Source organism: Periplaneta americana, chromosome 15 (assembly GCF_040183065.1).
Source record: "Periplaneta americana isolate PAMFEO1 chromosome 15, P.americana_PAMFEO1_priV1, whole genome shotgun sequence".
Lineage (NCBI taxonomy): Eukaryota > Metazoa > Arthropoda > Insecta > Blattodea > Blattidae > Periplaneta > Periplaneta americana.
The window spans coordinates 118,407,438-118,524,137 of NC_091131.1; the positions used below are offsets into that span (position 1 = coordinate 118,407,438).

Sequence of the window (116,700 nt, forward strand, 5' to 3'; positions counted from 1 at the left end):
TGTTATAATTTATAAAACAGTTATATTACCGGTTGTTCTGTATGGTCGTGAAACTTGGACTCTCACTTTGAGAGAGGAACAGAGATTAAGGGTGTTTGAGAATAAGATTCTTAGGAAAATATTTGGGGCTAAGAGGGCTGAAGTTACAGGAGAATGGAGAAAGTTACACAACGCAGAACTGCACGCATTGTATTCTTCACCTGACATAATTAGGAACATTAGCCTAAATCCAGACATTTGAGATGGGCAGGGCATGTAGCACATATGGGTGGATCCAGAATTGCATATAGAGTGATAGTTGGGAGACCGGAGGGAAAAGACCTTTGAGAAGGCCGAGATGTAGATAGGAGGATAATATTAAAATGGATTTGAGGGAAGTGGGATATGATGATAGAGAGTGGATTAATCTTGCATGGGATAGGGACCGATGGCGGACTTACGTGAAGGCGGCAATGAACCTGCGGGTTCCTTAAAATCCATTTGTATTGTATATAGTATATATATAATAATAATAATAATAATTATTATTATTATTATTATTATTATTATTATTATTATTATGTTACGGTAAATTTATTAATATTATATTATGTTCTATTCATAAATATTCTTACAAAATCTTTGAAACGTAATTTTTCACAGGAATCCTATTTTTAACTTCTGTTTAATTGTGTATAATAAAAAATGCTTGTGTCATTATTACACTTAACAATAATCACATATCTATTTAGTCAACAGTTATTTGTATGTGATAGGTAGGCGGTAAGTCTGTCTGTAATAAAGACAGCATTGTTATAATTCGAACTTGACGCAACATCAATCACAGGGATTATATTGAAGGAGGAGTAGGAGGACTATACCTTATATCGATGTATATTATGTTACTCTGACAGTGAAAAATTAGAGAAGGGAAAACGGTTATGGATAAAAAAAATATTCAAATCTATGTAATTTTTTTAAACGTTCAGGGGGGGGGGGGTTCAAACCGGTAACCCTGCCCCCTTTGTGTACGCCCCTGGTATGAATTACTTCACACGTTACACTAGACTTTCGTAACAATATTCCATTTTGAAAAGATCTTATCCTACCGTCTGACATTCACGTCGGGATGTCTTTGCAGTACGTCACGATTTGGTTTCAACAGTAGGGTTTAGACTCGCGGCTTGGCTTTTCGAGAGCGGACCCGGGAGGGATCCTTACATATATTTCAGGCTTACATTGGTCTATTGTGCCACTTACGAATAGGCAAGATTTCGGAATCACAGTGAGCATGGGATAACTATTTTACTACATAACTGAAACACGATTTGTAACACCATCACTGTAAATTAGGTCACACTAACATTCTCACATGGTACACGAGTACTAAATTACAGATTTTGAATAAGTTTATAACCACTACTGAGATACTACTTTATAAAAGTACTTACAAGGAGCCACCTTAGCAAAAACAGTGTACATCTACTGACGCCATCATCATGTCGCTCATTTGCGATAAGAGTGACACAAATTAAAAAGTGTTAATTTTACAGGAGAAGCATTTTAAAATTTTCATATTCTTAAAAATTAAATTGTAGGCACATGCTTTTTCCAAACGGAATGCAATTTTGCACATGTATTATATTTCTAGTGTTGTAACGTAGAGTACCATAATTATTAATTAATTTCAATAATTTCAACAATTATTTTAAGTTCTGTCGTTCTTTTTTTAAATAAATATATATCTGGTTTTAGTTATGACAGTGAGAATATTTACCTGATGTATAATAATTGTACAATTATTACAACTGTACAATAATTGCACAATTATTATGTTTGTAGAAAAGTAATTTTCGATAAAGTAATGCAATGGAATGATTTATTGGCATGTCATTACACAATAATATTATAAGGATGCTCTGTTATATTCATTAATAAATTTAAATTTTAACAAATATGTTGTATTGACAAACGAATGTAATAACATTTTATGAAAATTATACTTTATAATTAACCGTATAATTTAAAGACTATTTTTAAATACTTGACTATGAATTATGTTAGAAAAAATAATATAATAGCAAAAATCTAGATTAAGAAAGCATTATACAAAATTTGAAATTCTTTACACAAAATTATTTTGGAAATAAATTGCCCAGTAAACATAAACTACAGCACAACACCTCTCTACACTGTGAAAGATTGAAAGAATTCTTTATAGAAGCTTGGAATGTGATTCGGTTTAATCAGATCTAGTAAATCTGCCTTTTTCCTCTCACTTATACCTATTTTTTTATTATAAACGTGTGGCAATTCTGGAGTTTCGGTTTTGGTTTTACTTCTTGAAGAACATTTTTTTAGTTGTACTTCTTGAAATTCTTCGTCGAAATAGAATGTTTTGTAGAAAAATGACAATGGATGACTTTGATGCACTGTCAAAACCTTTACTTCGTTGATTTTCCTTGTGTTCCTGAAATAATTTGCGTTCTTGTAATTTGTTCCTAGATTCTTGATATTGAAAAAGTACTTTTGGGATATTTCCTTGCTTTTGTAGGTCCATCCTGTTTTCTTTGCAGTTTTAACAATAGAGACAAAATGATGTTGAGTGTAAGTCGGACCACTTTTGGACACGCGTTTTACTTCGGTATCGATCATTGAAAGGGCACTATCATCTTCGTCCTGAGTGTGTCCAGTTATCAAGAATTTATGGATAATGGATTTCATATTTGGGAATTTGAATACAGTGAACATGTACAGATGGATCATGAACCTTAGAACAGAAGTCCTCAGCAAAGATCAGTATAGAAAATTATGTTTATGTCTTCAGCCGACATTTTTTATTTTTCTTCCAAGAAGTTAAGTACACAGATACCTATTTCACTAACACCTCTTTCTGCTTCTCCCACATGCCAAATGAAACAGGTGACATCAGTTGTTTTCAAGTAAAAAATGTTAAATTAAAAACATTCTATTTAGAATCTGCATCAGCATCATTTACAGTAACCGATTTACTTTCTGTAAATAACAGGGCAGATCATTATTCATGTTATATATTTTACACTTATTTCATTTACAGGGAGACTGTTATTTCTTTTAAATTTTTAATCAAGGTATTAATAGTATTCGTCTCGATAAAATCTGCGATATATTATTGAACAAACCTTCGAGTTGTGTTTGAAGCCAGACATCATTTTCTAAAAATGTTTGTTTTGACAGTTTTAGAATTAGATAGGAACGTAATTGACTCGTTTCCGCGTAAAAAATTACGAACCCTATTCAAAAATAAAGGTAAAACGTTATTATACTTTTCAGATAGACAGACATAACATTAAATAATTATTAAATTAAAATAGTTTTAATCATAAATACCATCACAATATTAAATGTAAGCTTACTGATGATAAGGGAAGTTAAATAAGTATTTGTTACTTATCTAAAATAATGACACAACGCAGAATAATTCCTTGCCGCTGAAAAAAAATTATTCAATGAAAAGACTCAACACAAATTGTGTCACTCTTCATGAAAAGATTTAAACGTTTCAGTTTGAATGCTTTGCAACAACTAAAATTAAGTCTTTGTTGTTGTAATGATTTTGTTAGATTAAAACAATTTAATAAAGACACATTTGCCATCTGAGGGAAAAATAATGTAATCATGTATTCACGATAAAAATATACTACTTTTGGAGTTCATTTTTATAAGAATCTCAAAAATGAAAAATTTTGAGTTGTGCCTCTCTTATCGCAAATGAGCGATGTCATGTATCAAAGAAAGATTAGCGTTCCAGCGGGAAATGTTAAGAAAAACTGGCAAGTGGACTTTCACAAAGCTTAAAATAATGCAAGAACATGCGTATACATACATTCATAAACTATGTCATTGTTATAAATTTAGACGAGTAAACTTAGGATAATTTAATCTAGGATAGATAAGAGTAGGCAATAGATACAATGAAAAACTCAAATTTTCACAACAGAATAACAGACCTACATACGCCTAGAGGGTGACAGAAACGAGACATAATGTGTTATATTGTAAACATACAGGTAGCAAGGCATGTAGTATTACCTTTATTGTAATGGGACATGCCATTCAACTAATATTAAAAAAAAAAAGGTCTATTGTGTGCTCTATACACGGGATTATCCAAGTCTGACAAGTGACCTTGTAGAATTCATGAATCCGATGCTGATAGGTGGGCCATCTGCCTCGGCCCTAACAGAGTCAGGTTCTACCCCCAGACGAATACCTGATAAGCCTTAGAGGCCGAAGCCTCAAGCCTTTCTATATCAGTATTGGAAAGATGTACTACCTCCAAGACTTCACCCCAGCCTATTTTTAAATATTGCAGATGATAGACGAAATGAGGGCAAAGTGGGATGTGTTGGTGGAGTGAAAGAAGGGGACGGGAGTACACTGAGAAAAAACCCTCTGCGACGTCGAATCCGAGCCGCTTGGGAACTGGCGTGCTAGCGCTGGCAGCTGTAAGCAGATATTACTGGTCTGAAATTTCCTTACCATTGTCGAATGAGCGCGCTATCGTTTGTTGACATTTGTATGTAGACACTGCAAGGACTGTGCGGGGCAAGAGGGAGGGCATGTACATTCCGCATCAAAGCGACTGTTGTATCAGCACGTATGCTGTCCTGCACTGGGTATCAATATAATAATACCAATACAATAATAAAATCATTATAATGATACCAGCGCCTCTTTTAATGTCAATTATTACTTATAATTAGACTTCGTTGAATTTCCACACGCAGCATGCAATCAGGTTGCCAATGTACGGTAGTATAGAAGAGGTGAGCGACCTCCCAGTCTCGTAGAATAAGCAGTTCATGTTAAGAGTTGTGACCGGTCCAAATAGATAGGGCAGCTACAGCTAATGTATACCTATGTAAGCACTTGTTTTTGCATTACTGTGGTTGGAATAATCAAAGCTTAACATTTGTTCAGTGCAGACAAGAATTCAATCAAACATACTACAATGAGAGTGTTGCTGTTCCAAATAATTGCCCCTGGAATACCCTTATCCCCCGCAGCACGTCTTGACCCGTTGGAAAACGTGGTTGGATGCTGTTAATTATTATGCAAAATATACGACAAAATAATGGAGGTAATTGATGCATTGGATAGCACAGACAATTCCGCTGTTGCAGCTGTAAAATCTTTGCCTTCTGAACAGCTATTGGAAGATATTCTGTTCGTTGATTCTAATTTTAAAATCGTGTCCAAAAGCATCACCCTGTTAGAATCGTCTAAACTACAACTCTTAGAAGCCCTTAATATAGTGTATAAAGTATCACAAACCGTTATCCAAAATAACAATTCACTAATTTAAAAAAAAAATGAAATCTAAGTTGAGAAACATTATTGCTAAAAATTCTGCCTATTCACAACTTCGTATTATAAATGATGTACTGTATTTGTTTTTAATGAACATATTACACTGAAAATAAGTTCTTCGTATGAAATATTTGTCCAATGTAGAATTTAATGTTTAATGGGAAAATGATATTTATAAATTCCCTTAAATAAGAGTGAAAATATTATTCTTTTCCACAGGACACATTGTAGGCCTAATTAAAATTAGTATGTTTATTAAATATTGAAATATTTGAAGTGTTGTAACAGGACAGAATATATTTTGAAACACTTCAGTTAAAGAAATAATTGATTTTAATTTATTTATTTATTTTGACCCAATGCCAGGAACATTAATATTTGAATTAAATATTTAACTGAAAGTTAATTTACATATTATAACATTATCCTCAGTTTCATAATTTCTTGTAGTGAATTATCTAAGTTTTACTTCACTCAAAGTGATATGGCAAAATAAATAATACACTTTATAACACAAATGTGCGAAATGATTTGAATTTACAATTTCTTTAAACGAAAGATTTGTTTTAAATCGGTCATATTATTTTATTCCGTAATGAAGAGTACAACTGAGACAATAGATCTGCTGTTATTTGTCTAGAATAAAAATTATAACAGTAATAAAAATACAGGCGTGCTTTATTCACTATCCGTTTCACTGGAAATATCGCCAGATGCTTCTGACGTTGCCGAGCTGCTTACTGGTGGACTGGGCAGTAGCAGATTAATCATTTGTGGTGATAAGCTCCCACTTTTCTTCACGGGCAGTTTTCTTAATGAAGAAATGAGGGGATCAGATGACACCAGAAACATTGATAAAAGATCTTGATTTGTAGATATTCTTGACTTCTTTCTGGTATGTCCTTCCCTAAACATTCTTAAATCTTTGTTCCTTGCTTCTTATGCCTCTTCAGAAAGTTGTCCAATGGGTAATATGCAAGATTTTATTATTTCTCTGCTGTGAACTAAAATTTTGTGAACTGTTACCGGCATGAAATACCAGGGATATAATTCCATATAGAGTGTTTTTGTTTCTGCTGTGTATAATCTGAATGCTTCTAAATTTATATCGTAACCACTTGCTATTGTTTTCAGAATCACACAGAATCGTCGTATAAGTTCTTCGTTAATTCCAGTAATATCACTACTGTGTTTTGAATTTCTGAGGAATCTTCTTGCAGTATTACCATCATTACTGGTGCCACTACCTGTTTGAGGTTTGTCAACTATGGGACCCATATCAGTTCTGAATTTTTCTTGTATTACTTTTTTCCTTTCGGTACATACGGATTTGTCCACCGTTTGTTGAGGTTGGATAAAAATGTGTCCAATGTATTTTTAATCTGAACTTCAATGTCATGTGAACAATTTTGTAGGCCTAAAACACTCACACAGTGATTAAAAATTTCCTCATTTCGTGATTCTTTACTGCTTAGCCAAACATGGAATAGTTGCCGCCGCGTTACCGTGTGCGCCGCCACTGAAAACAATTAATTGCTGATAAATGCGCAAGAACGCGCAAACTTTGAAACAAGAATTCAACATTCTAAATGTTGTTTTATTAAATGCTGAAAGAATTGTCGTAACCGGCGTGACCGGAGATACTAAAACTCCAATTATATTTGGAGAACTTGAAAAAAAAATATTTTTTCAATTGTAATATTTAAACCCTATTGTAAGAAGAATAATAATTTACAAACTAAAAATTGAAGTATCATTAGTAAGAACATACCTGTCTGAACAGATTCCATGTCTCAGAATACAAATAATAACTATCAGCTGGCACTTTTTCGCCCACACAGTAAGCTACTTTGCCTACGACTGACCCGGAGCTAGAAATGCAAGGAAGAACTCAGTGTTCCAACCCTTCTAAGAATAGCTTGCTCCTGATAAAACAGTAAAAGCTATCCGTCACAACATTCTCCAAACATTAAAGAACATGAATTCATATTCATCTATGCCAAACTAAATGAGTCGAAATTTGATTTTTGTCCACCTAGATTGGGAAAATTGCACACTGTGCGACGGTTGAGTTTCCTTTATCTGGCAACTCTGGCGACCGATAATCATTCGTCAGACAAGTAATACTATCGTCGTACTGCATGCAAGTTTCTTCGTTGCATAACATACTCATATCATACGAAGGCTATAGATAGGCCATTCGGTATGTCGTGAAACCTGTCTGCGAGTCAGGGAATGAAAGTGAACTGAGAATAGAGATGGCCGATATTTCACAAACCGATATTTTGTCACAGGTATTTTTTTGTCACAGATAACCCTGTGACTGATGACGCGAAATATCTGTGACAAAATATCGCTATCGAAATCTGCTCCGTACTCTGTGTGTTGCAACGTCTGCGACTGATATTTTCTCTTCTACGTCGTGGGTTTGCGCATGCACACGATACAATAACAGCAATCGGGCGGTGGTATTTGATTATTTTTTCGTGACATTTTGTTCAATATTATTTTTTTTCAAAGTGATGATGTGTTGCAAAGTTATTAGCGGCATTATAATAATATAATCATGAATCTAACATTTTGTTTTCATATTTAGTCTGTATATATGCTTTATAAATATTTTATGTATTCCCCGAGATCTTCACATTTTCATACTACTGTGAATTTATATTAATGTGTAAGTATTTTCCACCCAATTTTTACGCAGTAACAATATTTTTTTTTTAGTTACACTATTAATTACAAACAGAATAGGCTAGTCACAGGAGCCTACATTATTTTAATAACTTTACCGTCCTGTACTTCTCTCATTTATGTATGATCCAGTTTTAATGTATAGCTCCAACACGAACCGTGCAGGGTAGTATTAATTAAAATAATTAAAATTAAAATAAAATTATTTTTGTAATAAGTTCTTTACCGGTATGTTGTTTATGGTTATTAACTCTTATGAAATCGCACAGTGCTTCCTAACATTGGTACTTGTGTGGGGTGTTATTTCACCCCAATTAATAGGCCTAATCAATGCTCTAAACTTGATATTTAGTGGTTTTTATCTTGATATTGTTAAAATAATCAACTTGCAAGTAATTTTCAACTTTTAAATATAATACTATGGGGCAGTTAGCAAAAATTGTCAATTTTATAAATTCCAAAAAGATTGACATCTAGCAGACACTGCTCCATCAAATCGTTCTCATTGCCCTTGCACACTTTTAAAATAGGCCTACACTTACACATAAATGGGATAATTAATTACATTTGAAAATAAAGGGCATCAAACGTAAATCATGTTAATTCACTCCGTGTCCCTGAACGTTATGTTCTTCCGAACTTTCGAAGCATTTCTCACAAGCCGACAACAGTATCTAGGCCTATATAATTAAAACCGAACGAGACAAAACTGGCTAATATGATGGGCAACTTAATTGGCTAAACTAACTTTGAGATAGTTTCCTTCATATTCTCCTTATACACCTTGCATATACGAATCTGTGACAGGTCAGGTTTGGTTGGTTTAAGCTTTTATTATGCCTAGACATATACGATCAACGATTAAACTAGCGTTTAGGTAGTTCCCTTCGTACTACGCATATACACCTTGCATATACGAATCTGTGACAGGTTAGCTTTGGTTAGTTTAGTATTTGTTATGCCTTGGATATACGATCAACTGCATCTCCACAAAAAATCAAAGTCGACGACTTTCACTTCCGAAATCACCGAAACTACCTCAGCGCTAGTTTAACCCAAGCAACTGTCTCTCCGAAAAAAAAAAAATCCTTACAAATGCAACGATTTTCACATCCGAAATCGCCGAAACTACTTCAACGCTAGTTTCACCATCTTATTATGAATGATATAGTGATTACACGATTAAATAATAATACCATTGGTTACCAATACTTCATCTTGTGTAAAATTCTGTCTGAACAACCGTTTTGTTTTGTAATTATTCTCCATTGTTTTTCCGAATACTTATGTTTCGTTAATTTTTATTATGACTCAGTATTATGATGTTAATGCACGACTTAAAATAATTTATCCATTATATTATATACAATAAAAAGGATCAATTTTTAAAACGATTACGATAATCACATAACCTCAATTTCTCCATACCCAACTACATTACAAAATTATCAATTGATTCTATATCTACAATCAATTACGATATAACGTCTTGGTATATGAGGTTAACTTTTTACATGTTACTGTTCAGTTAGATTAGTATTTATTTGTTAATGGTACATGTACATAAGTTATTTGTTGGATTTTCCCATATAAACCACTGATGTGTGGCGTGTATAGAGAAATCGTATTCACATTGCACTGCTCTTCAATATTTCCTGTTAATTTTTATCGGTGTGACAAAATATCGGTGTAATTATGCATATTGTGCTTACTTATCGATATAAAATATCGGTGTGACAAAATCACAGGTAAAAGTCACAGATATTTAATTGTCACAGTCACAGTTGTCACAGATACTTGAAAATAACGTTTAAGCTCAACTCTAACTGAGAAGCATCCCTCCCTCGCTACGCTGCTACTGGTATAGCAAGCGAGCTCTCTGATCTCCATCATAAGGTTATTACTAAATGCTTCGGCGCACGCAAGCATTTGGTTCGGTTTGGAAGTTTCGTTAACTGTACCGCTTCTTTTGATAGCTTGAGGAACATGTATGTTTGACTTGTTTACAATACTCGACCAACCTCATTTTGTGGACTTTGAAATACGTACTACATTGTGCACAGTATATGCATCACTTTGTAGCTATTCGCTGACTACATTAGTATCATAAAAGAGAACTCGACTGCTGTCTGCGACTAGTGTGCCATCATAACCTTAAAGCTTACAGGTTCAGGTTGCCTGTTATACGAGTTAGATCGCAGAACTCTGTCAATTTAGTGTCTACTGAAACATCGGTAAATGATCGGTGCTTTACATCTGGCAGTGTTTATCACTACGACCGAACTGTACTGTTTACTCCGTGAACTTGATGAATAATGCATTATCATTCCGTTCGAAATTGCAGTCTCACGTCGATTATGAGATTTGCTTGATAAGAATTGAACACTAAACAGGTAAAAATCGCGAATGCGGTAGGAGAGACACTTTTTCCATTCATCAGACGACTTCTTCTCTGGCTTGTCAGATTTCAGCATGGACTCAAGAAAACCAGAACATGAAGATTTGAAAAAGGAGCGACTGAAATCCACTTTCAACCCTTTGGAACTGACTTATCTTCTGGATGGCGGACGTGAGAAAACTAAAATAAGAAGAGAATTGGGTATGTAAAAATTAAACTTCTTTTGTGTCATTCTTGTACACTTTAAATTTTACTTTGCTCGGGTTTTATTTGTGCGTTTTGTTTTCTTTGTGATTTTTTTAGAGAATAGTGTATACTTCTCTATATTGTAACATTACTGGGAATTCTTCGTACAGCAATTTTACCTTTTCTTTTCTAGTCACTGCACTGTATTTTAATTGGGTCGGTCTCCAGAAAAACGCGATAATGAGATTAAGTTAGATATCTGCGCATACTTAATGTGCGACTCTGTGCGGGTAACTTATTACGAAGAAAAAACGTTTATTTACATTTTTTCGCGACTAGCATTGTTTTCTGCAAATGCTTGCATGACACGAGGAAACCCCAAGATTTTAACAAACGTACCTTGATCATTGTAGAGCGAAAATATGTTTTCATGACTTGAATTTACTGAAACTTCGCACTTCACTTGCCATTAGTGGTAGTAGTAATATTTTACATAACGCTTTCAACTGTAGACATTATCCAGTGTCGAAATTCAGTGTGAGAAATGATCGACGAAATTGCCTGGATTGGTCTATCTGGGACATAATTTTTTACGACTTTACGTGCTGTAAATGTATTACAGTAGTAGTGTACGCAGAATTTTGTCATTATTAAAATTGTTTAAAATTTACATAATCGGTATTTAAAATTTTGTGTATTATTATTATTATTATTATTATTATTATTATTATTATTATTATTAGCTGAGTTTTCACAGGGGATGTGAAACTAATTCCGGGAAGAATGTTCGCGACAACATTGTCACTCTGCGGCTGTGAAGAAACATTGTGAATTAACCTCGCGAGATTCACTACGAGAGTTTTTGCTAAAAAATTGTTTGAGCTTTGCTGTCGCTTAGGTATATCAAAGAACCCGGAACGATAATGTGAAGTTTATATTAAAAATATGAACTTTCAAATATACAACACCTTAAACGAACGTTTCACAACTAACGAACGCTCTTAGAATAAGTTTAAAATCGACGTGCATTTAACAACATCTGCACTGTAGAAGTGTCAAAACAACGTTTTCAATATATTTCATGAGTTAAATTTCATATTGTGTCAGTTTCATTTTCTTACAAGGTCGATACTAGGCGGTAGGTGTCTCTATAATAGAGATATCATTGTTATAATTTTATTCTAACGTGCCGCAGCAACAAGCACAAGGAGGACTATATTGAAGAAGGGACAGGAGAACTGTGCCTTATGTCGATGTAGATTTTGTTATCCTGACAGTGAAAAATTACAGAAGGGGAAACGATTATGGTTAAAAAAAATACTCAAATCTAAATATGTAATTTTTTTCAAAAAGTTCAAAGGGGAGGGGTTCAAACTCGGTAATACCCCCTCGCGTACGCCCCTGCAACTACACGGTTATTATTATAACGCGAAGAGAAAATGTACGTACATTTGAACAAGAAGTAACTGAAATTACTTCTTATCAGGAAGTTTACAGTTATTAAAATTTATTTTTAGTTTATTGCTATGACATGGTCATGGACATGGAATGCGCAGTACGCCTATTTACAGAAAGTGTACTCGTGTTGTTGTCACTTTCGTCGCCTGACTCCTCTTCTGATTCCGTTTCGTTGGATAACGTTGGTAACTCTGGTAACTTTCGAAACTTTGTTTCTATGTTACAGATTTCAACCAAGTTGTCTTAGTAACTTATGCTCCCATTGACATAATTGAAATACCGATATTGAATGTTTGGAAGTACTTGATTGATTTCTTAGCCTTTGAATAATACCGGGTCCACACCTGTGGAGTAACGGTTAGCGCGTCTGGCCGCGAAACCAGGTGGCCCGGGTTCGATTCCTGGTCGGGGCAAGTTACCTGGCTGAGGTTTTTTCCGGGGTTTTCCCTAAACCCAATATGAGCAAATGCTGGGCAACTTTCGGTACTGGACCCCGGACTCATTTCACCGGCATTATCGCCTTCATCTCATTCAGACGCTAAATAACCTAAGTTGTTGATAAAGCGTCGTAAAATAACCTACTAAAAATAAAAAAGATAATACCGGTAAACGTTTAATTACTACTTTTTTAATATTTTTGGACACTGTAGGTACCTCTTAAGTCAAATTAAGTTTATCAAATTTTAATATATGGTGTAGAATAGTTAGATAAATAACTCTTTTATATCTTTTGTTTTGTAAATATTATCTTCAAAATTCGTAATTCATGTTTTTTATTTGATCAGTGCGTAATAAAAATTATTATTCCAGACACAAACAAACTATTACCAAATCATTACTTGGGACTGATCTAGGGCATGGTATCCAGGTGTCTGCAAAATTTCATAAAGATTGGACAATATTTACTATAAAATATAGTCAGAAAAAAAAAGTTACGGTAACTGGCAATTAAGAAACTATTTTCGTTCCATTGGTCACGTAGACATAAAAACATTTTTTTAAACTAAGAAGCGCAATTGGCAGGATGAAAGTACAAGTAGTGATAGTGTTTTAAGTGGGAGAAAAAAATCCCTAAAATTTTCACATTTTCAATGACAATTTAAAAGTATAACACAATTTTCATTCTAATGCCCACACATACATTATAAAAACATTTTTAAACCGCTTAGGAGCGGAATTAAACGAACTCCTGTGACAGGATGAAAGTACAAGTAGTGATAGTATTTTTTAAGCGGGAGAGAAAAATCATCTCGCCAAGAAATTGTGGAACTCTTGATTTTTTCCACATCTTAAAGCTTCAGTAGTGAATAAGATCTATGGAATACAATAAATGAAAATTAAAAAAAAATATATTAATTGTGGTTTAGTAGGAAAAAGTACCTAAAATTTTTATATTTTCACCAGAGTGTCTCCTTAAGAGTTTTCGCAGACATGAAAGGCTTGTTGACCTATTCTGTCGCGCAGTCGTGTATACATACATAATTGCACTAGAAGTTCGTTCAGGACTAGCTGTTGAAATTGGCACTCACCACACAGGAATGCACAGTTCTTTCAGATGTTAGTTGCTTATTTTACATTGAAGAATGTAGAATATAATATTGCTCTGTTCCTCCGTGCTTAAAACAAATATTCAAACGACGATCTATGAGGCGTTCAGTATACCAACCCAGTAAATTGAAGACTTCCCCGAAAAAAGATGTAACATCAAATTAAAGAAATAGTACCAGTAGGCCTATGTGACAAGTGGAAAAAGTAATATTGAAGCATTCATTCATAACAATAAATTATTACATCCAATAGCTGAATAAACTTGTATCTTTGATTAGATAAATGGTTCTGTTAGTATGTAAATATAGGTCTAACGAAATATGCTGCTAAAATTATTTTCCTTTCTTCTGAAAAGTGTAAGCTTATTGTAGATTTCTTGTTTACACCCTTATTCCAGAGAGGTCTTCAATTATATTTTTACTTCACCTCTTTGTATCAATGCGCGAAATCTTATAGGCTACACCAGTAGTGTCAGAGTTGTAAGCTCCGAAACCGGTTGTGGTGCTAGAGACGTCCAGTCGGAGCGTGAACTTGCTTATGTCTGTGGAAGCACCGGAGCACATAACGAGTTATAGTGGAGCGCTCCGCTCCGTTTAGGCTGTGTCTGACAACGCTGGGCTACACAAACGAAAATTGTGCTGAAGTCTCATGGAAAAACTGGGAATGATTAGGCTGATTTACACTTTGAAGAGAACAATATGAGGAGCTCTTTAAAGCAACAAACTCAAAATGCAAATTTTGTGGGTTGAGCCATTTGTGCGCTGAGCGCCTCATGTCTTTTATGTTGCATTTGAATTACTAATATTAATATAAGCACGCAAATTCAGTAAATCAAATTGTTGAACTTAACCTTCACTTGGTGTACCATTGTATCAATAAATTTCTTGACTATTTTAACTTGCCATTTTATATATATATATATATATATATATATATATATATATATATATATATATATATATATTCTCTTTACTGGGATAAGGTGTTGACGCTTTTATTACTATTTTCTCGAGTATCTCAGTATCAGTGTTATTAGCTTCAGTAGTTTCGTACACAGCCTCACAGCTCATTAACAGTTTCAAACTCAAGTAACATTTTACAAAAGGAAAAAATACTGCCCGCACTATCTACTCTGTTATCAGTAATATACATAATCACTTGCTGAATGTTGCTTTCCAATGTGTTCAAAATACTACTTGGATGTCATGAAGCTCTTGTATGAAACAATATAATGTCTTTTATCACCTATCAAAAACGCTTAATAAAGGGATATTTACTGAGAGCATTAGTTAGAGCTAGTGGCAGAATGTGGGTCTATGTAACGTAAAGTATGTGCAGTCTTAGAAAAAAGTTTTGTCGCACAGATAGTTTGGAAGTTCCAAAAAGAAGGTAGTGCGCGTGATCAGAGGACGAACGACCTGGTTCACAAGAGAATGAATAAAAGTGCGGACCAAATTTCCTGACGTTTGGGGCGTGTTTACTTGTACGGCAATAGCCAGTAGCAACAGCGCTAGTTGCCGCGTACGGATATTCGTTGACGCCGCTTGTAACAATAATACGTGCGCTCGGACAAGTTTTTCGTGACAGGGTGTCTACATGTGATTAGGTTGAATGACATTTTTCTAAATATATATAGAAACAAGAATCTTATTTCTACGCCAAGTAGTTCGCATTTTTTGCTTCTTAATCACATACAGCTGATTCACAGTTTTATGGTCATTCACGAGTGATGTTTACACAGCTGCGTGCCGATAAGAAAGCCCTTCTGAGCATCAAGACTTTAACTGTAAATAGTATCCATTCAGCGACATAAACATTAGATAAAAATAATTATGAAACGTGAGCCGAAAATGTCAGCTCTGTTTCAGTTTTTGTTGTGTATAGATATTCGACGTGCTTTGTGTCTGTCAGCGAAATCAATAATTCGTTTATAATAAATATTTTCTGTGTGTTCTTATCAGTTTATTACTTTATTTGTTTCTTAGTAGTATGAAATTAAATTATGCCATTCAGCAAGGCCAGTACTAGTGAAGGTAATAGATCCAGTGGATTTAGTAGCAAAGTTCGGGAAATTAGCCTACAATTTCTTCAGAAAATATTCGTCCGAAGAAAACCGTAAAAATCTTAACTTTTCTAAGTGCCAAGAACTATATCACCACCAAGACGTGTAGAATAAACGTATCAACCATGTCACGTGTATGCAGAGAAGTGCAAAAAGCGAAAACACAGAGTGCTAGGAAATTGTTCGTCTCGCCTAGAAAACATATTAATATACCTAAAAGCGTGACGAATTTAAATGTCTTCGAAAACACACCATTGGTTTTTCTCCTGGAATTGTAAACATCTATTCAAAGGTATGATTTCTTAATACTCGTACATTAAGTATTTATTATTGTATTGCACTATTTTGTTATTGAGAACGGAATCTGTTTTCAACACCGGCCGCTCATTCCTCCCGCCAAACGAGTTCGGTGGAGCATCACCCGCTCTGTAGGTTTGACAACGTCGTGCTTGCACGTTATTGGCTCTCGCGAAACGTCAGAGATTTGGACTGCGCTGTAGTTGAGGTAGCAATAAAATTAGTTTTGTTTCGTTGTATGTCTGATTATGCGCACTGCCTCCTTTATGGAATTTATAAAAGTATGTGTGCAACAAAGCTTTTTTCTAAGACTGTACATGTGGAATTTTTCTTAGCACTTTTTTCCGAGAGCCGCTTCCTAACTCCCGCTAACTTAATAGAAACATTTTACATCCCATCAAATACACAGTCGTCAAGGTTACTTTATTTAGTGTTTCTTTTAGACAGTTCATTAACTGAAGCCAACGTCAACTGGAAAATTGATGTAAAAGTACAATAAAGGCCGGCCGCGTCTGTGGCTCAACGCTAGCGCGCCAGTCTTCCATCCAGACTAGGCCGTGGAGGAATTTGTGGTGGACAAAGCAGACGTAGAGGGTTTTATCGGGGTACCCCCATTTTCCTTTATCATTACATTAACACTATTCACCTTCCCCTTATTTCATCTATTAGGATATCTCCAATAGTAAAAATAGGCTGGGGTAAAGTCTTGGTGGTAGTACGGTTTCCGATGAAAATATAGGAAGAGCTTGGGGCTTCGGGCTTATCAGACTATTTGCCTGCGGATGGGACTTGACTATCATGCCGCACAGAATGGCCAATCTGTCAGCATCAGTTAGATTCGCAAGTGCCGCCCATGTCACCTGTCGGACTTGGATAATCATCGCATATAGCGTATAGGCGCAAAATGGGCTAAAGCAGTCTAAGTGTATAGGTCTCGCAAGCAGGGATTACCGACGACAGGGTGCGAACGAAACAACTCGATAAAGAAGAGCGAGCGACAGGAAAGGTCACGAGATAACTTGAATGATATTCGAGAGTACAGTCGGAAGAGAAAGACATCGATAGAATCAGTCCTGCATTGTGATAGTTACATTACGGTTTTAGTTTCAGTTCCACTGCATGTGAATACGTGTCTTGTTTCAAGTGCTTATGTAGTGATGGAATGTTCCCCTCGCAGAGTATCATTATTTTATTAGTAAACATAATGTTGCGCGTTTAATTCGCTTCGAATGTTTCTCTTGCTACGCTCTTCACTTCCACAGGCGATGTCCCTATCTGTTCATCTTCTTGGAAGAGGCAGTACTTCCTTCGGTCCTCATCTCTCGCTCTCTCGGCGTGCCTACATACACACCAAGAGGAGTGGATTAGCCCTCTTCACACACGTAAAACAGACAGTAACGGTAATCGTTCCTTGCGCGAGCTATACCCTCGAAAAGTCAAGCCAAGATCTTAACGCCTATTGAGAATATAAACAAAGACATGATGATGTATTGCGTGAGAAGTTGTAAACAGCCATGTCAAGGACATGGGCAAGGTTACGAAATGTTTTCTATTAGAGTGCACTTTGCGAGCGCTCTGGTTTGAGTAAGTCCTGAGTCAGGGATGTATAGTAGTGGCAAAAAAAACCCGGACCAACCCTTGTAGCTGATTTCAGAGCCTTGTTCACTCCAGAGCACGATAGACTGGTAACAAAGACTTTCTTGGTTCGACTCGTGCCTGGGAAGGAAACTTTTTTTTTTTTGTTCTTTATTCAAATTCCCAATACTTTTCGATTGCTGGTAAAATTCATGTTCTGGGAATACTAAGTTGATTAAGTAGTAAAATATCGCTGCAATCGAAAAGTATTGAGGATAAATTTGAATAAGGAACAAAAAAAAAAAGTTTCCTTCCCAGGCAGGATTCGAACCGCGAAAGTCTATCGTGCTCTGAGTGAACAAGGCTCTGAAATCAGCTACAAGGTTCGGTCCGGTTTTTTTGCCACTACTGTACATTGCACAGGGATAAGTTGCTACAGGAATGTAAAGTTAATACTAGGCTATACATAACCCTACTAGGATAATTTATTTATGTTTCGACAATCATGTTAAGGGGACACTCAACTTAAAAATTGGAGAAAAATTGTCATAGAAATGAAAAATTAAATTTCTACACTAATTTACGTGACAGAACTAAATCAATATGCAGAATTCTTCCCCTATTCATTGAGAAGTCACAGTCAAATGCACAAAGCCAAAAAATTAAAAATGATAATTAAAAGTGATATTTCAATTAATGATTGATTAAAAATTGAAATATTTTTTATTTTGAAAAGTATTGGATCTAATGAGCTGAGATTTTGCATGTTACTTTCCATGTGTATATTAAATTTTTTCTCCAAATTTGAAAAAGATTGGTCAAATAGGAAAAAAGTTCCAAAATATAGTTGAGTGTCCCCTTAAATATATATAACACAAACAATAAGAAATGTTATTATAAAGTGAATGGCACTATCCATCCATGAATAAATACGAAGTAGGCTATATGCTGACATCTTTCAAAAATGTTTATATGTCAACGATTTTTTTCAAAATAAAACTAAAATAATTCAAATCTCTTTTGTTTTTACACACATATGCAAACATCCGATTTTGTCATTATTTGTGAAAGTTTCAATCTTCTAAATTTTTGTGATTTCTCTAACAATAATTCTTTCAATGTCGTTTTGCTGGGAACTATCCTCATAAAGGATTCTATGTGAGAATCTGTCAGACTTGTCCTTCGCTTAGTTTTTTTTTTTTAGATTCATTTGTGCAAAAACTATACACCTGTAAGTGCTCTCAAATATTGACATTACTTCTGTTGCAAACTTACGAATTGGATGGAATTTAAACAAATAAATAATAACCACAGTAAAGGTTTTAAAATTCTTAAAAACACAGCGATATAACTTCTAGTTAGATTTAGTACTTACAATTTTGGACTAATAGTTTGAAATGATACACTCAGTCATTTTCGTCCTATCCTCTTACACGAAGTTCTTGTATTCATAAGAATTATATACATCGTAATGTCTATGTACATTAAATTTCTTACAGATAATGTATGTTTTACACGTTATACATTGTGCCTCTCCAGCGTCATTGCGGCTTGAAAGCTTGAATAACCAACCTTCATGCTAAAATTGAATAGCAGCTACTGTTGATTCTAGAACTAGTAGTGCGATTTGAGTGTCAATTAATAGTCTTCATAATTACACTGATATCCCTAACGTAATTTAATCTTATAACGAACAAAATTGGATAATTTTCCAATAAATAAACGTAGCTATAAATATAAAAAAGAGTTAATTCTTCGTATAACCCCAACAAAACAAAATATACACACAAATACAAAATTTCAGCTTCATAGAACAATTTTTCGCCGAGCCTCTAGCGCGATCTTTCCAAGACTTTATTTATTTTTTTTATTTTATTGGGTTATTTTACGACGTTTTATCAACATCTCAGGTTATTTAGCGTCTGAATGAAATGAAGGTGATAATGCCGGTGAAATGAGTCCGGGGTCCAGCACCGAAAGTTACCCAGCATTTGTTCGTATTGGGTTGAGGGAAAACCCCGGAAAAAACCTCAACCAGGTGACTTGCCCCGACCGGGATTCGAACCCGGGCCACCTAGTTTCGCGGCCAGACGCGCTGACCGTTACTCCACAGGTGTGGACTCTTTCCAAGACAATTTTCTTTTTACGAATATTGCATTATTAATTGCAACTCTTTGCTTGGTGCAGAGTTTAACTAATTTATTATTTAAAATTACTATTTACTGTTTTAAAGTATTGAAAGGGAAAATTTGCTTGCTTTACAGTGCCTACTAAAAACAGCACGATGGTGTATATAATGTATTTGCTTGGGGTGATGGGAAGAATTAATTAATTTAAGTATTTGGAAGGATAAAAGACATGCCATTTAATTCAAAGAGAACTTAACAAAATATAAAATCGTTATAAGCTACTGCTTCAAAATTTATTGTAGGTACGTACCTTAAAAAAAGGCGGACTGAATGAAGAATTTCTATTGCATGATTTCTAGGTCCAATATTCTTCTGACAGCTGTTTGCCTTGCATGCTACCTCTCGTCAGCTAGCATTGCATGCAATTAATATATTTTCAGAGTGACTGTGAAATGCATTTCTTTCTGTTACTTTGTCTATAACTTTTCTTAAATTTCCCTCTAGAGATCGTGATAATTTGATAATTGAATCAATAATTGCAAAAAAACATTTTTATGAAATTGAGTTAATGTCATAATCCTACTCGTAGAAGGTAGTTACACATATGGTGTAAAAGGCGCATGAGTCTGATTAGTCTTTGCTAGAATATCGAGCCCTAATATAGGTGAGTGAGAGCAAAAAGCATACTAGTCAATGACTCATGCTGTTCTTGCACCCAACGAGTATTATGAACTTGCAGCGATTTAATAGCAAACGTTTTTCAGCCATCACGTTGCCAGCACTGCATTCATTTCACGTTATTCGACTCAAGGTCAGACACTTGTAAAGACGTCTGTCATTTCAGTGTTCTGTGTTCAATAGCACAGTATAAAATGTCAAGTAGTGATGATTCGGAAAGTGTTCCAGAGTACTCAGGGAAGAAAAGAGAAAGGAACATGGATATTCATTCTTGCCTAATGACAGATTTCGGTGTCATCAAGAAGAAGCTGAAGAAGCATGATAGGATCTACGTTCCTGGAGAATACAAAACAATCATTGAAGGAACATGCAAAAAATTTTCAGTTGAACATCTGGCAGCTGAAGATATATTTGACTTCAAAGCCTGGTGGCCAGCTCATTATAAGCGGAGATGTCTTTCCAATGAATCATATGGAAAAAAAGTTCCAAGACATTCGAAAATTTCATTTGCACCATCTGAGTTTATGACCTTCAAATATAAAGCAGAGAACAAGGGTACTGTTGTTGTACAAAGCTATATCTACGGTATATCTTCACATACTTTCAAGTTGAATAAGACCAATACCTTTTTTTGCTATGCCTATCGGGAATTCAAATCCGTTAGGAAACGTACCCATCAAGGTATTGAAAAACTTGTCTCATACATCCCTCATGAGTTCCAGCCATGGTATGACGACCTAAAACAATGGCCGTCGGAAGACGGTGAAGAAGAAGAGGAGGGTGATGAAATATTCTGAGAAGGAACTGATCGAGTTTGAACACAGATTTCTGACAATAATAACTAGAAAAACCACAGATTTCTCAATGTTTGAGATTTGTATTCATTATGTTGAGATTATCATTGCATTAACAAATTACATTAAGTATGTATGCTGTGTCAAATAATTTAGTATGCTTTGTATTAAAAAAGCGATGTTTAGTTAAAAACAAATATTTAATTCAGTTGATTAGTGCAAAAACCACAAACTTATTAATTCAAATTCCTCTCCACATTAGTGAAATACATTAACTACAATGAACTCATCTAATACGAATGGTTATTTGTAATTACATAGAGTGAGCAGGTTATCCTCGAAGCAGCAATATGATTACAAATTAGTTTATTGCTTCTCCTGTAAATTTAAGAATTGGCGATCGTGTGCTTTTTGCAATCATCGATTCAATTTAAAACAGGTGCCGGGAAGCATCTTTGCAGGATCTTTTAGATTTAATTGCAAACCAGACTGGTACATAAACAAGACTTACATATTTTGTAAGTATTTTAAGATTGAATGAGAGTTTGTGATAATTTACCTGCTTTATTTGCTAATTTTGTGTCACATCAGCTACTGCATCACGCATTTCTGATAACTTTACTGGGAACGAACTCATTTCAAATTATCAACTTTGCATTCCCAACTTATTTCACGAACTTCTTTAATGCCTAGGTGCGCAATATGTGCCATTATCATATCCTTTTCCTCTGCAATTTTTAAAGTTCACAGTTTTCGATCTCTTCTAGAAGTGAAATGGCTTGACTTTCCACGTTGATTTAAATACAGGGAAAAAGAAACAACATTATTAACTTGAATGGCATTATCAGTACAGTCAACGAATCTTGCCATAAATGAGAACTGTGCTTGGTGGCTTACATCAGATGTGCAATCACTTACTTATTAATGAAAATCATGTACCTATTTAACTGTATTACTACAGCTGTAATTATGGTGATCATTTCATTTTTATTTGCTCCGCAAGAAGTTTTTTTATTTTCGCTTTGTATCGTATTCCCCATATAATGATAATGTATTTCTCTCTACTGAATCCTTCTATAGTCATAAATTGCAAGTACTGTAATTATAAGGCCGAACAAGATGATATTGCTGTATTATTTTGGACTATGTTACCCAGATAATGACTGTGAATATCGTTCGACTGAATCCACCACAAAGTCTTAGTTTCAAATACTTGTACAAGGATTGTGACAAGCTAGGCCTATAATTGTTTTTATCATGTTGGACTGTGCTCTCCGGATAATGACTATCATTTTCCTTCAACTGCATGCTTATGTGCTCAGCCTTGACTAAGTCGTACTCTGTACTTGTACAAGGCCTAACAAGTTAACAGTGGTTATTCGTAAACACTTTTTAGTCTTTTCTCGGAATATCATATTATGCTCATATAAGAAAATTGCAATTTCAATCATTCTAAAACACTCCTTCGCTGTTCTTAATCTTTCTAAGTTTCGGTTTTAATAAATTTTTCTGCATCTCACCATTTCCCGTAAGACGAGAAATGCTCGCTCGCAGTTTGACGTTGCTTTGTCATCGTTGTCATATTTCCAGTTGTTAAATCAATCTTACCCAAGTTACGAACGACAGTCTTACAGCAAAAAATCTTTGTGTCAAAGTAGGAACTGAAGCCATGGGTGACAAGATGCTTCTTTGTTGGATAGCTCCTTTGTATGATACAAAAAAGCGACATCTCGCAAGTTTATTTTCAGCATAATATTTCGCAGTGTCGAGTGAAAACCGTAAATCAGAGCCACCTACTCGTATTTTTGTGGCTTGTTTGTGGTGTTACGGTCTCGGATTTAAGCCGTAAGAATAGGTCATTTCTCTGTGTAATTTAAAAAAAAAATCCTCAAGTAAAATATGATTTTGACCTCTATTGACATAAGCATTAATGTCTTTTAGATTTCATTTGTTCGTACTGGCGTTATTGAATGTGATGGATTCTTGTTTCTTCGCCCGCGTATCAGTATCATAAAGTGATGCGCTTTGCCTGTTGTTTTCTTTAGAATTAATTTTATTGTTATCTGTACCATCACGCAATCAGAAACTACAAATGAGTTAGGACTAGCTTTTCTATTGGTTAATGTCTTCGCTCTCCGTGTTTTGCATCGTGCACCAGACGGATTAATGTCCCCTTCCCCCCGGCTTTCTCCTCAACACCACTGTGGGCCAGAATCTCAATCTAGCTGGAAAAAAAATATATTTGTCAATGTCATTGAAGTTGGTGTTTCTACTCTGTAAACACTAAACCATATGTCTGCACTTCAGAAATCCGCAAAGCAGAAAGGGATTCTGAAAGATTATATTAAAACAGGCATGTCAAAAATCAGACACTGAAAGTGCAGTGTATGTGCGCGGAACGCCGGTCTGTGCAGATTGCGTCATTCACGTGTTGCTCTTACCAGTTCTTAGCGGGAGGGATGCACAAGAATCTATTCTGCGCTTCTAGTGTTCAATTAAATTGACATTTGGACATTATAAACATACTTAGCAGAAGGAAAAAACACAATTATTGTCAGTGTCTATATTTGACAATACAAGAAACAATAGACTTACTCAGTTACAATTCACAATGCAGTCGTTTGTAAAGAAGCATTTATTTACATGATTTGTATACAGTATTTGAATAAAATATAAATATTGCAGTAATTTCGAAACAACAAAAAACGAACACAATATTTCATTTTACGTAGTAGGTACTGATTATTTCAAAGTAATACTCTTTCATTGTTCCTCAAGCATTATTGTGACCATTGGTGCACAAATGCTAAGAAAGAAAATATTTTACTCCCAATTACATGCAATAGGACATTGTGAGGCTTTTACACTGGAATCATTTCCTTGCTGTATATTAATATAAATTCACATTATTATTAAAAATTGGATAAATTAAGCTTGAATTTAAATTTATATATAGTTTATTTGGAAAACGTTGAGAGCAAGTGTCAGCAGGTTGGGAGCGTTACTGAATTGAGTTAAAAGAGTACTTCACAAGCTGTGAAGCGAGGACATTTTCTTTATGTCAGGTTTAAAGATTTATTAACTTAAGTATATTAAGATAATATAGTAACGTGAGATGGAAAATTCGCCATTATGTATTATTTTTCCAGAAAATTTTTCCGCCTTACAAATACAGTAGTTGCTTTCTTCCTTCCCTTACAACCTCAAGAGCCTCACATGTATTACTCACTATATTCTCATCACTTATCAGCTTATCAAATAAAAGTTGTAAGTCGTCTAACCACTGATGGCTGTGTTAGTACAGACTCCAAAACAACATTATTTTCATGTTTGTCTTGCCGTGAGAGTACTAATTAAGAAATAAGAGCAGGCGAATATCATATTTTGAGAACTTTACTAATATGATTTAAATTCTCATATCACTATTAGGTCCACATGATATGATGAAAGCCTTTCATTTTAAAATAATTACTATTGGCTGAGGAAAACATCATAACAGTTATGTTATATGATTCGTAATTTCTCTTCTTCGTTATATCTGTGGACTCCTCACTTTATTTTCCATAACGCATTCACAATCACAGCTCAATGAGCACCCGTACTGATCTGTGTTACTGAAACAAAAGCTGATCTGCTACTATAGGTACTGTACAGCCCTGTCGCGTTCCCCTCCAAGCCGATTCACTCCCTCCAGGTAGGGGAATAGGAGCTGCACGTTGCACGGAGACCAGTGTACAATGTGCGCGACTGCACAATGTGCAGAGTTTTGACGTGCCTGTATTAAAATATGAAAAGCTTGAAATCCCATAAGGGGAACGGCCTGCTACAAGAGTGTAATGTGAGCTGAAGGTCTACTATACTTGGGGAGCCATTTCAAGAGAGAAATACAATAGTAAATACATAGTGGAAATTGATGATTGATAAAAACCCGGACCAAATGCACCCTTTTGTGCGTTGGAGCGATGCAAGGGAATATCATTCTGTGTTGTGCTTAAGCAAAATATTTTTTTTAACGTGGAAAGTCTGTCCAAAGATATGTACAGTTGTCAAAAGAAAAAGTGACCGCTCTCTAGAAGCAAAGTTCCCTTCGGTTATCTTCGCTACAATTCGGAGACAGACGATGTTACATGTTGTTGGTAGAGTCGGGCAGACTGCCTCATATTATCGCCCGTTCTCGGTTGCGTAATCACCTCAGTCTCGCCCAGTGCGCGAGTACCTAACGTAGCCAAATGACTCATTGATAGAGAACACGAGATTCTCTTGGTCCCGAGATTACCGATACTAGTCATTCCCGACAGTCTCGGACGTCTAGGCGGGACTGTAGTAATGATAAGAAAGCAATATCGCTCGGGCCGTGCTCCTATAGGAAGCATTGGCTTATACATATCCCTGTTCTTTAAATATATATCATGTTGTAGCTCCTATAATACTTAATCAATCGCGCTGTAATTTTTTGGATTAATAGCTCAATGTCTAAGGAAAGCATAGAAAAACAAATCGGACTGAAAATCTTTTTTGGAAAGTGAAAAAAAAAAATATATATATTAACTTCGATGGAGATTGATCTGTTCAGACTTCACCTCTGGTAAGCGGCAAACTTTTTTGTTTTTCACGTTAGATGGGGGGGGGGGGTCAAAGCGAGAGAAATGTTGAGGAAGGATGGAAATTACTTTTAAAAGTGATGGCCACTCAAAATCTTTACTGGTTCTCGAATAACGGCGAGTTAACCTGTTAGCGCAGGACTCATGACTCAAACGTTTGTTCCGTAAAATTTGTACGGAACCCTTCAACGCATGAAAACTCGTTATTGTACGGATAGTATTAAATGGTATTTTAATATAGGTAGTTGAAAATGAGGCTATATAGTCCAAGATGGTTTACACTTTACAGTAATTAGGCTATCTTTTATAGCAACTAAATAAAAAAAATAGTTTGTAACACAATGATTTTTTTTTTAATTTCGTTTAATTATCACCATGCCCCATAACGTATAGTCATATTACACTTATTGAAACTTGTTTATGACTTATGTGTTCACTGGTGTCCCATTGTCTTTTGCATCACTGTTTCGTGATTTTTTATATTCATTTTGTTAGTATATTATTTTATGTTATTCACTGTTGAATGTTCACTATCACTATCTTTGAGTTAATGATACTAGTTCTATTTACGCTATTTACATATATACACTTGTGGTAATTGTATTTTCACTATCAGCAGCTTTCAGTTAATGAAACTAATTCTATTTACACTATTTACATATATACACTTTTAGTAAATATAACTATAGTGTTTATAATATTTTGCTTACTGAGTGTGTATACGCATGTTACAAAACTGAGACATATATTTACAATTGTTCAAAGTTTATAGCGTTAATATAGTGCACAAATGACCTCAAATGCTCTTTTATGATGTCCCTATAATTTATTGGCCAATTTCTTCCACTCCTTGTTGCTTCCTTGAAGACACTGCTCTGTTGGTTCAAGATCTGGCAATCCCACAGAAGATGATCTACTGTTTGGTCAGCTTCTCCGCAAGGACATCCTGGGCTTTCCAAAATTCTGAATCTGTAGTAATAAGATCTGAGTTTCCCGTGACCACTTAGTATTGATGTAAGGTTTGGTGTAGCTGGTATGTTGATTTTCATCCTATCTGTCACTGAAGGAAAAAATCTCTTCGTTAGCGCTCCTTTTGTTGTGTTTGACCACATCCGTTGCCATTTTTTGCCATTTTTAAGTGCTTTTCTTTTTCTCTGCGTCTATTATTGTACTCTTAGGTATCTTATTGTAGATTACTGGTATGTGATCTTCTTCTGTTGATTGCTTAGCTAGTTTATCAGCTATTTCATTTCCATGGATGGCAACATGTGCTTTTATCCATTTAAAGTGAATCTTCCAATGCTGTCTAAAGAAGATTTTAAGTTTTTGCCTAATTTGCTCTATTATGTTTGTCGTTGTTCTTCAGTAAATCTATTGTGACTTTGCTGTCTCTGTAAATCGCCACTGTTCGTTCCATATTTGGTATGTCCATATGAAACATGAAAATATTAAAAGCTGGTTCACAATAAACCGAGAACGGAAACGGCAACTAGAACTAGAACGGAAATATTGTTGAAATAAATGTATTTAAAGGTAAGCATTCACAATTAACTATTCTGAATGCTCACATTTAAATACTGTACATTTATTTTAACATTATTTCTGTTCTCGTTTCCGTTCCCGGTTTATTGTGAACCAGTCTATACTATAGAAAACTACGCTTTTTATTGGTGTGCACGTTATAAATTATTGTTACAGAGCAATCATTATTGTATTCTAGCCATGTTACAATATAAAATGATATAGGCCTATATGGTTTGTTATAATTATCCTGTATGTTATAGGAACGAGAATAACAAATTAAGAATTAATCAGATTTCTAATACTTGTACCGGTACCTAATGATAACTTACAAGACAGTAATAAATAATAACCATCATAATAATCCTGATAATCATAATCTTAATCATCCTAATGATTACGATAATGATGATGATAACAGTAATACTAATAATAATGATATAATGATAATAATAATAATAATAATAATAATAATAATAATAATAATAATAATAATCGCTGTAGAGTAACGATTAGCACACCTGACTGTGAAACGATCGGCTTCCGGTTCGAATCTTGATTGGGACAAGTTAAGATTGGTTCACAATAAACCGAGAACGGAAACGACAACGATAACGGAAATATTGTTAAAATAAATACGTTTAAATGTGAGCATTCACAATTAACTTTCACGTTCCTGCTTCCGGGCTCCGGCAATCTTCTCGTTAATTGTGAATGTTCACATTTAAATACATTTATTTTAACATTATTTCTCGTTGTCGTTTCCGTTCCTGGTTTATTGTGAACCAGCCTTTACCTGGCTGAGGTTTCTCGCCTCAACCCATTGAGAGCAAATGCTGGGTAACTTTCGGCGCTGGACCCTGGACTCATTTCGCTGGCATTATCATCTCATTCAGACGCTAGATAGCTATAGCAGTTGATAAAGCGTCGTAAAGTAACTAATTTAATAATAATAATAATAATAATAATAATAATAATAATAATAATAATAATAACCCTCTTTTATTCTCTGTTGTTACGATAAAGCAAATATAAATGACACTCAGGAGGAAGCGCAGAATAAATATGGGGGGGGGGGGAATGCCTGTTATTATTCGGTTGAGAAGCTTTTGTCATCCAGCCTGCTCTCAAAAAACTTGAAAGTTAGAATTTATAAAACAGATTACCGGTTGTTCTGTATGGTTGTGAAATTTGGGCTCTCACTTTGAGGAACAGAGGTTAAGGGTGTTCGAGAATAAGATTCTTAGGAAGATATTAGGGGCTAAGAGGGATGGAGAATGGAGGAAGTTGCACAACGTAGAACTACACGCATTGTGCCCTTCACCTGACATAATTAGGAATATTAAATTCAGAGGTTTGAAATGGGCAGAACATCTAGCATGCATGGGCGAATCCAGAAATGGATATAGAGTTTAGTTGGATGGCCGGAGGGAAAGGACGTTTGGAGAGGGATAGACGTAGATGGAAAGATAACATAAAAATGGATATGATGGTAGAGACTGAATTAATCTTGCTCAGGATAGAGACCGATGGCCGGCTTATGTGAGAGCGGCAATGAACCTCCGGGTTCCTTAAAACGCATTTGTAAGTAATTATGATCAATTTGTGAAAGGATCTACTCTATTTCGTAATTCTGTCCTTCCCCTTGCAAACGTGTTTCCATTTCACATTCAGCATTTTATCAGTTGGGAAACAAAAATATCTTTTGTCAGAGTCTTTGGTCCTTTATAATAATATAAATAAGTATTATTTTATTTCGTCCTTACACAGCGCAATAATTACCCATGCTGATGAAGATGCCCTTGCATAACAACGAAACGTCCAGATGTGAACGCGCAATATAATAATAATACAGTCGTGTGATATCCATTACTATAGCGCATACAAAGCACTATCGAATGATTAAATATGGAATGTCAACAAAATGCTTATAGCAAGAAAGTATATCATAGCTCCAACCATAACTTGTTATTGTTTTAGACTAGCTTAGGATTAGGTAACGACTGAAAGTGCTGCATTATTTTGCTTCTCCAGAAAGGCAATAAATAGTTCATTAAAATAGTGTGACTTCTGTAAGAATGTCGACAATCATAATATGCTGTATTATTGCATACCGCACTGCTGTGCCTTCTTAAATTACTTCATGAACATTCATATTTCAGAAAGAGTCACGAATTGCAGTGATGAGCGGCAATTAAGCCGGCAGTCAGTGTACGCATTTCATAACATAAGTCGGCCATGCGATAACAGGCCGGGACCCGGTATTCCTCGTTCCCGAGAGTGCCAATCTCGAGAATACGATTCTCGGAACTGGCGTTATCGGCCAGCTAGTCTCGCCTACGAGAACGAGCGGGAGTAAGAGGCTGTTTGCCCGACTCTAGTTGTTGGACTACGTTACCTGATATCTACAGCTATAATTAAAGTATTATGTGTGTTGCTTTATAGCGTAATGGTAGCGTTCCGGCCTGGTATTCGTGAGGTCCTGCGTTCGACCACAAACTAGTGCTTTTTATGTTCTTTTTTGTTTTGTTTTTAAGAGAGAGAGAAGATATATATATATATGTAATTTCTCCTGTCTCTCTTATGATTATTTTAGCAATTAACATCGCGTTCATGAATGTATTATGCCATGACTTTATCATTATTTATTATGACATTATGGCTGCAAATGGAAAGAAAAAACGTTATTCTCAACAAAAAAATATTTCGTGGCAGAAACAAAACAAACTTACTGGGGTCTGCCATAGAACATTCAAACAATTAAGCGTTCAAAAAACAAAACAATAAGCCACGATTCAATATTTAGTCTATCTTCCCCATATCTCGATCACATCTTGCAGTTGAGTGGGCATGGAATCGATTAGTCTTTGCAAATAGCGACTGTTCTCAGACACGACATTCCAGGCATCCTGAACATACATAAGTGTTCTGCCCATGGGCAGGTCTTTCACTGCAAACCCAGCATTCTCCAATCTTTCCTGTTTTCTGCCTTCTTCTTAGTCTCCGCAAATGATCCACATATCTTAATGTCGTCAATTATTCTTCTCAACCAGTGACCCACCCAATTCCTTTTTCTCTTTCTAATCAGTTTCAGCATCATTCTTTCTTCACCCACTTTTTCTCACAACTTCATTTCTTATTCTGTCTGTCCTTTTCACGCGCTCCGTTCTTCTCCACATCCACATTTCAAATGTTTCTATTCATTTCGTCCTAATGTCCATGTTTCTTCCCCATACAATGCCACACTCCACACAAAGCACTTCATTAGTCTCTTTCTTAGTTCTTTTTCCAGAGGTCCGCAGAAGATGCTCCTTTTTCTGTTAAAAGCTTCCTTTGCTCATGTTTGCTGCAGTTTTTCTTGGGAAGGATAAATGCGGTAACTTCCCGTTGCTTTCCGCAAACCACCGTCTCTTTCACATCTTACTAGATCCCAGGGGGCCCAAGCGTGGAGATGAGAGTGGATTTGACCGGACTTCACCGAAATTCACCGCAAGGGTTAAATATTAGTTCTATCAGGATTTTTGTAGCGATCAGAGACCGGGAAATCCCAATTAGCCTTTGCCCCCCCGCATCCTGGGCTAGCTTCTACAAATCATCAGAAAATCTTGGAGGGGGATTGGGCCAATTTTTCCGCAAATGTTTCTGTACTTGTGCTCTCGTAGCTCAGTCGGAAGAACGTCGGACTTTAGATGTCAACATCTCAGGTTCAATTTCTCGTCACTCCTTTGCATTTTATTGTGTTTCAAGATATGAGGCGCATCCAGAAAGTAAGTTTCCCTACTTTTTTTAAAGAACACACACTTTCAGGAAAACATTTATTGGCAACAGGTACAGCAATGTTTCAACTATTTTTCAACATAGCCACCATCAGAATTGAGACACTTGTCGTATCGTGGGATCAACTTTTGTATCCCTCTGTCGTAGAACTCTGCCGGCTGTGAATGGAACCAGCGTGTGACAGACGTCTTCAGCTCTCCGTCGTTGCCAAAACGCTCACCGGAGGACAGGAATTTCTTGAGGTGCAAGATAACGTGAAAAATAGCTGGGAGCAAGATCAGGACTGTAGGATGGATGATCAAACAATTCCCAGCCAAATTCCGTCAAAACAGCTGCTGTGCACCGAGCCGTATGTGGACGAGCATTGTCATGGAGGAGCACAACACCTCCAGTAAGCATTCCACGCCTCTTGTTTTGAATGGCACGTCGCAATTTTCGCAGTGTTTCACAGTAACGGTCAGCGTTCACTGTTTCACCTCTTGGAAAGAAATCAATGAGCAGAATGCCCTTCCTGTCCCAGAACACCGTGCACATCACTTTCCGTTTCGTCCTGACCGGAGATCCACTATGCCGCAAATGCATTGACTGCTGCTTGGTTTCCGGGGTGAAGTGCGAATTCCAAGTCTCGTCGCCCGTGACGATCCTGTCGAGGAACTCGTCGCCGTCATCGTGATACCGTTGCAGAAATGTCAGTGCTGCTCCTAAACGTTGCATTTTGTGTTCGGGTGTCAGGTTTTTCGGCACTCACCTGGCACACACTTTTTTGAACAGCAAGTGCTTAGTGACAATCTCATGCAACAAGGATCGCGATATCTGCGGAAAATGGCTGCTCCGCTTCGTAATCGTGAAGCGACGGTTTTCCATGATGCACTGCCGCACCAGCTCAACACGATCATCATTGATGAGGGACGCTCGCCCACTGCGCTCTTCATCATGGACACTTTGACGACCTTCGGAAAACTGCCTACACCAGCGACGCACCATCTGCTTACTCACGATGTTCGGCCCATAGACCTGACAGAGCTGCCGATGAATTTCAATTGGCGCAATGCTCTGTGCATTAAAGAACTTTATCACCGACCGAACCTCGCAGGCGGCAGGAGAAGGAATAAGAGCTTCCATTTCGGACCACTGCTGCCACGCTACTGGCACCAGGCGGGACCTGTCCGGCTGGCATATGATTGATACGTCATAGATCTGTTACGCATGCGCAATTGACACGGCTAATTACGTTTACTTTCAAGGGGGAAAAATCGGGAAACTTACTTTCTGGATGCGCCTCGTAGTACAGGGAAATCATTTTATTTTTACTTCAATTTTTATTGTACTTGAATTTTTTAATGTACTTCACTCCCACCCCCTCTACTAGTAAACTTCCAACCGTTCTCCACACAGAACCAAGGCCGGGTATGCGGTCATAGTAAGCAGTACTGAGTTAGTGAGTATAATACGTTCCAGAAATATGTTCGCATTTTTCAGTGGCGAAAGAGCTTTCAATATTGAATCATATTTTCGCACAGGTACTGTCGTCCATTTGCCTGCATTGCATCCCGGTTTCCCCCACTCGCTTCTGTTCGCCCCTCTGTAAAGACTAGTGGCTGGGCTGTCTTAGCTCTTTTCTGAAAATATTAATTTCTGTTAAGAATTGAACGTCTACGTAATATTATACAACTGTTTAAAATAACTTAAATTAAAGGGCCTCGTTAAGTAATTAACTGTCACGTGAGTTCCCCCCTTTCTACGACCCTGCTACATAACCACTTGAACGGACAGTAGATAGCATGTCTGAGTAATTTTACTTTTCGGATTGGGCAGAAGTGAAGATTGAATTTATAGTACGTAAGGTACTCTTTTATAGAGTAGGTACATAATTATTTGAACATGAGTTACTAGTACAAAGGCCGAAACTGATAATTGGAATTAGGTACAGTAGTCTATAGTGCGATAATATGCACAAAAGAACTGAACTTCATTCTCTATATTGTACGCTAATGTGCTATAGATAGAATAATATACATTGCATAATGAATAGGGTAGACTGTATAGTTATTGACACATTAAGCACTTTTCTTTACATTTGTCTCCTGCAACTCTTTATTTTCAGTAACTAAGGTGTTTTACATTTTGTTACTAGTTCTAAAGAACTCCTATGTTATCTTGGGTGAGTCAGATATTTTCAAATACACTTTAATGGTCACTAATTGATTAATAAATAAAAAAATTTAAAAAAGTATAATTATTGACACTTATTAGATAGATCTTGACACCTTTGATACAGCTGTTGACACAAAAGTATTTTATTTACATTCTGACCTAGCCTAGCTGTTTTTAAGTCCACTTTTACACAAAATGAAATGAAGGATATTTAGACTACATTACACATAATAAATTATGTAGTCTATCCACATAAAGGTCAACAACTGGTTATGAGAAATGAACATGGAATCCTACGTACGATCATGTAGAATGTCATCCATAAATGTTTTACAATGGTCATAATAGTGAATACTACTGTCGGAATTTGATGTTGAAGGGAGATTTGAGAAACATTTGTCATGAAACAATTTTTCACAGGTCACACTTTCTTCCATAATTCTTTACATTTGCTGCACATTTAAAACATAGTCCATCTAAAGTGGGCCTTTGTTTTTTTCTCTGAAATATTGAATACAATATTATTTTGCTATGTCAAATTCTGAAATTTCGTTGTAGCTTCATCAGAGAAAAGTTGTCTCCTGACTACCTTTGTTTTTTCTTGTACCTGATTCGCAGTTTCATTTTTTTTCTTTAGAATTTCATTCTATTTTAGCTTATTACTTTTACTTTCTTCTACCCGATTTTCAGTTACAGTCTTCTTTACGTTTTGTTTCTGTAAACCTTTGTTCTCTTTTTCGGACTGCTTTACTTATTTCTTTTTGTTTTTTCTTCTTTCTTTTCTTCTCTTCTCTTTTCCTCTTCCTTTCCAATTTCTCTTTTTCTAATGTAAGCTTCTTCTTTTCTTCCTCAGTGTGTAACTCTTGCCATTTATCTGAAGTCAGTACAAAAGGCATTCTTTCAATATTTCTTTTCCCCTTCCTCTTAGGGGTCTTTGACCATACAAGAATATCTGACAGTGGTGATTTACCCTGGTTATTTTGTGTTGGTAGACTATTATCAACCAAAACCGGGTTATCATTTACACATCTTTGAATTGATTTTGATTCACCTAGTGATTGATTTGCATCTGAGATGTACTTTTCCTCTTCGAGTACAGAAACATTATCTTCCTCTTGAGTCAAATCTCTTTCTTTGTTCCCATCATTCTCTGCTGGTAATTGTGTTTCCAACATTTCAGTCGGACTTTCATGGGAAGATACTAGTTCCATCCATATTGTAAACATCATTTTAGACTCTTCATTCTCCCAAGTATAGATCTTGTTCTTTCTGTCTACAGACTCAAATTTTGAAAGAAAATTTTGACCAATAATTTCCTTGAATCTGTTGTATGTGAGAACAGAGTTGGATGTTCTCTGTTCATTGGTATATCTACTAGGTAAATAATTTCATTTGGCTTTTATTTTATGGCTGTCACCCAAACATGTTGAATAATCTATAGCATTGCTATCCCAAGGATATAGATCACAAGCTCTGAAACCTTTCTGCAATGTTTCAGCCTTTATTTGTGTCTTCACCACTTTTTCCAGGATTGCAGCAAAGAATTCCTTTGTCAATGCTTGTGATGGGTGTGCCCTTCGCCATTCCAACACAGCAGACTTCCACCCACACTTAAGGGGAAAGAAAGCAGATACATCTGCTGGCTGTATGAATCTCGTAGAATTTGGGTACAGAGCAATCAGAATTATTTTTAATTCAGAACAGAGTTCACTCAACTGATATGTGAGATGAGTTTTATGCACATCCACAGCGTCTGTAGCAGTCTCCAATGCTTCAGAAGAGTACCGATGTTTTTGTTTATTCATATTAGGCCTAGGCGTGAATAAGAATAAGATAGTTGTTGACACAAAACACACAGTTACTGACACCCAGTGACAATAACTGTAAGAAGTGAAATTAGCACTTCTAAAAACCGTATTATGGTTTCATTATGGCAATATCTATAAAAGTCCGTTAAAATTCTAGCTGTAAATAAATTTCTCAAAAATACAATTGTTGACATAGGGTGTCAGTGACTGAGTTTAATAGATATAAGGTTCTAGTTATTGCCACTGAGAATAAATCATCACAATATAGTTAATAAAAGTGGTAGAAATAGTTTTAATATATTAGGTAGTTTCATTATCGTAATACTAATTGAAATTATGTCTTACCTGATACTAATACGTACGCAGGCACACAAAGAATAAATGTAAATGCTTAAGAAAATATTTAAAATATGCACTCATTTTTACACGCCCTATGAAAGTTGAGAATTATTCGACAATGCAACCAACTATTTAAAACGAATTACCAGTGTTGTTTTAGGATTGAAATGTACCATCAGATAATGAAAGTACCTTCTTTCTCTTTGCAGTAGGAACCTTATTATGCACACAAGAATGGAAAAGTGTCGATAACTGTAACAGTGTCAATAACTATACAGTCTCCCCTACGTCCGAATGGATAGCTCAGTTCGTGAGCAAAAACACTTATTGTTAATACAGTACTGTATTTTGATTAAACAAAAACCTAATAAAAATTATCAAACTGAAAATCCCGATATTTCCTAGTTTACATAAATGGATGAACTATTTTTCTTCCCTCCTATACCTAGTATTTTACGCCTGTATCATAGAACTCCAGTCGTGGAAGGGGATAGCAAACGGTGTTTCCGGTTCCCAATCTTTAATCCAAAAGTATAGTCTGGTTAATATTAGAAATGTTAGTAAAAATAAAATGATGTCCCTGTATAATGTAATAATACAAAAAGAAAAAAAACTAACACCAGTATTATGCAACAGACTGTATTGTTCCAAAGCTAATATTAAATTTATGTTATTTATATCGCTAAAGAACGATAACTGAATATAAATTATAACTTGAATATTATTTATATCGCTAAAGAACGGTAACAGAATATAAATGATAAATATCGGTTTGTTTAATTAATATAAGATATTATATAATATATAATTAATTATTTAAATAAAATAACCTATTTTACAAAGAAAATGGTTATTTATATTATAATAATTACTTACAAAAATTAAGATTATTTATATCGCGAAAATACAATAACAGAATATAAATAGATTGAATATTATTTATAACGCTAAAGAACGAAAACAGAATATAAATGACAACTTGAATATTATTTATATCGCTAAAGAACGATAACAATATAAATAACGTGAATATTGTTTATATCGTTAAAGAACAATAACAGAATACAAATTATGACTTGAATATTATTTATATCGCTAAAGAACGATAACAGAATACAAATAATTATAACGTGAATATTATTTATATCGCTAAAAGAACAATAACAAAATATAAATAACTTGAATATTATTTATATCGATATAAAACGATAACAAAATATAAATGATAATTTGAATGTTATTTATATCGCTAAAGAACGATTAAAAAATAAAATGAAAATTTGAACAAGGCCCGAACTCAGAACCTTCGGATCATTAAGCGAGCACTCCACGGCTGGTCTACGAGACGCAGCTACGGAATAATTCCATAGTTCCGGAACTGTTTTTACAGAGACATCATCTTATTTTTACTTAAATTTTTATTGTACCTGAGTTTTAGAATGCGCACAAACCAAGACCGCATATGCAGTCAAAGTCGTCCTAAGATCATAGTAAACAGTGCTGAGTGAGTGAGAAATATGGTCGTATTTTCCAGTAAAGAAAGAGCATTCATTTATTGAATCATAGGTATTTTCGCACAGGTACTGTGAGTCCGTTTGCTTACGTCGCATCCCAAGTCCCACCCACTATTTCTGCTGGCCCCTCTGTAAAGGCTAGTGGCTACGTAATATTATACAACTATTTAAAATAATTTAAATAAAAAGGCCTCATCAAATATCTGTCACTTGATTTCACCCCTTTCTACGACCCTGCGACATAACCACTTGGACGGACAATAAATAGCATGTCTTGAGTAAATTTATCTGTGCCGATCGGGCAAAAAAGAAGATTGAACTTACAGTACGTAAGGTATGCTGTATGACACGTTCTGTTCCTGCAACAAATGAATGAATGGGTGTTAATGTACTGCATATCGTCGACTTACTTCTAAAACCTCGTAACTGCGTTTTAGGAAATTACTGTATACAGGAGAACAAAATAACTTCTCATCCTTTTTATACCCCAGTGAACTGTTATGCATTTTTTATTTATAAAAATATAAATATTTGTAGAATTACGGGGTGTTATTAACAGACGTATTTTGAAAATTACACCGACTTCAGCACCCGGAAAAAATTGGACTTAACGAAGTTTTAGAAGTAAGCAGACGATAAACGTATACGTCTGTAAGTCTAATCCTATACGCCATTTATACATTCCTTTAATAACGGTATGCCTATTATTCGTAGTACGAGTAAGTCAGTGACGAATCCTCGGCCTTATCTCGCCAAACACTATCTCGCTATGACCAATTTCATCGACGCTAAAATCTAATAGTTGATTCAGCGTCGTTAAATAACCGACTAAAATTACTAGGTCGACGATGTCCTCTCTCCGAAATGGCACACATGCCTTATCAGACAATTTTTATAAGTATTTTCAAAATAGAGGTGGCAAAACTAACAATGCATATTTTGTTCCGTTTGCAAATGTGATGCTTTTCCATATAAATGAACAATTTTATTATTGTCGACAGTAAAGATTTTTATCACCAGTTTTATCTGAAACCAAATATTTCATTAGATAACAGAATGAATAATTATGAATGTACAGAAACATACATAATTTATAGTCTAAACAAGTGTATGATAGTGTGGTTGTCTCATAAATTGCTGGAACAATACATTCAAATTTTATTTATGAACGATTATCACAAAGAGGGCTCAAATTTATGAATAGTTGTCACAAAAATAACACACCGGACGGGTATAATTAATCTTTCAGAGAATGCATTTTGTTCAATTGTTGAGGTTAACTGCTTCCTTTGATTCATTGCTATTGTTGTACATTTCACATAAACATGTCTGCGCATAAGACGTCTCCTGAAAGCAGACTTAATCACATACTGTAAATTAACAGGATGTAATGTATAAAACGTTTGCTTCAATAAATGTGGTGTTCAGTCTTAGTCGCACTACTCATTTTAACATCGCTTTACTTGGCGCACAATCATACTATGGACGTGCAGAGTGCCATTTAGCTTTCATTCTGACATGTGTCTCGAACTCGAAGATAAGTACTTATGAATTATTGTTGTTTAGTCATCTGAAGACAAGTTTGAACCTCATAAGTGACACCAGTAAGGCATCACTCATGAGACAACTAAGTCAGGATATAATAGGATAGAGTGGCCATGGTCAGTTCCTTTCCCGCTCCATTGCATAGTCCACCGCTGTGGAGTAACGGTTAGCACATCTGATCGCGAAACAAGTGGGCCCGGCTTCAAATCCTGGTTGGGAGAAGTTGCCTGGTTGAGATTCTTCCCGGAGTTTTCCCTCAATCCATTAAGAGCAACTGCTGGGTAACTTTCGGCGCTGGATCCTGAACTCATCATTATTACCTTCATCTCACTCAGACACTAGGAACTACAGCAGTTGATAAAGCGTCGTAAAACAAAAAAAAAATAAATAAAAATCCATTGTATAAATCACTGACTAGTTACATATTACACTAATCAGACTTCAGATGTATACAAACAATAAATTGTTCTTCCATTCACACATACCGTCAAGTGAGTTAAACTGCCTGATTAGCCCTACTGTTCATACTGTATCAGCCAGAACCTGCGTAGGTCAGCGGAGGGAAGGCAGCATGCTAGAAAGCAGTGGCGCGCGGTGCTATTTCTCGATGGGGAACAGGTCAGAAACAACAACAATAATAATAATAATAATAATAATAATAATAATAATAATAATAATAATCTTTATTACGATTTAGCAACATTACCAATTCCTTTTTTTTTTACTTCATTTACAACTTAATCAGAAAAAGAATATGTTAATATAAAACAAATTAATGATATTATATTGATATTATTATTAGGCCTAAATATATAATACCGGTCACCAAAAATAAATAAACCTAAATTAAACCTACAATTTACCGCTTGACGAGCACATAGTTAACCATTTCACAGAATTATAGTAACTACTTAGAAAATGTCTTGTATAAGATTTTGTTTTAATTTTAAGTTCTGCAAGGAGAGGAGTAGGTTTTCCATTCAAAATAACCGCGCTTTTCTCAGCAAACTTGATCGAACTAAACGCTTTCGACTTCAGCTGATCGATAACACAACACTCGCTGTCTTGGTTCGCATCAGTGATTCAGTGCGCTCGCGCTCCGTTCCGTCTCGTTGAAGTTGGAACAGGCTGGAGTCACCTGTTCCATTGGCATTATTTCGTCAGATTTAACTTAGGCCGTGAATGCGTAAATCGTACGGATTTTTTAAGAACTATTGTATAATTTCGCACACAATATTATGTCGCACGAAAAGCTCTTCGAATTTGATTGTTTTCCGAATTATCACTATATAAATAAACTAGCTTGATGAAACAGTATATTCCACACTTTTCAATACTTTGCGAGGGAAGAGGTAACTCGACAGCTTCCAGCGATACTCGGGTAAGTTCGTGTCCGCTCGAGCCTGCTTCGGAGAAAACATTGCTTGAGACTCCCACTCACATCATCACGCACAGCAGACGAGAAGGGCTCGAGTCGTTTTCACTTCACTTAGCCTGCTAACGATAGCTGTTTTCGCTTTTCGAAAACTGCAAGTAGCCTATCCTTTAGAACGAAGTATATCTCACAATCTCAGTTAAGGGGGCAGGGAGGAAGGGAACAGCCTGTTCCCTCTGTTCCATGGAGGAAGCGCCACTGCTAGAAAGAAAGAAATGCAGACGACGCTAAATTTCAACAGCGGTATAGGTCGCGCCAGGGATTTTGGCAGATGGATTTTCTTAATGCAATCTGGAGAGCGAGTTCTCACCGCTTGCAAGATCGGCTGTTATCTCTGTCGCAGTGGAATGGGTAGGACATAAGAGTAAACATGCACGCCCGAGTATTTGTGCACTCTGGACAGTCACCTCCAAAAACGAAACAAATACTACAGTAGTCTATACGTGTCTTTGGTATTCCCAAGAAACTTGTTCGATTAATTAAAATGTGTCTCAATGAAACTTACAGCAGAGTCCGTATAGGACAGTTTCCATCTGATGCTTTTCCAATTCACTGCGGGCTAAAGCAAGGAGATGCACTATCACCTTTACTTTTTAACTTCGCTCTAGAATATGCCATTAGGAAAGTTCAGGATAACAGAGAGGGTTTGGAATTGAACGGGTTACATCAGCTTTTTGTCTATGCGGATGACGTGGATATGTTAGGAAAAACTCCACAAACGATTAGGGAAAACACGGAAATTTTACTTGAAGCAAATAAAGCGATAGGTTTGGTGGTAAATCCCGAAAAGACAAAGTATATGATTATGTCTCGTGACCAGAATATTGTACGAAATGGAAATATAATCTGTTATATATATATATATATATATATATATATATATATATATATATATATATGGAAATATATATGTATATGGAAATATGTTAATCCTCTTGCTCCGACTATACCTGTAACCCGGCTACCGGAACAAAACAGCTGACCAGAATAAACCAAGAAAGAAAACAAAGCGTGAGTCAGATAGCGGATACTACTAACGAAGGATTATGGAAACAGCTGGAAGAATCTGTGGCTGGAAGTGTCTGAGGTCAGGAGCATAGACGAGACAAACGGAAGAAATTAAAGTGAAGACATGATAAGAACGAACAAAGGAACGAAGCAGCTACCAGATACAGTATTAGCGATTGTGAGGACAGAATAGATAGGGCGTTTCAGAGTTTTTAAAAGAGAGTAGTAACATAGAGGACAGAATAGTAAGGCGAATGGAATTAGAGGAAGAAGAGTGCTAAAAAGTGAGTGCAGGAAAGTTAGGGGTAGCATAAGTGATAGAACAAGAATAGAGAAGAGAGTGTCAAGTGGCAGAAGAAAGTGTAAGTGTAGTAAGATAGACATAGAAACAATGAATTAAAGACAATAAAAGTGAAAGAATATTTTGAACAAATGAAAAGTGGAAGAGAGAGAAATTAGAAGTGTGATTAAGTGAACTGGTTAATTCATATGAATCAATGTTGTGGATAGGAGTAACATCAGAGGTACTATGACTGCAGGAGTATTCTAGATATAAGTATATGGAAAGAGGCAATTTAGGAGTTGGAACAAAGCTAAAGAGATAAGTATATAGTAAATAGAGGAAAGAATAGTAGGGAAATAATAAGTGATGTAAGTGTTTTTAATTGGTTATTTTACGACACTTTTTCAGCTGCTTTTGCTCTTAATGGGTTGAGGGAAAACCCCGGAAAAAACTGAACCAGGTAACTTGTTCCAACCAGGATTCAAATCCGGACCCACTCGTTTCACGGTCAGGAATCCTGGCCGTTACTCTACTCAGTGATGTAAATAGTGTACAGTAGGGAAAATTTAAATGTAAATAAATAATTTATGGGAAAATAGCTGGAAAATGACGATTAAAAGTAGGTAGATTTGATAATAGAGAATAAAAAATAATGCAAATAAATAAGGAAAGGAATATACAGTATTTAGCCTAATAGAAAAGTGAGAAATGGAAGGGAGACAGTCTAGACATGAGAGAGAACAGAAAGGATAGATAGCAATTCGGTTAAAACAGAAGAGTAGGAAATAATTAGGAAATACTTGGCAAATGAATATATTGAGTTGGTGCATAATTACATAGCGATTTTTCATAAGTTTATTAAACACATCAAATACAAATAAGAGAGAAGTTAATCATCAACAATAATTATATTCTCCTTCACTATTTACAACAGTCTGCCAACGCTGGAGTAGTTTTTGGATTCCATGCCTGTAGAAATCGCGTGATTTTGAGTTAAAAGAAGTCTCAAGCCGTGTTCGGAGCGCATTTTCATCTGAAAAGGAAATTCCTTGAAGGTTATAATAAGGTGGGTGCGGAAGGCTTCCCAACCCAACTCCTGGATAGTGTTTTGTGCGTTGCTTACGAGATTACACAAGCTGGCGCATAGCGCTTGAAAAACGAGTCTGAAGTGGTTCCCTCGTAATGCCAATTCCGCCGCTCGGAGCACTGTTCTGCCCTAAATATTCATAGCAGAACACTTAAATGACATTGACATTTGGGACATTTAAAGGACTCACCATTGCTTATTAAATGCTTCGTACAATATTTTATGGACAATAGACGTAATTTCCAAACTTCTATTCCTCAATTATATTACAATAAAAGGCTGTCATTCTTGATATTAAAACATATTACATATAAACTGAGGGACTGTCTGCTCTGTACTTCAGTTCATACACCAAACATTTCCGGAAATAAATTAACTTGACATCTTACATATACGCACAATAGCCTACCCTTTTCACCTAATATTATTAATATTGTTATTAAATAAGATATTGCAACTAATTAAGGTACTGCATTATCTTTAATTTCCTTGAATTCATAATTAAGCATTTGCAAGAAGGCCTAACTTTTCCCTCTCTTTTTAAAAAAAAATACGAACGTCACAATAACTGAGAAGTATAATTATTGCGCGATTTTTTCTTGCAGTGGTGAAAACATTTCTATAGGCCTACTGATTAATCTATTGAGCATAGTAATAGTAAACGCTGTAGTATTTTAGTGCGTGTAAATATATTTTGAATTAGCATTTATTAAATTAGGAAGTTAGCCTGTAATTTGTGTGATTAAAATGGTTTACTCTGTGTGCCATTGTGCAAATCGAACCAAAATAAAGAATGTGATTTTTCGTTTCATTGTTTTCCACAAGATGAAGGACTAAGAAAGCCATTTCTCGCGAAGGGGACAAACCAAGGACACTTTGGGCGCCAAACAAGAAATCGCGTGTCTGCAGGAGACATTTCAAAGAAGCTGATTTTAGCATTAGCACAACATTAAAACGTTTGCTTCCTAATGTGGTACCATCCGTCTTTGATGATTTTCCAAAACATAAACAAAATGTTTCAAACATAAGTAGACGCAACAAAAGAAGGATAACAGAAGTGGTGAATAACATCCATCCTGCTAAGAAAAATAAACCCAATGTTGAACATAGTACATCAGCTTTCAATGAAGCAAATGTTTCAATTGAAGAAATCTATGAAGCACATAAAAAACTATAGCCACACAGTGCTCAATTGAAAGTAAAAAAATTCCCAAAGCCATTACATTACAACGTAAAAAAATTACTAGGACAATTCGGAAACAAAATCAGCTTATTGGAAAACTAAGACAGACAATATGTAATTTAAAAAGCAAGCTATAAAGATAGCTGAACAAACTTCAAATAACACTGTAATATGCTTGGCATATTTATAATATTAGTACTCAATCAGTAATGCACAATTAATCGAACTATTTTCACGATACACAATGCTTTGTAATGGTACTATTCATCATTTCTTAGGGCAGCGAGGCGAACCTAGCGGCAGAAATTGTCATGACTCACAGAGACCTACTCTCGATCGTGCTATGCGCCAGCTTGTGTAATCTCGTAAGCAACGGTTTTGTGTCAGGTTAGTAGAGTGCGAACAGACGTTATCATGGAGTCTCATCAAAATGTCGCACGATGGTGGAATGGTCACAGTTCATCACATTTGCCAGTTCTCGGGCACACTGACGTGGATCATTGTGGATTAATGTGTTTAAACGGTCTTCATCAAACCCCGAAGGTCTTCCTGAATGTGGAGTGTCACTAATGTCAAAATGACTCTCCTTAAAACGAGAAAACCATTTTCTTGCCGTGCTCTCTCCAATAGCATTGTCCCCATACACGGTACTAATGTTTCTGGCCGTTTCCGCTGCTTTCGCCCATCTATTGAATTCAAAAAGAAGAATATGTCGGAAATGTTCCACTTTCTCCACTTGACACTCCATTTTCTAGCATCCACGGTGCCACTCATTATCTGCAAAAATGAAAACTTAAATACGTAAACTCAAGCATAACAATTGAACTTCAAATAAAAAATGACAACCTATACGCGAAACAAAAACGCTACGAACTTATGCACCAACCCATTATTAACATAAAAGAGTGATATATTAGTGATTGTGGATCGAAAAGGAGAAATGTAAAGGTCCACCATAACTATGAATTGTAAAGTTGGCTGACAAATGAATATCAATATCATAACCTAATCGGGGATTGAACCCACGATCTTCTGGCTTGCAGCGCTACATTTAACCACGACGCTACTGTGTGCCTCAAAATTAAATTACATGGTTAAAAAATATTTCATATCTCATCTCCAAGCTACGCTTACTTCCACTGTCTCATTTCTTCTTTCCCTTTCATGTCAGGAAGAAGCAATAACTTAAGCATAAACACACAACTTGCACTGGAGAAATTCTTAATGAATCGTCGAAATATGGTATAATGAATAGTTTTGAATACAGTAGACTTCCATTTAGATAAATCCAAGTATCAAGTTTGACTCGCTCACAAAGGAAATAATATACTTAAGCATTTTTATTTATTTGCATGGAAATCGTCATGCTGCCATAATTGTAAATCTGATTAAAACTTATATGAATTTGAGAAGTCATACCGTATGTTAGACACCTGTTGCGTAGCCTATAATTCGTTAGGTGAAAGCTTACGTAAAATTGCAGTTTTGTTAAGTAGGTTACCGGTACTGTAGTTTGTAAAATGTATAATGAGAAGGTACCGGTATATAGGCCTGTTACTGATATGGAATCATTAATTTAATGTTATTTTTAAGGTGTTTCCTTAATTTTAGTTCCTGAATGAATATTAGATAAATGTCGTTTATAACTGATTCACCTTGAAATGTTTTGTCACTCTAGTCACTAAATAAATAGCAAATACATTGTAGTAGAAATGTTTCGTAAGTCTAATTTTTTCTCTCTTTTGTGAAGAAGGGCTCAGAAGGCTTACATCGTAGCCTGAGGCTTATTGTGCTTATCACATTCTCTATTCTGTGAATGATATTTGTCACCGAACGGTCGCACTCTTGTATATACAGCACATGCACCTTGAACTTAACCCAGACTATTGTAATGATAATCACCATGCTGCATTTTAATACTTTTTATCCGATGATTTTGATCTGATAACTGATTCTTAACAGTTTTTGTGCTGAATTCGAAACTGACCTCCAAATAGTCCCATCACATCAGAATTTTTCACAAATCACAAAAAACCAAAATATCTAAAAACAACATTTTTACAGGCAAATATATCGCGTTTATGTTTGTTAAGTACATGCAAATCAGAGTTTGTGACAAAATTAGAACTATTAACAGAATAACAAAGCTAGTAACATAATATTTACACTCATGCAACCGTACCTTGATCATTTATGTGCATCTCACTTCATTTGAAATTTCCGTTTCCTCGACTTCCTGGAAGGTGTTTCTGAAGAATTGTGTCTCGTAAGCATCCAGCAGTAATCGGCTATCATACTCACACTCCACTTTCCTTGGTATCTAGTTTCCATGTTTTTGATGTCCTGATGAAACCTTTCACCATGTTCTTCACTAAAAGCACCTAAGACCTCGGGAAAATAATTGAGGTGCGAATGTAGAAAATGAACTTTAGTACTCATATTGCAGCCAAGATTCTGAAGTTATTCAACATAGTTTCAATCATTTCTTTGTAACTGGGATCATTATAATTGCCTATGAAGTTATTTACAACCATTTTGAAGCTATCCCAGCATTCTTTTCTAAATCACACATAACAGCGTCAAAATAATTGTCTAACATTGATTTACGTATCTGGGGGCCTACAAAAATTCCAGACTTGACTGAGTGAGGGAAATTTATCACACAGGTATTTAAAACACGGTCTATTTTTATCCAGAGTTCTCACAAACTGCTTCATAAGACCTAATTTAATATGTAAGGGTGGCAACAAAACTTTGGTGGGATCAAGTAATGATTCCAGAATAATGTTCTTCATTCCTGGTGTAAATGTTTGTCTCTTAGGCCATTCCTTCCTCTCTCAATGGGAAGTCCTATATCTGCTGTCCCATTCACACAAAAAACGGATATTTTGTAAAACCACTTCATTGACCCAATAACTTTAAAATCACCACAAACGACCACATTATGATTTTCATATTCCACTTTCTGCAGTACCGGTACCTACCATCTTTATATTGTCATATGATTCTTTTAAAACTACTGAATGAGCTATGGGAAGGGAAGGATGAATATTTCTATTATGTAAAAGAACACCTTTAAGACTTCTTTTTGAAGAGTCTATAAATAATCTCCAGTCTTCAGGGCTGTATGTTACGTTAAAATATTTCATAAGTTCACAAACATCAGAACAAAACACAAGATTATTTTCTTCTTTAAAAAACAATAATTCTTTTTCTCTGTGTCCATACCAAGAAAACCTGGTTTCTTTAGCTAACAAATTATTAGCTTTAAGCTTAGAACTGGGATATTCTGCAGAATCTTTCGGCAAATATAAGTTTCTTACAATATCATCAAGCTCACTTTGAGTTAAGGGTTTAGGTTTTTCACTAGTTTCTGGTTGGTACACATCTATATCTTGGGTATCAGGTTCAGAACTACTAGATATGGATTTTACTATGTCTCGTGGTGATGGTACTGGAACATCAGGACCATGAGGCACTGGTCTAATGGCAAAGGGAAGGTTTGGATAAATAATGTCCTTTCTATTTTTTGCAGTATAACCTTTCACTTTAATGGAACAGATTGTAGCAGTCATCTCTGTGGTTTTTAGGTTCTCTCCACACCACAGGAATTCCAAATGGCATTGATTTTTTCTTTCCATTGTTCCACAGCCTTAATCCCTCTATGCACATTCTACATACTTTATGCGGACTCCAACACTTATTTTAATACTTAGTTTAATACCAAAATATGCGAAATACATATGTCTTACATAAGCATTAATTTTCTGTCTTTGCTTTGCCACTGTAAAGCAGCCACATATATAACAGAACACATCTGGATCCCATGCCGATAGAATCAAATAAATAACACGTCGACATACAACTATCATTCACTGGCAGGTGCTAAACAAATCTGGAGACTGATCAGCTGTTGAAGGAAATTATTCTTTCTGGTGTCATTGTTGTGTTGCTTTAAAAATTGGATTCTTGTGATTGGCTATCCAGCTAATTTACAAAAATAATTTTAACGGAAATCTTTCAATTCCATTCGTCATATTCTAAAGCAGGCGGAGCCTAACTATTCTCACGCCACAATTTATTATTATTTTTTTAAATTTAAGCAGAAGCACAGTTTCTAAAATCTGCTACAAATTGCAATTGAGAACCGTTTTTGCAAAACTTGCTAACTGCAAAATTTTCAAAATTGAGATTTTGGTGGATTAGTTAACATAAGACAGGCCTCTACATGAAGCTAAAGGCGTCTTAGGAAAATCTTATTATTTCCTTCACAGTAGTGTGTCAAAGTGTCATCGTTTTTTCAAAACTTGCTTTCTGCTATGTGTTAGCTATAGCAAAACTTGCAGTTATTTCAGTTTTTTGTGTTTCCTATAAAATTTAGTTTTTACAGTTAGCAAGTTTTGCAAAAACGGTCCTCAATTACACATGTTTTATTTCATCTGTGCGTGACATTTCGAGATTTTAGTAGCTCAGACATACTGTCTGCAAAACACTTTAAACAATCATAAATATACCAGAGATAGGAACAGGCACCTGCACATCCGTGTGCATTTACTTTAGACACAAAAATCAGGGAGTGGCTGCTTATTAAGGGATGGAAAAATTCTACCAGTGTGAAACACAGGCCAGGCATGCGGCAACGGTGAGAACATGAAATATTTAATTAATATCCACATTACCCTAACAACTTACAGAGAGATACAGTACGTATATGAAATTACTTTAAAATGGCAGCAAAAAAATTGTCAAAAAATTATTTAAAATATTAATTTTTGTACGAACTCACTTTAAAAGTACACAAAAATTCAGAAAGATCCAAACTATAAATGTGCAGGGTTTCATAACTGTGCGATAGTTTCTGACAAAAGTGTATCTAAAGTACCGGTAGGTAAAATTAACATAGCCGGGATAGGTTCTACAATCCCTCCTAAAAATATTACAATTAAATAAAATCAGTTATACTAAATATCTCAGTATAGAAGTATTTCTTTGACTGTAATTCATATTCAAAAGAAATATTATATTTAATGTTATATCTAAAAACAATGGCCCATGGAACATTTGACTAATTGGAATTATTTGCATATAAAATATTAAAAAAAATAATGACTTAATAACTATTAGTCCGATTAAATTAAAATTTGGTAATATTATTATTGCTAATATTGTTAATTGACAGTAAAAAGTTTAAGAAAATCTATCAAGAAATGTGAAAGTTTGAAAATTCAGTTCCACGTCCTTTAACTAAAAATAAAATTGCGAATTGTGGAATATTCTGAAGTGACGGGCAAAAACTAAGTACATTTTCATAATCAGCACACAAAAGTCGATAAGAAACGCTATTTAGTTCCAATTCATAGAAAATCATGCTGCACATGTAAAGAAATGATGGCGAAATAAATCCGAGATCCAATGCCGAAAATTACCTAGCAATTCTGCTTCAATTGATTGAGGAGAAACTTAGGGAAACCCTCAGCCAGGATTTGAACCCGGATCCGCTCGTTTTACAGTCAGACATGCTAAACATTGCCTAATAATAGAACAAATAAATCAAATATACTCTTCACATCTCTAACATAAAAGCAAGATGATGATGATAATAATAATAATAATAATAATAATAATAATAATAATAATAATAGGTTCTGTTCTCGATACAAAACAAACCGCTATACACTGCTAATATGCTTTGTTAGTGAGGAATGAGGATGAACTTTGTACATTACTGCACCATATGTGTAGAAAGTAATGAGAGACATTCGGAGGAAAAACTTTTTGAAATTCAGGTAAGATTTTCTCCATTAAATAAATATTTCACTAATTACGTGGAAGATCACTTATCACTTTATCAGACTGTAGTGTCGTGAGGTGGAGAGAACGTTATCTGCTAGAGCTGGTAATCTGCTTGCCAGACTAGTGCCGAGAGATGGCAGGAGTGTTTGACTCACTCAAGTAACCTGCAAAATAATGTAGCTCTTTTCATGCGTGTGTCTTGTGTGTGTGAGAAAATTATTAACTGATCTCCATTTTGTGACCTGTATTTTCTTTCTTTTTTCAGAAAGCAAATTCTTTTCGGATCCAGATCTTAAGGACCCCGTTCCAATTGACTTTTTAAGTCACAAGGAAAAGTATGAAGAAACCATTCGTAAGACCTGTATTTTGTACAGGAAATTTCTGGAGCTGAAAAAGAGCGAAGATGAATTTTCTACTTTTAGGTTGAGTATATACAGCAATAATTTATTACTTCAAGAAATATTTATGGTCTTGCTATGATACTGTATTAACTACTGGGTGAACAGATTATGAGTTTCCTTGTGCTATGCGCGGCGCTGCATGGGTCGTGCATCCTGTAGACTGCTCACGGCTGTACAGCAACAAGACAACAAGAGTCCATGCTTTACCAAACTACAACTTCAATACTGGATGCATTGGCTAATAATATTACAAAAAAAATCATTTAAAAGACATGTAATCACCCATGTCACCCAAGAAGATGTTGGAACTGATTTCCTTCATATTCCAAACATTTCGTGGCCATTCTTACAGAGCCATAGGAAATTTCCGTTTGTTGAGCAAGATGCTGAACAGATTTTCTAGGGGAATTTTCTAGACGATGTTCGTTGTCATCGAGAAATTCTTCAGTGAGCACTGTGTGTTGTCACATTCGCCTCTTATCTCGAACACTCCCCGTTTCCCCAAATTTGCTAATTTATTAATTGCATTACGACTTGGAATGTGATCATCAGGGAAATTTTCTTGAAATAATCTCCTGACGCACATTATAAACACTCGTTGTGGAATAGAATACTTTGGCCTATTATTAGCCATACACCAGTGGCGGCTTCTCCCTACGTGCTGACGTGCTGCAGCACGCCATAAAATTATCGTCGAAATAGTATTGTTAAAAAACCTCACACAATACATATTGTGAATTTATTTCAACTCAACAATAGGATTTTGTTCTTCCAACAGTAATTCCTTTCTACAATTCACCTTAAACGCTCTCGTCAACAATAGGATTTTCACTCAACACAGTATTCGTTATAGCACTCCACTGACGGCAATGACAATTTACTTGGACTATTACGAACAACAATGAACTGTTAATCTTAACTAATATTTACAAAGCACTATTTACAAATCAGAACTATCAGTTCTCAGTTCACAGTTCTTCTAGCTCAGTCACTCGAGTTCACAGTATCTCGAACCACAGACCTTCAGAGACAGTCCACTGTACTCGAACTCAGGTCCCTCCAACTGCGGTCCACTGCACTCGAACTCAGGCCTTCGGATGTTGACACAGTCGCGGACGCACACTCGAGTCGAACTCCGGTACACAAGACTGGCTTGCTTGCTCTGGCTTACTCACTGAATGGCTGAATAAACTGAAAAACTCCTCGCGTTCACTTGCGCGCGTAATTTATACTCACACCACAGTTTCTGGAAAGTACGAGTTCTGGATAGATCGCGATATTTCGACGCGTGTCTCCATTCTCGAATCATCTCGCACGCTGCTGCTCCCCGCCCAACACAAGGCCGACTTAGCCTCTCCTCCGTCGGTCGTGAGATCGAATCTCACGTGGGCGTCACAATATTCTACTTATAATAGTTCTCTATTTTCGATAATTTAGTGTTATAGACTCAATGGAATCCATCCTTACTCTCAAACTTTTCCAAACGTGCTAATTCCCAATTCAGCACGGCTATCAGTGTCTGCTCATGCACAGAACAGCACTTCACCTTACCCCTTCATGATTTGTCCTGCTTTTTCACACAACACCGTGCTCATTATTGTGCAGCTCGGTATGCTCTTCTTCACTTTATTTTGGTGAAACTTGGTCTCTTCCCCTTTATATTGTGAATTTTATTAGTAACAACAATGTAATTTATTCGTCACAACAATAATTCCTTTCTACAATTCACCTTAAACGCTCTCGTCAACAATTGGATCTTCACTCAACACAGTATTCGTTATAGCACTCCACCGACGACAATGACAATTTACTTGGACTATTACGCACAACAATCAACTGTTAATCTTAACTAATATTTACAAAGCACTATTTACAAATCAGAACTACCAGTTCTCAGTTCACAGTTCTTCTATCTCAGTCACTCGAGTTCACAGTATCTCGAACCACAGACCTTCAGAGACAGTTCACTGTACTCGAACTCGGGTCCATCCAACTGCGGTCCACTGCACTCGAACTCAGGTCCCTCCAACTGCGGTCCACTGCACTCGAACTCAGGCCTTCGGCTGCTGACGCAGTTGCGGACGCACACTCGAGTCGAACTCCGGTACACAAGACTGGCTTCCTTGCTCTGGCTTTCTCACTGACTGAATAACTGAAAAACTGCTGTCGTTCCTTCGCGTCCTTAATTTATAACCACAGCGACGTAGCCTCGAAAGTTCCACGCGTCTCTAGAGATGGCACTCCAGAAAAATCCAGAGCCCTCTCCTCTCTACCAGCACCAGATGCGCGCGCACTCTCTCTCCACTCTCTCGCCGCATTGGCCCTTTCCCCTCTCCGCCGCGCGCCATCCCAAAGTGCTCCACGCGATCTTCTCTCTCGCGGGACGCTGGTCGTGAGTTCGAATCTCACGTCGCTGTCACAATATTCTTTGGTTTGTAGCAGTCGACGGAACAGTACTACCTACATACCGCTAAAGATATAACTTTGAAATAAAGAAATGTTTTATATTATATATATATATATATATATATATATATATATATATATATATATATATATATATATATATACTGTATGTAGCCTACTTTTGCTCTTTATGTTTTCCATAAATATAGTTATATTGAAATACATTTTTAATATTTGTGTAAACAGGGTTACTTTAATATAATCTCAGCAGATAGTTTTAAGTTTATTATCTACAAATTACGGGTCTATGTTGGCATGCCTTTCCGCGGGAGTGCGTTAAAAATAGGGGTTATTTTCCACTTTCAAAACAGTGTGTGCAGGGTTCATCATCTCCTACTGTGGACATTTTAAAAGTATATTCTATATTTTGTGCCACTCAAAACTCCTTTTTCTAAGCAGCCATTAGAAGATAAAATTACAATTAAAAGTCTGGGGCAGCCAACACCAGATCTCAATATTGTGCAGAGAGCAAAGAATGGTAAAAACTATGTGTACACTAGAAAATTTATGAGAACTGTGACAGGATATGTTCTGCTTCCCTTGCCTGTTATTCGGTAGTGGTATGCATGATCTATGACAGGTGTCAAAGGAAAAAAAAAAAAAAAAACGATAAATTTCAGACCATGGATACCTTCCTATCCCTCTTATTCCAAAATTCCGATCTTGTGCACACAAAATAAATTATTGGCACTGAAAAGTGCCTTTTCCTTGATGATGCGAATTCAACAAACACAGACAAATCTGCTCTTTTTAGTGTCAGTGATGTATCCTTATACTGAAATTTTCCCAATATTTTGTAGCATGCTATTATTTTCAGATACGAGCCGCCACTGCCATACACCTGTGGTTTTTTCAACAGCCATTTAGCTCAGACTAATGATGTGTTCCCGTGCTCCTTGCCATGGCTTTGGCTGATATTGCATCTGACTGACTGATCGATTGTGTGTGGGAAACTCATAATCTGTTCACCTGGTATAATACAAAGTGGTGAAATTTGCAACGTTGTATTCATATTAATTTATTAAATTCCTGTTATGCTTGTCTTGTGACATATTCTGTACAGTTGCTCTGGATGTTTGCAGTCCCTTGACTTTCGTTTTTTCTTACCAAAGTTACCTTATATTGATAATTCAGTGTATGATTGCTGAATCTGAATAGTAGAGATGCCTCCCGGAAGAGTCATGGCATATTCGAAATTACATTGGAGAAATTAGTGTCTATTATATACATAACTAGGTACTGGTATTTTTACTTTTCGTTGCGAGTTTTGCCTGAAGTGAGATATTTTACAGACTCGGAAATAATTATGCATATTCCTATAGGATGAAAGTGAAATAACCCTGCAGATTTTCAGAGCGATTAGTTCATGTTGTATGTAACAAACAAGTGTAATACCGGTACCATATTGGTGGAAAGTCCATAGTTTTATCAGAAAAACTGTTTTTTTCCTCTTATTCCGTAACTATTGCGAGTTTGATCGTGATTTTTGTCCATATCGATAGAAAATCTAATAAAAAATCATTTTTTTGCTCTGGCGTATTTCAGTAGTGTGTTTTCATGTAAATTTAATTAAAAAATCACTGATTTCAAGCCACTGACTGATGCGACTAGCTTGCATCATTGTAGCCAGATATGGGGAGGGGGTTGTTCACTAAGGCACATAGATCTGATTTCGTTGACCTCTTACATCTGTATTACGAGAAGAAAGAGAGGCAGCAATGCTGCCACATTGCTGAAACTTCCAATTTTATTTTCTAATTAACAGTGCATTTAACCACAAAATGTAATATAGGTTTTCTGTTCATTTAAGTGCACCAAATCGTCCCTTTCAATATGCAGGATTATTTCACTTCCACTCTGTATAATAATAAAATTATTAATTTCTCCGAAACTTTTGGGTTTGGAAATACACTGATCATCTTATTTCATTCTCATTTCAAGTTATGGAAGAAACAAAATTAAAAAAGAATTGTTAGAGTCGATTTCGAGTTCATTGCCATTTTGTTTTTTTGACTTTAATCCATTATTACAGAATTAGACATCTTATTATATAGGCCTACACATTCATTATGCGTGAATTGAACACTTTTAAATGCCGAATGGCATGAATAAATATTATAAATGATTACAATGTAGTTTTTGTTAAGCCATTTCATTTTAATTTTCGTAAAATTAATTACATATGCAGTAGTAGGGCTATAAGTAGCTTAAACCGTACCGGTATATCTGGGATTATAAATAATGCCTTTTATGAGCAATCCAGAAAACGAAAATTCATCATAATGATTTATTTCGAATAATAGTTCAAGGAAAGAACTACGAACAGTAATATCATTCAAACCATGGCAAAAGAAATGAATTGTCATGAAATATGTAAAATGGATAATGATGACGTATGTGTCAACTTCATGACATTAATTCTTTTTATAAAGTTAACAGTATTTATGAAAACATTGCCTTTTATCTCGTGTAGACACATCGCCAAAATGGAGGAAATAGGGCGTGAGATTGTGCACAAATAGTTAATTGAGTAACTTGTAGGGCCTACCACTTTTAGTCTTTTCTAGTGACTAGTGTTCTATGACAACTTTCTGCTTTTTATACAGAAATATTGTGAATAGCTGGAACAACTAGTCACTTGAGAAAGAAATTAGGAAGTAGTAGGCCTACAAAGAAGTGGTAGGTTACCCCAGTTTACTTTAACGTGTATATATATTTATGAACAATAAAACTGATGATTTTCAGTAAAAGAGAACCAATAAGAAAATGGCAGTAACCATTTGAATTAATCTGTCCTTCACTAAGAGAATTGGACGATGTTAAAGCCCTAGTAAAAAAAAATAGTCATTTGGTATGGTAATGCAGGCATGTGATTCATGACAGTCAAAAATTTTACAAGAAAAATATACTCTCGACTATTTTCTTTACAAATTTAAATCCAGATTCAGTCTGGTTCTTTTCTGTCATGTTTCGAAATCAGAATGTGACTAATCTAATATAAAACAACTGAAATGTCATAGTTGTTGAGAAGAGAACAGTCACATGTCTTCCACTCTTTACTCTGGTTCAACTAAGAAAATAATCTGTCCTAACCAACAGGGAATAAGTTACTGTATACAGTATTCACTGTTAAAATGGTTACATCTTTAGAGTTCAAGTTTTGAGGGCCTAATTTATTCAACAAAACCTATTTGTTATTAGAATCAAGTGGTCCCAAAGTACCATGATTTCTGAATTTACTTATTTCACATTATTGTTGCACCTTTACTGCTGAGTCTCGATACTTTATCTAATCTTTATAGCGACACATTCATTATTTACATAGTTTGGTAGCAAGGACCCATGTGAAATACTGGTACCGTTAATAATCTTAACACATTTGCCTTAGGTGAGTTCCCTTACTCCAAAGGAACATATTTGACAAGTTCTAGAAAACAATCCAGAACAGTATCACCATTCTTGTGATGAGACTGTAAAATGGCCCACTGCTAGAGACAACATAGGCAAAATGTATGATCTCACCATGTTCAGTATTTAACTAAATTGCAGTAGCAGTGGCAGTAAGCCTAATAGTGATGTTAAAAATATCGCATTAAATTAAATTGTTAAGCATTGTTAAATATGAGTAATTAACAACTTTGAACTTAATACCAGTATGTTAACTAATGGAAACTCTTAACTTAATAAGGTATTTTACCTTTGCGACTAGTTTCGGCATCATTATTATTATATTTTTTTATATAAAATTGTAAAATGGCTCGTTACTGTATAGAATTATAGGTAATCATTTCCCAGCCTGTGGTTCACGAACCACTTCGTGAAATTTTGCAAGGGGTTCGTCAAAATTTTTCCCTAATGGAGGATTTTGACGTTATTTTTTCATTATTTTGGTATTGTTACAACTTATATCTGGAATATCGAACTGTAGCAACTGTGACTCCATGTGGAATAAACATACTGTTTTCAGTTCCTTGAAGTGAGGAGTGCGTTTAGATACTCAGTGACAGGGAGTAGTTTTCTCAGTCTGTTATAACTAAGAACATGTGGTGGACACGGAGATTATTGTCAGGGAGGAACAGACAGACAGGAGCAAAGAGACATGTTGCGATGCTATGGCTTTATGTGATTGAATAGTGACAGGACGTAGAATCCGCATTCTGTCATAAAGAGCAGACTTATTTCTAAACTCACCTATTTAATTTCGGGTTTAATGTTTTAAATGTAAAATAAAAGTATATTATTTGAACTTGTCTAGTTTCAATATTTTAAGCGTTGTTGTGTTATTTTTGGAGGGGAATCCTAAGTTAGGCTAATTACCGAAACTACAGCAACTTTAAATTAATTTTAGGTTATTAAATATTATTTATCTTAATAAGGGGTGTGCTCAATTCAGATATTTGTGAAAGGGGTTCGTGTGTCAAAAAAGTTTGGGAACCACTGCTATAGATGATACAAATAGCCCACAGGAAATCACAATATCTTGTCAAAACTGTATATTATAACGTGATTTATAGACAAATCAAAATTTATGTACAGTACTGATATTTAAACAAAGTAAGCTTTTTACTAACACGTGTTATTGGCACGAAAGAATACGCAATTTTCATACAAACAATAACCTTTGCTTTATCTTGTATAAAAATGTTCAGGAGAAGTAATTCAAATCCTCTTATTTCTTTCCTGGTTTTATGTAATAAATAAAATTTATTATGATTATTATTATTATTATGATTATTATTATTATTATTATTATTATTATTATTATTATTATTATTATTATTGTTCTTGTTCTTGTATTGACTCCACATTAAAATTACACAATTTGGTAATTATTTAAATGATTATTGTATAGAATATCTGTAAGATTGCTTGCAAAATACCGGTATATTATTAATTATTATGAAGAACTTGATAACGTGCAGTGATTTAAATGTGTGGTATATGATATGCTTCTGATTTTGAAGCGTGCTGTATTGTGGGCATTGTGATTGTGTACTTTGATCTATCATTTTAATTTCAGGGCACACATGAATATGTTTTTTGTTTTAGGGAAAGAGCAGCAATGGCTATTACGGGTACAATTTTAAAAGATGGCAATCCATTTGGCTTGAACACAGTTATGTTCGCACCAGCACTTCGAAGACAAGCAACACCTGAACAACAGAAAAAGTGGCTAAAAAGAGCACTCGATTTTAAAATATTAGGAACATATGCGCAAGTAAGTAGGCACAGTGAAACGTTTATTTTAGAATTAACTTAACACTTATGTTTATATACTTCTTTTTTATATCTAGTTTAAAAAGGAAATATTGTAATCAGTAGCGAAGCGTGACAAAAATTTTGGGTAAGCTGGGCTGAAGGCATGGTGATCTAGGCCGTGCTTTACGTCACTAAAAGGTAAACAAAATGCGGAAACACTCCTTTTTGTAATTAACTAAATTCTAAATTGATCTTGTCCCTTCTTTGAAAATATTTGGAAAAGCTCAGCTTACCCTGCCTACCCTGATGCTCCGCCACTGATTGTAATACTGCAAAAGCTAAAAATTTTGAAATTTATCACGTAAGTACGTATTCAGCATCCTTATGCCGAGAAAGTGTTTTCAACATGTCTGTCAATCTGTGTACAACAATCTCTCCTAAAATTGGCCTAATTTTGTTTATATTCGCTGTCTGTGTGTCAGTAAAACTTAGGTAGCAAGAAATAATGCATATGACTGTAGTAATTTTTACTCACAAGTGATTGATATTCATTAAAAAAAAAAAAAGTGATTTGTTGAAATCGTCTATGATAATATCCCCCCCCCCTCTTTCTCTCTCTGCTGCCAAGAAGTTAAAAGGAGAATAGCAATGACAAAGGAAGCTTTCAGTAGAAAAAAGAGCATCTTTTGCGGCTCTGGAAAAAATAACTAAGGAAGAGACAAGTAAAGTGCTTTTCTCTGGAATGAACTATTTTCCATTTCAGAAACTTGACTCCTGGGTTTAACTTGACCATAAAAAAATTTAAACCGAAGAGCATTGTTGCTTTGAGGCATGATATTTGTTTCTTGCGATTGGCTATGTAACTAAATTGTTGTATTTGTATATCTAAAATTTCCGATTTCATTTGCCCAAATTCTATTGCAGGCGAAGCCTATATTTTTCCCTTTCCTACAGGTGACATCAAGTAGCAAAATTTTAATTTCATAAATTTAGAAATTAATGCAGAAACACTACCTGTAAAATCCATTCTTAAGTTAGTGTAATTCAGCAAGTTTTATTGCACCTATGCATGTGATTTTAAGGATTTACAGTAATAGCTTAGACATAAACCTACTCTCTCCAGAATCCTTAACAGCTCGTCAGTTATTAAGAGAGCCTGATGACACTCCCTAACCAAGCCAGAGTTTAACACATATCTAACATCTGTAAGCAATAAGGTAATAATACTAATATCATCACAAATTCCCAATGACAAGGGTTTGGTTTCACATACATACAGTCTACTCCAAATATCGGTAATGGTAAAAGAAAACATTGTCTAGAATTATGACTGGAGTCTTCATAAATAAAACATATTTTATGCGCTGGAAATATTAACATTTAAATGCAATGGATTAAAACGCCAGATTTCTGGTGAATTCTTAGTGGGACAAGACATTGCTGGATGATATGCTATTGCCATGAACAATTTCCTGAATTTGTCCCAACAAATCCGGTCTTTTATTTTATAAAGCATTTATAAAAGTGGAATAATTATATATTAAAGGTATAATAATAATTACATTTTTCTTAAGTAGTAGGCCTACTACTCAATTATTAATTTTTTAACCTCAAACTACGGAAGAGGAAATGGTCCTATCCTGCCACCCTTCTGCCCAAATGACATTGACATCTGTCTTTTGAGCTCATCGTCCAGTTTTGTAATTTCATTTTTGGTAATGTTGGTTTTCGTATTTCCCTGAAATTTGGAAAGCTGCCTTTTGTATGACAGATTTCAATTTTTCTCGTTTTTTTTTTTTTTTTTAACATCATTGCTTAAGGGAAATTTTGCGTTTTGGAAATTATTCTTCTCTGGTAGGCCTATAACCATTTTATATTGCTACTATTTATTAATCGAACTTTGTAACATAATTTCTCTTCGTTAAACTCTTTTATTTTTCTAATTGAGTACCATCTGGGTGAAAATCCGAGTCTCCCTTTGATCAGAAAATGGTCAGAATAAATATCTTAACTCGTACAAGTAAGATATTTTTCTCTTTTTTCATTTGATACAAAATAATTTATTATAGATTATGATTGTCTTGCCGACCATGTATAATATAATCTGTGTATTTATATATTTTTAATGGTGTTCATAATTCTCACACTACTATAGGAGCTGTTACAAATAGCTGTGCCTGTAAAAAAAAACTTTTGAATTGTATTACAATCAAGTAGTAACTTACCTAATTAATTTGCAAATATAACGGAAATAAAAATAGACATAAAGTTTTCATACACTTTCAGACCGAACTTGGACATGGAACATACATTCGCGGTTTGGAGACAACAGCACATTATCATCCTGAAACACAGGAATTTGTTATTAACAGCCCAACTCTGTCATCGTATAAGTGGTGGCCTGGCGGAAGTGAGTATATCAAATCAAATTCCTATGAGTCAGCTGTAGCTGAGTCAGGTGACAACAATACTTATAGGACCTTGGCTCGATCTCCACAAAATCTTCTCGACAAAATAATACTCGTTTACCAGCTGTCTGGCTGTGACGTAGAAAGTAATTTTCACCTGAATTCCTGGAACTGTCGGTCATTAGTGAGGGTTTGGCATGAGTTTACAGTTTATTACGAAAATATGCGTCTGATATAGTCAGCAGTCAGTGTGCTATAGTGAAACTACGTTTTGGTAAAAGCACAGCTCTTTCATAGTCACACCTGAAGACCGCCATCACACCTCAAGCAGGGCAGGGAAGGAGCACAGGTGGACGAACAGTAGCTGTGAGACAGTAATGCTGTTTCTCCTGTATTCAATCCACCGTTGCCCCATTACTGCCATATAATCACCTTATAATACTGAATAGATGGACAAAATACTATGTAGAAGAGTTACATGAGACAGGGAATCATCCAGGTTACTTAGCTATAGAAGACAAAGGAGCCATATCAGAAGACGAAAAAGGATTTTCAATTTCAAGGGAAGAAGTTGACCTAGCACTTAGGGCAGTGGTTCACAAACTGGGGGTCGCGACCTTCCAGTGAGTCGTGTAAAGAGCTGAGGGAGGTTGCGAGATGATTTACAAAATAAAAAAGTGCCGTATTTACAGCTCGATTCAACGTTATTGGCCGTTGTCCTTAGTTATTTGGCTAGTGAGCAAGCTGTGTGTTTTGTCATAAGAAAGAAATTTTTAGTAACGGCACGTGTGGAAGAATATTGTGTTTAAGACAGAGTGTATTGCGACATAAGAAGGAAGTGTTAGATGTTATGACTGTGCAGCCTGACCTGTGTGATCCAGCCCACCAGTTGTACTAGTTATGAGTAATTCTCTCTTAGTCTTGCAGGGGGGAGGAGGAGGAGGAGGAGAGTTGTATATTCTTTGAACTATGTTATCTAGATTATACTTTTGCCTCAGCATTTCTGTGAACTTATAAAACCATTAATTTTCTGCTTTCAGTGGGACATACAGCAAATCATGCCCTCGTAGCAGCACAGCTGTACACCCAAGGAGTTCATCGTGGTGTGCATCTCTTTATAGTTCAGCTCAGAGATGAGGAAACTCACGAACCAATGCCAGGTATGAAATTGCAAGAAGTAAAGTTTTTTTTTTTTTTTTTTTTTTGCATGCAATCCAAAGCATGAAAAATGTCTTGTGTGTGTCAGGTTAATTTGCTTTTATAAAATCCCTAAAAACTAATAACTAATTTAGATTTTTTTTTATGAAAACACGAGTTTTCAGCATATATGATTCCGCCTATCCTTTTATCCTTCTCAGTATCAACTAACAAATTTCAAATTTCTGTGAGTCAGTTCACATAGGAATTGTGCATGTGAAAAGCAACAAGGTACAGGTAGATCATTTAGAGCCTTTATACAAAAGTAGCATGAGCATAACATGACGATTTATTAGAAATTATTATGAAAATGTCCTTCATGCTTGAACACACTAACCCTTCATTTGTGTGCAAAGACAAGTTTATATAGACGAAGAGTATTTTAATATCTTGATAGTGAACTTAGGTACTAGATTTACTAACAAGTACCGGTACTACTATTTGTAGATTTGTACTATCTTTTTCTTTAATTGTAGGTATCAAAATTGGTGAAATTGGAACGAAACTTGGTATGCACACTATTAACAATGGCTTCCTTGCATTTCAAAATGTTCACATTCCTCGTGATCAAATGTTGATGAAAAATGCCAAGGTTTTGGAGGTAAGTTGCATATTGTTGAAGTTATGTATATGCGCGTGAGTATGAGTGTGTACGTATATGTGTATATGTGTGTGTGTGAACATGCGTATTCTGATGAGTTCCAATGGAATTTATGGCAGGCAAAGAAAACTGGGACAGTTTTATCGTGGTACCAGAACATGTGGTAGCCTACTACCAGTTCCTTATATGTAACTACTTACTTACTTACTTACAAATGGCTTTTAAGGAACCCGAAAGTTCATTGCCGTCCTCACATAAGCCTGCCATCGGTCCCTATCCTGTGCAAGATTAATCCAGTCTCTATCATCATACCCCACCTCCCTCAAATCCATTTTAATATTATCCTCCCATCTACGTCTCGGCCTCCCTAAAGGTCTTTTTCCCTCCGGTCTCCCAACTAACACTCTATATGCATTTCTGGATTCGCCCATACGTGCTACATGCCCTGCCCATCTCAAACGTCTGGATTTTAAGTTCCTAATTATGTCAGGTGAAGAATACAATGTATATGTAACTACTACTAATACAATAATAATACTTACTTACTTACTTTTAAGGAACCTGGAGGTTCATTGCCGCCCTCACATAAGCCCGCCATTGGTCCCTATCTTGAGCAAGATTAATCCAGTCTCTATCATCATATCCCACCTCCCTCAAATCCACTTTAATATTATCTTCCCAGCTACGCCTCGGCCTCCCCAAGGGTCTTTTTCCCTCCAGCCTCCCAACTAACACTCTGTATGCATTTCTTGATTCGCCCATACGTGCTACATGCCCTGTCCATCTCAAACGTCTAGATTTAATATTCCTAATTATGTCAGGTAAAGAATACAATGCGTGCAGTTCTGTGTTGTGCAACTTTCTCCATTCTCCTGTAACTTCATCCCTCTTAGCCCCAAATATTTTCCTAAGCACCTTATTCTCAAACACCCTTAACCTATGTTCCTCTCTCAAAGTGAGAGTCCAAGTTTCACAACCATACAGAACAACCGGTAATATAACTGTTTTATAAATTCTAACTTTCAGATTTTTTGACAGCAGACGGGATGATAAAAGCTTATCAACCGAATAATAACAGGCATTTCCCATATTTATTCTGTGTTTAATTTCCTCCCGAGTATCATTTATATTTGTTACTGTTGCTCCCAATTATTTGAATTTTTCCACCTCTTCAAAAGATAAATTTCCAATTTTTATATTTCCAAACCCTCTCTGTTATCCTGGACTTCCCTAATGGCATACTCTAGAGCAGCGGTTCCCAAACTTTTTCAGCCACGGAGCCCTTTTTGAAGCAAAAGTTTCTCCTGGAGCCCCAAGAAATGTTTACTTTTCAGTTTATCTGTCTACGTTCTATGAAGCATACAGTATTTCACACGATACATAAACGGAAGTATATACAGGGTGATTCAGACCACCCGTAACAGTCATTTATTTCGGAAACTAGTGCATGAAAATTTTCGAGACAAAAATATTTACACTAGACCATATATGAACTTTCACTTGAGCTTGATTTCATCAATCAGCTCTAACAGGAAGTAGGGTCAGTGGCGTATCACTTTAAAATTTCAAATGAGAATCGGGGTCAAATAGGGTACCATTTGATAGAGCTCTTCAAAACAAACAACTTTCATAGGAAACGTTTTTATTAATTCCTACTCTTTCAATGAGAAAACGTACGAAAAGGCAATGGGTAATTCGGACCAACCGTGTCATTTATTTTGGAAATTAGTGCACGAAAATTTTCGAGACAAAAATATTTATAACTCAACCACATGTGAACTTTCACTAGAACTTGATTTCATCAATCAGCTCTAGCAGGAAGTAGGGTCAGTGGCGTATCACTTTAAAATTTCAAGTGAGAGTCGGGTCAAATAGGATACCATTTGATAGAGCCTTTCAAAACAAACGTTTTCATTAATTGCTACTCTGCCAGTCACTTGACCACGCCGAAGTATTAGGAGTCACTGACAGTGTTAGAAGAAGAGTACGGGTGTGTGCTGCTCACAACGGCACATAGTTTGAAAATTTATAAAAAATTAATGGAATTGCCCAGCCTTTCAGTAACATGTCAACATTAATTGTCTTGTTTACATTTTCGTCTTGTAACATTTCTCAATAGTGATGACATTGTTTTTGTAAGTTTTCTCATTGAAAGAGTAGGAATTGATAAAAACGTTTCCTATGAAAGTTGTTTGCTTTGAAGAGCTCTATCAAATGGTACCTTATTTGATCCAACTCCCATTTGAAATTTTAAAGTGATACGCCTCTAACCCTACTTCCTGTTAAGACTGATTGATGAAATCAAGCTCAAGTGAAAGTTTACATGCGGTTTAGTTATAAATATGTTTGTCTCGAAAATTTTCATGCACTAGTTTCCTAAATAAATGACTTACGGTGGTCCAAATCACCCATTCTTTTAGTATGTTTTCTCATTGAAAGAGTAGGAATTAATAAAAACGTTTCCTATGAAAGTTGTTTGTTTTGAAGAGCTCTATCAAATGGTACCATATTTGACCCTGTCTACCATTTGAAATTTTAAAGTGATACGCCACTGACCCTACTTCCTGTTAGAGTTGATTGATGAAATCAAGCTCAAGTGAAAGTTCACATGTGGTTTAGTAATAAATATTTTTATCTCGAAAATTTTCATGCACTAGTTTCCGAAATAAATTACTGTTACGGGTGGTCTGAATCATCCTGTATATATATATACAAAATGATATTAACAAGTACCGTAGTTACGATATTTAAAAAATGTTTCAATGTTACATGTACACCCGAAGTTAATGTGAAGAATGTGCCTGTTTCTTCCGACAGAGTTTGTCAATGTCCGGTGTCATAGAAGTCAGTTGAAGACGTATATCGTCTTCTGTGTCCAAACAAGTTCGATATTTTGTTTTTGTAGCCGTGTACCTCGAAAAGGTCGTTTCACTGAGGTACACAGTACCAAAGGGCAGTGAGAGAAATTTAGCTTTTGAAATTAATATCAAAAGATTTTCCCCTAACTTAGCCCAAAATTTGGGAAATGGTTTGCTTTTTTTATGCCTGACAGTGGCTGTTCGAAACCATGTCTATAAGGACCTCATATCTGAAGCAGTGAGGGCTGCTAGTTTTGACATCACTGGAAATGGATCTACAATCCACTCATATTTCTTTAGAATCGATTCCTGAGTGTCCCTTGGAAAGTATGAATTTATATTTTGAAGCAAATTGTCAAGGTGTTCTTTCATCATTGATATGAATGAGACATTCATTGTTATGTTATTTTCTTTTATAAAGTTTGAAGTCAATGATCCTTATTGTCGACGCTTTCTATGTAGAACGCTGTCTTTTTCTTCAGTGCGACAATTTCGTCATCAGCATCGAATATAGTCTACCGTTTACCTTGTATGTATGTGCTGAATTCATTTTTGAAAAATGTCTACCAAGTAACATAATTTGTACAACCATTCCTGATCATTCAAATAAACTGCAAGCAAACTGTTCTGGTATTTCAAAAGTGAAGAAACTTCCGTTCGAAGTTCATGTAATCGGGACAACGCTTTACCGCACGACAACCATCGTACTTCTGTGTGTAATATTACCAACAATGACTTGTGTATACTACCCATATCTTCACACAGGATTTTAAGTATTCTACACAGCGAAGGTCGTGTCTTAACAAAGTTGACAATTTTGAAGGCGTTGTCTAGTCCCTGTTTTAATAATGCTGGCATTTTTTCGTTGCGTGGGCGTGTTGGTGTAGTACACAGTGACTACTTGTGCAGTTTTTAGAACTTTCTTGATCATTGTAACGCGCCAGCAACAGGACCTACCATGGCCTTTGCGCCATTTGTGCACACGTCATTGCAATTGTCCCACGGTATCGAGTTGTCAATGAAGAAGAAAAAAAATTCAGTACCGCTTGTAGATAATGGCAGTGGCTGCAGAACAAAATATTTCATGAAAGAACCTGAAAATTCATACCGCACAAACATCATTAACATAGCTAATCCGGCAAAGACTGTGGATTTATGAAGTTGTAACGAAAATTTCGTTTAACTGATACGGGAAATCATGACTTTTTTTATGTCTTTTCATAGATTCTGGATTCGATTATGCAGTGTTATTTGATAAGGACACAATGGAAATCAAGTTTGCAGTTTTCTTGTCCACCATGCACTTCACTACCTTCACTAATAGTGGTTTCATAAGAGTTTCAGCAAGGGTGAGGTTTACCACCAAGAGTCTGGTCATGACGACGTTTTCAGTGCTTTCTCGTTGTTTGTTTTTACACGAGGTAAAATTTTGTCTGAACTGCATGGAGTTCGTCACTTTTTCTTTCGAACTAGTCTGCAGTTTTATTTGTCAATTTTTGAATTGAAATGCTGTCTAAGCTTGGCAGGAAACATAGAACTATTGGGATAAAACTTTGTTACATATCGCACACTGTGGACGTTCATCAGCAAACTCACTGAATCCCGTGACCAAATATAAATCACAATGAAATACATTAAAGGTGATATGTTACAGTTGTATAAGTAGTGTTCATACAACTGTAACATGTCACCTTTAATGTATTTCATAAAATCAATGATCACTGTATTATTGACCTAACATGTGTGTTTTATCATTAAATATAAATCACAATATTTTCGTTTGTTATTTTCAATACCTCTACACTAGGCATCGTAGACTCTGAGACAGAATCATGTTCAATATATTCCGAACTCAATTCCCAGGAATTCGCACTATCTTCTTTGATAGTAAGGTTATAGCTGTTGTTATCTCCCTTTGACTGAGCACTGGTTGATGGCTAATGACTCTTAGGTCTTAGGGAGCCCGTCTTAAGCCACAGTTCCGGTTCAACGAAAGTTTAGCTGACACATCTGCTATTAAATTAACATGCAGGTATACAGTATATATATATTTTTTGAGGTAATGTAACAGTCAATAGATTGTAGATTCCACGTACCACGAATAACAAACGCTGCCTGCCCAGTATATAGAAAATAAAATAAATTTCGAGAATCATCGAGTACTTGACAAGCAAGAAAGATCGAGATATTTCCAGTGACGAGTAGATCTAATATTAATACTTCCATGTAGCAAGAAGAATGCAAATTACTTTCTCAGAAAGTATTTTTCGCTTGATGGAAGTAGTTTCCGTTTTCCCCGCTAGAGACTAGATGGAATTACCAATTTTTGTCATCTTCATAACTTCCGCGGACGGAGCCCCTGAGAATCATTCGCGGAGCCCTTAGGGCTCCGCGGAGCACACTTTGGGAACCGCTGCTCTAGAGCAAAGTTAAAAAGTAATGGTGATAGTGCATCTCCTTGCTTTAGCCCACAGTGAATTGGAAACGCATCTGACAGAAACTGACCTATATGGACTCTGCTGTACATTTCACTGAGACACATTTTAATTAAGTCCTGCGCCATGGTGTCGCGGTCTAAGGCATCCCGCCTAGGACTCGCGTTACGGAATGGTTCGATTCCTCATGGGGGAAGAAATTTTCTCATGAAATTTCGGCCTGTGTATGGGACCGGTGCCCACCCAGCATCGTGATGCACTTGAGGAGCTACGATAGGTAGCGAAATCCGGTTGCGAATACCAGTTATAACGGCTGGGGGGATCATCGTGCTAACCACACAATACCTCCATTCTGGTTGGATGATCGTCCACCTCTGCTTCGGTATGTGGGCATGAAGCCAGCAGCCGGCTGGTCGGTCTAGGCGCTTCACGGGCTGTAGCGCCACGGATTAGTATGATTATTATTACATTTTTATTAATCGAACTAATTTCTTGGGAATACCGAATTCAATAAGAATATCAAATAAAACTTTTCTCTTAACCGAGTCATATGCCTTTTTGAAATCTATGAATAACTGATGCACTGTACGCTTATGCTCCCATTTTTCCCCCAATATCTGTCGAATACAAAATATCTGATGAATAGTTGATCTATTACGCCTAAAACCACACTGATGATCCTCAATAATTTCATGTACATATGGAGTTAATCTTCTCAAAAGAATATTGGACAAAATTTTGTACGACATCAACAAAAGTGATATTCATCGAAAGTCAATACAGTTAGTCTTGTCCCCCTTCTTAAAGACATGTACGATTATGGACTCCTTCCATTGTTCTGGTACAATTTCCTTTTCCCAAATAGCAAGTACATCGCCTGGAAGTCAATTGAATGTTTAGTAAATAACACAACCTGTTCCCTGGGCAACACTACTGCCTGTTAATAAAACCATCTGCATTTATATCTCATTTATAGCTTTTGAAAATATGTTTAACTACAACATTAAAACATGTTACCATTGTAAGCACTAATTTTGTTCTATTTGTTTTAATAATGGCAATACTGAAGTGCTGAGCCGTTTATACCCGAACCCACACTCGCTGAAGTCGCAATTGTGATAGAAAATCTGAAGATTACAAGTTCCCAGGTATCAATCAAATTCCAGCAGAATTAATACAAGAGGATGAAAGTAATTTATCCAGTGAAATTTATAAGCTTGTACTTGTTATTTAGGAAAAGGAAATTGTACCAGAACAATGGAAGGAGTCCATAATTGTACTTATTTCTAAGAAGGGGAACAAGACCAACTGTAGTAATTTTCGAGGAATATCACTTTTGTTAACGTCATACAAAATTTTGTCCAATATTCTTTTGAAAAGATTAACTTCGTATGTAGAGGAAATTGTTGGGGATCATCAGTGTGGTTTTAGATGTAAAAGATCGACTATAGATGAGATTTTTTGTATTCGATAGATATTAGAGAAAAAATGAGAGTATAAGGGTACAGTACATCAGTTATTCATAGACTTCAAAAAGCCATATGACTGTTAAGAGGGAAGTTTTATATAATATTCTTATAGAATTTGGTATTCCAAAGAAACTATTTCGAGTAATTAAAATGTGTCTCAGTGAAACGTAGAGCAGAGTTTGTATAGACCAGTTTGTCGGATGCTTTTCCAATTCACTGTGGGCTAAAGCAAGGAGATGCACTATCACCTTTACTTTTTAACTTTGTTCTAGAATATGCCATTAGAAAAGTTCAGGATAACAGGCAGGGTTTGGAATTGAATAGGTTACATCAGGTTCTTGTCTATGCGGATGATGTGAATATGTTAGGAGAAAATCCACAAAAGATTAGGGAAAACACGGACATTTTAATGGAAGCAAGTAAAGCAATAGGTTTGAAAGTAAATCCCGAAAAGACAAAGTATATGATTATGTCTTGTGACCAGAATATTGTACGAAATGAATATATAAAAAATTGGAAATTCATGCTTTGAAGAAGTGGAAAAATTCAAATATCTTGGAACAACAGTAACAGATATACTCGTAAATGACACTCGGGAGGAAATTAAATGTAGAATAAATATGGAAAATGCCTCTTATTATTCGGTTGAGAAGCTTTTGTTATCTAGTGTGCTGTCAAAAAATCTTACTGTTATAATTTATAAAACAGTTATAATACCGGTTGTTCTGTATGGTTGTGAAACTTGGACTCTCACTTTGAGAGAGGAACAGAGATTAAGGGTGTTTAAGAATAAGGTTCTTAGGAAAATATTTGGGGCTCAGAGGGATGAAGTTACAGGAGAATGGAGAAAGTTACATAACACAGAACTGCACGCATTGTATTCGTCACCTGAAATAATTAGGAACATTAAATCCAGACGTTTGAGATGGCCAGGACACGTAGCATGTATGGGCGAATCCAGATATTCATATAGATTGTTAGTTGGGAGGCCAGAGGGAACAAGATCTTTGGAGAGACCGAGATATAGATGGGAGGATAATATTAAAATGGATTTGAGGGAGGTGGGATATGATGGTAGAGACTGGATTAATCTTGCTCAGGATTGGGACTGATGGCGGGCTTATGTGAGGGCAGCAATGAACCTCCGGGTTCCTTAAAAGCCATAAGTAAGTAAATATTGAAGTGATACTGTTTACCATTCTTCAGTTCATATTGAAGTTTAGCTTTCTGTATGTTTTATTTACCTATATTCTTCACAGAGAGCGTTGAGAATGTTTGAAAACCAATTTTTCATTAATAATAAAACAATGATTAAATTGCATAAGTTAGGTCAGATGCAACAGTATTCATGAGTAGGATAGTTATATACAATAGAAGTAATTTAATATAGTTATATGTTCATATAACTGTATTAAATTACTTAGATTACAATAATACAACATTAGAAATAACTAAAATTAGAGCTATATGTTACAATAATATTTAACATATTATATTGATATTTCATATTCTTTGTCAGTCATATGTCCAATACTTGCAGCCGTTGAGGTTCTTGAAGCCCCCTTTTAGACCAGTCATGATAGTGCAAACATTAATTAGGACATATCAAATTAAACCGTAAAATTTTGCGTGGGGTGTAGAGAAAGATAGTTGATCTTTTTATTTCGCTACATATTCAAATTATATTTTACTTCGATATGTTTTGAATATTAACTCCAGAAATAAATTGTATTTTCGTCCAAAAACACCTGTGACACCTACGAAAGTTTCACAACTCTCTCAATGTAGGATCATTCACGTCTTACAAAAATGTGTTATGACAAGGAAAGAGAATTATATTACACTGAGACAGTCTTCAATCAGGGCAGCGATTATGTGGCTTGGTCTGGGACATTTGTCAACAAAAAAGTAGAAATAATATTGTCATTAACATTATCACATTTTACGACATGGATTAAGTCAAGATTGTTCCAGTTTCAAAGTGGTTTAATGATTGTCTGTTTGTGCGTCCTATGTTTCTCCTTTCAACTGGTTTGTAATAAAGCAGTTTACTGTATATGGTATTCCAGGTATTCTATTCATTCTACGTGTTCTCTCCATTTATTATTGTAGTCTTCTGTTTATTGAGTATTTAATTGTAATTTTCTCCGTGTAGCATGGCTATACTTATATAAATAATACCTTATACAATTATTAATTTCTGCGAAATATAAGGGTCTGGGAACTTATTATCATTATTATCATCATAATCATCATTATTATTATTATTATTATTATTATTATTATTGTTATTATTATTATTATTATTAGTATTATTATTATTATTATTATTATTATTATTATTATTATTATTATTATTATTATTATTATTATTATAAAGATGATATGGAAACGATTAGGGAAAACGGGGAAATTCTACTTGAAGCAAGTAAAGCGATAGGGTTAGAAGTAAATCCCGAAAACACTAAGTATATGATTATGTCTCGTGACCAGAATATTGTAGGCTACGAAATGGAACTATAAAAATTGGAGATTTATCCTTCGAAGAGGTGGAAAAATTCAAATATCTTGGAGCAACAGTAACAAATATAAATGACACTTGGGAGGAAATTAAACGCAGAATAAATATGGGAAATGCCTGTTATTATTCGGTTGATAAGCTTTTATCATCCCGTCTGCTGTCAAAAAATCTGAAAGTTAGAATTTATAAAACAGTTATATTACCGGTTGTTCTGTATGGCTGTGAAACTTGGACTCTTACTTTGAGAGAGGAACAGAGATTAAGGGTGTTTGAGAATAAGGTTCTTAGGAAAATATTTGGGGATAAGAGGGATGAAGTTACAGGAGAATGGAGAAAGTTACACAATGCAGAGCTGCACGCATTGCATTCTTCACATGACATAATTAGGAACATTAAATCCAGACGTTTGAGGTGGGCAGGACATGTAGCACGTACAAGCGAATCCAGAAATGCATATGGAGTGTTAGTTGGAAGGCCGGAGGGAAAAAGATCTTTGGGGAGACCGAAACGTAGCTGGGAAGATAATATTAAAGTGGATTTGAGGGAGGTGGGATATGATGGTAGAGACTGGATTAATCTTGCTCAGGATAGGGACCAATGGCGGGCTTATGTGAGGGCGGCAATGAACCTCCGGGTTCCTTAAAAGGCAGTAAGTAAAGATGATATGGTGAACACATGAAACTGACTATAAATTTTGTTTACTTATATTTTATGTGCTTCTGAATGCTTAACTAATGTCATAATACCGGCATGTTTAATATATGCTAATCTTTGTCTTATTTTTAACAAATTGTGAGTATGTTTCATTCTGTTGTACAGGATGGTTCCTATGTCAAATCTCCTAGTGATAAATTGGTGTATGGAGCCATGATGTATGTACGAGTAGTAATGCTACAGATGTGTGCCTATCAATTGGGGCTAGCTGCCACAATAGCAATACGCTACAGTGCTGTTCGAAGACAGTCCGAAATGAAGCCTGGGTAATTAATATTATATAAATATAATTTAGAATAATGTGAAATTGTGAGGCTCACAAATTTATATATTTAAATTTTTAGTGGCAATTCACATTTCCTTCTTTGTCTGTTTTAGTTGTCTGTCTGTCTTTCTGTTTGTTTGTCTGTTTTTATACAGGGTGGACCATTTAAGTTGATACTGTACAATATCTCCAAAACTAAGCGTTGTAGAAATAAATGTCTTGCATAAAAGTTGCTTGATATTATGGGGGGAAAGTAAATGCCATTTGTCGTGTTTTATTTGGAGGACGTTGTGATGGTTATTTTAGGGTCAATTTAATTTTTTTAAATAGGAACCTACATTTTTTATGTTGTTTTCTCATTCCTCATGAAAAACTAAACAACTTTTGTATGAAGCACTTTGCGATTGTCCTCACACCAACGTAAATAACAACAAAAATTATGAATGGCTGTGTACGAAGAGCGCAATGAATGGTTGGACCCATTCGAAGCAGTCCAGCATCACAGTAGGCGTGGAGGCAATGAGACATTGTGTCTGTTGTTTTGTTTACTTTCCACGGTAGGACGGTTTCCTTGTATCTGTCGTTAGTGTACTTGCAGTCGCCTTCGAGTCCAGGTGGATCCACTGGTGGTACATACCTACAATTAGCGATTACTGAGTAATAACCATCAGTTCCATGTAAGTCGTTTAAAGGCCCATTCACAATGAAAATTAAACATAACCGTAACATAAACACACAAGTTTGCGCCCAGGCTACCAAATGGGATCATTCACAATGATTCACATAAGCATTGACATAAACATTACCATAAGACGTTAACATGAAAGTTTGCAAACTCCAAACTTTCATGCTTATGCTCACGTGATTTGCAAACAGAACACAATCGTAGAGCGCTGAAATATACGACAGAATATGAGGAAATGGCGTTGTTGTTATGTTTCCATGGTTACCAAGTACTTCTATCAGGAAACCTTTCCGCGTACACAAGAATAACTTGTTCCCCATCTCTCCTAGATTCCCCGTGAATGAGAACCATTTCCACTTTTTCTTGTTGAGAAAATAGGTCCATTTCAACCCATAGACAACTGAGTACGCTTCAAATGTTAAATGACTTGCATGGAACTGATGGTTGTTACTCGGTAATCGCTAATTGTAGGTACGTACCAACAGTGGATCCACCTGGACTCGAAGTCGGCTGCAAATACACTAACTACAGATACAAGGAAACCGTCCTACCGTGGAAAGTAAACAAAACAACAGACACAATGTCTCATTGCCTCCTCGCCTACTGTGATGCTGGACTGCTTCGAATGGGTCCAACCATTCATTGCGCTCTTCGTACACAGCCATTCATAATTTTTGTTGTTATTTACGTTGGTGTAAGAACAATCGCAAAGTGCTTCATACAAAAGTTCTTTAGTTTTTCATGAGGAATGAGAAAACAACATAAAAAATGTAGGTTCCTATTTAAAAAAATTAAATTGACCCTAAAATAACCATCACAACGTCCTCCAAATAAAACACGACAAATGGTATTTACTTTCCCCCATAATATGAAGCAACTTTTATTCACGACATTTATTTCTACAACACTTAGTTTTGGAGATATTGTACAGTATCAACTTAAATGGTCCACTCTGTATATGGCTGTTGCTGCGTGCATCTATATTGAGATCAGATCAGCATAATCTAGAACACTGTCATATCAATAATGTAAACTTTGGACCCGCAGTGGTTCCTTGCAATCAGAAAGCCCACAGCAAAAAATGTTTTTCAGGTATTTTTTATAGAATTTGTAGCTTCTAAAAGTATAAATTATCTTTCCACATAACATAATGTCAATGGGACGTATTTGAAACAGGATACATTGAATAATTTGACATCTCCAATAAGATCTACAACTTTTTTAGTGATTACAACCGACAAAGCATTAATACAACAAACTTAATCTCAAACTCTTTCTGATGCATATTTTATTTTAATATTTGGCTTATTTACAACAGCAAGCCGGTCATGAAGACTTTCATCTTTTACTTCTGGTTTTGTAATACAAGAAGACGAAAAGAAAAATGTTATCTACTGTAGGCCTACATAATGTCTTTTTCCTCACTACTATTATTTAATAGATCTTTCACAGCATTAGCACAGGCTGCACTATCTTCTATTACCTCATATAATATAATGGAAATCTCTTCTTTCTAAATATTCAATGTAGTAAAGTACGGTACTGCTTCAGTCCATGTGTTCGAGGGTTATTATTGATTATAGTAGAAGCGTGAAGGAAGTCTTTTGTGAAATAGTGCTGTCCTGAATGTAATTTTGCAGAAGGATTTCTTTCGTACGGTATTCGAAATAAGGGTTTAAGAAATTCATTTCTAATGATTTAAGCTATTCTGTGTAAAGAATGGCCTAGGCTTGTGATCAGAATAAGATTGTTTGACAAATGTCTTAGAAGAGAGAAGTTGCGACCATGTACAAAGCAGTATTAGTACAACGAAGCTGGACTTCGAAATCATCTACACCATCATGCTATAATAACTTACATATTTGTAAACCTTTTCCATACAAGAAGTAAGGAGAAGAAGGTTCATAACAGCTCATTTTACAAATATCTAATAAAGTTCACTGCCTAGGCACCTGCCCATATTGTCCGTGTTTTTCATCATCAGATATCTTGATTCCAGAATCACCAATGTTTTCTCTAATTAAGGTATCAGCTGATTATAGGAAGACTCGAGGTGGTTCAACCTCAGTGTTGATTTCAGTGGCATTGGCTGGTGATTATTTCTGCAGGAATACCATGAAAATTGGGTTCTGCACAGCATTTCATGGGATCCTGCCACCTATGTAGGCTCTGCATATGTCCACAGTAAAACTGCTCTGTTTATAGGAAGAGTATGTTTGCTGTATTAACAAAGTCTGAAAATTAATACTCTAGGCACTTTTTGTCTCATGACCAGCACCTTCTATAAGCTAATATAGTACTGATATGTGAAACTCTTTATGATACGAAACCTGAAAATTTAAGTCCAATGAAGATATTTACCAAACTACAATATACAGTTTTGTCAATAACGAACAAGTTTTGTGAATTTGGTTCAATGTAAGTCCACCATTTGATTTTGCAACTAGATTTGGACTGTTCCTTCCCCCCATTTTTCAGTTGAAATGTACTATATTGATGTCCATAAATAGACTAGATGAAAATTTAATAGAGTCAAGTCTGAGCTATAGTGTAATGAGGAGTAAGGTAACCAGACGTCCTCTTTTGTCCGGACATGTCCTCCTTTTTAGACCTTTGTCTGGGGTCCGGAAGAATTAAAAAAAAAAAATAAAAAATGCCCTCCTTTTCGTAACTTGTATGCCTGATAGCTTGAAATTATCTGATTTGATAAGTAATATTTTTTTCAAGTAATTTGCCTGTAGGTGGCAGCACCATCGACGGAATATACTATTTGCTAACGATCATAACTGAAGGGTACACGGGAAAAACGAATAATGTCACATTTCCATTAGAGGTGGGATAGTGATCTATTTCAGTATATTACTGCAAAATTTGTTTATGTTTCTACTTGAAATGAAGGAAATGATGAGTGTATCAGTGGTTTTAATTCTCCTTTACCACCTTTGGTAAAAATAACACTAACGTTTGTAGTAATACAGTGAATTAGATAATGACATCAGCCTTAAGAGCATTGTGACATTGTTCGTTTTTCCCGTGTACCCTTCAACTCTCTTTGCCCCTCCTTCTTATAGTCGTTGCTCAGAGCCCTGATCATATATACAACAGATTGCTCAGCCTTATAGGCTTTGCCGGCAACAACTTTTATCAATTTCACTATGCTGCCATCTAGCTACTGCATAGGAAATCACGTTATAACTCTCATTTGAATTGCATGGAGCAACTGTACTTCCATCCCTGATCACATATAGATTGATCACTCTTATGGGCTTAGAAGGCAACCACTTTTATCAATTTCACTATGCTGCCATCTAGCGACAGTAGAATGAGTCAGGTTATAACTCCCATTTGAATTGCATGGAGCAACCATACTTTCATCTAGCGGTCGTTAGTAATCGACAGGAGCGATCCTGTTGGTTATTCCCTTCTACAAGTTACCGTTTTTAACATTGGGATGGCCAATCTGTTATATATTATGTAATATGGGCTCAGAGATAGTTATTAAATCGAGAGATCGAGGTGCGAATGTAAATCTAAATAGATATTTTCTATCCTCTTTAATAAAATTATAGTTCCCGTAACTTTCATATGTAGCCAACTGTAAAATCATTATTATTAAGTTTTTCCGTAATTATTTTGTAATAAAATAGGTATTAACATACTTTTGAGTATGATATAAGCCTAAATCTGTACTGTAAATACTTTGTAATAAAATAAATATTGACGTACCATAATTTAAAGTATAATATTGGCCTAAGCCTTAATCTAAGTACATATTTTTTGTCCTCTTTTTTTCGAACAATGTCCCTCCTTTTTGAAGCTCCGTGTCCTCTTTTTTATCGACGTGAATCTGGTCATCCTAATGAGGAGATTCATTATCGCACACATGAGGCATTTGACATAACTAATATTATCTTGTTATGTTATTCCTGTGAATTTTTAATATTTTTTTTTACTTAGGATTAGGAATATGGTTATAATGACAATTTTCATGTGTTAAAATGAAAAACTAAGTTGCAAATTACCTAGTTGACTAGTTTCAGCTTCATATCAGCCATCTTCAGAACTAGTGAGGTCCTTGCTATTGATAACTTTTGTGGCGACACATAATGATTTCCAAACTTATTTAGGGCAACAAATCATTTGATTTGGGTTGTATTTGAAGACCTTCAGACTAATGTGCCGTATGAAGCAATGACCTCACTAGTTCTGAAGATGGTTGATATAAGGCCAAAACTAGTCAACTAGGTAATTTACAACTTAGTTTTTTCATTTTAATACATTAAAATTGTCATTATAACCATATTCCTAAGCGACACAAAGTGTTAAAAGTATGTAATCAAGATGTATATATATTTTAATGCTTTGAACTAACAATGCACTAGTATTGTTATGAGTGATCATATTTTCTAGGTTAAAAGAAATCAGTGAGCATGGCAACATGTGCATTTCAAATAACTGTTCTTGTGAGTTTCTTAATTGCAATCTTTGTACTTTATTCTATTTTTAGATGGCAGATGAGTGCTTTATTTCATATTCGAAATAATGTACCCACGTTTTATTTGTCGCCACAGTATTGTGAAAAAAAGGCATCCATTTCAATCTCGTAATGTGTCAAATGTTTCTGAAAAATGTAAAGTTTTAATTTCTACTGTATATGTAAGGAAGCCAACTTCTTATGATAAACAAACATCCTAATGACGTTGGGCAATAATTTCTTTCTGACTGATCAGCCGACTATCTTTGATGAGTTCATCATCCTACAGTATTCCCATTAAAATTCATTAAGTGTTGCCACTCATACTGCATTCTTATATATTAGTCCGCAGATCTTCAAATACGACCCAGTTCAAATGATTTGCTATCCTAAATAAGTTTGGAAATCATTATGTCACCGCTAAAGTGATCAATAATGCAATGACTGACTGTTGAAGTATTTTATGAAATGCCTCATTATTAAAACATAGTGACTCTTATTCTTTGGTATATTTAAAACAGAATAATTTTTGTCACATTTCAGAGAACCAGAACCACAGATCCTCGACTACAGAACACAACAGTACAAGCTCTTTCCCAGCTTAGCAACCTCATTTGCTTTTAGATTCACTGCAAATTGGTTGTGGAATTTGTATAATGAAGTTAATGTAGAACTCGAGAAAGGAACTCTAGGAAGACTTCCAGAGGTAAAGTAGTTAGTAATTTAACTTAAGTTAACATAGTTTAATGTTAACTAATTTTCTTGCAAGTTGTTTATTAAAATTCTGTTGGTTCTTGTGAGTATTTTGCATTATGGGTTTTAAATATGAATAAAAAATTCATTACATTGAAATTGTGTGGGCCTATACTGAAGAAGACGAAATACATTAAAAACAGTGTAAATATGATGATAATCAGTGACGACATGCGTATTTCAAGTGAATAAGTCCATTGTATTGTATTGTATTTATTAACATTCCATGGTATTCATACATTGCTTTACAGCTAGAATATGGAACAAGTCAAGAAACTTAATACTGTTATAAAGTCTTAATTTATAGTCACAGTCTAGATGAAATATATGCAGACGAGATTTACATATAGTCTACTAGTACAACACATAGTTTTAGTATCAATTTCAGGAAGTGTTATTGAATGTCATGAATTCACCTACAGAATAGAAGGCGTGAGAAATTAGGTACTTCTTTAATTTGGCCCTAAATAATCTTATGTTTTGAGTTTCATTTTTTATATCGATAGGGAGGCTATTAAAATTTTTTACTGCCATATATAACGCACTCCTTTTTGATAGCATGATAGACTTGCCGATGGAGTATGAAAGTCATTTTTTTGACGTGTATTTATGCTATGAACTGTTGAATTAGTTACAAAGTTTTCACGATTACATACGAGGAAGATTATTAATGAAAAGATATACTGATTATATTGATATATTGATTATGTGTTATGGATTAGTAAATCATATGCATTAAAATACAGAGTGAACTTTCATAAATTTAAAACATATTAATTCATACATACTCAACAATGAACACAACAAATATGCAGACAACATAATATACTGGCACAGATACATAGACGACGTACTTATGCTATGCAAAGGAAACAAAAGACAAATACACAAACTACACCAATACATAAACAAATTACACCCAAAACTTCAATACACACTGGAACTTGAAAACAACAACTCCATAAATTTCCTAGACATCACCATAACAAAAATTGACAACAAACACACCTTCAAAATATACAGAAAACCAACCACCACCACCACCACACACATACACAACACATCTAACCACCCCATACAACACAAACATACTGCATTCAGGACAATGGTACACAGATTACTCAACATACCCATGAGCCAACAACACTACAATGAAGAAGTGAACACAATCAAATACATAGCACAAGAAAACGGTTACAATCCAAACATAATAGACAACATCATAAGAAAGACAAAACAGAAACTTAACAAACACAAAAACACGCAAAACACAACACAAACACAAGAAATACATCACACTAACATATGAAAACAAAAGCACACATAAGATCGCATCTTCATTCAGAAAGTAGAAATACAATATAGCATACAGAACAGAAAACACACTACAAAGACATCTCAGCACACAAAAAATACAAACAAATAATTACGACCACACAGGTGTATACAAACTCACATGTAATAGTTGCGACAAGTTCTACATTGGACAGACAGGCAGATCATTCCAAACACGCTACAAAGAACACATTAAAGCAATAACCAGAGGACACAATACATCTACATACGCCGATCACATAACCAATGCTAACCATACATACAATAACATAAATGCGGACATGGAAATCCTACACATACAACCCAAGAACCAAAAACTCAACACACTAGAACAATACGAAATATGCAAACACACTAAAACACACCCAGATCAAATTCTCAACACACAGATCAATTTCAGTACACACACTATTTGACTCCACTTTTCAACACTTTTCAACAATCAAACACGCCCACACAACAGGCAGAGAAGTTCGAGATGATGCCGAGATCTAGTAGGCTCTGAAGATGGTGTGATGAAGCACCGAAACAGCTGTAAGCCGCACAGACTTACATAATTAACACGAGTAAGTCCGCTAGTTAATCAATTACTTAAATTAATTCTGTTAGTGTTTTACGTAGGCATAATTTTATTTGCAACAGCAGATGTTGTTCCTTATGTGATGTAAGATGATAATTAGTTTGGCAAATGAAAATAGCTTTGGAATACCATATGGCCTATCCCTCTGTATAGCAGATGAGTCTTTATGTTACATGCATAGTAAACTACTTTGGTTATACATCTATACTTACTAGTTTTACCTTTGATGGTGCATTTCTGCTTACTACAAGATAATGATTGACAATACACACATTTGTTGAAATCCAGATTTCACCATAAGTTAGACATATTGTGGTAAGGTGTGCCTGCCTCAAAATTGTATAGTATGCTGTATATAAAACTGGCTCCATTACCTCAATGGTTCTGTTATTTCCACTGTACACATCTTTAAAAAATAAATGCCGGTACATAGTAAGTTCTAAATTTTAATTTGGCCATAAGAACCAGTATATAATTACGATATATAAAGGATAGTATGCAATTTTTTTAAGTAGTAAGTTAAAAATGGGAAAAGAGAAATTTATAATTATAGATCCCAGATACCTAATAAGGCATATAGCAATTTACATATTGGCGAAAACAACTATAATAGGTACAGTGGCGGTGCGTCAATAAGAGCACAAGAGCACATGAACACCTTGTTTCCATTAATGCACGACTATTTTTATTATTTAATACCGTATTGACGTAGTGGGAATGTAATAATATCAGAATAGAGTATTTTAAACTTCCTGCATCTTGCATAAACTTCTTATGTAAACTTGGCAACATCCGTTCACGTACAAGCCGTGCTCTTTCCAAGAAAGTTCCAGGAATTTCACGCATATGCGGAAGAAAATTGTCTTTCGCTGGCCGCTTATGACTCGTCAAGAGCACAAAGTGTTAAGTGAACAGTGAATCTATCCTACAGATGTCGGATGCATCGATGCTATCGTTCACGTGCTATATTTCGAGGAAGAAATTTAATAGTCTGTATTCTAGCCTGCATGTGTCAGCATGTCACTGTCAAAACGTTTACTTTATGTGGATGCGTGTACAGTGCTGCTATGAGAGTGTAGTTTGTGAATTACTATACTTCAGTGTCAGCATAGCATAGTTTGGCTTTCAAACACGTGTTGGCTGAATGTAGTGGTGGTATGAATTTAAGTATCTGTATGGTAGTGTATAATATTTAAGAATAATATTTACTGGGATGTATTTATAGTAATCAATCTATGCGAATGGGATTACAGTACAGTGGAACCTCGATTTATTGTTCCCGGATGTATCATTTTCCCGGATCCATCATTCAAATTCGTTGGTCCCTGAACATATTCTATTTAAACTACGACTATAAAGCCTGCATCTATCGTTCCTCGATTTATCGTTTTCCCGCATCTATTGGCCAGATTTTAGCCCTGAAGTGTGTAAATCCCGGATTGATCAGTTTTAAGAAATAGCAACAAGCTTACAAATGCTTGTAGCAGTTGATGTCTTCAGAATGTTGTGCTGCAAGCTCCAATTGTGAAGTTTTATGGTTATTGGCCTGCTTACGCACCGACCTTCCTCACAGCTTGCCTGGCAAGACAATGTAGAAGGGTTCATGTGTCCTATCAATCTTTTTCTATTTTAAAACATTCCAGTCCGCGCTTCCACCAAGTTGTGTACGCAGTCTATCACACGTATTCGATTCTCGACAGTTCGTATTTTTAACTTGGCAGTTTCTAATCTGATTTTCTCAGATATGGCATTTCCGTGTAAAAAAGTTCGGACTTTAGAAGAACGACTTCGTATTATAGAAGAGGTGGAGAAAAATCCAACGGAGAAGAGGATTGACATAGCTAAGCGTCTTGGCCTGCTACCTTCAACTCTAAATTGCATAATGGCAAAGAAAATAGAAATCAAACAGCAGGCTGATAAGTGTGGTACAGCAGCCAAAAAGAGGAAGACAGGCAAGAAGTCAACTTACAGCGAGCTCGAAAATGTCCTCTTTTCCTGGTATCTACAGGCACGAGCATCAGGCATTCCCATTGATGGGACCATCATGAAGGAGAAATCTCTGAAAATAGCTGAAACAATGGGGATTGAGAACTTTTCTGCATCGAACGGCTGGATCTCTCGTTTCAAACGACGCCATGGCTTGGTGTTTAAGAAACTGGCTGGGGAAAGTGCTGCTGTGGACACCAACGCCACGGATCTCTGGTTCCAAAGACTCCCGGAGCTGCTGGAAGAGTACAACATCTATAATGCAGATGAAACAGGCCTCTTCTTCAACTGTCTTCCAGACCGTACGCTGGCACTTAAAGGAGAATCCTGCCACGGAGGCAAAAGTGCGAAGGAGCGACTGACTGTACTGCCACAGTCTACTATATACAGTCACGAAGCTCAATATGTAGTAAAAATGCGAACATGGGTAGTTGCCCACCACTAGGATCGCTACTATCGCCTCATCATCGCAGATCTCTCTCCTAGCAGCCGACAAAATATGTTACACTTTCGTTGTCGTGTTCTTTTGGAAAAAATTAACACCTTCCTTCCATTATTGAAATATTAAATGCATAAAGTTAATTTATTATATTAATGAATTTATATTAAATTCCACCATAAACTCGAAGATACCTGCAAGAAATAAGTTAATATAATTTTTGTTTGTGCAAAACGAACTGAAATTTACTATAATAGCTTCACTCATTCAAGATTATAGCGATAGCGATAATTAACTATGAAACCAATAAATATTAATTTGCATTTCTCTTTACAACAATAATAATGGAAATATGAATTAATGGAGTAACTTACGTGTACCGGTACTTGTAGTGTATGCTTACGTAGTTAAAGTGGGATGAGGTTAAGCAATAAAATCACACCAGAATTGGAAATAAAACGTGATCAATAAATTTTATTGTAACAGACTTTTTCTACGTCTCTAGTAAAGCAACAAATAAAAATAACAACAAAATTAACAGCTATAATTAAAAACATATCCTTTGAAGAAAAAAGTAGGCCTAAGCAATAATAATCCCACCAGAATTGAAAATAAAACGTGATCAATAAATTTCATTAAAAGAAACTTAATTTTTCTACGTCTTTAGTAAAATAACACATAAAAATAATAACAAAATTAATAGCTACAATTAAAAATATATCCTCTGAAAAAAAAGTAGACCTAACCTTTATTTCTCTGGAAATTTAGCAGCCTCAGTGACAGAACTTTAACCGGTATCTAATGTCCTTTCTGTTAGACTGAAACATTTCATTGTGAAATTTAAGGATATAATGTATTCTAACAGTCACAAAGAACTTCAAATTAACAGTTTTGTTTCTGCACAGCATTCTTGTGGAAACCCAGGAACCTTTCTGAATCTTTCGGAAATCGGAAAAAGGATAACTCTGGCCTCTTTCTCTTACTGTTGCTACAATTTATAGCACTACAAACGTCTTCTCCTTGTCCCATATTATTATTCCAATTATTATATTTTAGCCATTAACATTTTCATTATAACCAATAACGAACATTTCACAAGCATCAATGTGAAATACGCAACGAGCTAGCACTCGATAGAAATAAGACACAGTCCAAAGTCGACCATGGACAGTCTATTGTTTCTAGTTGCTAACCGCTTGGAGCGCTTTATCACGAGATTTGCAACTGTATATAGTAGACTGTGGTACTGCTGTGCACAAACTCCGATAGCTCAGACAAACAAGTTCCCATCGTTATTGGCAAGTCTGCAAAACCACGGTGTTTCAAAAACTTGAAGAAACTACCTGTGAAATACTATGCTAATTCCAAAGCATGGATGACATCGGAGATTTTCAGAGACATTCTTCACGCTCTTGATAAATTCTTTGGTGCAAAAGGCAGGAAAATCCTCCTTTTTATTGATAATTGTGCTGCACATTCTCCAGACACATCCTCGTTGAAGAATGTGAAGGTGATATTTTATCCCCCAAACTGCACCAGTGTTGTACAGCCACTTGATTTAGGAGTTATAAAGAACTTCAAGCAGGCGTATAGGAAGCAGCTAGTACAGAGGGCTTTATGTTTGATGGATGAAAGGAAAGAGGTAAAAATGTAGATAGACATACTATAGGCCATTCACTTTATTGTTTCGGCATGGCAACAAGTGACTCAGTTCACAATTCAGAACTGTTTCGTAAAATGTGGTTATGGGGACAGAAATGAAGAGTCAGACATGTCGGAAGTCAACAGAAATGATGAAGACGAAGACTGGACTCAGCTGGAGACAGGAACTGCTGGCGTTGATTTCGACGCTTATGTGTCTGTGGACCAAGAACTCGCGACATGTGGTGTGCTGTCTGTGGAAGAAATGTGTGAGGAAGTGGTGAGTGGAAGTTCCATGGAGGAGGGACAAGTCGACAGTGACGATAATGATGAAGTTGATCCCAAACCAGTGCCGAGTTTTCAAGAAGCACTAAGTGCGTTCGAGACCATGAGAGCATTCATATATGCTCACGAGATCGCCGACAGAGACCAAGTGAACATTATTAATATTGAGAAGCTACTGTTTAGCTTAAAAAGTAAAGGTGCAAGTAAGCAAATGAAAATTAGTAACTTTTTCAACAAGAAATGAAGTGAGTTAATCAAAAAATCATTCTTGTACCACACATTCTTTAGTATACGTATGAATACATGTGTGTACTATAAGTAAATTTGACTACTTATATTCATTTTAGACAGGTTCCTGTATCAATCGTTTTCCCGTTTCTACCGGTTTTTTTTTCAGAAGTCCAGAACAAAACGATGAATCGAGGTTTCACTGTACTGGTATAGGCTACAGTGTATCCGTGTGTTGTGAACCAAAATATATTACTAAACACTCGCTTTTGTAAATAACGGCATTGTGGTATGTATTCATTTTTAACAAACGTAAACAATGAACTCTGTTCAAGTAATTTGGAACAGTAAAGAACTGGGTAAACTGGCTTACCAGGAAAAATTGGAAATGAAAAAACTGGGTTTTATTATTATTATTATTATTATTATTATTATTATTATTATTATTATTATTATTATATTATATGTTCGTTTGAATGTATATACGGTTTTTTCGATAGTGAAACATTGGAATCATGACATTTTATATTAGGCTAAACGTACGATTTCAAATTCTCTTCGATTCCGGAACACAAAATTGTGAACACATATAATATTTTATCACCAGCCGCCACTGAATAGGTATGATACTTGCTTTTTAAATGCTGATTTACAGAATCCTAATTACTTCAATTATCTTCTGATACTATTAGCTCCATGCGTTGTCCTGCTGCTTGAAAGCTGTTTGCACATATGAAACAGCCAAAGGAGTGGAGACATGTCGCCTAGCATGTGGTGGACATGGCTACATGACCTGCAGCAACTTCAATACGATTTATGGTGTTGCAACTGCAGGATGCACCTATGAGGGGGAGAACACAGTCATGCTGCTTCAGACTGCCCGATATCTCTTGAAGGCATGGCAGCAGGCTAAGGAAGGTGTTGCCTTACCACCCACTGTGGCATACCTTTCACGTGCAGTGACAGGAAGTACCGGTCTAAAGTCTTGGCAAAATACAACAGAATCCATTGTAACAGCTTTCCAGCAGGTGGCAGCAAGGTAACATACATTATTTTGACTGCATTTGATTTGGTCAGTTGGTTGTATTTAATATAACACGAGGATCAGTAAGTAAAGTAAATTTTTCAACAGGACATTATTATCACTTGTTCGAAAAAGTTAGTAACTATCCTGTAAGAATAATGGAACAGGCGCTGTTATAATAATTCAATATGTATCATACCAATAATACATTTTCTGTGTAAGTGTACGGTAGGTCCCGGGTACTCAGTCATGAAAAATGCCTACCTGTAACTACTGTATAAAGTTTTATAAAAATCTGTTAAGATAGAAGAAAAGTTACAAATTTTGTCTAAATGCATCCCCCTGTAAGGGGCACTTCTGGTTATACCAACGTAAACAGTGTTTGTACACAAAACAAATGTACTAAGTGTAACTACTGTATAAAATTTCATAAAAATCTGTTAGATAGGACAAAAGTTACTAATTTTGTCTAATTGCGCCCCCCTATAAGGGGTAGTTACACTTAGACCAACGTAATGAGAGCTTGTATACAAAACATATATGCTACCTGTAACTACTGTGTAAAATTTCATAAAAATCTGTTAAATAGGAGAAAAGTTACTAATTTTGTCTAATTGTGCCCACTATAAGGGGTAGTAGCAAATACTGTAGATACTAATACCGGAAAGCTGGCTCTCATATGTGCGACATCGACTAACAGCGCTCCAAGCGGAAAGGTTTGAATAAGTTGGCGAGAGGGTCGGCCGTGCGAGAGGAGATCGAAACATTTCTTGTGTTGCCTGCAGCGAGCTAGAAGCACAGTCTACATAGACTGTGACAACAGTAAGATACAGTACTACCTGTTCTAATATAACCTATGCATTCTACAAAGTCACAAACTTTTAAGTAAGCCCTGATTGTTGTATTTTTATTTTCCTGGCCCTAATATCGTAATTGTTATTTACTAGCAAATATGATTACAATATAAAATGTTTCGAAATATAATATTGTAAGCCTTATAAAGCACAAAATTTATCTTGTTACAGATAACTTTGAGAATGCTAGAACTCCTGAAAGAGAAAAAATTTCGTCTGAGAAAAAAATACAATTTCTTACTAACAAACTAAGGAATGCGCAGAAAATTATGTCAAAACAAAGGAAACTCATTCAAACCCTAAGAGCTGACGTACAAAAATTGAAAAAATCTCATTCATCTTTAGAATATGATCAGTCGCTGGTAGAAGATTCATTTCTTAAATCTCAGTTGAAGTTAAGAAAAAGAAAACCTATGGGAAGGCGATATACTGAGTATGAAAAACATTTCGCACTGGCATTGCATTTTGCTTCACTGAATGCATATCGATACTTGAGGAAGACTTTCTGTCTGCCAACTATTCGCTCCTTACGTAATTGGCTGCAACAATTGGGTGTTGGTCCAGGTTTCAATGAGACAATAATGCAACTGCTTAAGATAAAATCGAGGTTTGACACCAGCTCAGAGAGTTGTTTCCATTGTACTTGACGAGATATCTTTGAAACAAAGTTTCTCGTATGATGCAAAATCAGATTTATTCGATGGCTTTGTAGAATTTGGACCATGCGAAAGTCAAAATCAAACAAAAAGTGAAGAATTGAAACCCGCAAATCAGGCTTTAGTATTTATGATTAGGGGCTTGCAAACCAACTACAAGCAGATAATAGGGTATTTCCTATCTAATAATTCCAGGCCTGGTGATGTTCTAAAGGATCTTCTTTCTGAAGCCATCCGCGAGGTTAGAAATTTCCTAAAGTAGTTGTTAGTGACCAGGCAGCCAATAATATTAGAATGAGGAATTTATTGGGATGCGAGGTTGATAAACCATTTATTGAAATGGATGGAGAAATTGTATACTTCTTCCATGACACACCACATCTCCTAAAGTCAGTACGAAACAACTTTAAGCGGCACGACCTTTCGTACAAAGATGAAGTATACAAGTGGCAACATGTTGTTGAACTGTATAATAAGGATAAAGATATGAATCCTCGATTATGCCCAAATTTGAGACAAAAACGTATAGAACTTCCACCTTTCTCGCCCATGAGGGTTTGTCTGGCTGCACAGGTGCTAAGTCATTCAGTCAGCAAGGCCATGAAAACTCATGTGTCGTTTCAGTCACTACCTGAAGAAGGTCTTCAAACAGCTGAATTTATAGAGCTAGTGGATCGTGGATTTGACTGTTTTAATTCATCGACCATGAACGATGCTAAATCCTCACGCAGGGCTTTACAAACTACTTCTTGTCATTGGACGACTCTACAAAAACTGGAAAGTCTGTTTTCAAAACTGAAAATTCTGAGCGAAAAAAAGACAAACCCTCCTTGCTTTGAAGGTTGGATACAAAATATAATAGCGCTACGTCACGTGTGGAAAGATCTGGAACAAAATTTTAACTTTCGGTTCCTGCTTACAAGACGTATAACACAAGACTGTATTGAAAATATTTTCTCTGTCGTGCGTTCTAAGGGTGGTAATAACATTACCTGACAGTTGTAAATTCAAGTCTGCCGTCAGAGGAATTATGAGCTGCCAGCTCTTAACACCTTCAGAGAAAGGCAACTGTGAAATTGAAGTCAGTGATTTTTTAGTTGCGAAGAAGGAGATTGAAGAAAGTTCATTTAGAATCTGCAGTGATTATCCAGCAACAGAAAACAATTTTGTAGAAACCGCTGAACTTGAAGAGGACAATCATGATTAGTGTATGATTCCAGATAATCCACTAACATATGTGACAGAGTGGGCTTGTAGCAGAATACCACATGAGACTTGCAAACTGGAACTAGCTAGTTTCAGATCTGAAAACTTGACAGGCATTTATCAGCATATTTCAAATAAAAAGTATGACAGTGCTAATTTTCTAATTCCCACAAGTTAATCAGTTTCTTTATCTAAAATTATTCGATCAACATTTCACACGCACTTTAGAAAAATTCTTTCATCAAGGAGACAAGGTGTAAACACCAAGTTAATGGCCCTTATTTTTAAACAAATAGATCAAACTAATTCAGTATGTAAAGATTGTAAACATGTTTTCGTTAATAAGTTCCTTAACGTAATGATCAATTGTTTTGTAAAAAATGAATGTGACAGAATAAGTTGTAGAACAGTGACTGGAAAAAAGAACAGAAAGGCTAAAAAAGTAATGCATCAGTAACCTGGAGAATAGAGAGCTAATGGGACAATTAAGAAGTATGTACAGTAGCTGTACTGTAGCTTTAATGTTGTTTTTCACCAATGTGATATCTCTTTTAAAACATCTTATAATATTATTAGCATCATAATGTTCGTTCAATAGTTATGACAATTAAATTAACGAGAATGTAAATCTGATCGTTCTGTACTGATTTCTTTAGCTCTCATGTAATATTATATAGGCCTACCGTAATTCCTCCCAACCCCTCCTAGATATGTACGCAATCAAATACAGTAGAGAGCTTCGTACGGTATTTGAAGCAATACATATTGGAAGCATTGTTCAAACCAAGCCGCTAGACAGCGTTAGTGTTCTCGTGTTGCCACCCGACACCATGTTAATCGCGTTGCTTTCCGGTATTACCTCTCTACAGTATTTGGTAGTAGTTCTTATACCAATGTAATCAGAGCTTGTATACAAAACATATACGTTCCTTGTAACTGCTTTGTAAAATTTCATACAAATCTATCAGATAGGAGAAAAGTTACCAATTTTGTCTAATTGCGCCCCCCTATAAGGGGTAGTTCCCCTTATACCAACGTAACAAGAGCTTGTATACAAAACATATATGCTACCTGTAACTGCTGTGTAAAATTTCATAAAAATCTGTTAAATAGGAGAAAAGTTACTAATTTTGTCTAATTGCGCCCCCTATAAGGGGTAGTTCCCCTTATATCAATGTAATCAGAGCTTGTATACAAAACATATATGCTACTTGTAACTGTTTTGTAAAATTTTATAAACATCTGTCAGATAGGAGAAAAGTTTCTAATTTTGTCTAAATGCACCCCCCCTATAAGGGGTAGTTCCTCTTATACCAACGTGACGAGAGCTTGCATACAAAACATATATGCTGCCTGTAACTACTGTGTAAAATTTCATAAAAATCTGTTAGGTAGCTGAAAAGTTATTAATATGTCCCGCTAAATTTGCATTCTAGACCACTGTGCGTGGGTTTGAATCCTCCTTAGGTTACTTCTCTGGTTGGGTTTTTTCCGAAGTTTTCCACAACTGTAAGCCGAATGTCAGGCAATCTTAAAGCGAATACTTGGTCTCATCTCGCCAAAATACTTCCTCGCTACAAGCAATTTCACTAATGCTAGATAGCCTCTCAGTTGATAAGGCGTTATTAAATATCCAATGACTGCTGTAATTGCAACATAATACAGGGAGATATTGACATTAAAAATGAAGCTAGTAATTCGCTGAAAGCACAAATCTTTTGTAGAAATATATTTATACTCCAAAATAATACCTAATAATAACTCTCCATATTTGGCATTAACAACCATTAAAGGAATTTAGCAACTGATACTTGAACTTCTCCCACATGTTCCCTATAGCCCATAATTTGCTTCGTCCGATTTTTCAGTTGTTTGAATCACCGAAAAAAGCTTTGCATGGACGAAAATACGCCAGTGGCACTGAAGTTAAGGAAGAGTGCAGAGCTTATGGAACTTAGAGCACATTGGAATACCGGTACTCTCTTCACACACGTGTTCAAAAAAATTATTGTTGATCACTACACAATATGTGCTAAAAAGCAGAATATTGAAAAATTTGTCACTACCAGTATTCATTTTAGATTGTTGTACATGATAGAATTAATAAAATGATTATACTACAGTACATCCTGGTTCTGACTGCATGTGTAGATTTACTTATGTGTACCTGTGGTAGAGTTCAATAATTTTGTGAACTACTGTCCCTTTGAATAGATGACATAGTTTTGGCAGTTCATGCTCATTTACCTTCAAAGTAATGTCCCGAAATCATTATAAACTCCTCCCCGAGTGTTTGTTCATTTGCTGGAAGCAGTTCTGAAAACCTTTTTTTTTTTTCTTCAGAATTGATGTAAAGACTTGCATTTGAACTATGATCAGTTTATTTGCTAAAGAGAACTTAGGTCCATGAAACTAGTCTTCAAATAAGGAAAAAGAAAAAAGAATTATAGTAGCATATATACTTTCTTATCACACACTTGTAGGAGAACTTCAATAGCTTATGTTTGTGCTGACTCATGTTATTGTTGTAGTTGTTGTTATTATTACTACTACTACTACTCCTTATGGCGTTTAAGGAACATGGAGATTCATTGCCACCTTCACATAAGTCCGCCATCGGTCCCTATCCTGAGCAAGATTACAGTCATATCCCACCTCTCTCAAATCCATTTTAACATAATCCTCCCATCTACGTCTGAGTCTCCCCAAAGATCTTTTTCTCTCCTGCCTCCCAAATAACACTGTATACATTTTTTGATTCGCCCATACATGCTACATGCCCTGCCCATCTCAAACGTCTGGATTTAATGTTCCTAATTATGTCAGGTGAAGAATACAATGCGTGCAGTTCTGCGTTGTGTAACTTCATTCTCCTGTAACTTCATCCTTCTTAGCACCAAATATTTTCCTAAGCACCTTATTCTCAAACACCCTTAACATCTGTTCCTATTATTATTATTATTATTATTATTATTATTATTATTATTATTATTACTAGGTCTATCGCTGCTGCTGCTGCTATTGTATATAGGTACTGGTACTATTAATCCATACTTACAAAATACAAAGTTGACTAAGACGCAAGTAAGACAATTACTGGTATTATTTTAAAATGTAAAAGTAAAGAGGGAGGGCGCTCCCAGATTGGACGACTACACCTCCGCCAGTAATTCAAGTATATTTATGAATATTGCAAGGAAACCTGACACAACATCTTGTTTTTTTTTTCACAAAAGATTCCATTCAACCCAATGGAATTTGAATTGTGATCTGCAGCATGGAAAGCTGATGTTGTACCTATTCAACTGATGGTACACACTACGACACTAGTTTGTTACCTGATCACCACATAGTCTTGATTTCGATCCTGAGCAGTCAAGTTGTTAAATAAATAATTACCTACCTACCTGTCCAGTTAGTTTTACTGGTAATACACAACTTTAATGCTGCTTGAGCATGAACCTTCCTGGAGCCTTCGCATTTGTCCGTTTTCAATCCGATTTCCTGTGCTATGGTACCATAAAAAGGGACCGAGATTTTCACTGCGCATAATACAGTGCAATCAGTTTTGCTTTCTTTCGGAGTGTTTTGCCTATGGGCAAGCACACCACTCGTTAGCCAGTTAGCCAGACCAGCGGGAGGGTAAAACAGTAAAACAAACCAACCATACAACAATACACAAACAAATTTAAGAGGCTCATTACTTACCGAATTATCAAATGAGGTGTTGCAACTGCCCGCCTTCATTCTCCATACATTTTTCGCAACTCTTTAGGAAATTATTCATCACATTTTCCACAATCCACTCACAAAACGTACGCCTATGTACGGGGTCACCTGGCTGAAGAGCATGTGCCACAGATATTTTATACGGCTTGAAGTGCAATAATTTGGTAGCCTTTTGCACAAACCCATATGAAAGTCCCTCTTGTTTTGCAAGACGAAGAAGAGGTTTTCTAGGAGAATTTTCTAAATGATTATAAATATTTAATCTTCGGTGAGAACCCTACTCTGCTTTTTTGTTGGTTTTTTAAGCTGGACACTTCTAGTTTTCTGAAAATTATGATAAAGATTACAGACTGTTTTACGATCTGGATCGTCTGTACACAGGAAACTTTCTTGAAACTGTCTTCGAACTTCACGAGCTGACTGACTTAACACACATGAATCGTAAATAAAGACAAGCTGTGCTGTTGTAAACTCACGAGACATAATACACTTTATGTATACTGTCGAATTAAGAAACAAACAACACAACAGGCGCCTGGGAACAGCTGTGCTATGACTGCGACATTCAGCAAGGTCAACAGTAAACAAGCAGGCTTGCTATTCCCTCCAGTGTGCAGCAAACAAGTGGGGGATCGCTCATAGGAAAAACTCCGTGCTGCAGGGGAAAGCATAACTGATCGCACTGTATATTAGGTACCAGGTTAAAAATATTCCGAAAATTAGCATTGACTAAGGAACCTTGGAAGAGAGAAACAGATGGTCGGTCAGTCAATGAGGAGAGAGTGAGTCAGTCAGACATAGTTCTTTGGTCTGATTAAGTCTGATTAAGCAGGTTTTTATTTGGTTATGTGGTTTTCAGTCTTTGGTTTAGTTACTTGGTTAAACTACTAGAAATATATTTATGGAAACTATTCATTGTCAGTAAAATTACAATAGTAGAATACTAATTATTGAATGATATTGATAGAGGAAATCAAAGTACTTGCAGGAAGGAGACACAACAGCTACCATATTCGGCATAAATATCAGAAAATGAACTATGTTTTCTTTGCGATTACACATCATGTCATACATTCAAGCAGAAAAAGGATGCAAAGATATATCATATCGTCAGCATAGATACTGTAGTGGATAGTCAGAATCAACATTTCATTCATTCATTCATTCATATGCCTGTACATTTATCTATAGGCTACATTTATTCATACATTTATTTATTTATTTGTTTATTTATTTATTTATTTATTTATTTATTTATTTATTTATTTATTTATTTATTTATTCCTTCTCCACTATTAATGAAATTAAAATAGTTTTTTTTTTAATTTATGTAATTTATAATAACATTTTATTCAGTTTCTTCTTGTTTTTATTTCAGCAAAGTAAAAAACTGTGCTGACAGCATGGCTAAGCGAATGGAAATGGGAATTTCACCACCAGATGCATGGAATATGACTTCTATAGAATTGGCCCAGTGTGCAGAGGTAGGTATGATGTTGGAAGATCGCCAACACCAATACATACTTTTCCTTCTCCTCCTCTTCCACGATATTCATAATTTTCTTCTCTTCTCTTTTACACATTTTTCTGTCACACATATTTTTCTAAACTATCATATACTGGGTGTCCCAGACTAATGTGGGCTGCATATGGGGTTTCTCAGTACCAGTTGGCGTATAAAGATCAAACTGCATCACACATGTGCGGTATGTTCTTGGTCTTAGTCATTCAGTCATTATAATAAGACGTATTCGTATTCAGAGAGTACCATTTTTTTAGTGTCTAATACGGGTTAGTTCTGGTTTTCTTTAGAACACTGTGTGTTCTGATATTATTCTTACATACCATATGTACAGAGTCTGCTCAAGTTCTAATATTATTTGAGTCCACACCTGTGGACTGCTAGCTTCATTTGCTAGCACGTCTGGCCCGAAACCAGGTGGCCAGGGTTCGATTCCTGGTCGGGGCAAGTTACCTGGTTGAGGTTTTTTCCAGGGTTTTCCCTCAACCCAATATGAGCAAATGCTGGGTAACTTTCAGTGCTGGACCCCGGACTCATTTCACCAGCATTATCACTTTTATCACATTCAGACACTAAATAACCTAAGATGTTGATAAAGCATCGTAAAATAACCTACTAAAAAATATTAATTATATACAGATTTCTTGAGTCAAGGGTTCAGCTCGTGAAAAATTAATAGATAGGCCTGAATTTTAGGAGATGGAATTATTGTAGAAAAGAAGTGCATAAAGGAAACAATTATTCTGACAGAGGAAATGTTGGAAAATCCATTAGGTAATTTGCCCAACAAGATTCATTTTTCGTTATTCCTTGCATAGAGCTACAAAACTGTTGAAAATAAAACCTTACAAGATTAGTGTGTGGCATGAGCTACACAATCAGATAATCCTAGAAAAAAGGTGTACACTTTGTGAATGGACTGCGAATAACATGCATGATGGAGAAATAGACGTATATCTTATTTTCTTCTCCAACAATGCTTAGTTCCATCTCTATGGCTACGTAAATTCACAAAATTGCCAGTACAGTAGCCTACTGTTCGACTGATAAACCAAACATTAAATGCAACGTTTTCCTATATGATGAGGAAGTTGGTGTATGGTGTGCTGTGAGCGGAGAAAAAATTGTCGGACCATTTCTTTAGGAAACAATTAATTCCAATGGGCTTGTGAATCTTATTACCTATATTATAAATTACTTTTCATTATAGAAATACGAAAAGGTTTTAGTCTCGTAGAATTCACTAGGTACTATAACTGAATGTCAACTCAAATGTTTACCTAATGTCTCTTTAGGAGAGAGTGTAAGCCTACTAGACGGTTATGAAAGGAGTATAGGTTCAAATTAATAATGTTGTCACTAGCATGTTTGCCATTCTAAAGCTTCACTATTCATTTTTAGTTGATATTTTAATTTTCCATAACTGTCTTCGTCCGTGACTGAACTTCATTAACCAAGACTACTATTATTATCATCAGTCACTCTTAGTACTATACTGTGACTCACACAGCATAACCTTAATTAAATTCCTGGTAGATTGTGAGATTTTCAGTGGGTAATGAGTATTTTTGAAAAAGTTTGCCTTGCGTTAATGTGCTAACTTTGTTCATAATGTGCTCAGTTTAGTCCTAGGAATCTTGTTTTTTTTTTTTTAAATTGGTTATTTAACGATACTATATCAACTACGAGGTTTTCTGGTATTGGCGAAATTGTTGACAGCGGAATTATATTTGGCTAAAGTCGAAGGATTTGCTGTAGAATTGCCTAATATTCTCCTTATAATTGGAGAAAACGTTGAAAAAAGAAAACAAAGTTGTTCGTTGTTTTCGTCAATTTGTTCATGCAAGTGATAGGTTAGCGTACAATCCAATCTGTTTCTACTCGTAATTATTAATCTACCATCTTAAATACCCCTCAGCCTGAAATTGATGTTAAATTAATGTAATAGTAGGCCTAGTCATCATTGTGCCATATGTGAAGAATGAGGATATGTTAGCTAGTTGAACCCCCCCATTAAGTTCATATTGTGATAATATAATAATATGCAACAGTCTTACTTTCGTATGCTCATAAAACTATCATAACTATCCCAATATGTCTTGCCCAACAAAAGTTACTTTGGGATTTTAGTTCAGGTCTGTATTGTAGAAACAAGTTCAAACTCTAGTCATTTGACTGACGGTACATTAAATAAATAATGTAATATTAATTATAGATAGGTAGTTACTAATGTGGTTTTATATTTTACAGGCTCATGCTCGTGCTTTCATTGTGGAAAAATGTGTGTCGACCATTGAAGGAGTGCGCAATGTTTCTGTAGCTCTGAAATCAATCATGACCCAGTTGTGTGAATTGTATGCAGTATATACATTACTTAATAACAAAGGAGACTTCCTTATGGTAAGAGGAATATTTCAGAAAGAAACAAATCCCAATTGAGGCACTCAGAAGCAAAGTGATACAAGTGACGTTTAGTAAGTTTTGAGATAAATGACTTTTAAGTTGAAAAGGAAATTAAAAAATCTGTTACAGGACTATGTTGCTGTAAATTTACAGTTGTGTATGTTGGTACCTATATTTTTTAACTTCTAAATAGAAATTATCTATTCTGAAACAGTTTAGGTAAAATAGGGTCCTAAAGTCACTTGTATTATTTTTCCACGAAAATATTTTTATGGAGAAGTAATATAAGTGCAACGGTTTTTAGTATTTGTATATTATTTAACCCCACCTAGGGAGTGCAGGACCTTATAGTTGGTGGTGGGGTTTGAGTACCTCGATGACCCTGAGAGCTATGCTGGCAGTAGCGTAGCTGCTGGTAGGGCCTCCCATGCTGGACAGGTCAAAGGAGAGAGGTCAGACGAAGAAGCACTCCAGAAGAGGATATCCAATGGCTTCTTAGGCGGATGAAGAGTTTAGCTCTCAACGGTGAAGAAGGCAGAAGAGATTACCTCAGGATAGGGAGCTGCTGCCTTGCAGGATGGGAGTTGGTTCTCCAAAGGCTAGGGGAAGACATCCTCGATTACAAATTACCTGGTCCTCTAGGTTGGGGGTTAGGCAGAGGGCTAGCAACCCATTACTGGAAAACAATTTACGCTGCGTTTCCCATGAAATATGATGCAGCCGGACGGATTAAAATATCCAGGCTAGAAAAGAGAAGAAACGAGGATGTTACAAGGATAATGAACATGGAAGAATCGGTGATTGCAAGAATTGAGAGTAGACAACTTCAGTGGTATGGTCATGTAAGGAGGATGGATGAGGGGAGGTGGCCAAACGTGCTACTTCAGTGGTCTCCAGCTGGTAGAAAGAAACGAGGAAGGCCTAGAAATTCATGGAGGGCTGGAATATTGAGGATGATGAATGATAGGGGACTAAATGAGCAGGATTGGAATGACAGACGCAGATGGAAAATGGGAATAAAGGGTAACCACTGAAAAGTGGAGAGACCCTCAAAAGTAAAAAAGTAAAGTATATTATTTAAAAGGAGAACAAGAACATTGCTTACAACATTGAAACATTCCTGTCTTAACAACATTTGAGCTTTCTTATTATCATATTATAACACAAAAGTTTCTGTATAACCGAAAGAATCAATCAATCTTCTTAATGTATCCAGCTGTTTGCTAACAACATAAAGTCCACTATAGTCTACTCAGTTCTTCTTTTTATGAGAAATGAGGGCTAGTTTGATCAGTGTTCATTACAGATGCCTGTTGCTAGTAGTCAGAGTTGGGATGTAGTCAATATATACTGCAGGGCTGTGTTTTCTGCAACTGGTACTGATGATTTTAATTTACTTCTTTTGTGGTTTATGGATGGACAGTATAGAAGAATGTATTCCAGATCTTCATCATGATTATTAAAAAATATAGGTTTATTTAATGATGCTCGCAACTGCAAAGGTTATATCAGCGTCGCTGGTGTGTCTGAATTTTGTCCTGCAGGAGTTCTTTTACATGCCAGTAAGTCTACTGACATTAATGCGATGGACCTGGGTCGGCATCGAACTCGCAACCTCGAGCACAGAAGGCCAGCGCTATATCGACTACGCTACTCAGGTCGACTAATCATGATTATTAGGAGTATCAGAAAGGTGAAATCGGTGTATGTACAATTGTGTGACAATGTGACCTGTTCTGGCTCTTGTTAAAAATGTTTGAACATGTCTGGGCAAGTTTTTGTACATTTCCAGGTCATTTGGTTTCTTTTGTATAGGTTGTAACATTTTTCCTTTGTCAGAAGAGAGCCAATTGTTGTTCCATACGCTTATAAAATGAGAGTTTACTGAAGCAAAAGCATTGGATAGAGATATCACTTGAAGAGGTCTTGGTTGCAAATATGTTGCCTGTTTTGCAATATTATCGACTTTCTTGTTTCTGGATATGTCACAATGACTAGGTATCCATTGAAATGTTATTTCCTTTTGGAGTTTTTTTAGTTTACTAGTTGTTTCTGAATTGGAATAATTCTATGTGCGTATAGGTTTGGTACATATTTAAATATAGCCCCCTTGGAGTCGGTAAGTATGCAAATAGGTTTTTCAGAAATTTGAGTAACACACTGAAGAGCAGCATCAATAGCTAGTAATTCAGTGTCAAGACTGGAGGAGGATGAACATGGTATGAAGTAACTTTCTTGATATTTTGGAATATAATACCCTGCTCCTGATGTCCCATCATCAGGGTTTAGAGATCCATCTGTATACATTTGAAGGTGATCCTTATATGTGCTGCAGATTAGTTCCATGACATGTAACTTAAGAATGTATGGAGGATCATTTTTGGAATGATTTCCAGGAATTTGTATGCTATGTTCTGGAGTTACCCATTTCCATGTAGGAATTTCGTTCACAACTGGAGTTTTAGCATGAGTGTGCCTGTGATATAGATTGGTATTTCTACTTTCTTTATTTTGTAGAAATTACACAGGATATTATCTGTCAGTTTGAAGAACATCTGAGATCTGGATGAGGCTTGCAATTTTAAATGAATTTTAGATCCTTTATTAATACATAGTGTCTGATTGGTTGAATATTACATTCAGTTTCTAGGGCAACAGTTGATGTGGTTTTTGGTATTCCGAAAGAAGAGGGTTAAGAAAACTTTTAATTTTAAATTAAATTATTCGCTGTCCATTAAGTCTCTAGCCTCATTTGAAGAAGTCATATCTCTCTCTGCTGCAACATCCATGTTTCTATCATGAAGTACATCTGTAGGACTTCTACCGCGAGTATATCTTGAACTTTATCTTCCACACACTCTTCCACGTCCATGTCCACGTCCACGTCCTGCAGTCATTATAGGCCCATCCTAATGCTTCAGGTCATCAAAGAAAGAGTGGTGTATGGGTGGGATGAATTACTATAGCTGTTACAAATTGCTCCACTTAGCAAAAGTTATCCTTATTGGATCACTGTATAGTTGGTCCAGCTCAATGTGTGCAGGCCTTCCACGAAGATGTTTCGAAAAGTCAGCGCTGTAATATATTACCTCTCTCCATTATGGGAAATGCATTAGTCATAAACAGAAGAAACGCAACAACACTATGTAAACAACGCACTTGTATTAGTTTGCCTCTCAGCCAAAACTCTGTATGCAATGTGATACAAGAGTAAGGCCAACATGGAGCAGCACTCACTGGAACTGCACTTATATTACTTTTTCTCTGAACAGAAGTGACGTTAATGATTTAGAATATACAGTACACTTATCTCACTTTTTAAAAAATGTCACTTGTATCACTTTGCTTCTGAGTGCCTCAATTGTGTTTAATTCTTAGCAAAAAACCACAGAACTTAATCATGTATAAAATTGTAAATAGAAGAGGTCCTAAGTTTGAGCCAGAGGTTTGCATCTGCCGGATTTAGTCAGGTAAGATGATCATAAAATAATGTTATAAATTTCAATCAAAGACACAACTATCTGCAAATGTTTATTTGCTACATGAATATAAGGTATATAAACGTTTTCGCCTTGTGGGGCATCATCAGATATATTAAAATTATGTGATCTGAACTTAGATTAAATAAGATTTATAAAAGCAAATATGAGCAGTGTGTGATACATGGTGATAAAATTTCATGAGTTATATGTATACTAATTGTAACAAGAAATAAGATAAAATGATGAATTTCAATGTAGTGTAAATTCAAATATGATTAAAATTGGAATTGTGTGTACATATAACTCATGTTACATTATAATACATATTTATCAAATAATATTATGCAAATTATGATCATGTTAAAATCAAATGAATAAATGGATAAAATCTTGGGTTAAAAGTTATTCAATGTTTAGAAAATGACACGTCTTGGAGAACTGTGTATTCTACCGAAGTTTGCAGTAACCGATGTAGGTTGATTGTAATGTGCGTATAAATTATCATTCATATACTGTAAACAAAGAAGTATGATTTATTTATACAAATTATTATTTAGTGATCAAATGGGATAGAAGTCTATTTTGGAGATATGAAAAAGTGTTAAGATTACTTACGAATACTTTGCTTGGTTATAATCTAAATGTTGTCCAGTTTCGATGCAAATAATGGTTATCCTTGATCCTTTAGATCTGAATAATCTATCTTTTATAATGCATATCGTTGATGAATTACTGTGTTTAATTAAGGAAACTGTGTGTATATGGAAGAATTCTGTAAAAACAAGAAATGTTGCCATTAATATTTCGATCAATTTGAACTATTTTAAGAGAAAAGTAATATGAGAATGAATAATTAATTCTATAAAAGCAAATATGGGGATATTAATTTGTATAATATTATATTAATAACGGTTTTAAAATTACTTACGTACGTATATGTCTCGGTGTAATTGGGAGTGTTGATGGTTTGAAGCAGACTGAAGTTGAGTGATCGTATGTGTTCTGCTGTGTAATGGCGGAGTAATATTGAAGGGAACTATTTGAAAGAACTAATCTAAGTTCAGATCACATAATTTTAATATATCTGATGATGCCCCACAAGGCGAAAACGTTTATATACCTTATATTCATGTAGCAAATAAACATTTGCAGATAGTTGTGTCTTTGATTGAAATTTATAACATTATTTTATGACATTACTAGACACATTTGAAATATAAAATGAATTGCAAAAAGGTAAGATGATGGTCCAGTAGGGTCTGGACACTACTAAGCTAGTATGCATCTGCCTGAACCCGTCCGAATTCTATCTGACACTCAACTTCAAATCTGACTCAAGCAGTGATACATTCTGCGAGCAGTGATAGTGCATGCCTGCAGAAAAATTATTTGACATTGCTGCATTATGATTATATTAATTTAATAATCTTTCTCCCAAATGTTTTATTAACAGTTCTCAAAAGAAAAATTTTAAATGTGATATAATTCTAATACAGCAAAGCAAAACAACTCTATGTAATTTGAGACAAACTTCAATCCTGGCAGCCAATTTCAACCATGATTATAGTAGTATCTATATCTTTAATTTGAACTGTGTCGGAAAATTTTACGAAAACTATACATCCTGTGAGGTTGTGTGATGTCTCAATCGAAAGCTAATAATATTAATATTGCGGGAAAATCTAAATGGTTTGTAGCGAAGGTCACAAAAAGCTTTAAATAAAAAAAAAATATATATGTGCATCCATCGCAGCAGTGTGTATACTATATGATAGGACATCCTGCATTTCATTTCACAGTGTTGTTCTGATGGCCATGGTTCACGTACTGGCTTTAAATGTATTAATACAGCTGTGTTAGGTTTTTTGAAGGTCATGAATGGTGTCAATAATGTGGACTTTGTGTAATAGGAAAGGCTATGGTTCAAATAATGAAATTTCAAACAATAAAACATTGAGTTTCCCTAAAACGATCAGAAATATATTTATCGAACCATTTTGTACATGCAAGATGTTGACGTCACAATATCGTGCTTTTCGAGGCCTCGATAATAATGATTTATTCATATTTCAACTGTAACATATTTTTTTCGTGTTTCAATATACGTGTGTGTTTTTATCTGGTGTTACTAAGAAAGTAATAGTGTAGTTACGTTGTTAATTTAGTTCTTCTTTATTAGTTCATTATTATGAGTGTAGCTGGTCGACCAAGAAAACGTGGTAGAACTTTTAGAAATGGAACTGCATCAAAAACTCATAAACGACTATACGGTATAGGAATAATGTTGTTTGTAACTCAGAGAAACTAGAGACTGTTGTAACTTTGTAGTAAAGGTACATGTGTTATTTATTTATTACCACCACCACCACCACCACCATCAACAACATCATCATCATCATCATCATCATCATCATCATCATCATCATCATCATAAGTAGCAGTATTATATTGTGGCTTTCAATCTCTATCAAGCAGCAGTTGCTGCTACAAGCCACTAGTTTGAGATTATTTTCCAGTCTCTCTATATCCTACTCGAGAAGAAATTTCGAATAGGGATAATTTTAAACTACAAATTTGTATTTCCCAACTTGGAGTTGTAATGTAGTAAGTCTACATGCTTACATTTAACACACTGAGCCAATCCTGTCTTTCTCCGCTATATCATGAAACTGATCCAAAGTTCTGCTTTTATTCGTGGACTTGGGTTGGGTATGCCAATTAATTTTCTAATTTTAAATCTTTCTTGAAGTTCAAAAAGCGGGGTCTCAGTTTGGCTAGACACGGTCACAATAATGTTGAGAGGTAACTGCAACATGAACAATACGTGATGTCAAAGCATGTCTGTACCCTCATGCTGCTTGCGTCATTCCTTTGCTGGCGCATGAGTCAGGAATATCAGTTGTATGTAATATTAAGAAGAAGTGAAATGTTGCAAAACACATTAAACATATCAGAAAGAATGTGTCATCTTCATGATATGGATTCTTGTGTTTAACAGTTCTCGAGTGTGACGTCAAGTGACATCGCCAGCATTCAGCAGTGGATGGAGATGCTGCTATTAGAACTGAGACCCAATGCAGTTGGAATTGTGGACGGCTTTGATTTCCACGACACTGCTCTGTCATCTACTCTTGGTGCATGGGATGGTCAGGTTTATGAACGCCTGTTTGAGGCTGCCTCACAGAGCCCCCTGAATAAAGAGTCTGTTAACCAATCGTTTCATAAGTACCTTAAACCATTCCTCAAATCAAGTATGTAAATTAAGAGTTCAAAATGTCATTAATAATGACGAGGAGAAGGACAAAGAATAGCTGGTCTCAAACACTGCTTTTATACATCACAAAATTCACCTTAATCATAAAGATTTGAATCTGAGTATCTGACATGGAAAACCGATAGTCTAACCATTTGATTGATGGTGTGTTATGTCAGACTTGGAAAGCTTGAAAGCTTCTGTTTTTAATAGACAGTATTATTTGAGAAGATCTAGAGAATTAAACATTCTCTCAAAAAGTTACATTGCATATATAGTATTAATAAATATGTTGTTTTTGACCAATGCTAAGGTCTTGGATTTCTTCCATTTTTCTGCTGGTGTTTTAATATTATTTCGTCGTCGTTCCTGCATAACTCCTATGTGCAAAATATAAAATTTTTCAATAGGAAGAAAAAAGCACATTTATTCATTCTATGACAGTGGTACATAGGAGATAGTGAATTCTTATATTTTCGAAAGAAAGAAAGATAATTACATATTAGAGATTTTATTATAGTCAAACCTTGATAACTGTCTTCTTCTAAAGCTAATGTTCTGCAAGATGTTAATAGGTGTTACGTAAAATGATGTGAATTAAAAAAAATTCTCATGCAGTTTGGATCTTCTCCACCAGTGACTTACAGTTCGAATTTTTTTAACATATTCATTGTTACGTCAACTGTCTACCGACTGCCTTTTATTGCAATGACACAACAGTGTCAGATGTCTGCAGTTGCTTTGTAAGAATACCTTCGCATGTACAAGTACCCAACTAATGCCAATATGAAATAAATGTTCCTTTTTGATACTTTTCAAGGAGCTGAAATAAACTAAGGAATGCTGTTACGATTCAAAGTATTAATGCACTAAGCAACAATGACGTCATAAAAAATCTGACGAAATTACATGTATTACTGGCATGGTACCGGTACCTACCAAATCGAAAATGAAGATGTCCTTGATGCGCAATATGTTTTATAAAACAAAATACTAGCCAACATTTCTAAGGCTCCCAGTAAACTTTGCAGACACATTTTACAAACCAGTGATTCTGAATACCAAGACAATTGATTTTATTTTCAAAAGAGAACGTAATTTACCAAGAAAAGTGCTTATCTTGACTAACAAATATTACATGTGCCAACTGTTATATCACTAATGTCACATAGGAGTTTTATTACTGTAGTGAGGCATTGAGTGATGATCTCTGCAGTTCATGTGAATTCTGCCGTTGAATTGTTATTCGGACTGGAGCTTTCAAGCAATACACATCTGTATGCAAATGAAAGTTTACTTTCTGCATGTTGAACTCATGTGATGGTGCATTCGCAAATATGTAAGTATAGAATTATTGTGAGAGAAAAATGGAAACTATATGAACTTATATCACTTGACACAGGAACCCACAATATAATATGATAAAATTAATTGGCTGGATTACATAAATATCACTTGTACTAGAATCTTTTCAGATTGGTACTTCAGAATGTACCTGGGAACACTGGTTAGAATAATAAAGCCGGAATTTTATCATTCAAAGCATGATGTTGTAAAAAGTCAGTTGTGTTCCGGGGACACTGATTGTTACTGTTGGCTGTATTTATTGTTGCTAACCAATTTCGCTATTGTGAATGTAGGGTTACTTGTCTTAAGAGGTTTTATTGTAATATAATTAATAATGTAATTGCTTTGTAATATAATTAATTTTAATCAATATTGTAATGTAAGTCATTTAGTCGTAGAGGGACTTAGTTATGAAAAATCAAAATGTTAAATAAAGATATTGGAATTTTAAAATGGAAAATGATGTACTGTACATTGAGAAAATACATTTACCATTACCTTGCTTATTTTAATTCAGACTCCATTCCTATTCGTCAAGTGGATTCATTTACTTCCAAATAAACCATATTTAATGTGTGTGAACTCATAATAGTTCTACCTGGTTGTGTATCAGCATTGAGAATTGGTGGCAGTATCTCTTGTCTGGCAACATCTTGTTTAACTGTGTAGTTGAGGAGCTTTATCATTTCTACCATAGTATTGTATGTTGCCTAACAAAGACCTACTTAAACAGGCGTCTATATGTGACACATGGAAATGTTTTGAATATACAGAATGTTTACTCGAATGTACTTAATTTCAATTTCCTGTAAAAAGTAATAGGTTAAAGATATAATGAAACAGAAAGTAAGGTATCATCTGAAAGAAAAACTTATCAATTTTGTAATGTTTTCAATTACACCAAAAGATGGACCAGAGGTCGGGTCATGAACTTCCGTGTCCGTCATCACGTCATCACAGGAAAGTGTGCAGATAGTGCTCCAGTTCCCTGAGTTAAATCCATTGCTAGTGTACAAAGAAGATTTAAGCATGTTTAACCGATATGCACTAACTCCATGACATTATGCTCTTGAAGGGCTTCTGACACCACTTCACATTAAATTTTATCAAATGCTTCTTTTATATCTAGAAATACTCCAATGGTAATTTCCTTAAAAGCCAGCGCCTTCTCAATCTCAATAGATGGGACATCATGAAGCACTGCTTCTGTAGATTTACCTGGTAGATAGGCAAATTGGTACTTGTGTAAAGGAAAATCCTTCAGCACTTTGTCCCTAATGTGCCTATCCACTAATCTCTCCAGTGCTTTAAGAAGAAATGAGGAGAGGCTTATTGGATTATATGCCTTGGCGTAGCTAGGTCGCCCAGGTTTGGGTATAAATGTCACCTTGGTCTGTCTCCAAGCCAATGGAAAATAACCAGAGGCTAGGCAGTCCCTGCAGTGAGTCAATTCCCTGTTGGAGCAAAGCATACATGATCGAATCAGGACCTGCGGACTTATATGGTTCAAAAGAATTAATGGTCCATCTTACTTTAGTAATAGTGATCACATTCCTGACCTGGTTCCAATCCTCTCTGCTCGAACATAAACGGAGCAGATTTGGTCCCCCAGATCAGTCAATTGATCACTGTCTATCACTTTTGAGTCCGAAAAATGAACGCTTGTTAGATGAACCAGAGTTTCCATACCGGACTGTGCGTAACTACTATTTTGTAGCTTGATTGTGCTTACTATCTTGTAAGCACCTTTAGCCATTAGCATCACGAGTCTTGCACTGCTAGGAATGTTTTCCATCTCCTCGCAGTGCTCCCTCCAAGTCTGTTTTTTGGCTTTGCGTATAGCCTTATTGTAACTGGTAAGTTCTCTTCGATAGGTGGTCCAATCACCAGTTCTTTGTGCAAGCTTGTGCTTGTTTTACGTGTAAGTTCGCTTAGCTCTTTAGAGTACCAAGGAACTTGCCTTGGCGAGCCAGCAACCTTAGCTTGACAATTATTATGATAAGATAGGAGAATGGACTGTTGCAGCTGGTTAACTGCCAACTCCATATCTATTATAGAACGAATGTTCCTAGAGATACCCGATACCAAGTGCTGAAAGATGTTTTTCATATCCAGCCCAATCAGTTTTCCTCAGGTTTCTATTGATCACTGGATTAGTGCTCTAAGACTTAATTCTAAAGTACATGTACCTATGATCAGATGCAGAAGTGTCCGATGATACATGGCCAATTTGAAACTAGGTCCTCAGCTAATTTAGTCCTTAGTGTTATGTCGATAACTTCCCTCCTCTGTGAATTAGCAAAAGTTGGTTCATCACCTTTGTTAAGAATATTTAGATCAGTACTTACAAGATATTCTGCCAGCTGTTCGCCCCTTGGATTGATATCACTGCTTCCCCACAGCACATGGTGAGCGTTGGCATCAGTCCCTAAGATAATTTCCTTGCTAGTCTTGTTGCAGTGGGCAATTAATCTTTTCACTGTCTCCGATGGTGGGTTGGGTTCAACATAAGGGAGGTATGCAGATGACTTTTATTGTCCTCTTTCTGCCCCCTTCCTTTGCGGATGTTTCAATAATTGTCACATCCCTAGAACAAAACTTCACGTGGAGCAAAGCATTAATCCACTTTCCAACATAAATGCAGGTTCTTGGCTTTTCAGTATTGGGACTATAGAGTGTGTTCCCAGTACAGTTAATTCCACTGATAAAAACTCTTGTATATCCAAGGTTCTTGAATAAGAGCAATGCCCATATTTTCCTGAGCTAGCTTCTTGCTCAATATAGCAGAAGCTGCCTTACAGTATTGTAAATTAATTGGAATTATTTTCATAATTAAGAAATCAAAACACTTACCTTAGACAGCCTCTTGAGTTGAAGTCTCCCCAGAGATCCCAATGTCCATGGACTCCAGAGAATCCTCCTCCTCAGCTGCTGCCTCCTGTTCTTCCTGAACCGCTTTTTTACTGGGATCGAAAAGGATCTTAAAGAGACCCCTGTCCACCCCAGTAAAGGCAGCCAGTCCTTTGTCCGTGATTTTGGCAGCTGATTCCTCGTCAATCATGATTAATCGCTACCCAATAGAATCAGTCTGCCTGTGAACTACTTTCCAGAGCTCTGTACAGAGCCCTTGGTTAAGCAGCTGTATGCGTTTAAGGAGCACTTTCGGATCACTGGTTGTTTGATCCCAGGTCCTAAATGCACCTTAAATGGTTTCGGAAAGTCTTTAGTTTCCACCACCTTAAGGACAAAATTGTCCCTGATTTGAACTCCATTTAGATGTCTTTGGAGCCAGTTGCAGGATTCCTGATTCTCACATTGGTAGATCATCGACTACAAGCTTGTCATCAGGATAAGATACCCCAATGATGGCCATCTTGTATGAAGCCAAGACTTCCCTATAGGAGACTCCAGGTTCAGTACCCCTGTGTCTCTTAACAAGTTTGGCTTTAGTCAAAGGTGGTGTGCCTATACTGGCCCTATTCTTTTAGAAGTCTCTGGGCCAGCTTGGCTCCCACTACAGCTAGGTTGAGGAAAGGGACCCAGTTGCATAGCGCTCCCAATTCCTTTCTCCTTGGTCCTAGCTCTTTGCAATTTTCTTCTAGCTGCCCCTGATAACTTTTTAGTGGTCAGGTGAAGCCAATTAATAGAAGAAGCAGTGATGCCTATTTCCTTGTTAGGTGATAGGTTTCCCTCAACTGGAGAGTCCCTGTCACCCCTCTTTGTTTTCAAATCTTGTTTAAGTAGTTCATCCATTTGGAGTCCCATGAGTGCCGGGGAAGTAAAGGTCACCCAACACAGAGCTCCAATTGTATTGGGAAGGCTAAATACTGCAGGGTTTTTGCCTGGTGCCTTGCAGAGATCGTTAGTGACACTTATTCTACTAACTCCAGTGCCATACAGCCCTCAGCACGATGCGTTTACACCTTGGCTTGAGTAGACCAGAGCCCATATATAGTAGCGGTGCTGCAGCTGGATTCCCTTTGGGTTTCATTGGATACACACAAGCCCCCCTCACCAACTTCAAGGTCATGTGGCTTGTAGAGGGGACAATCTTGAGGAAGAAGAATGGCCAACAGAATAATAAAATGAAGCAACTGAAGTTATCGCACAAACTGGAAAGTATGGAAAATGAAGAAAATCATTGGCATATATTAATACCGACCACCCAGCTAAACAGAGGTTAAGAGAAGATCGGAATTCGAACTGGGACAAAAAAAATACGTAACAGGTGATGGACAATCTGTTCAATCAACAGTTGTGATGGAAAGTAACTATTATAACGAGATTGTTGACCAGGTATGTATAGACGACAGAGAATTGACTGAATTGCAGAGCTAGCACTTCATGCCAGAGGAAGCGAGACAGAACCAGGAAATGCTGAAATCAAGAATACATAAGAAGAAAACATATTATGTGAAGAAATCAGATAAGAGCAGCTTAAGTACCACAAGTGCAATGAAGTTTAGTGACACGTCTAAAAATTCAAGTGATTCAGGAAGTGAATTAATTAGCTTAGTGGAAAGGAAGGTCAGTGCCGAGAGGGGAAGTGGAAGTGTTTCTGTGCGTGCAAGGGCTGAAACAGGGAGAAGTGAAGAGAAGGAAAAGAAAGACGAGTTTATAACAGAAAAGGGTGAAGTGGATGTGTCTGGACCAGAGATGGTTAAGGACATAGTAAGTAAAATAAAAAATAAATTATAAGAGTATAGTAGGAAGTTAAGTGAAATGATAGAGATAATGAACATAGGCGAGGAGTATGATGGGAGAGGCTAGCTAGGATAACGAAATATAGTATGTAGAAAAGATGTGAGATGAGAAAATGGAATGTGCAATAAACAGACATAATAATGAACATATTGGATAATGACGTAGTAAAGTTTAGTTACGAGTGTTATTAGAAACAGTGTGTTCGATATACATTAAGTGAATTGGAAATCAAGAAAGGAGTTGTGAAAGTGTCAATTTTCAATTATCTAAATTAAGTCGTTAGATTTTAAAGATGGGAATCCTCTGGGGTGGCCGGTCCTTTGGGGCCACCAGGGTCATGCCCCACCAATATTTCGTGACCCATAATTTTTTTTCTCATTTCAAATATGTATTTTTTTTTCAGGACAGTACTGGATTCATAATTGTTTCACTAAATTTCGTCACATTACGCGATGTGTGTCAGTAAAGGTCAAAGATTGTATGACACTAAATATTGTGAGCTTGGGCCCGCGTCAAAGGGCCCCATAACTTGAATCACTTTAGCGCTCAACTGCCATGGTGCGCGGCGTGCACTGTCTCTTTCACTACCGACGGAAACTCACGAAGTGTTACGAATATATTATGTTTAGTTCTGGGTTTCGTCCAAGCTAGCCCGTCTGACGGACGGAAGCAAGTGTTGCAGGTATTTGTTCTGTGAGTCACAGTGAATTAATTCTAGACAATGCTTCTAAGTTTAAAATATTTGGGACGGTAAATATCGCAGCACAAATTGATTCTGCGGTCAAATTTCAATCCAGAAATGCAACGAACAGGTCACAAAAAAAAAAAAAAAAAAAATCAACAACAGGCATATACTAGGGAGAATAATTGTTGATTCTTTAGTATTTTGAGGAACTCTCAAATTATCAGTGAGGGATCATAACGAAAATTAGGGATCGGCAAATCGGGGAAATTTGTTAGACTTGTTATCTTTACTTGCCATTCTTGATAATGTATTGGATGAACACTTAAACAATAGTTTTTAAATATACTTCAAACACTATACAAAATGAATTATTCGACAGTATGTATGAGGTATACATCGAAGATCTGAAACAGAACATTAATTCTACAGACTTTGTTGCCGTGCAGGCTGATGAAACAACAGACATAACCTGCAAAAGCCAATTTATTATTTTGAGGTGGGCTACATAAAAGGTTGTAAATCAATGGAAAGATTTCTTTCTTTCTTTTAAAGAGGTAAACAATCGCACGACTAACTGTCTAAGCAAGGTTCTAAAATAAAGTCTACAACCTTTCTATTTAGAAAATAAATTCGTAGCTCAAGCATATGATGGTACTGGTGCTACAAATGAGTGGAAACTATGTTGGCCGTTGGGGTCGAGATTTTGTTGCAGAAAACTATTTCCTTGTGCGAAATTTTTCACTGCTGCGCTCACAAGCTTTTAGTTATAAAAAGTGCATGTTCAAAACGCATTAACCAATATATGCCCAATTTTTTTTTGGTAAAAATTTGACGAAAACCGAATATTTCTAAGCTCTTATACCAAAATTAATGCCAAATGCTGTTTTAGACTTTTTCAATGCATGGACATTTAGATAAAGGTTGGGTCGAAAACGGCCCAGTGGGAAAATCAGGTACAGTAATGCCATATATTACCGGTACTAAATCTATATACTGTATTTATTTTCAGAACCTCACAGCGGTCTTTATAATTCATGCAATATAATGAATAATGCAATGTACCATTTATGTTATAACAGAAGAAGAGTGTATAACTTATTTCTTAACCAAATGGAATTCAGAAAAACATTTGTCATGTAGGGGTATTTCACAGTGGCGTATGCTGAACCTGGATTATGGGTGTTCTGTTAAAAACATATAATTGGTCTATAGTCGCACGAGTTTAGTAGAAATTTGAAATTCATTAACTACTCGTGCTACGTGAGTAAATAAACCATCTGCTGTTCTATTAGTACTAACATCTACAAAGCCCAAAAATCTTTCGTAGAAATAGCGGAGAACTGTAAATAGTTTAGATTTGTTTTCAATATCAGAAGTTTCATCAAGTATTATAGCTACAAATGAAACTGAGTTAATTTAATTTTTTATTTCTTCTTTTTCTACATCAGTAATAGCTTTTATGTTATTTTGAATCAATGGAGAAGTTCCTGGAAACACTGTGGAAGAATTTAGATGGTTTTCTAAAAGTAAATCGTATTTTCTTAACACATTAAAAAATTCTAAAAAATTTCTTCTATTCAAAGAACTATCTGATTCGTCATGACCCCGTAGAGGGAGCTCCTGGTTAGCTAGAAGACAAATAGCGTCAATGATTCGTATTAATACATCTCTATTTTTCTTTACCCATTGGAATGAGTTCTTCGTTGATCATCAAGTAAAGTATCAATTCACTTCAATAATTTCAAGGGAAAAATTGTTCCGGGGCCGGGTATCAATCTCGAGACCCTTTGCTTAGCGCACGAATGCTCTACCGACTGAGCTATCCCAGGAACCATACATGACACCGTTACAGTTCTTCCCTTTATATCCACACAACTCATTCCCATTTAAGTTGTGTGGATATAAAGGGAAGAATTGTGATGGTGTCATGGGATAGCTCAGCCGGTGGAGCATTCATGCGCTAAGCAAAGAGTCCCGGGATCGATACCTGGCCCCAGAACAATTTTTCTCTTGAAATTATTCAAGCCTGCTTCACAGGAAGCTTCTCCCTGAAAGTCAGATTTGCATATCAATTTCACTGTTTGCCGAAAAGTTTTGATTTCAGGAAACATTGTACGTGAGTTTGAGATTTTGAATGTTTTTGCTGTGCACTACACATGTGATTGAAGTCAGCAAATCCATATTTACTCCAAACCTCATTTTTGTTAGAAAACAATAAGCATTGCCAGCAAAATAACCTGTTTGAAATTTCACAATCTGTTAACCATTCTACATTTTCATATTGTGAAGTAGAAAAATGTGTAATGTATTGTCCCCTTTTTGTTTCATATTGTTGCACTAAATTCGGAAGTGGCGGGGAAGGTCTACCCTTATTCACTATATGTAATTATTTCCTTCTAGTGGGCGAGAAGAGAATGATTCCTGCAAAAGATATTTTATAGTATACATTTTCAAGTGCTATTATCATTAAACAAGTAATTTAAATTGTTCACCTGCATTGGCACACAGCTATGAATCCTAATAAAACCTAAACACAGTAAATTCACTCACACAAGCAGTAAATACACACGTCAAACACAATATTTTATAAGACTACATTTGACAAGTTGAGCTGCCTGTATACAGGACGACCTGCGAGCTTGAGAGAAGTGAGTATTCCCACCACTCCACCATGCGTGTGCAGAGAATTATAGCAGTAACTCTCAACCGAGGATGTTCTTTTGTACGGGCTGGACAACCACACCAGACCTCATTCCACTTTGTCAGACAGAGCGTAGCCTACATTATAAAACAAAAGCCATTCTGGGGATGGTGAGCACATTCAACCAGCCGGCATTTAAAATATTTACATGGTAATAAATTAAAATTAGTCTTGAACTATATACGTCAACTTCCATTGCGATTACCACGCATTTAAATTGTGATAAATTAAAGTTATTGTTGCATTATATAAACAACTTAAAAAAAATGAGATTACCGAATTTACAAGGTGTCCAGCGCACACTTTGAACATCTGCAATATACGCCCCTGGTATTTCACATCAAGCGCATCCTTTGTTGTTTTATTGTGACATCCTGCACATCGGTAACGAAGTTGCCATGTCAGTCATATGTTATCCTCTACGATCAACTCTCACAGATGGAGAAATATGTTATTTCATTTGGTCTGTGTACCGTTTGTCCTACTTGAAGGAGTGCTCTGCCGTACTTCTGTTGTGATGCTGGAACATCACTTCTCTAAAATATTGGCATGTACAGTACCATTTGTTGCACTAGATTCCAATTCTATAATTCATTTGAAATGTTATTGTCCATTAGGTCTACTCCCCCAATATTTCGGTTGTAGTTGCAAATAATATTAGACTGAGGTATTTCTATCCTTTTTTTCTCTTTGAAGGAGAGTCTATTTTCCTTTGGAATAGGTACAGCTGCACTTTGATTGGATAACACTATGACCACAGCATTGTCCTTCCACCTGACTGCAGCAATATTATTCTCTTTGCATATGAGACATTTATAAACTCTGCTAACTATATTATTCATCTCTTGGATGCCATCAATGGGAAATTGTCAACTGTCCGAAGACAGGTCTGAACTTCACAAGTGATACCAACAAGGCACCACTTATGAGACAATTAGGCCAGGAGATAATGGGGTAGGGTGGCCAGTTCCTTTCCCCCTCCACTGTATACATCGCCGATTAGAAATTATCAGGCTTATTTTCTGTTATAGTACCAATAGCACTGAAGTTGCCATTCCCTAAGGCACAGATGAATTTAACAGACGTAAAAAAATTATTGAAGTACAAATACAGAGAGAAGAGTTGACTGGGGAATTTCTGTTTGTTGGCTCACAAAGTACTGGTAATAAGTGATATTCTCTGAGCCCAAGCTTATTAATATTTTCAGTACGGCCTTGATGAATATCAAAAGACATACAATACCCTACCTATTGATCCATAACCCAAGTTTTACAGCCGAACCGATTAGATTTGCCATCTTCATTCCTACCCTGGATGCCAAGCTCAGCACTTGTATTTAGTTGGTTATGGCATAAATGACCAGAGTTGTTATTACCGTCTTCAACTGGGTCATGCTTTATCATCAGCAATACCAGTTGGAAGAAATAGGTATAGACCTAATGGCAGAGGCAGCCCGTCCATAAGAGCTGCGGAGCTGCAGCGCTCCCTGCTTTGACAGGAAAATAAAAATAATATTTATTTTAATTTGTAGAAGAATTGTTACAGCTTTTATTGGTAAATTGCTTTATATTTCATCTGACCGGGAATATGTACTATTATCTTATCCATTATCTTTTTGCGCGTTGACTGTACTGGAATTGACACTGCATTCAAAGTCGTTCTGGGATCTGCAGGGTGGGACTGATCATAAAGAGTGTGTATTGCTTGGTCAGGGGGTAGAGAGGTGAAGGGAGGCAGAGAGAAACTGCCGCTGTTTAAAACCCATGCACTGGCTTGCAAAGCCAGGTGACAAGGGAAGATCTTTCCTCCCCTCCCACACCGCTATTGTAATGCTACGTCAAATGGATTCTCTATTCCCTTGAAACTTAATGACAACATTTTTATTTTCCCTTCAAATACTTATTGTTGTAGAATCTTATCGAGTTAATATAACGAAATTAATATTCTCTTTTGCCTTATTATTACGTATATATCTAGCCTCCAGCAGAACCTAATATTTGCCTTAACTCATAATGATTGCACGAGTATAATCCTTTTGATATAGCACGTAAAATACGAAAGAGACTTCTTTTCCAGTTTTAGAAAATTGTTGACCATCAGTATATCTGAGTGTTGCTTTGGTGTGACGTTTTAGTACCATAACTTAACCAGTGCAAATGTGCAAGCATGAGTGTGTGTGAATTACAGAATATTAATTTTATTTTTCTTAACTTTCCCTTGCGGAGAAAATTGATGTAATGAAGTGAAATTAAAGGGTCATTCGTTACCCGACTTAAATCTTACTCAAGCTTCATCCAGCCGAAATAGTGCATATATGTAAGGAAGTATAACAATGAAATTTACGCTGAGCATTTGTAGTTGCCTCCTCTTCGGTGGTGCCACTGCATAGACTAGGACTGGTGTGACAGATTTAGCACATTTTCCCCTAAAAATTAAAAAGCACGAATCTTCGCAATCTCACCTGAAAAATGTTGTTTCATTGGCTATGTTAGGCAAAACTAATATTGCTGTGCAATTAAGTGAAACGAACAGAACAAACATTCTCAAACATAATCAAGAAGTGAGAAAAAATCGTGAAATTAATTTAAAAAATATTGATTGTATCAAATTTTGTGGCCAATATGAACTTCCCCTTAGGGACATGATGAAAAAACAATTCGAAGAATCCTGGTATATTTCGTGGATTGCAACAGTTCGTGAGTAATCTAAACGAGCCTCTCAAAAATCATTTGGAACATGCCACTGTTTGAAGGTAATTCTAAGACAATTCAGAATGAACAGGTAGATAGCAAGTTAAGTGTCTGCCGATCAGAAATTCAGACTGAAATCGATGATATTAGTTTTTTTTTTAGCGATTAGCAAATGATGCCATAGACATCTCCCAACTAAGTCAGAAAGTTTTGGTTTTTCGATATGTAGTGCATTTATTTTTGTCCTATACTGATTAGTAATGGTATCAAGAAGTGGAATTTGTATGTACCAAAATCTACTGCAGCTCTCCCAATCCACAAGTTCACGAGCCGCCACTGCCTAATGGAAATATTTTCTCAAGTTCCTGTAACCCCCTTCTCTTCTTAGAATATCCAAAATCTTGTGCATATTTACACTGAGAGGCCAAACAGTAAAGGCAATAAATAAGATTTTAGATATATGTGAAGAAGGTTAAACACAGCAATGAATGTGCCCACTAGGTCTGTTACCAGTCTCCCTGCATTGCATAAAACACCATATAATTATTTCTAACCTATGGACATATAGTCTTATATGCCTCAGCTGAAAATGTGTGTACTAATTTGAACAAAATGTGTAATAGTTTATTACGAACCTTGGATCATTTAGGTTCGTCTGTAGTTATAAATGCAACGTGTAATTATGTCAGCCACAATAATGCTCATCTATAGAGAAAATTGTGCGGGAAGAAAGAAATGATCCGCAGTAGTGTAAGTAAATAACAATCTCATAAACAATAAAAGAGAAAAAACCTTTAATAATGGAAATGAAACTAAAATTTCTGGTGGAGGGGGGGGGGGTCGAAAATGACTCAGTGGGCATACATGGGTTAAATCAATTCAAAACGTATTAAATAAGTGAAGTTGTTTTTTTGCAAATATTACCGAGTTCACAATATTCTTCTCCACTTCAGCTAAACGCAGTGACCTACTGCAATGTGTGTGCAAGAAGCGCATACCAACCATTTCAGCAACACGATGGAATTTTCAGTCCTGAGTTGCATCCTCAGTCAAGGAAAAAAAAGCGGAGGTATTGCATTGCTTCGAAAGGATTGAAGAGGGAGATGACTCAAATGAATGGGATGATATAATAGTGAGAGAAGCTTTTGGCTTAAAAAAACTTGTTAAATAATGAATTTTCGTTTTTTCTAATTTTCTTTTATGACTTGATGAAATATGTTGATATATTATGCAATATAATACAGATGAAAACTGCAAATATATTGAGCAATTATCTGATGCATTACAGCATTTTGAATCAGCTGTAATGGAAATAAAAGAGAACACTAACAGATATGAAATAAATGTCGATCAATCAATCTTCTTAATGTATCCAGCTGTTTGCTGACAACATAAAGTACACTATAGTCCACTGTAGTCTATTCAGTTGTTGTTTTTCACGAGAAATGAGGGGTATTTTGATCGGTGTTCATTATAGATGCCTGTTGCTAGTAGCCAGAGTTGGGGTGTACCATAGTCAATATATACTGCAGGGCTGTGTCTTCTGCAACCGATACTGATGATTTTAATTTACTTCTTTTGTGGTTTATGGATGGACAGTATAGAAGAATGTGTTCCAGATCTTCATCATGATTATTATACCACAGACAAGTAGGATTATCAGAAATGTGAAATCGGTGTAGGTACAATTGAGTGACAATGTGACCTGTTTTGGCTCTTGTTAAAAATGTTTGAACATGTCTGGGCAAGTTTTTGTACATTTCCAGGTCATTTGGTTTCTTTTGTACAGACTGTAAAATTTTTCCTTTGTCAGAAGAGAGCCAATTGTTGATCCATAGGTTTGTAAAATGAGACTTTACTGAAGCAAAAGCACTGGATAGAGATATCACTTGAAGAGGTCTTGGTTGTAAATATGTTGCCTGTTTTGCATTATTATCGACTTTCTCGTTTCCAGGTATACCACAATGACTAGGTATCCATTCAAATATTATTTCCCTTTGGAGTTTCTTTTAGTTTACTTAGTTGTTTCTGAATTGGATTAGCTGCAGTAACACTCTAAAAATTTTACAATGGAACTCTAGATCTTTAAGGAACAAAATGGATTTGTTAAAGCAAGAAAATAAATGTCGATGATAAAGACGAATGTTCGTTTCCTTCAAGAAAAAGGCTGAAACTCAGTAGGCATGTAAACTTGTCAGTAGATGCCAAAGAAGTATGCAATATCATATCAATGAATTCAATAGACGTTTCCTGCAGTCACATATATTTGGCAGCTTTAATATATTTGATCCAAAGAAATTTGCTTC

General features: G+C 35.8%; 1 protein-coding gene across 1 annotated transcript; it reads left to right on the plus strand.

Moving 5' to 3' along the window:
• Positions 1-10,243: 10,243 nt before the first annotated feature.
• Positions 10,244-104,126, plus strand: LOC138715289 (acyl-coenzyme A oxidase 1-like). The gene is made up of 12 exons (XM_069848046.1): positions 10,244-10,624; positions 49,464-49,620; positions 57,115-57,283; positions 59,551-59,674; positions 60,713-60,832; positions 61,346-61,470; positions 71,573-71,733; positions 77,435-77,597; positions 84,831-85,177; positions 92,986-93,091; positions 95,380-95,529; positions 102,013-104,126. The coding sequence occupies exons 1-12, from the start codon at positions 10,498-10,500 to the stop codon at positions 102,271-102,273; spliced, it is 2,010 nt and encodes a 669-aa protein (XP_069704147.1). The 5' UTR covers positions 10,244-10,497; the 3' UTR covers positions 102,274-104,126.
• The last annotated feature ends 12,574 nt before the right edge of the window (positions 104,127-116,700 follow it).

Coding starts and splice junctions, on each gene's coding strand:
- LOC138715289 (XM_069848046.1), top strand. CDS start 10,498: ATGGACTCAAGAAAACCAGAACATGAAGATTTGAAAAAGGAGCGACTG. Junction 10,625..49,463: donor TAAAATAAGAAGAGAATTGG/GTATGTAAAAAT, acceptor TTCTTTTTTCAG/AAAGCAAATTCTTTTCGGAT. Junction 57,284..59,550: donor TATTAGGAACATATGCGCAA/GTAAGTAGGCAC, acceptor ATACACTTTCAG/ACCGAACTTGGACATGGAAC.